The sequence below is a fragment of the Podarcis melisellensis genome (assembly GCF_964234715.1).
Source record: "Podarcis melisellensis genome assembly, chromosome: 3".
NCBI lineage: Eukaryota > Metazoa > Chordata > Lepidosauria > Squamata > Lacertidae > Podarcis > Podarcis melisellensis.
In genome coordinates this window covers 34,187,882-34,301,445 of record NC_138530.1, presented here as the reverse complement: position 1 = coordinate 34,301,445, position 113,564 = coordinate 34,187,882, and the positions used below count along the sequence as shown (strand labels likewise).

At 44.7% G+C, this 113,564-nt stretch overlaps 2 protein-coding genes and 2 long non-coding RNA genes across 4 annotated transcripts in view; 2 read left to right on the top strand and 2 right to left on the bottom strand.

Moving 5' to 3' along the window:
- Positions 1 to 7,155: 7,155 nt before the first annotated feature.
- Positions 7,156 to 43,693, bottom strand: LOC309366082. Its single transcript, XR_014166480.1, has 3 exons — positions 43,628 to 43,693; positions 9,535 to 9,696; positions 7,156 to 9,445 (listed from the first exon to the last, which is right to left on the bottom strand). It is a non-coding gene; the product is annotated as an uncharacterized lncRNA (long non-coding RNA).
- On the bottom strand, positions 19,352 to 34,329 carry LOC309366039. Its single transcript, XR_014166431.1, has 3 exons — positions 33,537 to 34,329; positions 20,235 to 21,830; positions 19,352 to 19,396 (listed from the first exon to the last, which is right to left on the bottom strand). It is a non-coding gene; the product is annotated as an uncharacterized lncRNA (long non-coding RNA).
- FOSL2 (FOS like 2, AP-1 transcription factor subunit) lies at positions 42,520 to 70,116 on the top strand. The gene is made up of 4 exons (XM_081904340.1): positions 42,520 to 43,551; positions 55,410 to 55,664; positions 61,083 to 61,190; positions 62,348 to 70,116. The coding sequence occupies exons 1-4, from the start codon at positions 43,453 to 43,455 to the stop codon at positions 62,855 to 62,857; spliced, it is 972 nt and encodes a 323-aa protein (XP_081760466.1). The 5' UTR covers positions 42,520 to 43,452; the 3' UTR covers positions 62,858 to 70,116.
- Positions 70,117 to 112,595: 42,479 nt separating this feature from the next.
- The window catches only part of PLB1 (phospholipase B1), a 106,542-nt gene continuing 105,573 nt past the window's right edge, over positions 112,596 to 113,564 (top strand). Inside the window, exon 1 of the mRNA XM_081904735.1 lies at positions 112,596 to 112,773. The gene's annotated coding sequence lies outside the window, so the exon portion shown is untranslated. The remainder of the gene's footprint in view (positions 112,774 to 113,564) is intronic.

The window sequence follows — 113,564 nt, the reverse complement described above, 5'->3', positions numbered from 1 at the left end:
CCTGCCTCTGTCTCCATTTCCCTTCCCCTTTCCCTCTGACCCTGTTGCAATGGCCCAGCAGCTCTGCAAGCCCAGTTTGTCGTCATGCTGCCATTCATTTTGCCACCTGTTGGCGGCCATGCAAACTGCAGCATGACGACATTCTTAGGAAAATATGTATTGGGAAAGATATCTAAGAACAGGACGGAACGTAGCTCAGGAACAGAATGTATTATATGCATGTTGTTGTAAACTGCCTTTAGTTCAGTTCAGTGTAGAAAGGTGAGATATAAATTATATATAAATCCAAGAGGGGAAATCTGGAATAGAGAAGCAGCAGCAGCAGCAGCGGGGAGGAGTGGGCTTGCTTAACTCTTTCCTCACAGCTACTCTGCTTGGAAATTCTCTGCTCTTATCCTGCTGCAAAGTTACAAATACATTTGTATGACTCTGTGTTCCATAAGCAAAAAGTGGCTTGGGAGAGGGGAGACCATATTGGATTGCCAACCTTCCTGGGCTCAGAATAGATAATGGATGGTGGGGAATTAAATAAATAAAATAATATGTTTCCTACCAAGCTGGTTTTTAGTGCACCATAAATTCCCTGTTGCATTCTAGATGAAGAAGCTCACTGCAAAGGCATTTTGAGCCCGAATGGGTTTAAATAGTTTTCACTTGGTGTAAAATAAACAAGCAGACGGAGTCTCAACTTTCTTAGGTTTTTTTAAAAAATAAATCTTAGTTTCCCTCAACGGTAGCCATTGTGGCCAGTTCTAATGGGCAGTGTGAAAAGAGACAGCGTGTGCAAATGAGTAGTTCTGGTTCTTCATCCTGAAAGACGTTGCAACCGTAAGATTTGGGGTGGGGAACATGTGGCTCTCCCAATGTTCTTGCAATCTAGTCCACCATCATTCCTGCCCACTGAGAATGCTGGCTGAGGCTGATGGGAATTGCAGTCTAACAATAATCAGGAGGGCCACAGGCTACCCACACCTGCCTAAAATCAAATATTCCCCTCCCCGCAACAAAAATCTAAGGCCAATCAACTGTTGCTTGCAGTTCAGCTCAGCTTATCAGTGTTTGGAGTGCTTTTTTAATGGCTGAACTCTCAAGTCAGAGCAAGTTCCAGGTCATCTCAACCTTGTAGCGCTGCCAAGGAGAAGATATGTTGCCTCTTTCTGCTCCGGGTATCTGATAATCTCTAAGCAGTAAAACCAGCCTGGAAGCAGAGAAGCCTAGCCCTGGTTCTGAGCTTGTGGAAAGAGAGTTATGAGAAAAACCTAAGAACATAAGAAGAGTCTGAGTGCGAGGGCATCTGCTCTGCATGCAGAAGGTCGCAGGTTTGATCCCCAGCATCTCCAGGTAGGGTTGGGAGAGACTCCCTGTCTGAAATCCTGGAGAGCTGCTGCCAGCCAATGTAGGCAATACTAAGCTAAATGGACCAAGAGTCTGACTCAGTACAAGGCCTATGTTCCTGTGCATGTGCACATTCAGTGTGTCTGGTGGGTTTTGAGATCCAGTGTGGTGTAGTGGTTAGAGTGTCAGACTAGGACCTGGGGCTCTAGGGTTCAAATCCCCACTCTGCCATGAAGCTCAGTGAGTCAGTCAGTGATGCCTCTCAGCCTAACCTAATCCTCATTTGAGGATTAAATGAGATGGGGGAGAACCATGTACACCACATTGAGCCCCTTGGAGAAAAAAAGGTGGGATATAAATGCAACTAACCAACCAACCAACCAACCAACTAACTAACATCTAAAGTCCAACAAATAAGCACAGACACATGCAGAGAAACAGGGTATATTCATAGCGTGGGATTTTAAAGCACACACACATTGGTACATCAACATCTTCTTTGCTGTGCAGCAAACTTCACTCTCGGAATCCGAGGGAGAACAACCACAAGGAAACAGAAAGCGAGGGCGATAGAGAGAAAGACTCTGACGAGATAATTTGTTCAGTCCTTATCTGAGTGTATGTGATGTACCAGGCATGCAGTGAATCCCATCTCTCCATCACACACAGTTTAATGGTAGGATTATTGTGTTTTTTAGAAAGGGAACTGCTTTATGGGGGGAAAGTGGTTGAACAAATGCTTGGACAGCTAGCGGCCTTGCTAGACTGAAATGTGTACGGTTAAGGCTCTCGTGGAATATTGAATCAGGCCCAAACTGAATATAATGAGTGATCTCCCGGAATCATTGTCTTTTGCATTACACACACAAAAAAGCTTCAGGGGAATTGAGTCTGGATCAGGACCATATAAAGGGCCTGGGCAGAGGGCAAATCCCACCAACAGAGCTGCTATTACCTGAGAGGGTAAAACACATCAGTGTTTTACATACATACATACATACATACATACATACATACCCCACCCATCTGGCTGTGTTTCCCCAGCCACCCTGGGTGGCTCCCAACAGAATATTCAAAACATGCTAAAACATCAAACATGAAAAACTTCCATAAACAGGGCTGCCTTCAGATGTCTTCTAAAAGTCAGATAGTTGTTTATTTCCTTGACATCTGATGGGAGGGTGTTCCACAGAGAGGGTGCCACTACCAAGAAGGCCCTCTGCCTGGTTCCCTGTAGCTTCACTTCTCTCAGGGAGGGAACCACCAGAAGGTCCTTGGAGCTGGACCTCAGTATTTGTTGAGGGTTTCCTCTGTTCTCACCTGGCATGGCCGGGCAAATGCTGGAGTCCACCAAGGCTGATAGCAGTCACTAGCATCCTTTTGCTCTGTTTCCCCCTCCCACCCCCGATATTTGTACTCAAATGGTTGACAGGCACAGTGAAATAATGTGCCGGCCAAGGCCACAGTGACCACTCATCTTCATTTCCCCACCATGACTGTGGTCCCCAAGTGCATCAGATCCCAGTGGCCTTCTGGGGGAAAGAAGTTGGCGGGCAGCTGTAGCCTCAGCTGGTGCTTCCCTTTGCAATGTGCTTGCAATTTGCAGTCTGATAACAAGGGGCTCCTGCTCACCCATCCTCACCAGAGTGGTCTTCTGTGGGTGGGTGGGGGGCATCGGGAGAACAATGGACCTCTAAGTCAAGGTGCTGGCTCTGTGTGCAGGTTTCAGAAGCCAGAGATGCCCAGAGGTTGGCGACAGGGACTGTAGACATGATCCTCCTCCCCCAGTCTTGCTTTCATATTTTCAGTAAACACCCGGACATCAGGTGAGATTGCAGCTATAGTTCATGCAGCCAGTAAATAACTTGATGTTAACTGTGTGACTGCAGTTACAGCAAACACTTTAGTTATGTTACTAAATACAGTGGTACCTCAGGTTAAGTACTTAATTCGTTCTGGAGGTCCATTCTTAACCTGAAACTGTTCTTAACCTGAGGTACCACTTTAGCTAATGGGGGCTTCCGCTGCCACTGCCCCGCCGTCGTGTGATTTCTGTTCTCATCCTGAGGTAAAGTTCTGAACACGAGGTACTATTTCTGGGTCAGCAGAGTCTGTAACCTGAAGCGTCTGTAACCCAAGGTACCACTGTATTAGCCTTAGAGTTGAGCAGCATCAAGGCCAGAAGGGGTAAGGAAGGGAAGTTTAATCCTACATCTAGTGGACTAACCCCAGGTGCAGGATATGGGGTGGTCCATATATAGCTCCAAAACAGAACAGGTGCTTTACATGCCGGTATCTTCAGTTAAAAATGAACTCTTTCAGGTAAGGCGTTTAGGAATGCCCACCCCCTCCTTCCACCTGGGGGTGTGGAAAGCTACTGCCATTCAAAGGAGAGAGGGGACTAGAAGGTTCTTTCTGATGCTGCTCAGTGAATTTCTAGGTGGAATAACTCCCACGAGAAAACTGGATCTGAATATGTAAGTGCAGGTTATCTTCTTCTGCACACGGATATCAAGGAAACCAGCGATGTTGTTTTCCAAGGGCTCTGGCAGCAGCTCAAAAAGAAGAGCAAAGACAGCCAGTTCCCGTTCACAGGCAAGTCCCTACATTTCCATGGGGTGAACATTACGCTTTAAAAAGTGTGATCCTCACCCCCTCCAGGGCTATTTTGCAAATTGACGACTTCTAATAAACACACATGCACACACACATGCTGCAGATTGCTCAAGTAGGCAAACGAAATGGCAGTGGGTTGTTGTTGTTTTATATACTGTAGACTCGAGCGTTCAGAGCCACGAAGCAAACTAAAGCTGGGATCTAGGTGAAAATTCTGCACATCTGCTGATGTGCCAAGTTGAACTCCGCTTGTATGATGGGTGGACCAGCTCTGGGAATTGATAAACATCTTATTTTTGTTTCCTGGTGGAGGACTGTAAAAACGGAACGCGTTGTGTGCGTGACTAAGGGCTCATCCACACCTGCATTTGCCTCATGATTTCCAGGCACAGGTCTGAGTTTTTCTTTTGTTGCACTGCCTTCCCTGGGAAAACTCATTTTTTGCCACTGAACAGGAACAAACACCTATTAGTCTTTCTGCCAACTGATGTTTGTTCAAATTCAGCGGTAAACGTGTAGATGAGCCCCAAGTTTGACTTGGACATAAGGCAAGCCCTGCAGGAGCAGAACAAAGGCTTGTGGAGCCCTGTATCCCACAGTGGCTAGCCAAGTGTCTCTGGGAAGCCCACAAACAGAACATACTGATGACTCAGCAGCAACCCAATCTTCAATGGCCCTAGATATCTGGTCTGCAGCGGCCTATCGTATTGGGAAGGGTAGATAAGCTGTGGTCCTCTAGATGCTGTTGAACTCCAACTCCCATCAGCCCCAGCCAGCATGGTCAATGGTCAGGGATGGTGGGAGCTCGAGTCCAGCAACATCTGGAGGGCCACATGTTTGCCATTCCTGGATTACAGGGAGAAAACAAAAAGAGCCTTCATTATCTGGAGATGGAGCAAAAGTTGCATGCTGAGCTTTCTTTTAGACTCCTCCTCCTCCTGACTCTATTTTGGTTTCTTTTCCCTTACATGGTTACTTGGCTTTATTATGTCGCTGCTGACTATGTTATGTGGATTGGTTATTTTCTAATGTGTCTTTTTTTGGTTGTTAGTGGCCTTGGGCATTTCTTCTTCTTCTTCTGGAAAGTTGGAATAAAAATGTAAGAAATCTGTAATGAACCAATCAGAATGGTGGGAACTAGTAAGAAGGTGGAGCAAAACTGCTTGCTTCATTGATTGACAGCACATTGGCATCCTTTGCAAGTCATGAAAAGGCCTGGATCAAGTTGCTTTGGGGAAAGGTTGCCGTTTCCTTTCCCCAAAGCAACTTGATCCAGCCGTTTTACAGCAGAGGCTGGCTGGAAATCTATGGGCAGGCTTGGGAATTTTGCTTATACAGGCTTTTCTTGACTAAATTTGAGGTTCCTTTTCAGATCCCTTCAGACTTTGTGGAGTCGACAGGACTGGGATTTCAGTTTGTCATCTACCTGTCTTGACCTGTGTCTGCATCATCACTCTTGTCAGTTTTTAGTGTCTTGCTGGCTGAAATAATTGTGCTTTCTCCGTCCACAGGTGGTTCCCCCCCGGGAATTGCATGCAACTCTCAACTTCTGCAATTCTGTTCATGCACTTTTCTAATGAGTTACATGCAGTGTGTAAAATAATCATCATCATCATCATCATCATCATCATCATCATAATGGGGAGGAGAGATCCTGAAGTACCCCAAGATGTCAGTGTATTGTGTGTGATTTTGAGTGGATGAGAACGAAGACAGTGTTCAGGATCACGGTGTAGCAGATCCTGAATCCAGATTTTATGTTTTTTAATAGCAGAGATTATTAGCACCTTTTCCAGAGAGTGTAAAGAAGGAAGGATGAGATAGGAAGCACCACACAAGATTATTATTTCTTTGCACTGATTACGTAGGAACATTTGTACCTATTCAATAAGAAGCACGATTTTCCATGCAAAAAATAAATAGTTGAGGACAGTCACAGATCATGAAATGCAAGTTGGTTTGTGTTCTCCGCCTTGTAAACATTACTACAGCAAATCATGTGAAGAATGTGTGGTGTGGTCACTACCATATGTAGTATGGTGCTCAGACCAAGAAATCATAGGATCATATAATTTTAGAACTGGAACTTCCAAGAAATCTTGGGGGAGTCATCTAGTCCAGCCCCCTAATGTAGGGTGCAACTATAGCGACCATTAGGGGTGCCATATTTTGAAGAGCAAGAAAGAGGACGCTATGACAGCCGTTCAAAGCAAATAAATGCAATTTGTCTCAAATTTTACTCCTTGAAAAGAGGATGTGTCCTGGAAAAGAGAGGAGCCATGGCAACCATGTCAGATGGCTATTCAGCTTCTGCTTTGATGCCTGTCATGAAGGAAAGTGCATCACCTCCAGGGGCAGTCTGCTCCGCTGTGAAACAGCTTTTAGCATTAGGAAGTTTGTCCTGATGTTTAGCGGAAATCCACTCTCTTGCCACTTCCGTCTGGTAATTCTTGTCCTGCCTGCTGAAGCAATGAGGTCTTGGCATCTTTGGCATGAGCCTAGCCTTTAGATATTTGAAGAAGGCTATCACATCTCTCTTTAATCTTATCTTCTCTACGCTAAGCATGCCCAGCTGCTCCTACCAATTTCTATTAGGACTTGGATTCCAAATGCCTCATCATCCTTGGACATTGTCCAGTTTTTCAGTGTCCTTCTTAAAATTTGGTACCCAGAGCTGGACACTACACTCCCAAGGCTAGCACAAAACAGAACCAGCACTTCTCATAATTTGGTTGCTATGCTACTGTTAATACACCTAAGATTGCATTAGCATTCTTTGCAGTAGCATCACACTTCTTGCTCATTGTTCAGCTATTTATCAACTTTGATCCAAGCTTTGTAACTGGATATGCGTGAAGGAGCGGTTATTTCTACTGTTATAATATTGAAAAGGAATTCTTAAAACTCTAAATCATTATAGCTGTGTGGATCACACAGGAATAGGAAAGAAATGTTTTCCTAACCTTTTCCAAGTTTTTATAAACAGTTGTATAAAGCCATCTAATAGTTATATAAATCTATAAATTATGAGTATTGTCTGTTTTATATATTTATTGTCTGGGGTTTTTTTGTGTGAGTTTGTGTGGATTCTTTGCCTTATACTTCTACACCAGTTTTTTCTTGCATAGAATAGGTGAGAGTCATTTGGTGATAGCAGTGGGAAACTTTAATCTGCAACACAGATTCATACTCAGTATTCATAGGTAGCATATCTTGATGGACTCATTGGGAGCAGCAGATTAAGCACTAAATTGGCAACCAAAACAGCAGCCAAATTTGCTCTTTGAACAGTAGCAATTCCAGTGTTTAATTCAATTACAGGGCAGTAAGAAAAATTACAAAGGCAATTACTTCAGAGATCCCCTGACATCATCATAAGCAACCTGGCACCATCATAAGCAGCAATTGGACACATTTGTGTGAGGAAATATATTTTCTAGGATCACAGAAATCCTTGCAGATGTGAAACAACTAGTAGGAAAAAAACACAGCAAACAAGTTCATTCTCATGACTGAGTTATCTACACCCCCGCATTTCATCGCTCCCAAGAAATGACTTTCCTTCGTGGAGACAACACCTTAATAACAACGGCAACCTTGTCCTCAAAAGTGAAAAACAGCTACAGGTAGGACTGCAGAGAATTGTCCCACAAAACCCAGAGTAAGCCAAAGATAAGCAGTATGGATTATGCTTCACAATACCTGTATTCATTTGAACGCTGCTACTGTGTTGGCAAGTTATGATGCTTTTGACTGTGAATTCAGCTCTTCCCCCGAGATCTGTCGTTAAGAGCACTCTCCAAATTTTTGGTTTACCTCTACTGAGGAAATAAAATTAAGACAATGCAGCAGATTTGGCCAGCCTGGTATGCACCAGATGTTTTGTTTTTTAGCTTTTAATATTTAATAGACTATTGTATTTTTAAAATTTAATTTATTTAACATAATTATTACAAAATATAAGCAAAATATTGCAAATACATACATACATATATACATATTTCAGATAAGCACACATATATAAAAAGAACCAAAGAGAAAAAAGAAAAAAATGAAGAAAGAAAAAGAAAAAAATAAAGAGAAGAAGAAGAAAAGTTAGAAGAATTTCTTCCAAATTTATTCTACAAATATCTCAATAATAAAATTTCATTGATTGACTTCCATCGCTTACACTGCGCTTCCTATATAAATTTTAAGCAAGATTGTATCTTTTATTTTGTATTTTCCCCATACAATCTCACACGAATATTCTAATCAACAAGTTTCTAAATCTGTTTTGGACTACAATTTCTATTGGGCCTGATGGGAATGGTAGTCCAAAACATCTGAAGGGCACCCACTCCCTCCAAGAAAGATCATCGTAGGAAGGGAAAAACCAATCTTCTCCCCCTCCATCAGCAGACCGGGTTGCAGCTGCAGGGAGATTCCCCTTCCCTTCCACAAAAAAGACCCTGCTGCAACCACCGTTAACTCTGGGATTGTGGAACCAAAGGGGAAAGGACTCTGGCCCCATCCATTGGCCAAATGAACAAGGGCCTCCACCTCCTATTCAAGGAAGGCCATTAGCACAGAAAGCCTGGCCTCCCACTGTACCTCAGCCGTTTCTCAGAACTGATGCCACTCTAACTTTTTCTTCCACTCCCCTTAGCTTCTGTGTCATATTTTTTGTATGCCTGGTGGCATGACCTCTCTCTTCCTTTTTCTCTCGCTGTGTGCACACTATACATTTAAGCACATTATTTCCCCAAAAGAAGCTTGGGAACTGTAGTGTGTCAAACTACAGTTCCCTGGCTTCTTTGGGTCAAGTTATGTGCTTTAAATGTATGGCATGTATGTAGCTACAGTCTCATCCCCATCTCCTTTTCTTGATTGCAGGACTTCTCTCCCCTTGCCCCCTAGGGGGAAAATAATTTTCTAACAAGCAGGGTTAAAAAATAGTAAGCAAATAAATAAACAAACATATCCTGAGTTTCCAGTCTGTTAAAAATACAAATAACAATGGCTTATCCAATTATGGGTAGTTTTAATTTTTTATTGCTTGTGGGTGAGCTAAGGCTTGCAAAGTAGCTATATAGCATTTAAAAGTGCTATATAATATAAAGTTTGATTAATGACTCCTGATGTTTGCAGGCATCCACCTCCCATTTTGAATGTTTAGCTCCAAGTCTGGGTTTAGCGTTAGTCAATGTCCAACCACCTCATGGAAACTGCTGCGCTCTGTGGAAGGATCAGGGCCAGCCGAAGGTGTCTTGGTTTGTGAGGAACAAGGTCAGAACCAGACTGAAAGGAAAATGGCTTGGTCTGCTTTTCAGAAACCCAGTACGGCAGGAGCTAAGATGTGCAGACGTTATGGTTAAGCTGGCTTGTAGATTTGAGGAGGCTTGTGGGAGTGGGGAGGCCAGTTTGGGGAAGGGTTACAGCCAGAAATTCCCTGAGCCTGCTTTGTGCACAACTAGATGCCGCCGCGAAGCACCGTCAGTCATGCCGCATTTATCTGAAGAATGGGAGAAAGAGAACAGAAGTCTTTGCCAGGAGCGAACAAAGTGGGCATGCCTCTTAAATAATTACCCCAGGACTGATTACCTTTCCAAGTAATTAAACATTATGAAAGGTTATTAACGTGCTGATAATAGACAGCTTTGAAAATTGCCAGCGCAGCGTGAGGGAGCAGCAGACAACCACATGGCTGAGAACAGGTTTCTGTAGCCTCGCGAAGGCCTCAGACTTCTCATTGTCAAGCAGCTCCTGCAGAAAAAGAGGTGGGGAGAAAGGAAATAAAAGGCCTGTTCCTGTTAAAGGAGCAAAAAGAGAGAACCCTGTGTATGTGTGTGTGTGTGCTTTCAGTCCATGAAAGTGGCATAGCGGGGTTGAAAATTGCATGGAGACAGCAGGGGGAGAGGAGGGAGGTGTACATGTTCCATAAAACAGAAAGCCTCACCCACAGACATGGAGCGATCTAAATTATGCCTCTCTGAACCAGCCTGGCCAATTTGTGCCTGGGGCGGGTTAACTCCAGCGCAGGGCCAGCCAAGCAGGTGTTCACCAGCTTTTTAATTCCAGAGGAAGGTGTGTTGGTGGTGGAGGTGGTGATGGAAGCTGCCTCCTGTCCTCTTCTCTCTTTTTTAAGGGTTTGTTCAGCTTCCCACAAGCTTCCGGGTATTGTTTATTAATTAAAGGTATATCCCACCCTTTCTCCCAAAAGAGCCCAGGATGGGAAAAGTCAAGTGGTAAAACATTTACTAGAAGGAGGAGGAGAAAGAGGAGAAGGAGAAGGAGAAGGAGGAGAAGGAGGAGAAGGAGAAGGAGGAGAAGGAGGAGAAGGAGAAGGAGAAGGAGAAGGACAGATGTAGACTGGGAAAGATCTCAGGCTTAAAATCTTGTTGAAAGAAGGAGGTCTTCAGTGGGTGCTGAAAAGACAACAGATATGGTGCCTGTCTTAATATTCAAGGAAAGGGGGGTTCTAAGGAGGAGGTGTCACAGCACTAAAGACCTGGTCCCTATGTTGTGCGAAACACACCTCCTGATAAGATGGTATCTTCAGGAGGACCTCATCTGCACAGTGCTTTGACCAATTGGGTTTGTAGCAATCTTTCAGGCCTCTGGTCCCAAGCTGTATAGGGCAAAGCCAGCATCTGAAGCCTAGACTGGTGATTAATTGGCAGCAGAGGATCAAGTGTGATGGTTGTCTATTTTGTTCCTTTGTTTCCAGAATGGACTGAAAAGTGGGTTGGTGGAAGAGTACTTCTTCTGTCACGTACCTCCGTTTTCCCCAGTAGCAACGCAGTGATTGAGCTGGCCTTGTCTTTGTAGAAGGTGAGATGTGGTGCGGGCCCATGTGGGCTCACCTTGTGGCATCAGTGGTGCCTGCGGTGGCTCTGAGCAGTACAGGGTAGGTGGATGTAGGCACCATTTTACCGTATTTTTCGCACCATAGGACGCACTTTTTCCCCTCCAAAAATGAAGGGGAAATGTGTGTGTGTCCTATGGTGCGAATGCAGGCTTTCGCTGAAGCTGGCGAGCGAGAAGGGTCGGTGCGCACCAACCCTCTCGCTCTCCAGGCTTCAGGAGAGCCCCACCACCAGCCCCACAAGCTCGGGGGACAGCGGGGAGGCGGAACGCCGCCATCCCGCTGTCCCCCGACTTGGTTAGAAGGCTGGCGGGGGGAGAAGCCTGCTCCTCCCCGTTGCCAGCCCCGCAAACTCGGGGGACAGCGGGAGAGGCGCAGAGCGCCCTTCCCGCTGCCCCCTGACTTGGCTAGAAGGCTGGCGGGGGGGAGAAGCCTGCTCCTCCCCGTCGCCAGCCCCACAAACTTGGGAGACAGCGGGAGAGGCGCAGCGCGCCCTCCCGCTGTCTCCCGACATGGTTTGGAGGCTGGCGGAGGGCTTCCTCCTCCCCCAGCCCTGAAAGCTCCCAGAGCGATGCCAAAGCTGCGCGCAGCTTCGGCATGGCTCTGGGTCCCGTTCTGGGGGAGGGGGAAGCTCGGGCTTCCCCCGCCCCAGCCCCGCGTCTCCAGCCGGGAGACGGTTGCGGGGGGCTGCTTTGGAGGTTCCTGCCATAGGCGCGCGTCACCTCTCCAGCCGGGAGAGGGTCGCGGGGGGCTGCTTTAGCCCCGCGCGCGCTCTCCGGGCTGGAGAGGTGACGCGCGCCTATGGCAGGAGCCTCCATAGGCGCGCGTCACCTCTCCAGCCGGGAGAGCACGCACGGGGCTAAAGCAGCCCCCCGCGACCCTCTCCTGGCTGGAGAGGTGACGCGCGCTTATGGCAGGAGCCTCCATAGGCGCGCGTCACCTCTCCAGCCGGGAGAGCACGCACGGGGCTAAAGCAGCCCCCCGCGACCCTCTCCCGGCTGGAGAGGTGACGCCGCTGCTCCCTGACCTGCTCTTTGGGGCTGGTGGTGGGCTTCCCCCGCCAGCCCCAAAGAGCAGGTCGAAAGGAACCTGAAGCCTGGAGAGCGAGAGGGGTTGGTGCGCACCGACCCCTCTCGCTCTCCAGGCTTCCAAGGTAGCCGCCTGAACGCACCTTAAACGGCACCTTGTTTTAGAATTGGAAAACAAAAGGGGGAAAATTCTCCCACTCTCTGCGCAGAGCCTCCTGCCGCTTCGCTGAAGGGGCGCTGGGCAGAGAGCAGAAGAATTTTTTTTCCTTGTTCTCCCCCCTCTAAAACAAGGTGCGTCCTATTGTCCGGTGCGTCCTATGGTGCGAAAAATACGGTAATCTCTCACAGCGCTGCCATGACACAGCATTCCTCTATGGCATTATGGGGTCTTAACATGGCAGCTAGATTGTTTTAAAGGAAATCCAAGCCCCTGCCAGAGTGCTGGAGCACCAGCTGGTACCCAAAGATACCAAGTGCTGAAGTCATTCCTGGCAAAGTCCTGAACTGTAACTTGAATAGAAGAGAGTTTTCAGGCAGGTGCAACTTGTCACGGAGGAGTGAAAGAAGTTCAAAATCCTCTCTCCTACACAACTATGTAAGGTTCAGGAGCCCTGCCTACATTTGTGTCTGGCCATCTTCTCTAGTGCTTTTCGCCACTCCCTCGCTTAAGAAGTGGGAAAATAACCTCAGACAAATAAGAATATAATGGTGTGGTTACCACTGGTTCAACCCACTTTAAGTCAATGTGGGTCACGAGCATATAGACTAAGAGAGCAAGACGAACATACGCTTAAAGAAGATTGGAAAATGTTTATATTATATTGGGGAGGGGTTGTGTACACTTGAAAACATTGGTAGCATTAAGATAAATTCAACAGTCTAAATAAGTTTTGATGGATGTCATAATGGAATACAGTGATACCTTGGGTTAAGTACTTAATTCGTTCCAGAGGTCCGTTTTTTTTTTTTTATAAATATTTATTAAGATTTTTAAAGAAAAAAGAAAAAAAAATACATTAATAATAAACAGTATTATTTTGCTTTAACAAAGTTTCCTGTCATCTTTGAACTTCCTCACGCCTCCCGCTCCCATTTACATCATTAATAAATTTTTGTCGAGCAAATTATCATCTTATTTCCAACTTGTATACCAATAAAATACATTAAAATAATTCTCCTTCAACTTTGTTTCTCTTAATCTCTCTTGTCATCATTTCCTGATCTATTTTAGTGATGGCCAATTGTTTATAACCAAGCATCTTTTTTAACATTCCATTAAATCACAATATTTTTGTAAATAAGTCTTAAATTTCTTCCAGTCCTCTTCCATCCTTTCTTCTCCCAGGTCTCGGATTCTGCCAGTCATCTCCGCCAACTGCATATAGTCCATCAGTTGCATCTGCCATTCTTCCAGTGTGGGTAAATCTTGAGTTTTCCAGTTCTTAGCAAGTAATATCCTTGCTGCTGTTGTTGCATACATGAAAAATGTTCTATCTTTCTTTAACACCTTCTGGTCGACAATGCCCAGGAGGAAGGCCTCTGGTTTCTTAGTAAAGGTATACTTAAATACCTTTTTCAGCTCATTATATATCATTTCCCAGAAGGCCTTCACCTTAGGGCAGGTCCACCAGAGGTGGTAAAATGTTCCCTCATTTTCCTTACATTTCCAACATTTGTTATCTGACGAATGGTATATTTTGGCAAGTTTAACTGGGGTCATGTACCATCTGTATATCATTTTCATTACATTTTCTTTCAAAGCATTACATGCAGTAAAATTCAACCCAGTGGTCCACAACCTTTCCCAGTCCTCAAACATAATGTTATGCCCAATATCCTGTGCCCATTTTATCATAGCCGACTTAACCATTTCGTCTTGTGTATTCCATTTCAACAGCAAGTTATACATTCTTGAAAGTACCTTAGTCTTAGGTTCTAACAGCTCTGTTTCCAACTTCGATTTCTCCACCTGGAATCCTAACTTTTTGTCACTTTTAAAAACTTCCTTGATCTGAGCGTAGTGTAACCAGTCTCGCACTTTATCCTTCATTTTCTCCATACTCTGCAATTTCCAATTGTCTCCGTCTTTTTCTAGCAATTCCCAATATTTTGGCCAGTAGGCTTCCATATTGGTTCCTTTTCGGGCCTTAGCTTCCAAAGGTGAAAGCCACCTTGGTGTTTTATTTTCCAATAAGTCTTTATATTTTGTCCAGACATTAAACACTGCTTTCCTGACAATATGGTTCTTAAAGGCCTTGTTGATCTTAACTTTATCATACCACAAATATGCATGCCAACCAAACGCATTGTTATAACCTTCCAAATCTAAAACATCAGTGTCCTCAAGAAGTAGCCAATCTTTTAGCCAGCAGAAAGCTGCGGCTTCATAGTACAACCTTAAGTCTGGCAGGGCAAAGCCCCCTCTTTCCTTTGCATCTGTTAATATCTTAAACTTGATTCTGGGCTTTTTGCCCTGCCAGACAAATTTGGAAATATCTCTCTGCCACCTCCGGAAACACTCTGTTTTGTCCACAATTTGCAATGTTTGAAACAAAAACAACATCTTTGGCAGCACATTCATCTTAATTGCAGCAATTCGGCCTAACAAAGAAAGCTTCAGCTTTGCCCAGCTTTCCAAGTCTCTCTTAATTTCAGACCAGCATTTTTCATAATTATCTTTAAATAGACTCAGATTTTTGGTTGTTATACTAACCCCTAGGTATTTTACCCGTTTCACCAGTGATAATTCTGTTTCTCTCTGAAACCATTCTGACTCTATTTCTGTCATATTTTTTCCTAACACCTTCGTTTTTTGTTTATTTAGCTTAAATCCTGCAACCTGACCAAAGTCATGTATCAGTTGTAAAACTCTTTTCGTGCTAGATTCTGGCTCCTGCAATGTCAAAACTAGGTCATCTGCGAAAGCTTTCAGTTTATATTGTTTCGCTCCGACCTGAATCCCCTTCACCAACCGGTCACCTCTAATCATATTCAAGAGCACCTCCAGAACTGAGATAAATAACAGAGGAGAAATCGGGCAGCCTTGTCGTGTTCCTTTTTCAATTTTGAATTCTTCCGTTACCACATTATTAACTATCAGTTTAGCTTTTTGTTCTGAATATATCGCATCAATCCCATTTTCAAAACCCCGCCCCACTCCCATTTCTTTTAAGTTTCCCTTCATGAATTTCCAAGAGATGTTGTCAAAGGCCTTCTCCGCGTCTATGAATATCAGCACTGCTCTAGTGTTTATGTCTGTTTGCAAAAGTTCCAAAATGTCAATAATGTTCCTTGTGTTTGCAAACATATGTCTACCTGGGAGAAAGCCAGCCTGGTCCTTGTGAATTACTTCATTCAAAACTTTTTTAAGTCTTCCTGCCAAAACATCAGCAAATATTTTATAATCCACATTTAAAAGGGAGATGGGGCGATAGTTCTTAAGTTGTGTCTTTTCAGTTTCTGATTTTGGTATCAGCGTGATAAAAGCTTCCTTCCACGATTCCGGCGCCTTCTTTCCCTCCAAAATTTCATTGCTGACCTCCATTAAGGGTTGAATCAAATAGTCACTCATTGTCTTATAATACTTGGAGGTAAGACCATCTGGTCCTGGAGATTTGCCCAGCTTCGTATTCTGAATGGCATGTTCAATTTCTTGTCGTGTTATTTGTCTATTCAGGAGTAGTCTATTTTCTTGTGTGAGTTTTTTAAGACTGTTTTTTTCCAAAAATTGTTCAATCTCAACCTCATTTTGCGGCCCTTGAGTATATAATTTCTTAAAATATTTCTGAAAGGATTTCCTGATTTCCACAGGGTTCTGGATGTTTTTTCCTTCAATTTCCAAATTTGTAACTGTGTTCAGCTTCTGTCTCTTCTTCAACTGCCAGGCCAGCAGTTTCCCACATTTATTAGCCGATTCAAACGTTTTTTGTTTCATTGACTTAATCTTCCATTCTATTTCCTGATTGATCAGTCTAGAATATTGTGCCTGGTGGAGTTTAATTTCTCTCAGAGTCGGCTGCGACTTCGGGTTTCCTCTTAGCTTCTTTTCTAGCTCTTTTATTTTTTCCAAGATCTTATCTTTCTTTTCATTTTGTTTCCTTTTCTTAATAGCATTCTGTTGTATTAAGAACCCTCTCATCACGGCTTTACTCGCGTCCCAAATTGTTCTTTTTTCCACCGTTGTATTCAGATTTATTTCAAAATAGTCCTTCAAAACTTTTTGGGCCTTCTTAATAATCTCCTGATCTCTAAATAGATTGTCATTCATCTTCCATCGAAAGGAGCTGGATGGTATTAGTGTCAGGTCCATTCTCAAAGCGTTATGGTCGGAGCAGGTCTTTGGGCAGATTTCCACCTTTCTGACCTTAGGTGCCAGACATCTAGTAATCCATATTTGGTCAATTCTTGTCCAGGTCAGATGGGCTCAGAGGTCCGTTTTTAACCTGAAACTGTTCTTAACCTGAAGCACCACTTTAGCTAGTGGGGCCTCCTGCTGCCGCCACGCCACTGGAGCACGATTTCTGTTCTCATCCTGAAGCAAAGTTCTTAACCTGAGGTACTATTTCTGGGTTAGCGGAGTCTGTAACCTGAAGTGTATGTAGCCTGAAGCGTATGTAACCTGAGGTATCACTGTACTGAATGATTTAGTTTATGTAAGGATCTATGTTGTGCAAAATGAACCATGGAAAGAGAAGAAGGGAGGTCATTGATATTTTAAGGTCGGGTTGTTTAAATTAATATTCTAAAATGTAAAACAGAAAATTTAATAGAAATTATTAAATAATAATAAGTCAATGTGAGCCCACCAGTTTGAAAGCCCTTTTGCTTGTGGATGCGATAGCAGATTCCTCCTTGCAGGATGGATGGAAGTCAGACAAAGAATCTTTGTGCTGTCACAGATTCAATAGGTGGGTTTTCTTTTCTAACTTTCTAAGAACTTAATACAGACATTTTGCTGTGATGGTTTCATACATCCAGTGCAGTAGACAGCTGGAGTTGGCACCTTGCATTTCCAGTTTACATGACATTTGGAAGATGAATGGTGAGATTCTAGGCAAATCTATAACCTGTGGGTCTGGGTAGTGTCTTGCCAGCGGCAGCATAAATCTAAAACTCTTTGGCCGCAGCCAGAATGAGTGAGAGCGCCTATGTAACTTGAGAACCAAATTGCAGAGCATGAAAACAAGTGCATATACCTGTGTATTACAAATCCAAGTAACTGTACAGGTGTAGGAATGGGATTGAAGGCATCTGAGGCACCTGAGGTCCAGCTTTTCTGATCTCCCCAGATTGCTCCAGAGGGCCAGGTTTAGAGACAGGAAAGCTGGGAGACTGCCTGGGTTTTAAGAGCCGGAATGTGCCAGTCACAAGCCAGCCATCCACTCAACACCTGGGGAAAAATGTACCGACTTCACTTGTAGAATTGGCTCTATAGTGCCAATGCAGGGATGTGGCCTTCCAAATATGGCTGGACTACAACTCCCTTAATGGCTGACCATTGGCCAGGCTGGCTGGGGCTGGTGGGAACTGGAGTCCAACAACAACTGGAGCCATTGGTTCCCCAGCCTGATGCTAACTTTCCCTTTACATTCATGGGAAGGGGGTGCAGTCTTGGCTACTGCATGCCACCCAAGGAATCTATATCACGAGGTAATGAGTAAATATAAATAGTACATAATAGCTACAGAAGAATTTTGGAGTGAAAAAGATGGAAATATTGAGCTACAATACCAAGAAACATGGCACTTCTGTCTAAAGCACAAGTGGAGTATGCTGATTTTAAGGATCCTTTTCATTTTGCTGCTACCTTACAATACCTTCATTGTATTAAATCCTACAGTCTCCTCTCTCCAGGTGCCTTTGTAAATGGATTTCTCAGCTATTAATCAATGTAATTTGCCAGAAGAGATAAGTTTTGTTTACTGGCAACCGTCCTCTGGGTCTATGTGTCAAATTCTCCTGTCAACTAGGAATCAGAAAAAAAATGTTGTTTTTTGTTTAAAAAAATCAACTCACCTTTGATGCCCAACTAAAAATTCTGAATTGTTACAGAATGAATTTTCAAACGTTGCAGGGGTAGGAAGTTGTCATAGAAGCATAGAGCTGGAAGTTTATGGCTCCTGGAACTTTGTTTTGCCAGGTGTAAGCAGTGCTGTGGTTAGGTAATTTCAGAGACTAGATACTAAAGGTATTGGGGGGGGGGAGCAGAGGTGGGCTGTATAGATGCTAATGTGCATTACTTCCCCTTCTGCTAGGAGGAACCCTGGACTTCTGTCCCAAGGTCTTGTTCTGATGGCACCTCTGGTTTTAAGAGGTCTCTGGGTGCTTTCAGACTGCAGAGTTGGTCCAGAGGCTGTGTCCAACCATTAGATGTAACTGAATACAGGAAAGGCTGCAACTTGAGTCAGGTTGTGCAATTCTCCAAACCAGCTGAGCAGGGACCATGTTGTCCCTGTGTGTACAGTACCTAGCCTGCAACAGGAGCAAAACAAAATTAAGTAATAGGAGGAGGAATGGGTCAGCCAGAGGCAACAGAGTTGGGATAGCACTGCCTGTAGCTGATCTAGTTACACTGTGCCATTTGGCTGGAAACTTTCTGCTCTGTTACCAAATGTCCTTGGCAGACGTTGCACTCACATTACCCACTTTCGGCCAGCGCCATCGGGACGTAAGTAGCTTGGGCGGAGGGTGTGAGAGCATCCCTGGGCAGTGTGAGAACAAATTTGCAGAAAATGTGGGAGCCTCCTTCAGCGAGGCATGGATTCTTTCTGATTTGACAAAGGCAAGGCTGGTGTTCAAGGAGCCCAAAGTTCAGGTGGGCCCAAAGTTCAGGTGGGTTCAAGGAGCCCAAAGTTCAGATTTTAGGATGGTGGACATGCCATGTGACTTCCCCCAAAGAATCCTGGGAACTGTAGTTTATGGGTGATGGGAATTGTGGCTCTGTGGGGGTAAACTACAATTCCCATGATTCTTTGGGGGATGCAGCCCATGAAAGGACATCCTGTTAGCTCGATATCATGACTGCCTTGCCACGAGGTTTTACCTGCACTTGGTAAATTGTCATATGCATTCACCCAATCTTTCTTTTTCATTGCGGCAAAGTATTGAAAAAACAAACAAACCACACACACACCATGCCTTGCTTTTAGAAGAGAACTACGAGAGCAAAAGCCAGGAATGATGAGTTCAATAATCATATAAATAGGACAATGAAGTGCAACCAGAATGTTTCTAACTAACTGCTGGTATTATCCATGGAGGTGGCAATGCCTGAGAAAGTAAGTGAGTGTGGACTAAGCTAAGGTATTATTATCTGTGCTGCCTTGCTTCTTGTGTGGGCTTTAAGATCTATGCAAATGAAGTGTAATTAGGCTTGCCTCTGGCCACTTTTGAACCTGTCCAGCTTTGTTTCTTCGAGATTATTGCACGTTTACTTCATCCTTGATTCCCATCAGAAAAAAAACCAAATGTGTACGAGCTGTTTGTTTTCAGCCCCAAATCTGGTTTTCCTTGATGCAGAATGTTTGTTTTCATTTGGGAAGAATGCACCAACATCTGCCTAGAAAGGCTACTACAAATGTATAAAATGTGATATGAGCGAAAGGATCAAGCAGCCTACATGTGCAGTCACAATCCATCCCATGTAGTGTATCCATATAATACCCCTATGGTGTGCAGCTAGCTGCTCAATATTTGTAGCTGAAAATACATGCTTTGCTACATGTGCACACTGAAATGTTACTGGTCCGCCCAAGAGATTTTGGATGGTTGTGTTTAAAAAAGAAATAGTAATGTATGAAGTGAAGCAACATTGATTAGGGATGCAACATGGCATCACAGTTTCTATTCCAACCTGCGTCCACCACAATCAGCACTGTTTCTGCTGCAGTTCAGGGTCCACCAAATCCTAAGTTATTTGTGTCGCAAATTGACTGGGAAAATAAGTTATGCCCGAAACCAAAAGTTCATCGAGGATTGGGGAAAATTTGTAGATTATCTGAAAAATATATGTGAGGTGCAAACAACGCTAGTGGGGTTTCAAGAAGCACTGTAAAATTTTAAGAGGTATTGTTGAAAGAAAATAGAAAAGGGAGGGAAGACAAATGGCAATGCAATTAAAGGAATGCGTATTGAAGGGTAAATATGGATGATTACCAGAGAAGCTGAAGGAAGACCAAAAAGAGTACTTTGTTAAAATTTGTTAAAATTTGGATAAAATTGTATGATTGCATTGGAAAATTAATAAAAAATTTATTATAAAAAAATAAAAAAATTATTTGTGTTGCTGCCTGCTATTTAACATGTGTTATGGCAACTGCATAACTTATGCAACAATTTGCATGGTTTACATCCATTTCAATGTAAAAGAAATGTCAAAATAATGTTTAAAAAGTTATTAACAGTGGTACCTCGGGTTGCAGATGCTTCAGGTTACAGATGCTTCAGGTTACAGACGCCGCCAAACCAGAGATAGTACCTCGGGTTAAGAACTTTGCTTCAGGATGAGAATAGAAATCGTGCTCCGGCGGTGTGGCGGCAGCAGGAGGCCCCATTAGCTAAAGTGGTGCTTCAGGTTAAGAACAGTTTCAGGTTAAGAACGGACCTCCGGAATGAATTAAGTACTTAACCCGAGGTACCACTGTAACTGCATATCACTTGCAGATTTAGAAGAAAACAACAGTGTGAACTAATACAAATCATATTCACATGACCAGTTTCCATTCCTGACCAATGACAATTTCCACTTCCCTTTCCATCTTCATCAGAATTCTCTTGGCAATCTCCAGCCTTGAGAAGGAACTCACATTGCTGCATAAAAGGACTCCCTTGTCCCATATATACTCACCTAGTCCTTGAGATCCTCAGTGGGAGGACCTTTTCCAAGTTCCTCTGCCTACTGATGTGATGTGGATGGTTATTATGGACAGGGCCTTTTCAGTGATGGCACCCCATTTATCCAATGCCCTCCCCAGAAAAATTTGGCTGCTGCCTATACTTGGTTGCTGTCTTTTAGGCTCCAGCTGAAGACCTTCTTGTTCCCCCGGGCCTTTTAGTTGCAATGGGCGAAAGTTCATAGGTCCACAATAAAGGATATACTCAAGTTCTCGGGCTCAGTCCCCAACATCTCCAGGTAGCATTGGAATAAAGTCTGGCAAAAAAACTGGAGAGGGGCTGCCAGTCATTGTTGACAATACTGTGTTAGAAACATGTGTTAGAAAAGTAGAAATAATTCAGCCCTTTAGCCATCCTGATTGGAAATATAAAATGATAATTAAAGCATAGTGGTTAAAGAGAACCATCTTGTTCAGTGCTTAGAGAACTGAAGTAGGGCCAAAGAGATCCAGGTTCAAATCTCTGTTCAACTGGACCTTGGACCAATCAGTATAGCTCAGCCTAATATACCTCTCTGTGTTGCTGGAGAAAGGGGTGCAGAGAATCATGGGTGCCACTTCAAGCAGTTTGGAGAAAAGCCAGGATACCTGTGTAACAGATTAGCACTCAAGAAGTACTAATCCACGCAAAAAACAACCAAGAGTTTTGTGGCATCTTTAAGACAAACAAATTTATTATGGCATAAGCTTGACATTCTTTGCAACAAAAGACGAGCACAGCTTCTCTTCTGAGCAATTCCTGTTAAGTGATCTTGACTCTGCATGCTGAGAAGTCTGGCAGTAGAGTAAGCATCTTTCAACTCTTTAAAAAGTTTAATCGGTGAGCTTTTTGCCTGTCCCAAGGCTTCTCGCTTAGAATGGCTCCCAGCAGCAACAGACAACGGCAATCAATTAATAGCTTGAAGCCACTGCCTGAAATATTGAGCTTTGTGCAGAAGAGATCTGCATGCGCCATTGGGCTCTCTTTTCACATTATCCTCTGGCAGGAGCTCCCAGCATGGTTCACTAGTGGGATCTGACAAAGGGCAGCAACAACAGCAACAGCAACAATGCCTTTTCTGCTCCAGGTTTTAGTATTGACTGAGCCAAACAAGCAGGTCATGCAAGGAGCCACTGCCAAGGAATAGACGAAAACAATTGCATGCCACACTTGCTCTTTGCGGGTGAACAGGCTGTGGCTAATAGCCACACTGACATGTGGAAGGAAGTTAGCAAACATTTCTTGGGCTCCTACTGCACAACCCAATATCACCAGTGGGGAAGATAATCAAGTTTGGTGCTGGTGGTTTTTAATTGGTTCACATTCGGAAGAGTAAACCTTGAGTTCTCTGAAAAACAATCACTGGGGGAAGAGGAGTAGCTCAGTGGTTTTGCATGCAAAAAGCCCCAGGTTCACCTGCTGGTGCCTGCAAATGAGGCTAGGAACGCCTCCTGACTGAAACCCTGGGGGCTGCTGCCAGTCAGTGCAGACAATACTGACCTAAATGTCTCCCAGCCTAGCCTACCTCACAGGGTTGTTGTGAGGATAAAATGGGAAGAGGGTGAATCATGTATCTTGAGCTCCTTGGAGAAAAGATGGGGTTAAAATGAAATGAAACTAAGAAAACGCCATTGCTGAAAAAGCATCTTTATATTTACCTGGTGAGGGTTTTTAAAAAAATGACAGGGGAGGGGATAGCTAACTATTAAGCTTACACTGTAAGGATAATAGGACCGCCCCTCCCCATATAAACCATCCCAGACTCTGTGATCATCATCTGAGGCCCTTCTTTGTGTGCATCCTCCGTGTGAGGTCCAGAAGGTGGCAACACAAGAACCGGCCTTCTCTGCTATGGCTCCCCGTTTCAGGAATGCTCTCCCCAGGGAGGTTTGCCTGGCGCCTTCATTATACACCTTTAGGCGCCAGGAGAAAACATTCCTCTTCAACCAGGCCTTTAGCTGATTTGTCTTCTACAGCATTTTACATGTGTCTGTGGAAAGGGGGCCGGGTATTGTTGTGCATGTCTTGTTTTTAATTATTTACTTGGTTTTTATCCTGTGTTTCATTCTGCGAACCGCCCTGAGATCTTATGATGAAAGACGGTATATAAATCCAATAAAAAATGAAATAAATGAAATAAAAGACAGGCCTCAGCCCAAAGACCCATCTGGCAAAGCAGGAAGTGGGTGGGTGGGAATGAACCCTTTCATTTCCTGTTGTGGTCCTGAGGTGCTTTCTCTGAAGATGGTATTTGCTTTGGGAGGAAATCCCTCAGATGCCACTGCCTTGCTCTGATAACCCATGTTTGAAGAGTGCTGTAAGATATCTTCTAAGCAAACAAAGGTTTAAAAACACAGGGCCCGGCCCTGCTTTGCACATGGTCCCACTATGAATCATCGCTCAAGATGAAGGGCAGCTGCTAGGCCCCACAATAAACTGAGTGAAGCAGCTGATTTTGCGCATTGTTTCTTTTTGAATGCATTATTATTGGGGGGTTTTACCACTAGGAGGAGAGAGAGGTGACTGTGCTCTACTCACAATGCCACAACAACATGGCTGAGTACTCTGCCCTTTGGTAAAGGACACCTGGGCGGTTAGTCCAGTCAAAGGTGACTATGGGGTGCAGCATTCATCTCGCTTTTCAGGCTGAGGGAGCCGGTGTTGGTCCACAGTCAGCTTTCTGGGTCATGTGGAGGGCATGACTAAACAGCTTCTGTGACAAGTGCCAGAGTGCATAGAAACGGCGTTTACCTTCCTGCCGCAGCGGTACCTATTTATCTACCTGCACTGGCATGCTTTTGAACTGCTAGGTTGGCAGAAGCTGGGACAGAGCAATGGGAGCTCACCCTGCCGTATGGATTTGAACCACCAATCTTCTGATCGGCAAGCTCAAGAGGCTCAGTGGTTTAGACCACAGCGCCACCACGTCCTTCTGCCCCTTGACTGGGTGGTGACAACAGGCACCATTTGCTGCTCCACCTGAGGCACTGAAATGTCTTGGGCTGACAGCTGTGCATCTTACACAGTGACAACAAACATGGCTGCTATGTGTACAGTTAGAAGAAGGGCCATATAGCTAGATGGTGAAGCATTCTCAGTACGGCCAGGTAGCGCTAGGAAACATACACTCTCTGATATCCAGGATAGCTCCTGCAAGTCGGTGTAGGCCAGCATTTCTCAAACTTGGGTCTTCAGCTATTGTTGGACTACAGCTCCCATCATCCTTGCCCACTGGTCCTGATGGCTAGCAATGATGGGAATTGTAGTCCAATAACAGTGTAGTCCAACACTAAACCTGATGGACCAATGGTCAGACTTAGTACGAGGCAGCTTCCGATGGTCTTTGGGGTTTCTTACAGCAGCATGGACAACAAACTTGTGTGTTCAGACACAACTTTAGACAGCTATAGATGTCAGCCGGGGAACCCAGACTGGGTCTGCCAGTTCTGAGCAGAGTGTACCCAGTTGTTTAAAGATTCATATACATGCACCTATGTTCTCCACATTGCTGCAGGATACAACAGTGTGCATACAGCCACTGTATTCATAATGTGTGTAGCTCATTCAGCTTCTCTCCCCCTGCCCCCCCATGCTGACTAGAGTCTGCCTACAAGTCAGGAGCAGGTCATCTGACTTGCTCACCACAAGCCGAATCTGCAGCTTTTGTACCAACATGCAACCTCAAGCCATATTTAGACAGTTGGCAGTGGTGGAAAAAAAATGTCAACTTCTGTTCTTGGAGAACAAGTCAGACAACTAGTTTGCCACAAAGCAGGCAAGCAACCATGTGTTTCAGTACTAAGAGATGTTGGCATCATTTCTGGTCCAGTTGAAAGGGCTGCTCCTTTGGTCAGAGCAAGAATATCTCCCCCCCCCCTCCTGGATAGGGTTTCTGTACCTTTAACAGGTGTGTCACAGGCAAACATGTTGGTTTGTCATTTCACTCTTACTTTTCAGGAAATCTGAACAAAAGAGAACAGGTTTTTTTTATTGCAATACCCCAAATTATCCCTAAATAGCAGCACAAAGTTCTCACCCTGAAGGTTTATACTTATTAAACTAGAATACTGGGTTTGCACAAGTACTTACATGAAAAATATACATATATATAGCATGATGCTTTTAATTTTGTTCCTTCCCTCCTGCTCATTTCCAGATAAAAGTCCATATTTGCTACTGAAGCATCCAATATTATTTCCCACCTACACAGGAAAGTTTTATTGCAATACAACCTTCATAGATTTGTCTAATTCTTTGATCATTTGGGATGATCCAGTGTGTTAAAATAGTCTTAGTAACTTGAGGGCAAAATCGGCCAACTTGAATGGCTTTCAGAGAGGATTGGACAAATTCATGGAGGATAAACCTATCAATGCCTACAAGTCATGATGACTATGCTCTGCCTCTACAGTTGATGGCAGAAATGCTTCTGAAGGCCAGTTGGTGGAAACCATGAGAGGGGAGAGGGCTCTCGTTCTGCTCCCTGGTTTCCCACAGGCAACTGGTTGGCCACTGTGAGAACTGGATGCTGGACTAGATAGGCCACTGACATGATCCAGCAGGCTATTTTTGTGTCATCACGTTCTTAACTTGGAGGCAGGTGAAGACAACATGAGGGCCTGTTGATACCATCTGCCCTGTGGGAAGAAACATCTCGTACTGGTTCGATGGAGCTAGTTGTTTTGTTTAGTGTGCATGTGGCTCTTCTTGTGTTTCATAAATGTTGTGAGTCGAAAAGTGGGATATAAATCTACAGAATAAATAATAGTGGCTAGAGAAAATGGTTTGTTGTTAACTCTCCCTCATTTCTAAGGTCCCATACATTTCAGGCAGTGCAGTGGTACCTCAGCTTAAGAACTTAATTTGTTCTGGAGGTCGATTCTTAACCTGAAACTGTTCTTAACCTGAGGTACCACTTTAGCTAATGGGTCCTCCCGCTGCCGCCACGCGATTTCTGTTCTCACCCTGAAGCAAAGTTCTTAACCCAAGGTACTATTTCTGGGTTAGCGGAGTCTGTAACCTGAAGCATCTGTAACCCAAGGTGCCACTGTATTATGCCACTTTAAACAGTCATGGCTTCTGCCAAAAAATCCTGGGAACTGCAGTTTGCTAGGGTGCTGAGAGTTATTAAGAGGCACTGTAGATTAAACCACAGAGCCTAGGACTTGCCGATCAGAAGGTTGATGGTTGGAATCCCCGTGACAGGGTGAGCTCCCGTTGCTCGGTCCCTGCTCCTGCCAACCTAGCAGTTCGAAAGCATGCCAAAGTGCAAGTAGATAAATAGGAACCACTACTGCGGGAAGGTAAACGGCATTTCTGTGCGCTGCTCTGGTTCGCCAGAAGCGGCTTAGTCATGCTGGCCACATGACCCGGAAGCTGTACGCCGGCTCCTTCGGCCAATAAAGCGAGATGAGGGCCGCAACCCCAGAGTCGGCCACAACTGGACCTAATGGTCAGGGGTCCCTTTACCTTTACCCCCCTCACAAACCAAAAATTTCCAGGAGTTTTTGCTTTAACATACCAGGAATAGAGAAGCAGAGTCCCTGTAAGAATATCAATTCCAGGGTCTAAATTTCCTTAACTTGCACCACTCAAAGGCTCCTTGTTTATGCTTTCACATATCATCATTTCTTAGTCCAACCTGTTTTCTTGGCGATAACTTTGCTCATTTGGGCATAGCCATCCCAGGACGCTGATGATCAGCCAGCCTCAGCTGAAGAGAAGACATATGCTCTAATTCTAACACACATTAGGACTTGCTTTGTCTGCCACCGTCTCCACCTGTTCATATATTTACGAGGGAAATGTTAATTGCCGAACCTTTGGTGTAAATATAACAACGGATTCCACCCCAATAGCTGCAACTTCTTGCTCGTCGTATGAAATTGCACAAATGGCATCGCAGAAGTGTTGCCATATGTCCACCAGCAGTGCGGAGTCCACCAAGTTCGTGCAAATATTATGTGAATTATATTTGGAGTACATAAATAAGCTGTGCAAATTAGGTACGGCCCTCTGGCTCACAATATGTTTTCAACAAGTCTCTGTGTGCTGAACTAATTGGTTGCTTCTGATGCTACCTTTGCAGCGGTTCCGCGCTAAGGCAGTAAGGCCAGGGTTCTTGCATATTTTTAACTCCTTAAAAGGGGGGAGGGGGATTTTCATGTTTCTGAAAAACAAATCCCGTAAAACCACTGAAGTACTCCATCCCTATTTGCACCCTAAAATATATGCACAAATGAAATTATATGAAAAAGGGACTTCCTTCTGCCTTTGTGCATTTCAAAATTGCAGCATTGCACGGTAATCTGGTGCTGCCACAACAGCAACATAAAAGTACCATTGCCATAACAGAGGGTTGGAGTGTAGGAGTTTAGCTTCTGCTGGCATTCCTGGCTCTGTTACTTTAGTCAAAAAGAGCCTGACCCACCAATGGCCCGAGGCCCTTGGTTCCTAGGGATGAGTATTAATTAAAGTGAGGGTGTTATTTTAGTTATTTGCTCGGTTCTGCAAAGTGCCACTGAGTCCCTGGAACATGAAGCACCAAGACCTTGCTCATTTGCCTGTCAATGATCCTCCCTTGCCCTGCAACTTGGTTTGGTCTTAACTTGCTTAATGCTCAGGCAAGACTGGACTTAGCAAGCATGCATGTTATCTCTTGTTTTTTATTTATTTTTTTGGAAACAGATTGTTTTATTGCTCAATGCAAGCAACTCTGGATGTATGTCTAGGGCACTGTAAACCAGGCTTGTTTAAAGTTACTTTGGCCAAGCAGTTTATTGCAAAAGTACTTTATCACCACCAGATCTCAAATGCTACATGCTGCTGGTTATTTTCTCATGGGATGAATGGCTTTTGCACGCTGTGTGTGTGTGTGTGTGTGCAGAGGGGTAGGAAGGTCAGGTGGTACCCAGTGCAGAAAATTTATTGTCCCCTCCTCACATTGTTGGGCTTTTTGGGGGGGGGGTTGGCCTGCAAAAATGGTTTTACGTTATTTCATATTTTCTTACAGAGGAATGTGGATTCTGAGTCTCAGATAACAAGTAGGCGACTATGGACAGATACTTCAATCTACAGAATGGATTGTGTTTTGGCTTGTGTTATTTTATTTATATTGTTTATTTATTTAATAAAAATTATTTTAAAAAACAAAACAAAAAACCACAGCAGTAAAATCAAGAAAAATTAACAATCCTACTTTAAAACATACAAAAGCTAAAATATTAAGATGAAAATTACTTTAACTTCCTAAGCATCTAGGTATGCTTGCCTAAAGAAGAATGCTTTTAGCAGGTGCCCGAAAAGAGTCTAGCAAAGGCACGCGCTTTGTTGAAATTTCAACCTTCACGACATAGGAAAACGGCCAAGTAAACAGCTATTTTCGTGGAGGAGGGTCAAGATATTAACTGATATGCATGAAATTTCATATGTAGCTATATAATCCCTAGTGTAGTAAGAAAAGACCTTTGGAGCAGGCATTTTTTTTAAAAAAAAGTTTTTTATGAACCGCCCTAGTAGGGCAGAAATTGTTCCTTGATAATTTGTCACCCCCCTCCATGATGGGGCGGCCTGCCCCCCCTTTCCTACGACCTGTGTGTGTGTATGTGCAAGAGCACTGGTTATTGGGTAAGACAGTCCACTTCGGCTCATACATCAAAAACTGCTGAAACCGATGCAATTTTTCAAGGGTGGTTCTAGTCCATAAGAGTCACTCCCTAAAACTGTGATAGCTATAGAGGACATGTCTGCCCAGTTAACAAAAAGCCATTGCTGTTTTGAGGGCTCTTTTGAAAACCTGGTTAGTAAGCTTTTTGATAGCGAATAGCCTGTCTGCATTAATTTATATTTATATTTCTGTTTTTGCTATTTATTAATTTATAACCACTGAATGCCAAGAGAGTATTTAAGTGCCAATTGACAGTAGTAGTAGTAGTAGTAGTAGTAGTAGTAACCCGATGGCTCATCCCAACTGCATGCTTTTCACATGGCAATTTTCTTACATTAATAAATTTCCATGTGGAAGAAAAGCACATATTCTATGATACATGATACAGACATGATACCTGTGCAGGAAAACAGTCATGTTTAAAGGTGCTTCTAGAAAGCATTTTTTTCCTGGATCTCAGGCACGCTAACTCAGTACACTGCAAGCCTGCAAGCCACACAGCTCCCCACACAAAACCAACCAGCTCTCTTGCCTATTGACATAGCAGACATCTCAGGCCATCTATGTATACAACAGTTTTTTCTAGCTTCAAAGCAGAGCCCAACACTGATGGGATTACAGAGGTGTCTACCTCATCCCATAAACATGCATTTGATTTTTAAAAAATCTAAATGCAAGACATTACATTTATCTCTGTTGAATTTCATGGTTCAGAGTTCCAGACGGACAGAAACTGTTTTGAATATAGATTCCGTCTTCTGTGACATTAACTACCCATACCAGCCTCACAACATCTGCAAATCTAAAAAGCATCCCCTCCATGCCCTCATCCAAATCATTTACACCAAAGTTGAAAAGCAAAAAAAAAAAATTCCATTTTGCACATACCCCAGGTTCGTATGAGGCCTCTGCCTATCTATCTATCTATCTATCTATCTATCTATCTATCTATCTATCACTTGATGCTGAAATAGGCTTCTAAGTAATTTACACATTTAAAAAACAATTAAACAAGCATTAAAATATAAAAATCCACCATTAAAACACACAATTATACTGCACGCACAATAAAACAACCCAGTAATTGAAACAGGAGATTTGGGTTGAGAGGCGATGGGAAATGCCTATGTAAGCAGGTTCATCTCCCAAAGCTAGCAGAATGCCTCTCATATTTCAGCAGGGAGGGCATTCCACAGCACCAGTGAAAAGGCCCGCCTCACATCACTGCAAACCGATAGATAAACCTTAGCCCATGGCAAGGCTAACTGTGTTCCATTTATCTAAATGCTCTTACTGGGCAATGCAGGCAAAGTCAAGCAGTCTGGTTCAGAGTAGTTTAGGGCTTCATATGTAAAACAAGAAGACCTTACAACTGACTTGGTGGCTTACAGGCAGCACCTGCAGATCGCTTAGCATGGGTGTGATATGTGCCCAGAAAGGGGGACCACCTTCCACCCAGGCTGCAGCATTCTGGTACAGCTGCATCTTCTAGAACACCCATAAGGAAAGCCCCACAATGAGTGCATTACTGTAGTCTCAATGTGAGATTACCAGCCCATGTATTACAGAGGCTAAACTAACCCTGTTCAGGAAGGGGCACAGTTGATGCACCAGCCAAAGCTGGTGGCAGGCACTCTTTTTTTGTAAGGGTTACCTGGACCTCCATAGACAAAGTTCCAAGATCACCCATGAACCATGTAACTGTTCGTTCAGAAGGAGTGCAATCCCATGCAGAACAGGAACAATCCCCAATTCTCAGACCTGGCCACCACAGTGTCTCTATCTACAAAGGACGTAGCTTCAGCTTATTGGTCCTCGTCCTGCCTACAACCATACCCTGGCACTTACTTTCAATGAACACACACTGGGTACTGGTGTTCAACCAGCTGTGGATCCTACTCTGTCTTCACAACTCTATGGTGCTCTAAACCAGTATTTCCCAACCTTGGGTCTCCAGCTGTTTTTTGGACTACAACTCCCACCATCCCTAGCTAGTGTGGTGTAGTGGTTAAGAGCGGTAGTCTCGTAACCTGGGGAACCGGGTTCGCGTCTCTGCTCCTCCACATGCAGCTGCTGGGTGACCTTGGGCTAGTCACACTTCTTTGAAGTCTCTCAGCCCCACTCACCTCACAGAGTGCTTGTTGTGGGGGAGGAAGGGAAAGGAGATTGTTAGCCGCTTTGAGACTCCTTCGGATAGTGATAAAGCGGGATATCAAATCCAAACTCTTCTTCTTCTTCTTCTAGCAAGGCCAGTGGTTAGGGATGATGGGAAATGTAGTCTGAAAACAGCTGGAGACCCAAGGTTGGGAAACACTGCTTTAAACCAATTGCTGGAATTGTTTGCCTGACACTTGGTGGCCATCAGGTTGTGATCGGTTTGCAGTGCTGGAAAGCAAATGATGTGTGCCACCCCAGTCCCCAGGATGACCATTCAATAGTTCCACATTCTCCTATTGGGAAGAATTTCACTGCTTTGCCTTGAGTGCCAAAATGCCAGAGGCTAGACCCCTTCTTTAAAAACCCTGACAAATTCTAAGCGGAATTCTGAAACATCGTTATGCCAGCCCCTATTGAAGTCACCTGGCATAAACAACCCCCCCCCCCTCTCCAAGGCAGTTTTTCCAGCTCGGTGATTAAACTGACAGCTGAAGACAGGAGATAACCCAAACAAGAAGCGTTTGCAAAGGAGATTACTTTTACCCCAATGCTTCTTCCCATGCACCTCGTAAGCACTGCAGGCCAATTTCTTTTGCATCTTGGACCAATTCTCTTTCCCCCTAGGATAGCTCAAGCACATGCGTCTCTTATCTGTTTAATGTACAGTCCAAAGGGGGAAGAGTCACTGTCTCACTGTGCCTGTTAGAGCACCCCCACCATCCCACTGCCTAAATATAACACAAACTGGCTGCTGAAAATGGTCTATTTTTGTAGTTCTACCAACACCTCCTCTAAAGATAGGCACTGCATGAAAAAGACCAGCTAATTTTGGACCAAGGCACTTTCTTCTTCTTCAGTGCTTTGGAAAACAAAGCATCTGACAGCAGCAGCAGCAGCAGCAGCAGGAGCTTTGTTTATGAATGCCTGGCTCCTCAGGTGTTAAAAAGTTTGGGGCTTTTATGCTATTTCTTACCAGCCTTCCCCAAACGAGCTTGGTTGCTTTCTTTGGCGATCACCAGAAATAGAAACAAACAGGCAAAAGACCTTGCTTTCTTCCACTCACAGAGAAAGAGTACATCTGAAGAGGACAGCCTAATGGGATTTGATCATTGGAATTTAAGCTTCTCTCAATTTGCACAGCAGTTAAAGGAGATGTGCAAAGTGCTAGTTGGATTCTCTAGGGGAAGTCTAAGAAACATACACATCCCATCTTAATAGGCCTTTTTAATAGTCTCTAAAGTAGCAGCGCTGCTGCATTTCCACTTGTTATTTTCCCAAATTTATTTTTCTTCCCTCCTGGGTAAATACATTTTATTTTATTTTTACCCTAGAATGCTGTTGGTTTTTTCCAAGATGATGCTTGCTTTCTGCAGTTTTTATGAGAACTTGTATTTAACAAATTGTTGGTTGTTGTTTTTAATTAATCATTTGCTGCACTTTATTTAGGCTTGATTCTCAACTGGCATGTGTTCAAGAACTATACAGTTTTGAATTTTATTATTAATAACTAACACGGAGGCTCTAAGTAATAACCATAAGAGGAAAGAACCTCACGTCACCCTCATTTTAGATTGCAATTTTAGCCAACCTTCCTGCAAGTCAATTCAATTGAACTCAATAGGATGTTCGATGGAACAGGCATGCATCTGTTAAGAGATGGGGACTATTGAGAGAAAGCAGATGCCTTCACTGTATTCTTTTTGGAGCACCTCCATTGTTTAGATAAGCGTCTCTACCCCATCATTCAGCCCGGACACTGAGGTCCTCCTCTAAGGGCCTTCCAGTGGTTCCCTCTCTGCGAGAAGCGAGGTTACAGGGAACCAGGCAGAGGGCCTTCTCGATGGTGGCGCCTGCCCTGTGGAACACCCTCCCACCAGATGTCAAGGAAATAAACAACTACCTGACTTTTAGAAGGCATCTGAAGGCAGCCCTGTTTAGGGAAGCTTTTAATGTTTGATGTTTTCTCCTTTTTTAATATTCTGTTGGGACAGGCCCAGAGTGGCTGGGGAAACCCAGCCGGATGGGCAGGGTATAAATGAATTATTACCCAGACCCTTAGAAAGTTGAGGTAATTCTAATTTGTTTTAGTTTTTTAACTTTTGTATGTTTTAAAGTATGTTTGTGATTCCGCCCTCCCTTCAATTTTACTGTTTTATTTTTGGCAAACTTCTTTGAGGTTGTGTGTGTGTTTTTACAATCAAGTAGCATACAAATGTTATGAAAGAAAGATTAACTGAAGTCAAGTATGTATCCCCATGCTACTGCATTCATGCTAAGCTGTTAAAAGGTTCAAAAGCAGCTGATTGCTTAGAACTTTTTAGGAAAATATTTCTCCACTACAGAATCCATGTACTCAACGCACCATGTCACATGCAGGAAACTGTGGGATTTAGTCACATCTAAAGTTAACGGGGGGGGGGGGGTCACAAGTGTTTCTATATTTGTTATCCAAGCTGCGAAGGGAAATGCTGATTTTTAGGTTCCTATTCAGACACACCACATGCTGCAGTGACCTGTACTTGCCGACTCCTAACAAATCGCCTGGTGTCTGTTGAGAGGAATGCTGTTAATTGTTACTGCGAAAGAGAGTTTATTAAAATACTTAAGATGAGAGATGTGTAATTAACGCAGCTTTGTGCTCTAATGGGTCCCTTTGCTCAGAGCTCTCTGAAAAATTAATTAAGTGGCCCTCCACCCTCATGTGGTGATAAAGATACACCAATCCAGCAGAAGGGTAACCCCGGGCAGGCAAGACTGCCCTGCGAAAAGAGACAGAAATATTGAGTGGGATCCAATTCCCAGCTCCCTGTTCAATCCGCAGGGTAAAATGGGGATTAATTTGATCCACCAGATTCTGAACTTATGGAACCCCACACAAACAGCTTATTACTTGGTTAATTAAATGTACACTCTGATCTGTGCTTCTGGCCTGGGTGGTTTACTGGTGGTTATAGTGAAATATACCAATAAAACTCTACTTCTTAGCTTTTAAATGAGACCTGCTCGGATGAATTACCTGTTTGTAAAGCTCAGAAACCTCATCGGCTCTGGAGGTCTGTGGAGGAGGAGGTAGTTTTACATGGAGATGAAGATACGGAAACTCTCCCTGCTCCCCAGGGGTTACTAGAGGGCCACCAATTCTCCATTGTTGTTGGCATCTGTCTGTCTTGGGGAGACAATGGAGTGTGCCGTTGGGGGTGAAGTCAAACTATTGGAAGGTTACTGTGCCTGCTGCGGTTGCAGTGACTGATACAGGAGAAGGGTGTTTTGTTGCAGCTGGGGCAGATTAAGGCGTCCGGTTGTGCTGCTGCAGGTTTCTGTATCATGGTTTTCCTTCTTTCTGTGCTCCTCCGAGCATTCGTTCCTCCTCTGGTTACTGCTGTGGATGCGTGACCTGTCTCCAGGCACCAGTCATCTGAAAGGGGTTCTCACATGGCAGGGTTGATGTTGCCAGCCCTCATGTCATCTTTGTAACACAAGAGTTGGCCGGCCAATGGACCTGGTGCCTGAGGCCAGCTCCCCAGCATCCTTGGGGATCCTGCCATCTTCCATTCTGTGGATGTGACCAAGCCAGTGTAGATGCTGCTGAGACAGGAGAGCAAACATGCTGAGAATGTGATGCAGTGCATGTGTCAGGTGTTGTCGGGGACTGGGCTGAAGAGGAATGGTGGAGGCTGCCCCCCACAAACCTTCCCGAAAAAAGGACAGTATAGATTTACAACAACAGAAGGTCATGACTCTGAGACGAAAGAAAGACACAGATGAGAGATAATGGAAGGGGAGGCGGGGGAAACATCAGAGCCAGAACAGCTGGCTGACACGTTATCATTAGAAAGCATGGAGGGCTGTGAAATGGGAAGAGCAGAAAGCGGAAAGGGCCTTACACAGCCACCGTATGAGGGGTGGAGCTGCAGATGATGGAGAGTAAAAGGGGGGGGGAGAAGATTACTTGGAGCAACACCATTAATTAATAGGGACTACTTATTAAACCACTGAGACTTGGGCTTGCCGATAAGAAGGTCGGCGGTTCAAATCCCCGCAATGGGTTGAGCTCCTGTTGCTCAGTCCTTGCTCCTGCCAACCTAGCAGTTCCAAAGCACTTCAAAAGTGCAAGTAGATAAATAGGTACCACTCCGGCAGGAAGGTAAACGGCGTTTCCATGCGCTGCTCTGGTTCGCCAGAAGCGGCTTTGTCATGTTGACCACATGACCTGGAACCTGTACGCCGGCTCCCTCAGCCAGTAAAGCGAGATGAGCGCCGCAACCCCAGAGTCGTCCGTGACTGAACCTAATGGTCAGGGGTCCTTTTACCTTTACATTCCTTTCTCTCTCTCTGTAAATCCAGAATAAATTCCATAGCAAGGACTCTTCTCGTTACCTGCTTTCTTTTGCTGCCACTGGGGGATGGATAGGATTCCCTGAACCTTGACAGGTGTTGAGATGTTGCTCTTGGTGGTTCCAAGTTGCCCAAGACTTGCTTCCATAAAGCAACATGCTCAACAGAACAAGCCTGGTAGATCTTCCCACACCCTTTTGGAGCGGCGAGCCATTGCCATAGCTGCCAGTTGCTATTATTTTTTCCTTTCTAGTTTGGCAACTGGGGTAAGGGACCAGTTTTGGCTCAGGAGTCTTTCGTTGCTGATCACTATTCTGTGTGAATTGTCCATGTTCATTCAACACACGGGAGATCCAATCAGGAAGTCCCTGCTGGCTGGCTGGCTGACCTCGGCTTAGGAACATAGGAAGCTGCCTTCCACTGAGGGCCCATCCACGCTTGTCCTGTGCCTGGAAAGCACAGGGATAAAGGGGAGATGTTGTAGAGATGCATGATATTGACCAAGGTGTATCCTCCCTCTCTCATGTTACTAGAGCATGGACTCAGCCGATGAATGGTGGGCGATTAAGGAGAGGCAAAAGGGCTCACTCCCTCATTAAATGATGGCATCTGCTGCCACAGGATTTAGCGATGGACATCAACTTGGACAGCTTTATATAAAAGGGGTAAGAAAGACAAATGAATGGAAAGTAGAATCACTACACAGCTGCTAACAGCAGTGGCAGAGCATACGCTCCCACTGCCCGGGTTTGGTATGGCGCTGCCCAGCCGAGGAGAGGGGTGGCAACTGCAATTCTCCTCCTTTTCTCCGTCTCCCGGGTCACACCTGACCCAGAAGTGGAGCTGTGGCTGGGCGCAAGGCAGCTCCCTTGCCCGCCGGAGCCAGACTCCAATAAGGGAGACTGGGAGGGGGGCAGCTGGTTGCTCCCCCTCTCAAAAATGCACCCGGGGTTCATGGCCCCCTAGCCCCCTCTATGCATCGCCTCTGGCTAGTCGCAAAGGCTGTATGCTGCCTTGAGCATGAGAAGTATGCCCCTGAAAGCCAGTCACTGGGAAACTGAGCACTGTTCCACAGCATTTGATATTTTCATTTATATACATTCGTTCAAAATAAGATGGGTTTATGAAGCATTCTATATCCACCCACCACGATGACAAAGAATTCTACGAAACAGTAGTCAATATCCGGAATTACTGTTCAGTGTTGGGCATCATTGTTGAATACACAAAGCTTCACAGCTTGTCTTCCACCGTACAAAGTTTGGTACCTCGCTTCATTTAAAGATTTTCAGAGACTTTGATACTAAAGATTTCATTTTGAACTTTTTATGATTTGAAGGAATTCTATTAAGATTGTCTATTACGTATGCATATGGTCATCGTGTTGCCTAGACATTGTTGAAGTCACTGGGAAACAGCACATGGAGAGAGCTATTTCTCTTACGCTCTGCTTATGGGCTTCCCATAGGCATCTGGGTTGTCTCTGTGGAATCTAGCAGGACTATTCCTACATCTAAGGCTGGTTTAACCATAATAATAAAGTTATTACTTAAACCCTGCCCATTTGACTGGGTTGCCCCAGACACTCTAGGCAGCTTCCAACCAAAAGGCTTTCCGGAGATGATGGGCGCTCCCTCCTGACATGGTTTTCAGCTTGGCTAGGCAAACCATTGCAGTAACCGTTTCTATTTTTAAAATCGTACCTCTCTGCCGCTTTAGTTTTTTATGCTGTTTTAGTGGTTTGTTTGCTTTGTAAATGGCTAACTTGCTCTTCTTCTCACTGATTTTGTTAGCTGCTGCCATGAGCCTGTTGTGGACAGGCAGGGCGTAAACGTTTTAGTGAGGAGAATGGAAACGGAATCTCAAGGGTTGTTTTCAACTGGGTCCTCCTCAAGAGCCGACCAACTGAAATGAACGAATCTAAGTGAGTCGCGTCCATTTACTTCAATGGGTCTACTCTTGAGTAGATACCCTAAGTAAAGACATACATGCATAAGTAAAGACATATATGCATAGAATTGCCACTAAGCTGCCTGGAGTACAGAGCAGTTGGCCCAGAATCAGCGTCTTGAGTGGCAGGGACCTGAGTGTTTTTCTCAAGAGGCCAAAACTGAGCCGTCAGCCCAAAAGACAGCAGTTCTAGCTGGCTGGAGGCAGGAGTTTCCCCTCCCTCTTGAGGCTAGGAAAGGTACAGCTGTGCTCAAGAGCCACAGGCAACCACCTTCTAAGTAAATATTTGTAGGTCTGGGCTAGCCAAGGGGAACAGAACAGGAAGCCCCAAACAGTTTTAAGGCCATAGGAAGCTGACTCATACAGTGTCTATCTAGTTCAGTATTGTCTACACTAATTGGCAGCGACTTGCCGAGATTTTAGACAGGAGCCTTTTATAGCCCTGCCTGGAGATATCAGCGACTCAACCTGGGACCTCCCACAGGCAAAAAAACATACTGTACCAAGAGCATGCCTCTAATCTGAGAGTTGTCCTTAAAATAGGAAATAGGAAGTTGCTCTATACTGGGTCTTTTGAATTATGGTGCTGGAGGAGACTCTTGAGAGTCCCATGGACTGCAAGAAGATCAAACGCATCCATTCAGAAGGAAATTAGCCCTGAGTGCTCACTGAAAGGACAGATCCTGAAGCTGAGGCTCCAATACTTTGGCCACCTCATGAGAAGAGAAGACACCCTGGAAAAGACCCTGATGCTGGGAAAGATGGAAGGCACAAGGAGAAGGGGACGACAGAGGACGAGATGGTTGGACAGTGTTCTCAAAGCTACCAGCATGAGTCTGACCAAACTGTGGGAGGCAGTGGAAGACAGGAGTGCCTGGCGTGCTCTGGTCCATGGGGTCACAAAGAGTCGGACACGACTAAACGACTAAACAACAACAACTATACTGGGTCCAACTGCTGATCCAGTCTAAGCTCAGTACTGTTTGCACTATCTGGCAAGTGGCTCTCCAGAATTTCAGACGGGTCCAGACTACCTGGATGGAGATGCTGTTGACTGAAGCTGGGACCATCTGCCTGCAAACCTCTACCACTCAGCTACACCCCTTTACCCATAAGATTTCCACAATGAGAAAACTGGACCAATCCAAATTGAACCCAGACAGCTTTGAGCAGTAGAGTACTCCTAAGACTTGTCTGCTATACAGTGGTATCTCAGGTTAAGAACTTAATTCACTCTGGAGGTCCATTCTTAACCTGAAACTGTTCTTAACCAGAGGTACCACTTTAGTTAATGGGGCCTTCCGCTGCCGCCACGCGATTTCTGTTCTCATCCTGAAACAAAGTTCTTAACCCAAGGTACTATTTCTGGGTTAGCGGAGTCTGTAACCTGAAGCGTATGTAACCCGAGGTACCACTGTACTGAAAAGCTGCTGGTTCAAGAATTCATTGGGTGGCCGTCGGCAAGCCACTTTCTCTTGCCTAAAATACGGAGATATTAAAGACCAGCTCTGCTCTGTCGCTAAGGTTAATCAAAAATATTGCCAGTCACGTGCTGCTGATTAAATGATGGACAATAACTGCAAGCATGTTGTCCTGCAGCTTCCATTACGCCAACAAGTTCCAGGCTCTAGTTTTTAAGTCCACATGCCTCGGGCCTCCCTTCCTCAGGACATCTGAGGACATGTTGTCTTTGGGAAGCTAATCATCACCACACTTTGCTCCAAGGCTGTTGATTAATCCTTTGATTCTAGGATCAATTATCACATGTTCATTATCCACAGACTTTTTGCAAGAAAGGAGGTATCTAATATACAGCTACAATGGAGTCAGGATAAAGAGCAGTTATTATGGGGCTCAGCAGTTGTGCTCTGGCAGACAAAACTGCTGCATAAAGTAGGAAAAGAATTCCCTTCCATCTTTTCTTAGAAGGTAATGGTCCATTGATCCATTCACCTCTCAGACATATCTACTGGCTCAGCAAGTGTTCGGATTGGGAGCCATAAAAGTACTGATGTGGAACAGCATGTCCCTTTCAGAAACGGAGCCCATAACTCCATATATGGAGTCAATAATTAGTGAAGGGTGGAGTCCCTTACAGCATGACCTTTGTCCTGGATATTTCCTGCTCCCTACACTGTTTTCATGATGTTCAGCTTTTATTTGCCTCACTGTGGTGGAGGGATAGGAAGAAGCACCAGCAGAATCTCAGAACCCTCCCATTTTGAGGGTTTTTAAGGTTCTACAACTCTCATAGGACCTTAAAAACTAGCAAACTGATTGTGGCAGGTGCTTTCGTGGGCTAGAGCAGGGCTGCTGGGTTCTGTGTCTCTCCAGATGTTTAACTCCACCTTCCACCAGCCTCAGCCAACATGGCCAGTTGCTCAGCTGGAAGGCCACATGTTCCCCATCCTTGCACCACCGCCCACCCCATCACAAAGCCACAATAAGAATGTCAGAGCCTTTTGGATCGGGCCAAAGCCCATCTAGTCCATCATCCTGTTCTAACAGCGGCCAACGAGGTGTGGGGAGCCCACAAGCAGGAATCATGGAATCAAAGAACTGTAGAGTTGGAAGGGACCCCGAGGGTCATCTAGTCCAACCCCCTGCAATGCAGGAATCTTAACTAAATCATGCATAACAGCTGCCCAACCTCTGCTTAAAAGACCTCCAAGGAAGGAGAGTCCACCACCTTCCAAAGGAGTCCGTTCCACTATCAAACAGCTTTTACTGTCAGAATATTACTCCTGAGGTTTAGTTGGAATCTCCTTTCTTGCAACTTGAAGCCCTTGGTTCCGAGTCCTACCCTCCAGAGCAGGAGAAAACAAGCTTGCTCCATCCACCATGTGACAGCCCTCCAGATGTTAGGTGGCTATCAAATATCCTCAGTCTCCGCTTTCCCAAGCTAAACATACCCAACTCCTTCAACCGTTGCTCATAAGGTTAGCTTCCCAGACTTGAGTGCAATACAGTGGTACCTCAGGCTAAGTACATCATTTGTTCCGGAGGTCCATACTTAACTTGAAGACCACTTTAGCTGATAGGACCTCCCGCTGCCGCCGCGCTGCCAGAGCATGATTTTTGTTCTCATCCTGAAGCAAAGTTCTTAACCCAAGGTAATATTTCTGGGTTAGCGGAGTCTGTAACCTGAAGTGTATGCAACCTGAGGTACCACTGTAGCACACCTGCAATTCCAGTAACTGGTATACAGGAGTGTATTGATCCCCACACTGACGGCAGAATATAGCTACCCTGGCTAGTAGTCACAGATAGCCTTATGCCCCATAAATTTATCACAACCCTTTTTTTTTAAAGGACCACAATATTTTAATTTTTGTGTGTTTGCTGATAATGGCCTACATACACTTCTGGAAGCAACTTTATATTATGATAGGCATTCCATTATTATTGCTGTTGTTGTTGTTGTTAATAGGCATTCCATTGTTGTTGTTATGAAAATGGTAATTTCGACATTCATCTGGTCCTTGGCATCCTGCAAGCCCTACACCCCGAGGCTTTCTTTCTCAAGCGTTTCTTTCTAACTCTCCTGAAATGCTGGCCTTTGTTCGAGACGGATCTTTACCAATGCAAAAAAAAAAGGGGAAAAAAAGCCAATTTCCAAACACACAAAACAAACAAACGCAGCGGGAACAGTTCGCGCCTCACTTCCTGGGGAGCCCTTGTTTTACCCGCCCCCTCAAAAAAGGGGGGTAGGAAAGGTTGGGGCAGACGTAATCTTCGGTGGGAAATTCCAGCGCCCATCCCCTCTTCCCCGCGGCTCCGTCCAGGATTTGCCCCCACTGCATTTCCCGCCCGCAGCCTCCCCTGCTTGCTCGCCCTTCCTCGCCGCGAACGCAAAGCCTTGCACGGTTGCATCAGCAGCGACCGTCCCAAATTCCATAGTAAAACTCCTTGATCTCTGGGGGTTAGCCAGCAGCCACGTAACTTTACTGGAAGACACCCGAGCCCAGCAGGCAACGCCGCCCGGCCGTGCGTGCGTGCAAAGCAGCAACAGCGGCGGCGGCAGCACAACTCAGCCGCAAAGCGCTCCTCCCACCGGGGAGGCATTCCTGGAAGGGGCGGGCCCGACGGAAGGCAAAGGGAACAGCGTGCGTCTCTCCCCAGCCAGGGGTGGCAGCGGCCTAGCAGCCGCTGACGGGACGCAACCAAGTCCCCGTGTCGGCTCTTAGCCGGGATCCCAGCAATACGGGCGGATTCCGAGCTGTTTACCCTTCTCAAACGGTTTACGCCGCTCAGGACCTTTCTGGCGGCCGCTGCAGTTCCGCAGCTCCGCGCCCACTTTGGCAAAGCGCAGCCATCAGGCGTGGATCGTGTGAGCTCGCCCTTCGCAAGCGCCTACGACACGTGTATCGTTCGATCTGCGTTTCTTTTAAGGTTCTTTGCGCCAGATCCTGTGTGTGCTCACTACTCAGAGGTAAGCCCTCCAGAGTTCATCGGGGCTGCTTCTCAGGCAAGTGAGCAGGGCTCTTGCAACCGAACTTGGAAGTGAGGCCTACTGAGTCCGATGGGGCTTCTGTACAAGTCTAAACATGTCGATCTTGAAATAAGCTCCTCCCCGCCCGCATCTCCACGGGACTTCATAGACTTGAGCGATCTCATGTTATCCAAGTCCAGCATTTCCTCGTCGGTATGTTGGCAAGTGAGGCTTGCAAATAAATAACCTCGGGTTTATTTAGGGGTCTACCACGGGCAGTTTTGGGAAACGGGGCGCGTCCAGCAAGTTCAGGAAAAAGCCTGGACGGCTATGGGGATCTTTCAGTTCCTTCCTAGAGGAGGCAGCGCTGCAATTATAATAGTTGAATGCAATTTGGAGCTCGCTAATTAAAGTAGACCCGGCAAAGCGGGGGAATGCGTTATGAGATCGAGCGGCCGCTCTACGACAGAAGAGCCGGCTATTACTGCAAATTGCATTTGGGGCAAATAATAACAAGAATAAGCGGGCGAAGGGAGTACCGCGCAGGCGGGCGGGGCAAACCGACTCGGTATGAAGCTTCGGCCAAGTTGCGCGGCACCAGCGATTCTTTTTATCTCCGCCGCTGTTCTACTACTCCCCGACACGCCAAACCTGACATGCCACCCAAGATCGGTAGCACGTACTTGGGAGGGAGCAAACGCCCTTTTGCAAACAATGCGTCCTGATGCAAATCTTCCCCACCCTGCCCTTGCTTTGGGTCGCGGTGCTAATCGGCCCGTGTATTCTGCCACAATAGCGCAAGCCGCCCACACTCGAGTTTTGCACAAGCAGCATTTAAGAAAATCCACCGGCGCCGCGAATAAAGTGTCTGCTTCTCTTCTCCGTTCTCCCCCCGCCCCCACATTACTATTATTATTACTATTACTATTAGCGTTTCGATCCTGTTCCCCTTTAAGCGGAGCTCGGTCTGTTGCAGACGACCAGGGAATCCCTCTCCGAGCGCGTCACTCTAACCAAGGAAACCCGCGCTCGCGTAGTACAACGCAAATGACCATCTTTGGCAACGGCGACCTGCGACAATGGAACAGACTAAGCCTACGCGCTGGGAGGGGACGGGGGACGTGACACGAGGAGGCCGCGGCCGAGAAATGAAGCCCGCCAGGCGAACGGGCCGGGCTGCGCCTCCGCAGGGACGGAAAACGGGGCGAGGAGAGCGGGGAGCCGCCCGGGCTGGGTTTGGCTCGGCGGGGCTGAAAGGACAGCGCGCTCTGGTCCTGTTCTCCCTCCTCCGCCAAGTGGGAGGCTCCGCGGGGCGGGGCCAGGAGCCTGCGAGTTTGACGTTTGCGAATCCACATGGTACAGCTCTTCAGAGGCAGGGAGATGGAATAATAAGACTGTGGATTTGAACTAATGCCATTGCACTGACTCATTCAGGGAGAGTAAAGGAGCTCCGAGAACAAGGATACTAGAAAGAGAGAGAGAGGACAGGGAGGGGGGGAAGGAGGGGGAAAGAAAGATCGTTTTTATGGCCGAGTAGGGCAGCATCAAGGGTTAAGGGATCAATAATTCGGGGGAGTATTTTTAAGCAGCAACAACTAACGATCAGGAGCCTCCGATCCCGGGCTGAGTCATCCATCCAGTCCAGTTGGAGCAGGAAGCTGGCACTTTTCTGTAGGGCTTAATTATACAGGAGGTTTAGATGCTCCTGATTTAAAAACTACAGGGCGACCGCGGCTTTGAAAGCAGTAGGGAGATCTCCACAGGAAGTTGGAAGGAAGGCAAGCGAGATACATCAAGCTTTCTCTTCTGTAGAAATAAAAGTCGCATTTGGAAAACTATTTTTTTAATAAGTATATTGTTTTGATTCTCGCGTGAGAGGCAATGATTTGCCTCTAGAGCGCGTGCATTTTTCCCCCTTCTGCACTGTATGCGGAGGTGTTTTTTTGGATTTATTTTTTAATTCCCACAGTTGCTGTCGCAAGAAACAAAAAACCAGGAAAGGACTTATTTTTCATTGCTTAAAATAGAGAAAAGGGAGGGGGGGAGCAACACCCTGCCAGATCCACTTGAGTGCATTTGGAAAATCCTAAGGCAGTAAATAAAAGATCGGAAGCGAACAAGACAGGGAGGGACTGAGGAACAAAACAAACAAACAGCGTGCACAGGTTTTTGGTTTTTTTTTTAAGATTTCAAAGTTTATTTCTCACCTCGGACAATGTACCAGGATTTCCCAGGGAACTTTGATACCTCCTCCCGGGGCAGCAGCGGTTCTCCAGGCCACCCGGAAACTTACAACAGCATCACAGCTCAACAGGTAGGGGCGAGGGGGGAGTGGTCCCTCTCTATGCTTTTCCCTCTTAAATCTCGAAATGCCTCTGACGGCATTTTACCTGGAAGAGGAGTTCAGGTAATCTCAGCAGGTTTCCTTTCGCTCTGCGTATAGGGAGATCGTAGGTCCAGGTCCCCTGTTGTTCTCCCCCCGTGTCCTTTTCCCCCTTTCCGACGAACGAGCGCCTCCGCCGCCGCCACCTCCCCGGCTCCTGGCTCCTTAACCAAACAGCAAAGTTCACTAACCACACCCCAGTCCACCTCCTGCGAGCGCGCTCCGACCTCTCCCTCAGTCGCAGATCAGGGCGAAGAAGGAGAGGCGGCGGCGCGTCGCCTTTGGCCTCCAGTCCAACAGCCGCCGAGACACCTTAAAAGGAGGCGGAAGCGGCTGCTTGGCGGCGGCGGCGCTGCTGCTGTTGCGAGAGTTTGGGCGGGCGAGCGCAAAGCCGCGCCGGAGCTGGAAGTTTCGAGCTCGCCAGGGCGCCGGAGGCAGCCTGGGCTGCGACGCGGGGCCGCCGAGGCGGCGATCGGGGCTACAAGTAAGCGCGGGGCTTTCTCTCGGGGGAACAGATCGGAGCTGCTTCTGCAAGCCGGGGATGCCTTTGCTGGAACTGTGCGCTTGGAAGGAAGGAAGACCCCGGCGCGCACGCGCGACCATTGCGGGACTGAATTGGGGACCGGTCCATACGTGCGGGGGAAACGGGGATGGGAGTGGGAGGACGGAACCCACAGCCGCTCTTAAGATCCCGGTGAGGGTCTTCACTCTACCCTCTGGGTGTGCCTCTCCTTGGCCCAAAGGGGAGATGGCCTTTTGCCTAGTGGCAGTTCGGGGTAACGTGCAGAGGTATCTGCCCGGGGTGTGTTTCCGAGCATGTCGGGGGGTGAGGAGTCGGAGTGCCCCAGACGCGCGCCTCTTCGCCAGCAGTGCTCTACGTGCGCACTGGCAGGAGAGCAGCGGGGTGGGGTGGCCGCAATGTTTGTCTCAGTAGGAAATTGGGGGGGGGGGGAATACACGCGCACAAAGGGGGAACCGTGAGTAGTTGCCGGAAGTGTGGGCCCGACGTATGCAGGATGCAATCCTAGACCCCTTTACCTGGGAGGACACTCCATTGAAGTCAATGGGGCTGACTTGGGCTTTGCTGTACGTTGTTAATGTGGACTGAAACTCCTGGTGGAGTGGAAACAGTCTAAAAAGGGACGTGTCGGTCTCAACATCGGTTGTGGCAGGCGTGGAAGAAAATCACATTGTCTGGGCATGCTGGGGAAATAACTCAGACACCCACCAACCCAAAAATAAAAAAAGTTATGCTGCAATCCTCAAAACAACCTTCCTTTTTACATTGCTGGAAAGCTTGAAGAAGTGATCAGCTTGTGAACAGCAGTTTCGTCCTAGTTTAAATTGACTTTGTTGGGTTTTACTTCTGCCCCAAGACCTCAAGGAAATGTAGCCGCACAATTCTCTTTGTAACGACCTTTTCAAAGGTGGTGGGTTTGGATTCCAGGAAGCCTTGTGTGGGGATATTTATCTGTAGCTTACCCATTGGTTGATGTGATTCAGATCCAGTGGGCTTGGGAAAATAGAAAAGCTTTTGGCTATAGGGGGGTCCTGATCACTTCTTGAATATCACCTGAACACATGGAGTGCCTTGCCCATGACAGCTGAATGAACTAAGTGGTTTGTAATGGATTTTTGAGGGGGTTTCAGAAGTGAGAACCCCAGTGGAGAAGGGGTACGCCTTAGTAATAGCTCTTTCTTTGGCTTTGGTTATACAAGCAGGATGCTGGGATTATGTAAAGTGAGAGAAAGAGTGGCACATCCAATAACTTTCTGGGTGGATTTGTTTTTAACCTGTTGCTCTTTCACTTCCTCCAGTTCCTTATCTCCTTATTCGCAACACACACACATGTGTAGAGATGGCAAATGGAACATGAAAGGAATCTCTCCAATGTTCCTTGGTCACAGGCCCAGATTTACATATTTATATGCATTCGTGAGAGACAAATGTATTGGCAAGCCAGCTGTTTGGACCCCACACCCTGAAATGGGGTTTAAATCATATTTTGCAGGCTTGGTGGCAGATCAAGGGCATTAAATTAAGAGACATCTTCCGAAGATTGGGCTGCTTGAGAAATGCAAAGAAACAGGTCTAGCCACCAAGCCGGATTTAAATCCATTTTGATTCAGTCGAGTGGGTTTGTGAATTAAGCTACAGTGATTTTGAAAGACCCTCTGTAGAAAACAAGAAAACAAATCTGTGTATTTTTCATTTTAGATCCCTTTCCTGGGAAAGGGTCTAGAAAGATGTGGAAAATTGGTTTCTTTCCAAGTGCTGAAGTTGGGATAGGCTATACGAATTAGATATATTTGTCTAAATCTGCTTTTATTTACTCATTTCTGTTTGCAAAATGAGGGACAGTTTTTAATCATTTAAGCTGATTTCCCAGAAGACATTGAAAAATGTGTGGGGCAGCAACCAGGATCTTTGAGGAAGATTCTGTAGGTCCATACCAAAAGGAACATTGTATTATCCCCCACTCCCCCATGGCTCCTCAGTTCCTTCAGAAAGATTTGACCCTTCTCCCCCTTTCACAAATAAGTATTCAGTTTTCTGAGATGAGTAAATGAAACACTAAGCATGTTTTTCACATTGACTAAAAGCATACAGTTCTACTTTATTCTCATTGTGATTTCTTTCTCCCTCTCTTTTAATAGTAGCAAGTTTTTAAAAAGCAGTATCTCTGGAGGCAAATATGTTTTTCCTGGACTCTGCCAGTGTCCTAAGCTGGCAAGGCTGCTGAAATACTTTTTTCCTCTGTTTTTGAGGTCCTCTTCTTTCTTTCTCTCTCTCTCTCTCCACCCTCCCAATAATCTTCAGGCTTAAACATGTCAGCATGTTAAAACAAACAAACAAATCATTTCAGGATTATGAAGAGGCATCAAGATTCTAGAGTAGAAAATACATAAACTACAGAAATCAGTAGACCTTCATCTAAGAAACAAGTTAAGTACAAGGATGCAGTAGCTTGATGGATAACTTGAGTCCAGTTGAGTTTTCATTCAAATAATACTTTACACACAAATTGGATGGATTTCTGGATTACAACTGTGATAACACAGCTGCATAGATTACTGGAAATCAGGTTGTATAATACTGCTGTATTAGCAAAGGCCAATTAGTTGTTTCATTGTAAGTACAGCTCTATGTTTTCTACAGTCTCAAGTATAAAAGTGGCCTTTATGACCGTGGTAAGTTTGCTGAAATAACTACACTTCCATTGGATTTGAAACTACCATATTAGAAACATATTCTAAATGGTGAAACTGCTATACAAGGGTTAGAAGACTGTCCTTGACTGAGCACAACTTAACTATTGGTTAGTTTTGAGCACGCCACAATTAAAAGGATTGTATTTGCAGTGAATAATAAAATGTTATGCCATGTACCCAGTAAATTGTGCTGTGTTGTCCAGAAATTGTGACTGCCATTAGTTTACAGCTGCCATGTAAAACCAGTGGAAACTGTCAGGTAATTCTACTTTATAGAGACACAATCATTTACTGTTTGGAAGTAAAACAACAACAACAGCCCCACCCTTATTTTCTCTCTCCAGCTTTTGTTCTAGTTTGAATTTCCTTTTCCTTGTCTCAAATTAAATGCCATTTCATGAGCTGTGCCAAACTACAATTAATTCAGTGCTATGCTGCTGTCGAAGTGCTGGAACCATCTCCTAATACATTCACAGTAGCCTTCTAATGTAGCCATTTCCATTCAATGTTTTTAATAGCGTCTGTTCGGGAAGGAGATGGAATGCATTTTCATGTTGGCTCCATCTTCAAGCAAGCTAGGGAGTGATATTGTTGCTTTGCTTTGGTATTCAGACATTCCTTTGCTGCCTGAATGGACCTCGCTGGTATTTATTGTGGAATGGTTTTTGACCTTCAGAATGCAAGTTCTTACAGGGTCCATGCAATTTGGCTACATTTTTGGGATAGCTCTTTTGGTACAGCGTCTAGCCTGAAATGATGCTGGAACTTGAAGAATGAGAAATATTTCCTGTTGAAACTGAAATCTGTAAAATCAAGGGTCGTTGCGCTCTCTCTATTTCCCTGTGAGTGCCCCTCCCTCTTTTCTCTCGATCGGTATTTTCTTAGGTCTTTTCGAAGATGTCTTATGTGCCATCCTAGGCTAAACCTACAGCTTCTCTGAGAGGCGTTACACAATCTCATCAGTTACACAAACATACGATATTTCGTAACATGTTTACATTGGCTGGCCTTGCCTCTCTTCCCCCCAGAATGCCTTTCTTACAACTTCTGTAATGTGTGTGAAACCTACTGGCAAAGTGAGGCGTAAGGTTTTTTTTCACATCAGCTAGTTGTGGACCCTCTTTGTTTTTGGTTATGTGTGCTTTAAACTGTCCTATATAAAACTTTGCCAGTGGTGCCAGTCGGTGACATTCCGCACACATCAAAGGCCTTATTTATTTATTTACTTACGAGAAATGACTCTCTCGGTGTCCAGGTCGAAGCCAAAGACGCCTCTTGGGTGCCCTCTGTAGGCTGTTCCATGTAGACAGGTTTCCATGTAGACAGGTTTCCAGAGATGATACACAATGGAAAGAAATCATTTGCTCACTTACAGTAAATGTGGGGAATCTTCTTTGGGAAAATGGATAGAGCGAGTTTTCTTCTTAAGGCTTGTCTGTACTTTGCGGCCCAAATGATCGCTTTAACGAGACTGCCGATGAACGTGTGTTCATATTCTCAGTCCGCCACTTCCTAAGCTTAATATGCCAAGCTCTCCTTCAGTGTTTAGCTCCCTCTGTGAAGCTGCATGTTGTTGTATATTCTGCTCTTCAGAATTTACTGCATCTCTTGCCTCGCTTCTAAGATGAAGATGACACTGGTCAATTGCTTGACCAGTTCAGCTGGCTGTGTGCTTATGGTTTGTATGTGCACTTAGAATACAACTCACTCTTTGTCCCGGTATCCTTTCATGGCCGCCAAGCCTAAAATATTTGATCAGGCCATTCATCAGCTTCTTTTGGTTTTTATTCATGTGCTCCATTGTGTTTCCCCACCCATATTCTCTTAGCTGTGGCTGTAGGTGGTGCAGTAAAGAGCTGTTGCTCTTCAGTTCCCCTTCTGCCTCCGTCCTCACAACCACTCACACTGCCTACCTTCCTTCAGCTGCAGGGCCAGCAACCTTATGTGCTGCTTAATTTTAGCTTTAAATTTAATCATCATCAACATCAACAACATATGAGGGGTCTTTGAATTCAAGCTTGCCTGGAAGTCACACCCTCCGTGTCTGCTATTGTTTGAGAGAAGTCCTTAGTGAAGGAAGGTTGCTTGGCATGTGCTCCCAAGACATTCCTGCTTCCCTTGCTTTGCCCTCTTCCAGATTGAACTCTCCATAACAAGAAAGAAAGAAAGAAAAATAATAATGTCAGAGTAGATTTCTGCATGGTTTCTGTCAGTGATCACACTGTTCAGCATCTGGAAGATTTCTACACCTTCCCTGCAATTAAGAGCAAGGGAAATGTCATTTTCTAACCTAATAATAATGAATAATAAGAAGTATTAATTTATACCTCACTTTTCCCCTGATGGGAACTATTCTCTTCTTCGTTACAAAATAAAACGTGTGATTTAATCAGGGTGAGGGATGGGATCTCATACTGGGATTGATGAGATTACTTATCTTGTCTTGCAAGATTAAGGCAAGGGGAATCGGAAGGGGTTGGGCTATGTTAAGTTTTGTTGCTGGGGGTAGCTCAGTTGGTTAGAATGTGGTGCTGATAGTGCAGGTTCGATTCCCATATGAGACAGCTGCATATTCCTTCATTGCGGGGGGGGCTGATCCTCAGGGTCCCTTCCAACTCTCTGATTCCAACTTTTTCTAGCCACTGTGACAGTTCCTTGTAGAGCAAGAGCGAAGAACCTGTTGCGCTTCAGATGTTGATTGACTAAAACTCCCATGATTCCTTACAATTGGCCATGTTGCCTGGGGCTGATGGGAATTGGAGCCCAAGAACCATGTGGAGGGCCACAGGCTGTAGATTTGATACCATTATAATATTTTGCTACAAATTATTTATTTCTGTTTTGATATGGAAAACGATGGGTAACATGAGATCTATTTATGTGGGTTCGTTCTATTTCTGTTGGTGACAAAATGATCTTTTTAGTAAATAAATAAAGCTTTCTAAAAGAGAGGCGGTTGTGATGCAATGAGGAGAGTGGTTTGATTTTGAAGGCTCTGATTCATCCTGTGGTTAATAGGCTGGCCTTCAGATAACTAACCTCACAGTGTTGTCGTGATGGTAAATATGAGCATGATGAAGCATTCTGTGTGCCGAAAATGCTGCGGCAATTAATAACAAAATTTGTGAAACGAGGAACCATAAGAGTTTATCACTCCACGTAGATAGCCCTTATTTCCACACACTGCATTCTTGTAGACATTATTTGCCTTGGGTACTAGGGCTCCTTGGTGACCTTCATTTCTGCAGTCTTGGATCAGACCACTTTAGATTGTTTGTACTCCTCTGAGTGAAAAATATTTTGGAGATTGGCTGCTCGAGGTTTGATCAAGTTTAATGCATAAGGTGTTAATTTAACGTGTTATCCATGCATCGAGGCAGCTTTACATATGGCATTTTTCCTACAGAGGTACAGGAGAAAACAGGAACATCCAAGAATACTGTCATAAAGATTGCATACATTTTTTTTTAATCACCGTGATTGTATGTGAAGGATTTATGTGCCGTAAAACAGATAAATGCACAGGTGTAAGCTCTCTTCCTCCTACAGCCTTGTAGGTAAAATGTCATTTATGTTAAAGGTAAAAGTAGATGAAGCAGACTGTCGTACAATAAGCAGTCTTGAAAAAGGTCCCACCATGAAGGAGTGGGTAGAAGATAGCTCAGGATCTACTTCTAGATCTCTTGAGTGACTTGCAGAAGATCCGCATGGGGTTGTGACACTTAATTGTTTAAACTATAGCAGCAACAAATATGCTATCTCTTCACTAAATAGGCTACTGAAATTAAGACAAGATGTGATTTTGTAACTCAACTGTTCTGATATTGAAAACATATACCTAGGCTCAGAATGTGCTCAGAGGCACCCTCTTCTTTAATTATAATGAAATGTCTTTTTGCACTTTGCTCCGGTTAATAGATCTTGGCGTTTTAGTAAGAAACAAAGCTGGTCCAACAAGCCTAAGTCTGCCATTCCCTTCCATAAGGCAGTCATGGTTGGGGAAGTCTACTCTTACTAGTAGAGCTATGGTTGTAAGTGGCTGGTATATGCATAGTAGACCTATAAGCAATCACTGCAACTTGTACTTCTGCCTTTCTGTTGAGCTGGTCTTCAATCCAGTGGTGCATGGTACCCATTGGGACTGGTGGGTTGGAAAGCGGGGAGGCCAACAGTGAGTGGAGTCAGAGCCCATAACTGACAGAGCCAACTCCATTTTAGTATTGTCATCTTTCTCCACCCTGTTGGGTTCTACAAAGGTGACAATGAGACTGAGGAGGAGGCCCAGAAAGCTGGCAGCCAGGGCCCATGCCCTGGAGTGGTTGTAAGTAAGAAATCAGACAGGTAGGGTTTGGCTTGAGGGTAGATTGAGGTTGGTGGGGCAATGCTCCATTTCCCGTAGTAAACCAGCCTCCGCCACTTCCAACTTCTAGTTGTTTGGGAGAGGTTTGTTTCTGGCTCCTGATCTAGGTGACTTGGAGGTCATTGTAATTTATTATGACCTGTCAAATATGGACTCCTCTAATTAGTCACTAGATAATAGGAAGGATATTGCCAGAGAGGGAACATTGCTCCAGTGTGGATTGTTCAACCCGTTACTCATCTTAAAGCATGCATGTGAGGGGTAGCTTGAGATGCCAACTAAGCACATGGAAAAACTTTCTGGCAGGAAGAACTGTGTGACAGTGGAATGGTGTCCCTCAGGAGGTGGTGGACTCTCCTTCCTTGGAGGTTTTTAAGCAGAGGTTAGATGGCCATCTGTCATGGATGCTTTAGCCGAGTTTCCTGCATTGCAGGGGGTTGGACTAGATGGCCCTTGGGTCCCTTCCAACTCTACGATTCTTCACCTCAGTCACAATGGTGAGAAACTTGCATCCTCCCCAAAATCTGGCAGGATAAGTCTCTTTGGCAAAGACATCATGGTATGGCACTGAACAGTCTGTCGGCATTTACCTGTTAAAGAGGTTCAGCTGGAAGATAATGAGCAATTTGTAAAATATCTTTAACAGGTTTCCCTCCCAATTTATTTTCAGGAAGGATGAGTCTGACACAAAAACTGAGAACAAAGTGCTAGTTTTCTCACGGACACTGCCATGCTGTGGCCAATAAATTTGAGTTCACTGGGCTTCCCATCAACCACATAGGTTCCACATATCAATAATTTCTATTGTTGTCTCTCAACATAGCATGCATATACTGTTGGAAGTACGGAAATCTGAGTACAAAAACATTCATTTTACTTCAGTGTGCTCGCCATCTTTTTCTCAAAGAGTCTTTGAGTATATATTCTTTGCAATAATCAGAAAAACAACTTCCATGTTCAGTGGCTATGTGCTTTTGCTGAATGTGGTGGGGAACAAAACAGCATGCGGATTGTTCCCCCTTGTGCCTTGCTTGTGAACTATTTTCCCAGGGATATCTTACTGCCTTCAAGGGGCAGGTGAGAGCTGTGGTCCTGATGGACCTTGGGTCTGATCCTGCAAGGCAAGTCCTCATAATTAGTTTTTGTGGTGGTGGTTTCTCTCCTTGATGTTCTTACACTGCCCAAAGTGTGGACTTTGGTTCAAAAGGTTCTTAGTTAATGGATCTAAAATCCCAAGTGGTCAGGACATGATAGGCCTGTAAAACTAATCCAACATTTTGTATGTTTCTTGAATGGCTCCCTTGTTAGACAAAAACATTCCTTCTCTTAGATTTTCCCCTCCAGGGCCTGCCCATTGTTTTGTTGCTTCCATTCCTCCAGAGTTTTGGTGCCAGTAAACTATCCAGATGGATTTACCTCAGTCAGGAAACAAGGTGTACAAGGCTTCTTTTTTATATATTTTATTTTGCAGGAGATCATTACCTAGTGCCTTTTTTAAAGCTTCTGTTTTGTTTTGTCTAGACAGAGCAAAGAGCTGCAGGGAATTTTTCTGATCTGAATCCCAAAACACATTTTATAAGGTATTATTAAAATATAGGCACGTAAATCTGCTGCAGCTGGAGGCATCTTTATATTCTACTCTCTTTTTTTATTATTTTAAAAAGAAACACTCCTTCCATGTGATCCCAGAATGGGCGTGTTGTACCAGCAGAAGGCACAGCTGTTTCTCAGCTCAAAACCCATGGTCATGTTGGTGAAACAAGCACCAGAAAACAGTCCCCACCTTTGTATTTTAAAAGAGATTTATTTATTTGCCACGCCTCACCAACAGGTTCATAAGGCAGCTTGCAACATAGAAGTGAAAAAAACCCCAACAATTAACCATTCAGACCACAACAAATAAATAATAGGCAGCAGCAATCAGATAAAAATCTGATAAACAGCAAAGTAATGTCATACTGAAAGCGGTGTGTCTCTCTTAAGTTCTTTGTGAAAGGTATTTAAAGTGGTAGGCATGCCGCTGACTACAGTACAGTATATGCTGTTATTGCTGACTTTGCTAGGCACATGAAGGGATTTGTGTATCTACACTTTGCATGCAAAAAAGAGGACTATTTCATGGTTGGCTGTCTCATTGCCTTCCAAGCAGCTGTGGCCATAGGTTTCTTGTGATGGGTCAGGGCGGGATAGTCCTTATCTCAGGCCAATGTCTCTTCCGAGGCTAGTGTAGTTCTGCAGCATCATGAGCCAACTCCTCATTTTGTCTTGCTGCATTGCATCCTGGGAATGGAAGAAAATTGATTGGGCTGTAGCCAGGCTGCCTGCTGAGAATTTGTGAGGGAGTGAATGGAAGATGCCCAAACAAGAATCTTGCCCATTTGTCTTGCCCAACCTGTGTGGGTTTATTTCCTGATTATTTTCCCCTCCTTTACTTTCTTCACATTTTATTGAATGTGGTGGTAGGCTGCGGTGGAACGCAACTGAGTAGGGTGGGGATTAAGATTTTTGAATATTCCTCCATGTTAAAAGCCAGAAACAAATTAGTATTATTTATTCAATTTATGAGTTGCTGGACCTGAAAGAAAAGCTCCAAGTGACGTTAGAAATGTTGCAAAGGGCTACACTGGTGAGAAAAGAAACACTTAATCTGGGTATAAGTCCCACTGAACTCTGTGTGACGCTTCCAAGTACACATGTACATGATTACACTGTTAGTGGATTAGTTTGGTAAATGACTCAAAATGGATATGTATGCCATGTCCCCAAGACACTTTGACTGCCTGATGCTCAGTGCCATCTCATTTTCAGGTTGAAATGTATTTCCTACAAATTGTCAGGTGGTTGATGTAATTTTTAAAACTCATAATCCCTAGTGGAATGAAGGAACCAACCAACTAAACAAACAAACAAACAAACAAACAAACAAACAAAAACAAACGCATGTCTTGTATCTTAGCTCTTGGAATAACCTTTCAATTTTTCAACTTGTAAAATGGGGGTCAAAAGTGTGAATAACTTTCTGTGTCTAGTCTTCTGTGCTATGCAAATTGCCCTGCAAGTGATGATCCAGCTTGTTTGGCCCTGCATGCCGAAGGTTCTAGGTTCAATCCTTTGCATCTCCAAGTTAGAACTGGGGGTGTCCTCTGCCTCAAACCCTGGGGAGTCAGAGTGGACAATGTGGAACTAGATCAGGGGTCCTCAAACTTTTTCAGCAGGGGGCCAGTCCACTGTCCCCCAAACCTTGTGGGGGCTGGACTATATTTTTGTTTTGGGGGGGAATGAATGAGGGATGATGAGTGGCGCGTGAAAGGGCTCTGGAGAGGGGCTGGCACCAACAAAGCCTAGCCCCTTTCCTCCTAGGCAGGGCAAGGAGAAGCCAGGAGGAGAGAGGGAGGAGGTGCCACCGTCGTGGGAGGGAGAGAGAGGAAAAGAACGCATGGCAATCCACGCGGCGATTCCCGGACCGTCCCCTGGCCAGATTTAGAGGGCAATTGGGCCTGATCCGGTCCGCAGGCCTTAGTTTGCCAACCCATGAACTAGATGGACCAATGCTCTGCCTTTTGAATATAGCAGCTTTCTACGTAAAGTGAAATAGCGTTGTTTTGCCACAACTCTGGACTGTTCAGGTGGGGTGGAATTGTATGAACTGGCAGTAAATGTAAGGAGTTTGGGACAAGGGTGGGGAACCCGTGACCCTCCAAATGTTTTTGCACTTGCAATTTCTCTCAACTTAGTGGTCATGCTGAGTGGAGCTGATGGGAGTTGGGATACAGCAACGCCTGGAGGGCTATAGGTTTTCCACTCCTTCTCTAGAGTTTTAGTACAGCCCACAGGCAGGGCACATGCAGCATATATTAAGCTGCTGGGTTTAATCTTCCAGCGTCTTCAGTTAAAAATAACTTGCATAGCAGAACTGAGAGAGACCTTGGCTTGAGCACCTGCAGAGCAAGCTACTGCCCGTCAGAATAGACACCTTGCCCTCCAGATGTTGTTGCATTGCAGTTCACTGGGGCTCCTGGGAGTTGGAATCCCACAACATCTGGAGGAGACTCCCACCAGGTGTCCCAAGAACAGTCAGTGCTGCTGAGCTAGGTGTTCTCAAAGTCTTGCTTGGCAAAAGAACATCTCCTGCTTCTGTGCTGGTGTGCCACGCCTGCCACCTTGCTTAACATTCCACTAATTCTGGTTCTACTGATTTTCTTTCCCCGTCTTCTAGAAATTCCGGGTAGATATGCCAGGATCGAGCAACGCTTTTATTCCTACCCTGAACGCCATCACCACCAGCCAAGACTTGCAGTGGATGGTGCAGCCCACTGTCATCACCTCCATGCCAAGTGCCTACTCTCGCTCGCATCCCTACAGCCATGGCCTGCCAAATCTGTCCTCGGTTACCGGACACACAGCTCTTCAGAGACCGGGTGTCATTAAAACCATTGGGACCACGGTGGGCAGGAGGAGGAGAGATGAGCAGGTAGGTACACTGGTTGAAATGACACTGTGCAATCCGCTAGCTGCGTGTGCTTAGAAGTTCTCGGAGCTGAATGCAGAGCTTTCAAGGCAAATAACTTCATGTTCCAAGGGTTTTTGGTGACCCCATCTTTCACTTTGTGTCCTTGGCTAACTCGGAGAATGCTGCATCGGGCTGATACTTCTATTTAGGGAATTCCAAAAAACCATGGCAAGCAGCTGTCGTTACCATTAGAGCACATACTTGCATTATCCCCTGTCATTTCCAATGAAGGGCTGTTGGGAAAGGCCGGGAAGTATTGAGGACCTGTAAAAACTTGCCACCGGTCGGGACTTCCAAGTTAAATCATTGGGGTGACTTTGTCTTTTCCTTCGGCTTCCATTTGTATAAAGCCTTTGGTGGCATTTCCCCCAGTGTCTGTCCTTCTGGAATGGGTATATTCTGATAGTTATCATTGGATAGTCTCCATTGTTTTCTGTGTTTCGTACTTGATACTTCACTTTTGATTCCAGCCCTGACCTGTACACACAGTTTATCAGAGCACAAAATGTCTTTGGGAAGATGGGCAGTATTGTTGTGTTAATAATAAAGTTTCCTGACCAGAACGTATATTTGGAAACCTAAAGCCAAATTCTTGTTTGGCATACTTTAGTAGGGAAAGTTACTGGAGCAGAGCTAGTTTTTAAACATCTTTCTATTTTGCTGATCCTGGGGGTATATGACTGAACTGAAGAACCCAAAAGGAGGTGGGGTTGCAGGCTTCACGCCCACCCCCACGTGAGCGGGGGCTGGTTTCAGCCCCCGTGAGAACAGGGGAATCCCAGCCGCGTCTTTCCCCCCCAGCCAGCCAATCGGCTGGCTGGGGGGGGGGGGCGTGGCCTGCCCTATTTAGGGCCAGTACAAAGGGGGCTCAGCCTCTTTTTGCCAGCTAGCCACCATGTTTTCTCACCCTCCCTCTCTTTAGGTAGGCTTTAGGTAGGTCTCTGACTTTGCTATGGACGTCGGTCTGTCGCCGCAAGGGGCATGGTAGGAATTTTTCCCAATTGGCAATTTACAGGCATTTGGTTTTTCGCCTACCTCGTAGCAACTCGTCACAACTCCTTGGCATTGGCGGTTAGGCATTGGTAAGAAGGGGTTAAGAGGATGTGGGGGGGGGAGGAATGCCATCACCTCCCCCCAGTGAACGAAGGGTGGTCCGATAAAGGACTCCGGGGGGCGTGGCCCTGTCCAAAGCCTATGGAGGTGTGGGCCAAAGGCACGCCCCAGAGTGGTGAGGGGGGGGGAGCTCCTAGTTGACGTGCCTCAGCAGGAGACTCCCCCACTATGGTGTTAACCCTTCCCGTGTCTCCAGCAAATGGGCTGGAGCCGGATAGTCGATAGGACGAATGCTTAAGCCAATGCCTCTCATTCCTGAATTCAATAAAGTTGTGGCCTAATTCGCCCATTTAACCTTAAATTATGGTGTCTCGTGTCTTTATTTATCCTGGTGGGGGGCGGGAACTCGCCACACAAGCAGGATATTAGGGAAATGGGCCTCTCTCTTGCAATGGATCATGGTGTTCAGAGTGATTCTGGAGATAGCACATAGCCATCATGACTAGTGTACACTGATAGACTTATTCTCCTTGAATTTGTCTAATCCCCACTTTAAATCTGTCTGAGCTGCTGCCTGTCACCAGATCTTGGGGCAAAGCAAATTCCATAATACATATTTAAAACAATGCTTGTTTTTAAAGGAATCAAAGAAGAGGAGACAAGTCTGCTTCTCTCCACTTAGGCCCTTTTCTGCTCTCTCCAGTTTCATCCAGAACCCTTCTGTTTTGAGATCAGTTTCTTCTTTAAAGCACACGCCTATCAAGAGATGATAATAAGAGTCTTTTTTCTGTGGAAAACAGCTTCAGGGTTAGGTGAGATTAGCTACTGCTACCAGTTGAATGCTAAATCCACCACCATCAACATCATGAGTGCCTTTGTAGTAATCTCAGACAAGGATCTTGTCGGCTAAGCTCTTTTTGACTCCCTGTTTGTTTGGCTGCATTTGCATGAAAAAGGTATTTGCATGAGCCCAGGAGGTTTGCTTGCCTTCAGTGAAGGCAGATGTAAGCAAATGAGACCTTGTTATTGGAGTTGGGTAGCCTGCTCTGGGTTTTGTAGCCGCCTGAGTGGGATTTGTGGCTGCTTTGCCTGATTTTGGGGGATTACTCCATCAGTGTTGCGGCCCTTACCAGGGGAGTAGCACTGTTGGCCTTTTGCAGCAAAAGCGACAAGACAGTCTTGTGGAATCTTAAAAACTAAGGGCTGTATCCCCCTGCCCCCAAGCTGGTCTGGAGGGTCCCTCAAATCTCTGGAACAGATTTTTGAAGGTGCCTGGGGGACTGGAGAGAAGGGGAAGTTCTGTTGCACAAGGGGAAGGCTGTTGTGCAAGGGGAATGGCAGCACTGGGTACAACCCTCACAATTCTACAGCATATGTTTTCATGGAGTAGAGTCTTCTTTGGGTTGGTGCCTCTGGTGTCCGAGCTTACAGAGTCTCCAGGGCTACCATCATATTGATAAAATGCAACAGGTTAGGTCAGTTAATGGATCTCAGTTTTGTTTGCATTCATCCCCAATCATCAAAACATTTTATTCTGGAGTAGTCCTACTTGAAGCGTCCTTTGCCAAACTGTGTATTTGATGCATAGAATCTGAGGGGCTTGTCTGAGATCCCTGGTCATATATAGGCAAAGAAAGATCACCCTGATCCTATATATTTGCTTTAACCTTCCAGCTGTTGATCTTTAGCAGTGCACCCCGCCCCCATAAAAATCCCCATACCAGTTGAACTCAGTTCATTGCCCCCAAACACCAGTGTTTGCAACTCAAGGGTGGTTAATGAGGCTTTAGGGTGCTATCTATTGGGGAGTGTCCCCCTCGCCCCTTGTCAGATCCTTTGTGGGCAAAACAGTACAGGGACAAAGAAAAAACATTGGTCAGTTAACATTGCAGCTTTGCATAGGAGGCCTCCCAGCTCTGTAGCAAAGATGCTAGTTGAGCCTTTTATTGCACTGGAGTCAAGATTTTTGCTTCTAATCCTATGTTCACTTTTATAGAATGGATAGGTAGGATCAGGCCCTTGCTTTGCCATAAGAGCAGCTTTGTAGTTAGGAGTTTTGTCTCTTCCCCATAGGTGGCAAGCTGTAGTGGTGTTGTGATAGTTTTATTATAAAGTTTACTTACCTATTCATTGCATTTATACCCCGCCTTCCCTCCCAAGGAGCTCAAGGTGGTGTTCATAGTTTTCCTCCCCCATGTTTTATCCTCACAACAAACTTGCGAGGTAGGCTAGGCCGAGAGATTGTGATTACCACCCCAATGTCACCCAGTGAGCTTCAAGGCCGAGTGGGGATTTGAATTCCCCATCTCTTAGGTTCTAATCCAACACTCTAAGCACAACAGCTATCCAAGAGAACAATAAATGTTCCCTACCTTAATTGTATTCTGTTGTATTTCCTTTAAACCAGAAGAAATTAAGATGGCTTACAACTTAATAACTTGGTGCAACCTACTGAAACGCATTAAGCACCCATTAGAGTAAAAATTTAAAAAAATCTTGTGGGTTCACCTTACTCCATGTGCCCACTTGACTGCTTTGATCTGGTACTGGTGTCACACAGTCCTCATTCCACACTTGTAAAAAATCATTCTTTTTTGTGTGGTGGCACCTAAGCTTTGGAACTCCCTGCCTATGGACATCAGGCAGGCACCTTCTCTGTATTCTTCTTGGCACCTGCTTAAAACACTTTTTGTTTAGGCCAGCCTATCCAGACATTTGATGTTTATGTGTTTTAATCTCCCTTAGTTTACTGCTGATTCTAATGCTTTATTTAAATGCTTTTGATTACTTGTTTTTAACTTTTTTCGTTGATAATTTTAATGTTTCTTGTAAACCACTTGGAGCTTTTGTTACACTCGAGCAACAGTTTAAATAAATACATAAGCCATATCAAAGGAACAGTAAAGCATTATGAATTGTAATTGCTTTGGCCTCCACATGAGCTGCTGCCTCACAGCCGTATATGCACTCGGAGGCCATCTTTAATTCCTTTTTGACTTTCATCTCTCAAGGGCTGGGCTGATATGGAAAGCGTAATGTGTTAATGATGGAAAATCCCAAGCTATGCGACTGAAAAGTACTTCTTGATACCAAACAAAGCAGCCTATTTTTTGATTTGATACGGGCTTCTCCCAATTTGTCCTGCCCTTGAGGACCTTGGCGCCTGACCTTCAAGTTAACAACTGTTTTTCAAGAGGGAAGAGGCATATAGTTTGTTTCAAGAAACAGAAGCTTGCAACATCTTCCTATGCTTTTACCTCACAAACCACCCTCGTTGTGAAACAACTTTGGGAGAGAATCGGCCGTGTGTTTGGCCTTGATTGCAGATTCACTGTCGTCTTGCCCAATCTTCCTCTTAAGTTTCTTCACCCTTTGGCTCCTCCTCAATCACCACCACCTTGCTCGCTCTTCCTCTGTGGTTGACTTTCCCTTGAAGTTGTTAAGGGGTTTGCTTTTGTGACGAGTGCTCCTCCTGCCTTGGGGTTCAGAGGCTCAGGGCTGCCAGCTTCCTGAGTCAGTGTCTGGAACCGGGGTGGCTGTGGCATGGCGAGCGCAGCCCAGACTGGCTGATCCATCTCCCATGTCTGAGCCTTGGCTCTCCCTGCCTGAGGCTGGCACTATGACACAAGTGGTTCTTTCTAGAGAATTTTCTTTGTAATACAGTGGTATCTCGGGTTAAGTACTTAATTCGTTCTGGAGGTCTGTTCTTAACCTGAAACTGTTCTTAACCTGAAGCACCACTTTAGCTAATGGGGCCTCCTGCTGCCACCGTGCTGCCGGAGCACGATTTCTATTCTCATCCTGAAGCAAAGTTCTTAACCTGAGGTACTATTTCTGGGTTAGTGGAGTCTGTAACCTGAAGCATCTGTAACATGAAGCGTATGTAACCCGAGGTACCACTGTGCTGTACAGAAGCTGTTGCCTTTTCTTCTCTGTCTACCACAGGGTACATAGGTTTGTCTCCAGGGCCTGGGATAGTAAACCTAACACCCTTCAGGTGATGTTGCAGCAACATCAATGGTGAACTTGGTGATGTACAGATGTTGTTGGATTCCCTCTGACCCACTGAGTAGGGCTAATGGAAGTTGTGGAATCCAACCTCATATTTTGGGGTGGAGAGGGGTGGCACATGTTCCCCACTCCATATCTTTTAACTAAAACATGTGATATATGACTATGCCCAGAGAGTTCAAAGAACATGCTGTGGAGTACACCAGATGTGGCTCCTTTCTCATTGTGGTTGATCGTTTGGAAATGAGTTTTCTTCTTTTGCCACCTGTGATCTGATGGTGTTGTGTTTTTTTCTCTTTGCTTGTTTGACCACAGTTGTCGCCTGAGGAAGAAGAGAAGAGAAGGATCAGGAGAGAGAGGAACAAACTAGCAGCTGCTAAATGCCGTAACAGACGCCGAGAGCTGACTGAGAAACTTCAGGCAGTATGTATTCCCTCCTTAGAAGTCTCTTTTTTTGAGAATGCTCACTTTCGGCCATCTAGAATGGATCTGTTTAATAAAGTTTGCATAATATACTGACCCTCTTCTTCAGCAGGCTTATTTTCTTGTGGAATTTGGAGTGGCCTGACACAAGTTGATGTAGTGCAGGGACAACATAACACTTGTGGCACACATGTGCTCTCAGAGGTGTGCCTCCAGGGTCTTTCTCCCCTTCTCTCCCCGGTGAATTTAGGCTTGAAAGAAGTATTCTATTGTAGCCATTAAAATAGCTTGTGAGGTGTAGATGTGTGTGTGTGGTGCCCACAACCATTTCTCCAGTTTGCAAATGGACCCAAAAAGGTTGGTGATCCTTGATCTATGTGGCAGGTCTCCCAGTTTGTTTCCTGCTGGGTTTACACATGATGACACAGCAAGCATTGAAGTGGTACCATGTTCCTCTGAGCATCAAATTCTTCTACTGTTCTCTACCGTCCTCTGTTCTGGCCCTGTCAGCTTTTAGACAGCCAGGAGACGAGAGCTGTCTTCAGCATTCTTCACATGCAGAGCTGCTGGGATCAGAAATGCTGCAGTGGCTCCAGTTTGCAGCGGATTCAGGATGTAGCTGCATCCACATGTTGAGGGAAGTGTGAGAGGCAGCTAGCTCCTACCTTGTTCTGTAACCGATATGGTACCTATCCAAGCAGTGTGTTCATCAGTGTGGAAGACGTTCATTCACTGTTCCTGGTAGAGATCCACAGCAATGAATTACTAAGGTGCAATATTTAGGGATACTGAGCCTTCTATATTTTGATTGAACATACCACTTTGCTGCAGTGACTCACCCTCCCCCCAAAAATGTGAGGGTTAAGATACCTGAATATTGAAAACACCTGTTTCTTAAAAAGAAAGGGAGAGAGAAAGCATTAGTCAGCAGAGGTTTTTTGTGCCACATTCTGAGTTGCCCAAACTTAATTTTGTTTCCAAATGTATATCCTGTCCTTCAGTGGCTAGTCAGCATTCCTCAAACCAGTAACTTACAAATATTTATATTAAGCCCCATCTATCTACCTGTGCTCACCTTGTTGTATTTTTTCGTTTGGGCTCTGTACAAGCCGCTATTGTTGCTGCCGCTGATCACCTTGTTTCCCCTGGATCTGTAGGAAACTGAGGAGCTGGAGGAAGAGAAGTCTGTGTTGCAGAAGGAGATCGCCGAACTCGAGAAAGAGAAGGAGAAGCTGAGGTTCATGCTGATGGCTCACAGCCCCATGTGCAAGATCAGCCCTGAGGAATGCCGAACCCCGCCATCTCACAGCCTCCAGACCGTCCGGACTGGAGTGAGCAATGCCGTAGTGGTGAAGCAGGAGCCCGTCGAAGAAGAGATCCCCTCCTCATCCTCTGACCTCGAGAAAGGACAGAGATCAGTCATTAAACCTATCAGCATCGTAGGGGGCTTTTACGGGGAAGAGCCGCTCAACACTCCCATTGTGGTGACCTCGACACCCGCCATCACCCCCGGAGCATCCAGCTTGGTCTTCACCTATCCCAGCGTGCTGGACCAGGAGTCTCCTCTCTCCCCCTCGGAGTCTTGCTCCAAAGCTCACCGGAGGAGCAGCAGCAGCGGCGACCAGTCCTCGGATTCCTTGAACTCCCCGACTCTGCTGGCACTGTAACCCCTTTTCCCTTTTGCCCCCCACCCCACCCCACTCAGTTACTGTGGAGGGGGAAACCCCGCCTTTGAGATCAAAAGACCAGCACAATGACTTTTTCCCCACCAAGCACAAGGGCGGCAAAAGCAAGAAGAGGAAAATAGAAACTTCCTGGGACGGGAAGAACCAGAACAAACGTAAAGCCATATAGGAGTCGGGTGGGGAAGCAGAAGTCGCATTACTGGGACCCAAGTGCTTAGACTACATGGTGTGTGCGTGTGTAGAAGTGGGTGGGAGAGCCAAACTCCCCATCCAACATTTAGTGCGAACGGATGTGAGCTTCAGTAAATCGCTAGCCCGTTCGCCTGTCATTGCTGATGAATGGACTGGTGAAACCAGGTTCTCTTCTGTGCTAAGTAGTACATTCCAGTTAGTTTGATCTCATTTGGGCCTTCACCTTTTTACTTTCAGATGGATACCATGACATTTCGAAAACTCTAACAACAAAAAAAAAGGCTTGTGGCATTTGTCATTAAACCGCTGCTGATGTTAGGATCTGCCTACACGGGATTCTTGCTGTTGTTGGGTGAGGGGGTGGGCTTTTTGGAATAGATGGTGTAGAGCCGAGAGAGGAAAAAAATAACAGGTCCAAATGGTTCTTTAAAAAAAAACACACCACAACAACACTCCTAGCACCTTTGTTTTGGGGGAAGTGGGGTAGCATGGAAAGAAACAAATGTTGGATATTCTGTTGACAAAAAAAAAAGAGTCTTCCCCAAAGAGACTGGAGTAAGCAGATAAACACGTTATTTCTTGGTGCATTGCAAAAGATATGACTACCACATGCCTCCACATCAGTGGACCAGGATTGGTGCCAAGGGAACTGGGGAGATGCCAGAGTGAGTTTCCACTAAGCCTTTGTCTCTGGCATGGGTTGTTCTGTAGTTGGTGTTTTGTCAAATACGGTGGCTGGACCCTACGTTGCCTTTCCCCTTGGCTGCCAGCCACCTTGAGTGCGATGTCTCCTCCCCACCGGCACGCCTGACTCAGATGCTGGGCTGCTCTCAAACAAAAGCCATCGGCTCCCAGCTCTGTGAACCATTGCAGTGCAGCAGTGCTGCTGTTCTTCTCTTGTGGCTGGTCCAGGAAAGGGATTTACTGAGGGCAAAAGTGCAGGAAGCAAGCTGGGTGCTCCCTTGGATAATTCTTTTCTCTCGTGTGTGTGTGTGTGTGTGTGTGCTGCGCTTTGCTCATCAGTTCCTAGCCAAAGTTTGTGTGTGTTGCAATTTGATGACTTCAGGCCTTGTAGTTCCTTGGCTCCCTTTCTGGTCCTGGAGACATTAGCGGAGAATTTGTTTTTGTGCCTGAGTATGGTCCTCTGCTGCACTCTTGTCGCTGCACATTCAGGTGGATATGGCTGTTTGAAAACCTGTGCTCACTACTGAAATGGGCAGCGGGCTTTGCTTTTTCTCGCATCTTCTGTGGTGCCTAGACAAAATCCTATTGCACTTACAACAGCGCAGCTGCTTGGGTTTGCAGAGCTGAATTGGAGAGAGGCTTGCTGGGTTCTCCCCTTGTTAGGTTAAGGCTTTCTTTTGTATAGAGAACATCCCGTTTAGCCCAAGCTAACTAGGGTTCCTGTCATGAGCATATATATGTTTGCAGGTTTCCAATGTCATTTTTGTTTTCATTTGACCTCAGGATTTATTAGGCAAGATGGCAGGTGGATACATGGTTTCACTGTGCTCTTTGGAGACAGCTTTCTCACCTGGGGGAATCTCTTCAAGCCATGCTAACTCCATTGGTGAGCATCGCTGCCTTCCTTGAGACTCTGCCTTAACAGCTGGGGAATTTGCTTAAGTCTTTTGAGTGTTTCCAATGAAGTCAGTGACTCAATTCCCATTGACTGGTGGTTGTTTTTTTTAATTCATCTGGATATTAGCCATAGTGTTAGGTCAGCTGCTTACATGTCATTGTGAAAGGCCAGAGGTTCTCAAACTGTGCTTCACAGGCTGCTGGCAGCCCACAAGCTCCATTCATGTTGCCCACCGAAAACACTGACCAACAAGGATACATGACAGAACAGTGCTCAGAAAAACAGGCACATCCATCCAATTAGGAAATCAAGACTATGCTTTATTGAAATGCAAGGTATGCATTGCTTTGCTTTGTAGAACAAAAGAAGTTTATTAAGTAGTCTGGTGAGACCACTAGCAATTTTCAAGTCCATCCCCTCAAAAAGTTTGAGAACCACTGTCCTAGGCTATTTTCTGGCTAGTCAGAATACATCAAAGCCATACTTAATAACAGCTACAATGAGAAGAAGCCAAATTCTGTAACCTGAATCAAGCATGCACGTATTTGAGTATAATTTTGAAATTCGCATTATTTATATTGCCTGTGCTGGCCATGGGGAGGAGAAAAGAGCTATGCAAAGCGCTAAAAAAAACCTACCTCTGTCCACCGGCAGTTGCGCTTAGAGCCCTTCTGTCCTCTTAAAAGTTCACCAGGCATTACCTACATATTTTCAAGCTTCTCTTTGCAGAAAGGAAAGCCACAGTTTTGGGTTTTGGATGACAGCACAAACCGCATATCCATTTTGTGGATCCGGCCTTTAATACTAAGCTGCACTTCAATCGCACAGTCTCTTAAACTCAGAGTAAATGAGAGTCGTAGTAGTAACGCTTCATATTTAAAAGCAAAACTATACTGGAAAGGCATTTTGTTCAAGATATTAACATCCAGGCATTTTTCTCCTGACATTTCCCTTTTTAGGCAGTGCTACTGGAAGAGACTTAGGCTTGTATTCAGGGCAAATGCTATTCAGAGTAGACCTCTTGGAAATGAATGAACCTGGGCTAGCCATGTCCATTAACGACAGTGAGCCTACTCTGAGGACTAGTTGTTCCTGGTTCTAAGCATCATGTAAAAGAAAATATTCTAAGCATAACAGAGAGCAGAAAACTGCATCATCTGACTGTAGCATTTTTTAAAAAAATAGCACAATATACCTTTCACTAAAATCACTGATGTGTTCTCTGAAATACTGCTTGTCTCAGCAGGCGAAGAACATTTTTTTTTAAATCACATGTTGCTAGCCCATTTAACTGCGCTGGGTCAGATTGACCCAGGCTTCATGTCCGTCTTAGAAATCCTTGGAAAAGAAAAGGTTTGAATGCGACAGAGGCATCTTCTCTGCCAGGCTTGTAACTATTAGCAGAAAAGAAAGAGCATTCTCTGAAATTCCCCGTACTATCCAAGTGCACATGAAGGTGCCTTGGGCACCTTTGCAGGCTTATATGTGAGGCTGCCATTTGCTGGTTGGTTTGAGTGGTGCTGCTGCCGCAGCAGTTTGATAGCTAACTCTGGGCAAAGGGCACAAAGCCTGTTCACAGAAAACCTGGAGAGGACTAAAGAAAATTCAAGGGTTGGCAGGGCTTTTTGCTCCAGCTTGTTTTCTAAGTTGTAAAAAAATAGGAGAGGCAGGACTTAGGACTTGTTGGTTTTGTGGCAAGTCTGAAAGGTGGTAGGCAAGGTCTGTGGAAGAGTTCCATTTTTCAAAGTTTGCCTTGGGAAAGATCTGGGTTTATAGCTGGAAGCAATTAGAAAAGAGGTCTCTGAAATGCTTCCTGTTGTTGACCTCAGATCTGTCCTCAGGCAACTTTAGTGTGTGGCCGTGTACATGCCATATACATTTAGAGCGCATGACTCCTCCCCCTCCTCCAAAGACTCCTGGGAACTGTATTTTGTTAAGGGCATTGGAAATTGTAGCTCTTTGAGGCACAAAATACCATTGCCTGGCTTCTTTGGGGAGAAGTATGGTGCTTTAAATGTATGGTGTGTACCCAGCCTAAGTGTTGCTTGTCTTATACCTATGGGTTTATATATATATATTTATCACTTGAATAAGGTTCCCTGGTGAGCTGTGTCTCACCTTCACCCTTTCTGCTGGCCAGAAACATGTCTTGCCACCGTTCTCCTCCACAAAGGAACTTACTAGGGTAATTTTGTGGCAGATATTCCTGTGCATCTGAGTCTTACAGTTGATTCAGGCATGTTTTGCTGTGTGAATCCAGTTTTAGCTTCAGATTCTGCTTTTCATCTTTTCTTGTACATTTGTACATCTGAAGGGGTTATATCGCACTTATTTCCTAAAGCTGCCCAGATGAAACTCCAGTTTAATCCTTGCAAGGCATGAGCAGTGGCTTTTGGGCCTCTTGGACACTTCTCCTTGATTAATGCTTCCACTTCTTGGTCCTACAGGATGATAGAGACAGATCTGGGTTTTAGTCTTGGCATGTCAGCCCACAGATGACACCCTGGTGGGATTAATTTAGTCAGGAGCACTACAGAAGTACATCCAGATGGATGGCATCTCAACTATGTCTTGGCATAATGGATGACATCCCAGCTGTAGACATTATGAAGCCCCGTGTCCCAGTGATGGCTTTACTGTGGAAAAGGGACTAGAGATGTTTTGTAGGTGAAGCCTGGAATAGATAGCACTCTGATCTAGGAAACATTTCCCTCCTTGTTTTTTGCATGCATCTTGATTATTACGGATGTCTTTACTCGTTAATTTGCCATACTTTTGGGGAAACCTAGCACCTTTGTTCCAAAGGAAAATATATTTGTGTCCCAACACTAACTCTCTTTAAAATTCCTGCTTCCTATCCATTCCAGCTTCTAATGTTTGAACTTTTCATTTCCATTCTGTTTAGAGTGCAGTCCAGCAAGAATTATGGCTTTGGAGCTCTGTTCCATTTCAAAGTGTTTTGTCTTAGCCTGGGTGATGTAGATATAGGATGACCACAGTCTTTTAAGGGATTGTGTTCTTAAGTCAGCGATGTGCTTGTGATAGAACAGGACCTGGCGCCATCATGTTGGTGTCAATAGATTTCCTTCACCCCCTTTTTTAAAAAAATTAATTGATCTATTAAGTTCATTTGAACCTAGCAATGTGCTGCTTTTATATTCTGCTTGGCCTTAATCCTAAAAGTACTCATTGCTTTCACATTTATTTATTGGCAGGCAAACACTTTTTGTGTCTGCTCCAGCAAATCTGCCCACCATTTAATTTAACATCCCTCAAACGTGTGTTCCTGTTTTTTAATGCCAAAATGAAATTCTGCAACATTTTTTCAACACACACACACATACACACACTCCCAGAAGTATTTTCAGTCATTAGAGTGGGTCAAATATTTTAAGAGCGGGCACAAATGATCCCATGTTTGTTTTGTTATTTATATTTATATAAAAAAAATGTTTACATCTTTTTCTCTGCCTCAAATCTGTATTTTAAAAACAACTTTATCCCCCTTCCCTTGCTGACTTTTAAAAATGCTGTTTTGTTTTTTTTCTTTTATAAAGTAGTTGACTTGGACTTACAATCTTGGGTTTATGGATTTCCAATTCAGTTGTGTCATTTTCTGTTGAGTTGGCTCTGCCCTGCTTTGTGCTGTGTCTTCTAAAATTACATGCAGGATTTTTGTAATTTTCAAAAATGGTGGTGCCCAAGCATCTTACTTTCCAAGCTTGCTATAGCTTTCATTTGCAAGAATTCTTTCTTAAGTAAGCTATAGGTATCGAGTGGTGTGCATCAAAACACAGGCAAATTTTTGTTGCGTTTTTTAAGGGCAAAAGCTATAGTTCAGTGGGACTCTGGCCAAGCCTCTATCTGAAACTTGGAGAGTTGCTGCCACAACGATTGCAGAAATGAAGCCCTTAGGTTATTCCTAGGGCATGTTAGCTCACTGATTTGTGAACTAACAAATTTGGACTTTTCTCATTAAGTACAAATCCTGTTGAGGTGATCGTATATATGGTCACATAACTTAAGTAGCAACTCCAGTTGCCTGCTTTTTAAGGCACATCACTGCTTGCATACTCTGCTTACTCAATTGGGAAGAAAATCACGTCAACAGAAGGGAAAGCTGCAAGAAGATCAAACCGCATGTGTTCTGGGACCTTTGCAAAATCAAAAGGCAGAAGAATAGAAGAAACAAATGTGTTTGTGCCTCTCTGCAAGCGGGACGAGAGAAATGGGAACCACTAAATTGAGCAGGGTGGGAATCCTTTTTTTAAAAAAATTGTTTTGTATAAAGAAAACTTCTTTCTAAAGAAGCATAATCAATCCTCTGCAAATAGTAATAGGTGAGGCCAGACGAACTATTTCCAGGTACAAGAGATGAATCAAAACTTTTTTTCTGTCCTATGAAACGACTCTCCTCCCTTTCCCATTTCGTACAATTAAAAGGTTGGTCCACTTTCTTGTTTGTGGCTATTTGTTGTGGGGGGGGGGGATATGAAATTATGTGTAGAAAATAGACAACAGGTTTGTATTTGCTCAGTGAGCGGATAAAGTGTTGTGTCTGTGTATATATAGATTCTACTGTGTAGTCCACAAAGTAACATTGGTAAGAGAAGAGTGTATCTTTATTCACAAGGTAGTTTAATAGCGTAAAATGGAAGAATGCTTTAAGATTCCTGAAGATAAAAGGGCCTGGATCTCTCTCTGTTTACATGACTCTGATCCTAAATGCACTCCTGTTAGATGTTTGTATCTATACTGATGATAACACTGGTAGAGGAAACGGTTCTCAGTGATCTTATTTGTGCAAATTCACGGAGATCAGTAAATTTTTGGGTGTGCCATTATATTTCTCTTCCACACAGAAAAGTAAGTTTTTTCCCTCCTTTGCTTAATTCGTGGAGTGGAATTTAAAATTACTGAATTGGAGTCCCTTTTCTCTGATCTTTTGCATAGATCTTCCCATGGCAAAGAAGCTTGGCTGAACGGTCATCTTCTCGCACCTTTCCTTGCTATATACAGGCCTACAATATTTGCACTAAAAAAAAGATGTCAAAAATAATTATATGAAAGCTGGTTGGAAAAAGCTTGCTGCTACGAAAGAACGTATGAAAATAATGGCCATGCTTTTCAGTTTTAATGGAGTAGTACCATTTTGTAAAGTAAACAAAAAAAAATCAATCTAGAATGAAACGAATGAAGGTTTTATATATCTTGTCTTAAATATTACCGTTTTTACTTTTTCTCGCCCTTCCTTTCCCCCACCCCATCTTGATACCATTCCATGCCTGTCATTGCTCCTTTTCGTGATGATTGAATGTGTTCACTACCCCCAACCTGCAAGTTCAAACACTTGTAAATTACGCTTTCATGGCACTGCGGACACCTTTTTTGTATAGTGAGAGCTAACTGGAGTTCTTCTCTCTCTTTGGTTGAAGTCATTAAAAGATATCCTTTGAAGTCATTAAAAGATTCTCTTTGTGATGACTTAATTAAGAGCTTGCATTCTCCTTCTGTGTAAACAAGCATTGATAACGCTGGCACCTCCAAGATGGTTGATATATTTTTCTGGGAGGGATTCGAGCACATTCTGGGAAATTTAGGTTTGTGCGCAATTTAGTCCACTTTCACTTAGCGCTCTTTAATTCTACTGTACTTTAAAATGCTCTTCAAAAAAAGAAGCAAACTTTTTTTTCGGTCAGGAAAGGGATGGGGAAATGCATTGATGACTTCGAAATGAACAGATAGTTAACAAGAAGACGTGTAAACGCCCTGCAAACAAATTGGGATGAATGCTGAAGGTTTTTTTAAAAAATAATGGCCCTGCTCTAAAAACTAGAACAGCAACAACCCAGAACAAATGCTCCATAAGGAACGGACACAGTTTAACTGCTACATAAGCTTTGCACAATCAAATTGTACAGTAGCAGGTGTGGCAGGTCAGAAAGCATCTTCCATCCGATGAGATTCTGCTTGGAATGGCTTTTGGGAAGTGGGGATAAATGGGGAATAGGGGAGAGGCTGAACAAAGGAACTTCCATAAAAGGGAATCCCTTCACCAAGAGTTTTATCAGACTTTTTAAAAAGGGGGGAAGAGACAGTGGGGGTGTGTTATAAGAGAGCAGGAATGCATAATAATGTTCAGCTCCAGAAGGAAAGCACTTGCAGTATGATTAAAGTGGTGTTCTAAATATGGTTGCACTGATGATTATGATGATAACATGAGTGCACTCTTATTATCCTCCAGTCTGTTTGCATAGTTGACATTCTTTCTTGGATAGACAACCCTGTGTGCTTAATGACTGCATGGCAGGGAGACAAATCCGCACGTGCAGCTTTTCTTGCCGCTTGTTGGCTATCTCTAATTTTAAAGGCACTGGAGTCTGTTTGCCGACAAAGGGGTGCTTTTAAGGCTCTCCTGTTCTGTTCCTTTTTAAAGCAAAATCTTGTCAGAAAGGCTTGAGAACATGAAGCATTCCATGAAGGCTTGGATAGTTGAGGAATTAAAACAAGACGCAAGAATGCTAGGCATTGGGCATGCTTTTAATTGCTGGGCACGAGTTTCAGAAATCAATAGGTGAAGCTTTTCCCAGTGTAGAGGAAAAAACTGATCACCGCCAAGGAAAGGAAAGTAGCAAACTGTAGGTGCTGCATTGTACATAACTAAACACATCTCCTGTGGCTTCCAGTCCTGACCTATAGATTTGCTGTCTCCCACAGCTACCACCCTTTGCTTTTGTACAACATACCGTATTACCATAAAGGATATGCATTTCTGCAAACCAATTTGCATAGTCTCTTATGCATGCAGCCTTCCTATTTGCCCAAGTGCTGCCTGTTGTGGATGGCAGGGTCCATATTGCACAGAATGAATTTTCACCAGCGCATCTGGCATGACATGGGACCAATGACATCTATGTATCAGTTACACTAGAGCTGTAAAGTGGGGAGGTATTACTGGGTTCCTCTTGCACACACAGACTACATTTCTAAAAAGAGATGAGATACATCACAGCACACGAGGCACTTAATTCTTTTAAGAAAATAATTTTGAAAACCCAGGGAATGGAAACGATTGCCTTAAAATGGTGTCCACCCACCATACTGGATTCTGGCAAGTCCATGGTCTGTTCTGGCATGGTTCCAGCTGAAGCAAAAGCCTGCAATGTCCAATAATTCATAAATCCCTTGTCTTCCTCCACCTAGTGCAGGAGGTGTACTTAGTTCATTAGTAGTACATTTCTTGCCTAGTCTATAAACCGGGCACAGACAACCGAGCGTGGTGTTGGTGTTTCAGTGTGGCTCCCCAGACCTCTGTCTGGCCCTCAGCCCTCTCCCTAGCCCCACCCCCTCTTCTTAAGCCACACCTCTCAGAAGCCCTTCACACCCTGAGGCTTTTTGCCTGGCTGAAATAATGTCTTTTACTCTTGATAATGCCTGCTGCTTGTTGATGAAGAATGCAAAGGCAAGTGTGTAGAAACAAGCCAACTATACCAAGGTAAAAAGTATATTATCCATTGCTCAGCTACTTTTGCCTCTGGCTTCAGCCCGCTCTGGCATGTTCCCTGAAAATAATGTGGCCCTTGCTATGAATGGGGGCCCCCACCGCTGCTGTAAAGAACATAGCTTGATGGGTGCAGGGTAATGACAAATAACAAAGAATGATTTGGGTGTCCAAGAAGCTGCCGTATGCCACATCCTATGTGTCTATGTAGCTCAGTATTATCTCCTCAGAATGGCAGCAGCTCTCTTCCCAAAGCTTGTGGAAGATCCCAGATACGAAGTCTAACCTGTGACATGCCTCCACCTCTGAGGTGTGGTTGCTTGCTCCTCTGGCACATCTGTTATCTTTTAGGGCTATTGAAATGGCTGTTTCCACCAGGGCCATACGTACATAAAAAGAGCTTGCCTCGTTATTTCTGGGATTCAATGTACGCCTCCTGCTGCACTCAGACCCTGTTTGTACACAATGTGCTTTTTGCAAGACACACGGTTCTTCTCCAGAGACTCCACGTTCCCTGAGCAATTCCTAAGCTGGATTGTCTTTCAGCCTCAACAAGCAGCCCACAGACACTGGAATCTGTGCGCAGCTACTATAATTTAGATCTGAAGGATGAAATTATATGGCAGCGCAAACCTCATGACTGCTTCAGTCCCCTTTCCACGGGCAGCTAAGTTAAACCACACTTTGCCTTCCCACAGGAGTTCTGTTCTTTCCTTGCCTTCCTGTCTTCCTGTTTTTAACACCCCCGAGAAGCAAAAAGCTGATGGACAAAGCTTTTCTCACAGGAATTTGGGGTGTACTGTAATGGGTAAACTACAGTCCCCAGGGTTATTTGGGAAAAGAAAATGTGCTTTGAATGTATGCAGCCATACATTCCCAGTCAACATATTTCTTCTTTCAAGGATCAAATAATTCTATAGGTTTGAGATCAGCCTTTCACACTGTTTCCTGGGACTAAGCCCTGCTGAAATCAGGGGGGCTTACCTTTGAGTAGACATGCGCAGTGTTGCAGTATTTCTTTTCCCTTTAAGTATGGGGAGGGTTGGGACAGGTGGATTTGGAGAAAAGCAGTTGAACTGATTTTTGTGTGTGACAAGTCTTCATAAAAGCTTTAGTTCTGTCAGGATGCATGACTTTGCAAGCCTGAGTCATGGGTTAGAAAGAACCTGCTGCGATGAGACCGAAAAATATGTTTCTGTTGTTTTTAACAAACCACTGTTTACGATACACTGTGCAATCTTTCAAGATACACAGAATTCTTCTTCAGGGTAGAGAGTAAAAAACGCCCAACAAATTTAATGCTTTAGACCAAGGTATTACCGTATGTTAAACCTTGTGTGAAGCAGCATTTTTGAGCCTTAGCAGGTCAGTGAAGGAAACCCATACAGATTTGCAGCCTAATCTATACACGTTTACTCTGAAATAAGTTCCACTATGCTCAATGGGTTCATAACATACTATGTATATGCTAACAGTTAGGGCCTCGGGTTACACTGAAGCATGCTGGACTGGACAAGCAATGCAGCTCCCATGGACAATATAAAAACCAGGAAATGGATAGCTACTAATAGCTTCATCTCCACAATGTTTCAGAGCTCCTAGACTGCACAGATTCACTAAATGACTATGAGATAGGGATGTCTTTACAGCCTTCCCTTAATTTGTTTCATCCTCATTTAAAACCAACTAAGTTGGTGGCCATTTCTGCATCTAGTGTTGCAACCCCACATTTCCAATCAACATTTTGTGCAAAATTAAGAAACCAGAAACTATCCCAGGCCCTGGAGACAAACCTATGTACCCTGTGGTAGAGAGAGACGAAAAAACAACGGCTTCTGTACAGTATTCCGTCTCAAACTGCAGCAAAGAAATGAAAATAGATCTTGAGGGGAAGGAAAAAATTAACTGCTCGGGCGGCAGGGTGGTATCTTGCAGTACGTAGCGAGGACCAGAAATAGGCAACGAGGAGCCATGAAGGCAAAGGGATGCAGGACACATGCATTCTCATATTTTTTATTTATCACATTTTTATACATTCATCTGAAGGTCACAGGGTAAGCCATATTGTAAAATTTTAAAAAATCAACAACAACCATATTGTAAAATTATGTAACATATTAGCAAAAAAGCACCTTCCAGACATCTATTTATTTATTAAATATATCAGTATACTGTTTTTTAAAACAAAATGGTTTTCAACCCGCCCCTCCCCTCCCTCCCCAAACCACTGGTTTTTATGGGTCTATCTCCACACTAAAGACTTGTTTTGGTTTTATTTTTCCTAAATTAATTGCCATGGCTTCCCTAAAAGACTCCTGGGAATTGTAGATGCTGAGATGTTAAAAATCCGTTGTTGTGTGTCCCCCCCCCGGGGGGGGCTGTTCCTGTTCAGGCTGCAACTTACAGAGCTCTCTGTGAAGGGGAAATAAACCCACTGAGCCCATAAGGATGCATATGGCCAACGGCTCGTTCCCTTCTGCTCCTTTCAACAACTGTATGGCTTACCCTGCCATTTGATTGCAACCAAACTGCATGTTTGAAGTGTAGTTCTGAAAAGTGATTGTCAGAAAATAGCTCTCGTTACCAAATACCGAATCCTAGAACACAGAACTGAAAGCAAAGGGTGTGGCTGTGCCCTGTTGTTGCAGCTAGAGAGAGAGAGAGAAAGAGAAGAAACCGCAGCCTTTTCTAAAGGCTCTCTCTGAACTGTGCTTTTCAGGGTTGGAAATAGGGCATCGAAGCCAGGAAAGGCGCCATGTCCATTTGGCCTAATTTCCTGTTTTGGAAGGTACCTGAGCCTCCTCCCTCCAAAATGGAGATGCAGAAAGGCTGTAATTGCCACCTTCCCTCCCACACAATCCTGTCATACCATGTCAGTCAGAGAAGATTAATGTTCCTATGTAATGTAACCCGGCCGTCTCTTTGTTCAGCCATGTGTATTTTGCCTTTTATTCTCGGCTGACATTCAACGCTCACGTTGGCCTTTAAAGAAAAGCTGCACCTAAAATAAGTTACCTGAGGAGAATTGCCACTCAGGGCTGGCGCCAGACTTTAGGGTTCTCTCAGCACAGAACTGCTGAGGCCCAACCCACAAACACGCACGCACACAATGGGGGCATGCTTTTTTCTTCAAGAGCTACTGCTTCAGTAGTGGCGACACCCCACCCCATCAACCCTCCTCATCCTACCCCTCTTCCCCCTTCTTTTCTTCCCAGCCTAATACTGCATGCAACACTAATGCCTCACAACAAATGAAACTGATCTGTAGAAAACGCAACTTGAAAAAAAGAGGCAATGCACGTATTTTTGTAAACTAATAAATCTTAAATAAAAATATTTAAGAAGGAAAGAACACCACTGACCAGATTTCACACCAGGCCCCTGGGCTGCCTTTCAGCAGTTGGTGGTACCATCCCTTGAATGGGAGCCAAGCTGGGCTCCCATCTGCAGTGACTCTTTGCCATTTTAACTTATCCAAAACGCAATGCCCCAACTGATAGATGGATGAAATCTATTTCTACATCTGGGGGTCCAGCCCCCAGCATAGCCAGGCCAGGCCAATGAGAGACTTCTTTGGGCTGCTGAGACTTTGGTCAATGCAGAATCTGGCCAACATCACTCTTGGTTCAAGAGGACATTGGCTACTCTTTGACTCTTTCTCTGCAGGAGAATTCTTAATTCTCTGCAGGAGCTGAGGAACAGTTGATAATTGTTGAGGAACAGTGGAATTTGCTGCTAAGGAGTGTGGTGGAGTCTCCTTCTTTGGAGGTCTTTAAGCAGAGGCTTGACAACTATATGTCAGGAGTGCTCTGATGGTGTTTCCTGCTTGGCAGGGGGTTGGACTCGATGGCCCTTGTGGTCTCTTCCAACTCTATGATTCTATGATTCTATGATAATATTCCAGGCAGAAATATTTCAGTCAAATTGCGGGTCAAAACACAGTCCAGTTGACAGTTTTTACACTTGTGTAAGCTGCCTCAGCTATCACTGAAAATTTATGGGCGTTTGGGAAACATGTCTCCAAGATTTCATGAACAATAAGAACAATATTGCCTAAAAATTGGCAGTATAGAACAAAGACTCTGACTTGGAAAAATATTAAAAGGAGAATGTTAGCTGCTTTGAGACTCCTGAAGGGGAGTGAAAGGCGGGATATCAAATCCAAACTCTTCTTCTATTTCCTTAACACTGAAAGCAGGTAGAGAATCCCGAATGATGGGTGATCGTGTTTACAATTATTTACTTATTACACTTTAATCAGGGGCATCTAACTCCCAGTTTGGGGGCTTGATCCATGCATTTCTTCCCCTGAAACCCCCAAGACCCTCCACTGATTTTGGCAGTGACAACAAAATGGAGGGAGGGAAATAAAGCAGATAGAGGTGAATGCAACCTTCGAGGCAAAAAAGAAAGGCTCAAGCCTTATTTAAATTATGCTTTTTCTCCAAGGAGGTTAAGATAGCACACATAGTTCCCCCTTCTGCCATTTTATCCTCACGCAAAACCTGTGAAATAGGCTAGGTGAGAAAGAGTGACCGGCACAAGGTCAGCAAGCTTCATAGCTCAATACAGATATTGTATTGTACAGATATATATATTGTATATACCTGGGCCTCCCCACTTGCAATCTCTTTGCAATCCACTTGCCTTCTTTTTGGTGGTACCCAAAATGTAGCTTACCCCCCCTAACTGCTATACCACACTAGCTGAACCAGAGAATTCCCTTTCATAGCCTATGTTTCATTCCTCAATTTCCACTGTGGAACAGATCGTGCTTCTGAACACCACTAGCTGTAAACCACAAGAGGGGAGAGCAATGTTGTACACAGGTCTTGTTTGTGGGCTTCCTGTAGGCCACTGGTTGGCCACTGTGAAAACAGGAAGCTAGATGGGCCTTGTCCTATAGTCTTACAAAGAGAGAAAACACTTGCATGGATACCTGTTCAGTGATGTTTAGCAACACAATAGTTTAATGGCCTTAGGTTGTTTCAGTGAAGTCTACAGTTTGCTGCCTAATCTGATGCATTGCCTACAACACGCATACTTGGTATTCAGGTCTCTGAGGAACACTTCTGCTTTTATGGGTTGAAAGCCTTGGGAAAATTCATGCCTGGGAGACACAAAATGGGAGGGGTGGCTGTGATAACCCCAGTGACATCAGCCCTAGGTCTTTAGCTTGTTCCTCAAGGAGCTTCCCAAAGCGTCTTTGAACAAAGGACAACACTACTATCATCTTCCTGTTTCTGCCTAAATCTCTTGTATTGCTACAAGAATTTATCCCTGCTCTGATCACCTCAGCTGTCATGAGAGGAAACCAAAAACAGTAAATGATAATACTGTCCCAAAATGGCCCTTTGTGTCCTATCATAATGGGCTGCTTCAGATATAACATCGAACCTTGGCTTGTGCTAACTATAGCTTAGACATCCAACCAGGACGTCATGCTTCAGACACACAAATTTAAAATATTAAATGGTTTATCGTTGCCTTAGAATAAAATAAATGCAGGCAAACCATGGCTTCCTCGGTTTCCCAAAGCTGGTGCAGTGTGGTGGCGAGGAGACTGAGCTAAGAATCGGGAAGCCCCAGGTTTACTCTGAAGGCTTGAAAGCACTGTAGAAAGGTCTTGTTATTTTATTGTTGCTGCTGTTATTAATGTATTATTTTACGTACTATCTTCTGCCTGAATCCTAGCAGCACCAGGAGGAACAGCCCACCCCACAAATCAGGATTCTTCCACCTTATTATGTTGCATGTGTAAGACTAGGCCTCAGGCAGAATCTACCAAGCAGCTTATCAGCAAAGAAAGATGCAAAAACAATAAACTTCATTGTAATCCATTTAATACATTCTGCGCCTGTCCTGACTTCCAGCAAGGAATGAAGATAAGGCTGGGGGCTTAACTCTGTCATTTGCCTCTGCCGGGAAGGCTGGGAGGGAGGCATGTCTGGGTGAAACTGTCATTTTCAGTTTCTCCTTATTCCATCCTTAAATTCAATGGTCCACATTCCCCCAGCAGTTTGTAGTTGGCTGGGTTGTGTGTTTTTTAAGTCCGCTTGAAAATTCATTATCAGCATATAACTACAATTTTCTCCTAATATACACAAATTTCTACAAAGCAACCTTGCATAATATAGTGAAATTTTGTATGTTATTTGCACTAATACTAGCATTTTTATCCACAAACACACCCTACTATGTGCAACTTCATACACGTTTGTTGGCATTACAAGATTCAGAGAAGTGCAAATTTCAAAGGGTGGTTCATGTATTATTTCAAAAAGTGCAAATTAGGGAGGTTCGCATTTAAACGTGAACTGAATTTTCCTGAGGCAGTGGTGAGCAAAACAGTTTTCAGGAGTTTCCCCACTCTTGCCCCTTCTGGTGCTACCATAAGTTTTGTATCTCTTTAGTAGGAAAAGTATACTTTTTTGTGCATTCCGCAATGCATTTGTGCATAAAAATGCTTATATTAGTGAAAACAATGTACAAAACTGCACTATATTATGGAAAATTGCTTTGTGGAAATAGTGAAGTGTGTGCTCTCTATTTGCTATCTTTGTTTCCCTGATCACATGTAGCACGTGTGCCTCCATTGCCACAGACATGCAATCTCACATTAGAAGAACACAAGAGCCCTTAAAAAACCAGAAGCTTTATTGTTGGGTATAATAGGACAGGAACTACCAAAAGAGTGGAATAAGTTGTTTATGTATGCTACAATGGCAGCTCAGATTCTTCTAGCCCCAAAATGGAAGGACGACAAGATACCAACGAAAGAATGGCAAGTTAAGCTTATGGAAAATGCAGAAATGTCAAAACTGACAGAAAGAATCAGAGACAATGATAATGAAGAATATAAAAAAGACTGGGAACCTTTTATGTTTTTTTTTTACAGAAAAACTGTAAAGATATAGACTCACTAGCAGGGGTTGATTAAACACTTACAAGTAAGAAAATAAGATAAAAGGACAACATGGAATGAAATGGACTGTAAGATGTAATCATCAAGGAAAATTTGGTATAAAACTGATAAGAAAATAAGAGCATTAAGGTGTAAGATTTTAAAAATAAGATAATAATTAAGCAGAAGTAGTAAATTTTTAAAGAACCAGAAAGGGAAGTTGAGGGAAGCCATTTTCTTGTATATGACGAACGTTATATTGTGTTATTTGATTGAATATAAAACTGTAAATATCCAGTAAAATCTTTTTTAGAAAAGAAGAAGAAGAAGAAGAAGAAGAAGAAGAAGAAGAAGAAGAAGAAGAAGAAGAAGAAGAAGAAGAAGATAAGAGCAATGGCCCATCTAGTCTAGCACCCTGTCCTCACAGTGGCCAAGCAGAAGCTTATGGGAAGCCCAACAAGCAACAGCAATCTCCCCATCTGTCTTCCGCTCCACCTGTTGTCTCAAGGGAAGTGCTACTGGGAAATCTGCATAGGCACCTCCTTTTGACAATGGGCCGTGCTGCAGAAGCAGCCCATCAATTTTTTTGGCAGAGAGGAAGGAATCAATTCAGCGATGACCTCATGTCACCACCCAGAGGAGATCCCTTTTTTCCCCAATTTGCAATGACGTCTCAGCCGCTCTGCCTGCCTAGCAGGATCTAAAGAGTCACCGCAGCCCTTTTCAGGAATAACCTGCTGCCATTAGGATCTGAGCCTGCATTGAGCTCAGGAAGAAAGGGAGGACCTCTGGTATGGGACTGGCGGTGACTAATGTCAATATTTATAGCTCTTCTTCCTTTCCTTCGGGAAGTTCTTATGGAGAAGTCAGCCTGAGAATTTGATTTGTGACGACAAATGATGGAGCCTTCATTCACGGCGAGGTTGACTTTGGCATAAGTTATCACCAATGAGATGAGATGATTAAAAACTGTGACTGGAATGCACCACTTCAGAATGGGGATAGGGAACTCACATAATGGAACAGTCTCCTGGGAGGAAACCTGTACATAGAAAACCAGTATGTCATGGAGAAGAATATGCACACCATCCCTTCTCTCTGACATCAGATTCATTATAAGTTGGGATCTTATTTATTTATTGGGTGTGGAAGATCATCCAGTAATGTAAACCCTCACCTACAGTGTAAGTGGTACAGCCCAGGCAGAGGCTTACCACTTTATCTGATGTTTGTGGGAACTAGGACTAGAGAGAGAATTCTGCTGCTACTGCTGCTGCTGCTGTTTTTAAGCAGAATAACCTTTGTGGGTTGTTGAGAAAGGACTCAATTAACCAGTCGTCTGGAAGTGTCCTTGGTCCAGAATGGTGGCTTATGAAGATGCAGATCAACAAACAAACAAACAACAGGTTTGGTGGTCACACAAAGCTAAAACGTCTCCTTCTGTCTCAGGCATGCTGAAACTTTTCGCTGATAATGATGAGGATTAATGGGCCCATTTTCCCCAGAAGGCGATAGAACTTCCTTGGAGATTCACACCCATCCTGAAGAGGTGGGAGCTGGGAATACAGTATTTGCGTGATGTGACTGGGAACCAGGAAAAGGGATTGCCAAGAAGCAGATGGTGAATAGAGTAGAGGGTAAGGTAGGAGGGAACTTAGATTTTCCTGTTCTTGCTGGGTTTTCACAAACCTGGAGTGATGTTGCTTGGGATTTAGCACTGACTGTCCTTATTGCCCAAACCCTGTGATACCTGTTTAACCCGTACATTTGCAAACCAAGAGATTACACGTTTGGAAGCAAAGCTGATTTTCCTGCGCATCTGTCTGATGTACAGTTTCATTTTACATACACGAAGCACGTCTGTATAACCCTGGTAAGTGCTCTGACATCGTTTTCATTGCAAGAGCAACTGTTCTTGTGGAAATTGATTCTCTGTAAAGGCTGTCCTGGATTTCCCATCATTCAGGAAGAGAAAAATAATATTCTTTGGAAATTAGATGCCCATAAATGTGGGCGCTGACTCATGCCTGCCTGGAGGTTGCATCCTCTGAACTGAAAGCCCTTCCTTTGGATAGTGGGAAATGGGGTGTGGCTACCCAGTGGCAAGGGAAATGCAATCAACATGTGCTCAGAGGGAGTGGGTGGCATTCAACTAAGTGCTATGCAGAGTAGGCCCCTTGAAATCAGTCGCACTCATTAATTTCATTGGGGCTACTCTGCGTAAAACAAATTCCAATACCATGCATTGTGTCCTTTGCAATTTAATATGTCCATGCCAACCCTGAAACTGAGGCGCTGTGGCTGAATCCTAGCTCATGTGTTATAAATGTTATAGCAGCAAAGAATGCAGTGGCACCTTAAAAGCTAACAGATTTGTTATGTCATAAGCTGTTATAAGGCTGTGCGCACGCTAATCCATTTGTAGTGCTCAAATGTAGTTCCTTCCCCCCCCCCCCATCTAAAATCATTCGTGCTGATCCTCAACACACTGCTTTCAATCTAGATTGTTTCTAGATCCTGCCACCCACAAGATGGGGTGAGGATACTTGATAGGTTTTTGAAAACCCTCCCCTTGATTCTCCACATCTTTTCCTCTCTGCACATGCTCCAGGCAAACAAAGAAGTAAGTGGTAATTGCATTCATGATCTAGGTAGGTAAAGGTAAAACACCCCTGGATGGTTAAGTCCAGTCAAGGGCAACTATGGGGTTGCAGCGCTCATCTCGCTTTCAGGGTGAGGGAATCAGCATTTGTCCACAGACAGCTTTCCAGTACATGTGGCCAACATGACAAAACCACTTCTGATGCAATGGAACACCGTGACGGAAGCCAGAGCGCATGGAAACTCTATTTCCTTTTCCGCCGCAGCAGTTCCTGATTATCTACTTGCACTGGCGTGCTTTTGAACTGCAATGAGAGCTCACTCCATCGCGGGGATTCAAACTGCCAACCTTCTGATCAGCAAGCCCAAGAGGCTCAGTGGTTTAGACCACAGCGCCACCTGTGTCCCGCATTCATGGTCTACACCCAACCACTCACCATGTCACTGGGCAAAAAATCATGGAAGTGTGGAAGAGCCCTTATAAATATTATAAAAACAAAGAATCTGATGGCACCTTAAAAAATAACAGATTTATTATGTACAGTGGTACCTTGGGTTACATACGCTTCAGGTTACATACGCTTCAGGTTACAGACTCTGCTAACCCAGAAATAGTACCTCGGGTTAAGAACTTTGCTTCAGGATGAGAACAGAAATCGTGCTTTGGCGGCACGGTGGCAGCAGGAGGCCCCATTAGCTAAAGTGGTGCTTCAAGTTAAGAACAGTTTCAGGTTAAGAACAGACTTCCCGAACAAATTAAGTACTTAACCCGAGGTACCACTGTATTAGGCTTTCATGCCATAATATATCAGCTAGTCTTTAATTGATCACAAGACTCTGCTGTTTCTATTGCAACAGCCTACCATAGCTACAGATGCTTTCAGGCAGGTGTTTATCATGGGGTGGGTGCTCTTCATGCATGCATATTTCTTTTGCGGCATCCATGCTGTTGTTGGCAACAAAATGCCAGCCCTCTGTAAGTTCTTTCAACGTTAGGTGATCACAGGTCTTAAGATTGAGTTGCAGAAAATGTTTTGCAGCTGTGACTAGCCCTTTGTGCAAGGGGAAAGCCCCCTCTCTCCGCAGACTCCTACAAGCATATCTGCGCAGAAGTTGATGTTGGCACAACATGTAAGAGGGTGTCCTGTGTTGTCAATATAAATGCATGTGAATCATGTGCTTCCTCACATTTGATATCAAACAATGAAAAATATGTGTCCCAAATCTCTCTCTATAGCTTCTTTACTTGAGTTCTTAGACGTGCCCGAGCACACAGCTTCCAGATCCGTAAGGAAATCCTTCAGTGTGAAACCTAAACAAAAACACCGTGCTCAACAACTGCTGCCTTTGCGGCTCCCTGATAGTGAGTCTGTCGCAGCTCAGCACATTGCGGTCAGTACTAAGGAAAGAAACATGTTCCTGAATGAAGGCAAGTTCCCTTCTGTTAAGGCCCGTATTGCACAAACAACAGGCTGTGTTTAAACTTTACATGGGACAAAACTAGGGGGGATGGAAATGTAATAAAAGCAGCCCTGGAACAGCAGGAAGTGTTGCAATTTGGGACTAAACACGATGAATTGGCTGTCCTATGTGATGTGGGGAGAAGGCGAGGCTGGTACAGCAGCCCGTGTTGCAATCTGGGGCTGAGGTTTATTGATCCAGTTGTTGCATCCTTTAACAATTATGCAGACACACCACTTGACTGCAGCCATGCCTTTGCTCTTTGCAAGAAGCAGGAGCTCAGTTACCTGCATCCTTAGTACTTGCCTACATCAATGCAATACCCATGAACAGGTGCTGAGCTTTAACTGCTGAGTACTGGATTTTATGCATTGATTTTTGTGATTTTGTGGTTTAGGTTATACTGGAACCCATCCCCAAGATAATATTATATAGGGTCGCCATATTTCAAGAAGTGAAAATCTGGAAACAAAAGTTGTCAAGCTTTTTGGCAAAATCACAACAAATGACCTCTTTGAGCTATTTTCCCAGACATTTTGCTGATTTCCGCCCAGATGCTGCTTCCGGCTGCAGTATTCTGGATATGGCAACCCTATCTTATATTCATAATAATAATGCAGTCATAGTAGTAGCAGCTGTAGAGAAATAAAGAACAGTGGATAACTATCCTACCAAGGTTTTGCGCTTTCCAGAATTAGGATGCAAAGCAAGAAAACTTTCTGGCTGAGCCTGTTTTTCCTGTCCCTGCACATGCACAGCTGTCGGACTGTCCTAGAGCATGCATGCATGCCCATTAAGGCATCTTGCTGCATTTTTATTCTCTTACGCATCCTTGCTTACTGTTAGCTCGATCCATCATCTATCCAGCCTCCTCATCTCAGCGTGAAACATTCTAGGTCCAAGTCCTAGACTCTAGGAAGCCTATGATTTCCAGAGGGAAACTGCAGGGTTTGTTTAGTTGGTGAGAGTTAAGGAATCTCGCTGTCACTTGGAAGATGCCTTTGCATACTGCTTGCTGGGAACTGCTGGAGGGGAGGATGCTGTTGCTCTCGGGTCCCACGGGCATCTGGATGGCTGCTGCGAGGGCACAGGATGCTGGACTAGAGTGGGCCTGTGGCCTGATCCAGCAGAGCTCCTCAGGTCCGCAGCAGCTCTTTCCTTTTGCTTGATGGATGGTGTGCAGGGCTGCCCTGCTCACGGGGGCTGCTTATTTTCTGAGCCCGTGGCAGCCACCTGTTTGTGGTGAGTGGGTCGCCTGACTCATCCGCCATAAGCAGAAGCTTAATTTTGCATCCTGCCACAAGATTCCTTAATGTGGGCTGAGAGATGGCTTGCAAAATATCAGCTTCTGCTCACGGCAAATGCCTTAGACAACTACGTTGTTGAAGCTGCCACATACACACACAGGCTGGGGGTGGAGGGAAAGCAGCTGCTCTGAGCAGTGTGGCAACCTCCCGAAAAGCCTCGGGGGATGTTTGGGAAAGGGCCATAGCTCAGAGGTACAGCATCTGCTTTCCATGCCAAAGGTCTCGGGTTCACTGCATGGGAGTGCATTGTCATTGTTAGCATTTGCACTGATGTGCATGCGTGTACATGTGTTTTTTTTTAAATACTTTAAATACATGCAGTTGTTTTAACTGGTTTTTGTTTTTGTTTTTAATAATTGTATTGTAAATCATTTCGGGATGCCTGCTGGGAAGCAATTCATAAATGAATGAAATAAGTAAATAATAAACGCAGGGGAGGCAGAGCCATGTAGGTCGCTTGATCACCTTTGATGGAAAGCTGGGGGGTGCTGCATCTCCCCATCACCCCTAGCTAGCAAGCCCAGAGCTCAGGGATGATGGGAGTTGTAGTCCAATGACATTTGGGGATCCACAGGTTGAAATAAATGGAATGGAAATGTTTGAAGGCACAAGTCTGCTGATGTCACATGGAGTCCCACCCTCGTAGGAACAGGCACCCTGTTCCTTTTTGCAATCGCTGCCACCTAAATTCCTTTGAAGTTAAAAAAATCCGAGGCAGCAAGGGCTAATTTTGAGAACCTTCTCTACTGACAAAATACTTAAAAGTCTTGGGATGTTTGCCTCCTCACCCCTTCTCTCCCCAAAGCACTTTTTTTTTAGCACCTCTGGGAGACGGGCAGATACACCACCAGAGGGATTATTAAGGGACAGGAAAAGCTTTACAGCACAGTTCTAATTAGACATGTTTTTACTAGTGAGTAAGTTCCATTGAACTCAGCAAGACTTACTTCTGAGTAGAGTCTACTGTACAGGCTGCCTTAGGCTGTTTTCAGAAGTGACACACACATACACTATTTTTCTGGCATTTCCCGTAGCTGTAATTCAACTGTTAAATCTACGTTGACAAGGATGTTACGTTCGGTTATGAAATAAGCCTCTCCCAGGCATCATCCAGGTGGCTGTGCAAGTCTTGCAGCTTTGCATCATGCATTAAGCCATGTCCACAGGTAAGCCATTGCTGGTGAAAAGACATATGAACAGCCCAATAATACACGTTTACCCAGAAGATTGATTCACTGTGTTCTGTGGGGCTTACTCCCAGGGAGGCAGGCTTAGGATTGCCATCTAAGGCTGCTTCCACAATGCGGAATGATCAGTAGTGCAGTGGGGGAGAGGAAGGAGGACTTGTCGTTAACACCGGTCTTGAAAGACCTACACTGGCTCTCACTACGTTTCTGAGCACAATTCAAAGTGTTGGTGCTGACCTTTAAAGCCCTAAATGGCCTCGGTCCAGTATACCTGAAGGAGTGTCTCCACCCCCATCGTTCTGCCCGGACACTGAGGTCCAGCGCCAAGGAACTTATGGCGGTTCCCTTGCTATGAGAAGTCAAGTTACAGGGAACCAGGCAGAGGGCCTTCTCTGTAGTGGCACCCGCCCTGTGTAATTCCCTCCCACCAGATGTCAAAGAGAAAAATAACTACCAAACTTTTAGAAGACATCTAAAGGCAGCCCTGTTTAGGGAAGCTTTTAATGTTTAATAGGTTATTGTATTTTTTTTTTTGGAAAAGTTTTTATTGTTAAAATAATTCAGCATTAATACACACATATTGCGAATATACAAACATACAAACATACATTTCATACAATCCTTATTGTATTTTAGGGTTTTGTTGAAAGCCGCCCAGAGTGGCTGGGGAAACCCAGCCGGATGGGTGGGGTATAAATAAATTATTATTATTATTATTATTATTATTATTATTATTATTATTATTATTATTATTATTATCCCTTCGTCTTCCACACCATGGGCCAAATGAAAATCACCCCCCCTCATCAACACTTGGGGGGCGGGGGCGGGAAAGGGGGCTGCCTACTTGGCTATAGAGTATTAGGAGCAGAGTTTCTTTTCCATTTACAGCAGAACAGTAATTATTGGCTACTAAACGGTTCACATTTCAAAGCAACCTAAATGTCACTTGTGAAAATGCCCTTCATTTATTTTCACATGAGTCATTACTGGTTACAAGCAGCAGCTTGGAGAAGAGAGATTTTCATGGGGGGGGGGGAATGGAATGACAGAATGGATTAACCCCTTCATATACACAGACATGTTCCAGATCAGGGTGCTGCGGCTGTTAGCAGCAACAGCCGCCGCATGCTCCCTGCAAGTCAGATCAGCCGCCACAATGCCACTTCTACAGTTGACCCTTGGCAAATAGGAGGTGCTGCTGGTCTTCTCCTACCCCTAGGGAGGAAATGGCAGGGACTGCCTTCTGGGGTCTCCTGGGCTATGCACCCACCTGGCATGATGGTGGGTCTCTTCTTGCCCCCCCCAACACCCTTTGATTCCCACTTCAACCATCAGGTAGGGTTGATTTGAGTCTTCCCCTCTGTTCCTGGTGTAGATCTTCACTCACTCTTCTTCCCTGGCATGTGTGTGCCATTTTGAGGTTCACCTCAGGTACCAAAATGTCTTTGCCCAGCCCTGTTCTACAATTTTATTTTATTTTATTAATTTTATTAGCCTCCTTTGTACTATCCGTGTCACATTCAAACGTCTGCAGAAGAGAAAGCAAATGTACCCTGTGGTCAATGTAAGGACTGGTTCTTACCCATGTAGCAGCATGTAGAAGCAAACCACAGGCTTACACACCCTCCCATGCCACGCAACGTGCGGTGAGAAACAGGTCATACATGTGGCTGGGGAATTAAAGTTTGCTCCTCTGCCTCGTGGTGTGGGTTGCATTTGTAAAACTGCCCTAGGTTACAACTTCACAGTATCTAGGCCAATTGAAGGAAAAGCCAGTGTGACTAAAAAATAAAAACCCACAGCAAGATCTGCCATGGACTTGACATGGAGCAACAGAGAGTCTAAAGTGCGTGAATGAGGGTTACCTGCTAGGCTGGAGCTCTGCAGCACAACTTCATTCATCAGCTTGTAATTGTCTCAATTGTTCTCAAATTCAAGGAAACACATCTCTGTCCTTTAAGTTCCTGTTCAGTGAGGAGATAAATCAGGGCGGGTGCCCTCATTCTGAGAACAGCAACACACCTAGGGGAGTAGCTAGAAACTAGCTTGACGATGGAGTATAATTATTAACTACAGGACACAGAGTGCCCCAGCGTTGCACAAGCAACTTCAACCCTATTGCGACGTCACACATTTCTTTTAGCTTCTGAAATACAAGCACAAGGCGTGTTTAGAAATACATCCATTCAGATTGTTCTTATGGAAGCCGCTGAAAGCTTCGCCAGCTGAGTGGTCTCCTGATTATCTTGGACTACAACTACCATCAGCCCCAGACAGCATTGGCAAAGGCCCATTTAGTTTATGGGGCCATTCGGAAAGCTAATGTTTCCTAAGGTCTTCACCCCAGCAGCTTCTCTCGTCTTCTGGCCAGAGGAGCCAAGACATTTACTTAGTTATTACATCCGCGTTCCAGAAGGGTAGCCATGTCAGTCTGCTGTAGCACAAACAACAAAATGTCTTTGTGGCACCTTAAAGACCAACACATTTTATTATGGCGCAAGATGGACTTTTTAAATGGATCCAGTTACAGATAGGTAGCCGTGTTGGTATGCCATGGTCCAAACAAAAAAAATTCCTTCCAGTAGCACCTTAAAGACCAACTAAGTTAGTTCTTGGTATGAGCTTTCTGCATGCACACGAAAGCTCATACCAAGAACTAACTTAGTTGGTCTTTAAGGTGCTACTGGAAGGAATTTTTTTTGTTTTGGGTATCTGAAGAAGTGTGCATGCACACGAAAGCTCATACCAAGAACTAACTTAGTTGGTCTTTAAGGTGCTACTGGAAGGAATTTTTTTTAAATGGAGTCCACTTCGCCAGCTGCATCTGATGAAGTGGACTTTATACCACAAAAGTGTATTCCACAAGAAAGTTTGTTCGTTTTTATGGTGCCACATAGGTAAAAGGTAAAGGTACCCCTGCCCGTACAGGCCAGTCTTGTCAGACTCTAGGGTTGTGCGCTTATCTCACTCTAAAGGCCGGGAGCCAGCGCTGTCCGCAGACACTTCCGGGTCACGTGGCCAGCATGACATAGCTGCTCTGGCGAGCCTGCACCAGCGCAGCACACGGAACGCCGTTTACCTTTCTGCTATAAAGCGGTACCTATTTATCTACTTGCACTTAAGGGTGCTTTAGAACTGCTAGGTGGGCAAGAGCTGGGATCGAAGATGGGAGCTCACCCCGCCGCAGGGATTCGAACCGCCGACCATACAGGCAGGTCCTAGGCACTGAGGTTTTACCCACAGCGCCACCCGTGTTCCTCATATGGTGCCACATATTACTTATCATTATTCATATTCCGCTATTCCCACCAGACGCTCAATATGGTGTGTATGGTTCTTCCCTCCTTTTATCCCCACAACAACTGTGTGGGGTAGGTTAGACTAATAGTTCCTGCTTCAAGGTTTCCTAGTGAGGTTCATGGATGACTGAGGAGTGGAATGTGGGTCAACCTAGTCTTTGTCCCTCACTCTTCCCACCACACCTTATGGGTATTGCACAGGAGTGACGTAGGAGTTGGTTGCCCAGAGTCAAACACCTTTCTCTTCACCTGATCTAGAAGTGAGGAGGCTGAATAGGAATCTTTATAGGGTCATACCTGGAGCCCAGTGATGTCTGGTGCCCATTAGAACCAGTAGGGTGGAAGGCAGGGAGCCAAACAGTAGGTGGCGCTGAAGCCACTGACAGGCAGAGCTAACTACTTCTAATGTTGTGCCCCTCCTCCCTGCTGAGTTCTACAAGGGCAAAATGGAGATTAAGGTGGAAAAAGTAAGTGGGAGGCTGGTTGAGGGGAGATTGGGTTGGCTGGTGGGGCAGTGCCCCATTGACCTCAAGGGACTAGCCTAGAGCCTTTTAGCTCCTTGTGTTGTCAGATCTCTCCTGGTGTGGAAACGGCATTAACACTCACAGCCCTCTGTAATGGTGGCCTTGCAAAATAGCTGAGATCAAATCTGCATTTCCCTTCAGCTGCAACAGCAGCAATAACAACAACAACACAATCTATTACAAAGGCTGCCCCTGGCCCTTCCCTTCCTTCTGTTCGTAATTTTTCACCACGCCTAATTGGGTAATATATATTTAGAATCATAGAATTGTAGAGTTGGAAGGGACCATGACGGTCATTTAGTCCAACCCCCTGCAATGCAGAAATCTTTCACCCAACTTGGGGCTCGAACCCAAGACCCTGAGATTAAGAGTCTCATGCTCTACTGACTGAGCTATCCCTCATGAATATTCAAATGCAAACGAGTGAGGGAAGGGCTGTCCCTCAGTATGTTGATGCTCTGCTGGGGTAAGAAAACACAGTAATTGGGCCAGTGGTGGCTGTTTCCTGTTTGTTTGAAGGTGGAAGTGGAATGCTCCTGAGGCCTCTAAAGAGGCCCTTGGGGGCTATTAAGAAGGCACATTTCATGATACTTTTTCAGCCAGATTGCCATTACTACGACACAGCTAGAAGAAGGTTAGGAAAGGGTGCTAAGAGCCTATTGAAGGCAAAATCATGAATGTGCCACTCAGTGCGTGCCACTCAAAGCATGCTTTCATTCACAAGGGCTTTTTTAATTTCAAAGACAAAGTGAAACCAAGTAAGTTATGGTTGAATGGTCTGAGCACGATATGTTCTGGTGTTTGATGCTGAGTTTCATTGTTGGTTAACACTGCCAGGCTGGTAAAAGCACCTTGGCTAAACTCCAAGGGTTTAGCCCAGGCCTAGGCAAACTCTGGCTCTCCAGATGTTTGAGACTACATTTCCCATCATCCCTAGCTAGCAGGACCAGTGGTCAGGGATGATGGGAATTGTAATCCCAAACATCTGGGGGGCTGGAGTTTGCCTATGCCTGTTTTAGCCATATGATCAGTTGAAGTGTTTCCCACCTTTGCAACACTCATTCTGCTATTCCCACATACCTGTACTCACACATGAAAGTAAGCTTTCTGAAACAATAGTAGCCTGGTTCAAATGACCACCAAAACCATGGCTTGAGTGGTCAGGATTGAGTCTCTGCAAGCCTCAAGCTCTCGTACTCCTCTCCTTTGTACATGAGTAGAGTTGCCATATTTCCCAAAATGAAAATCCGGACAAGGTTGTTGTGGGGTTTTTGGGGGGACGGGGGTCATTTTTTAAAAAATACAAATAGAGCCCTACTTGACATATGTCTGGGTTTTCCTGGACATTTTGCCAATTCAGCAAAATTCCGCCTGGATGCCATTTTGCTGACCAATTCCTGGACGTCGTATGGCAGCCCTATACATGAGAGGTACATGAAAGGGGGAGAGTGAAAACTTTGTCTTTCCTTTACAACAAACCACAGTTCTGTATTACAGTCAAATCCAGGAAACTCAGGTTTGTTCTAACTAAAGTTTAAACAAAACAGGACCTGAAACTGTGATTTGTAAGCTACCTTTGGTTAGAACAAATCAAATGTAAAGTTCAAATGTAAAGTGAAACTGGTTTGTTTTAAAGAATACGTGGAAGCTTTCACTCTCCTCATGCGTGAAGGAAGAGAAGCATGCGCAACCCAGAGACTCACTATAGCCATATTGCCATAGCAATATTGTAGCACAATTTTTATAGCACTATGGCACCATAATAACATTATACCAGTATGGTACCAGAGAACTATACTTATCTTTCATTAACACACACATACATACTTCTATTTACATAGGAATGTGTTCTGGCAAAAATAAACAAGGCTCAGAAAATGGCACCCGCCACCAAGGCTATAATGAATCTGTGCTAAATTTTAAATGGCCCCACCCACACCTGCTATGTCACATGCCATGCCCACTGGGGTGGAGACAACATAGCAGATGTACACATAGAAAGAAAGCTCAATGCTCCCAACACTGTAGAAAGCCAATTGCAATGGAAGAGCAATGACTAACCAGCCATTGCTATGAATCACCCATCAGGAAGCCATCTGAGAGCCCTTGTGGCATAATGGTTAGAGTGTTGGGCTATGCCCTGGGAGACCAGGGTTCGAATCCCCAATCAGCCATGAAGCTCACTGGGTGACCATGGGCAAGTCACCATCTCTTAGCCTTACCTACCTCGCAGGATTGTTGTGAGGAGGAAATGGGGTGGAGGAGAACCATGTACAGCACCTTGAGCTCCTTGGAAGACAAAGGTGGCATATAAATGTAATAAATAAAACAAATAAGTACCGTATTTTTCGCTCCATAAGACGCACCTAACCATAAGACACACCTAGTTTTTAGAGGGGGAATGCAAGGGGGGGGGAATTCTTTAAAGGGAGCGCTGAGCAGAGCCTATATGCATCCCAGGATCTGCTCATGAGCCGTGTGGAGTGTGTGCGGCGCTTGCAGGCTTTTCCCCGAGGAGGGATTGCCACTGACGGGATTCCCACTGATGGGTTGCCCTTCTCCCTCCTCGGGGAAAATCCCCCAAGAGACACACACATGCTCTGTGCGGCTCTTTAAAGGGAGAGCGGCTCTTGGGGGCTTTTCCGGGAGGTGGCTCACTGTTCTGGCTTCTGGGATAGCTGTGCAGCCTCTTCAGGGCAGCGGGGTGAAGGCTCCCCGGCTAAGCCAGGAGCTAGAACAGCGAGAGGGAGCGCTGCACAGTGATCCCTCTCGCTGTTCTGGCTTCTGGGATAGCTGCGCAGCCTGCATTCTCTCCATAAGACGCACACACATTTCCCCTTACTTTTTAGGAGGGAAAAAGTGTGTCTTATAGAGCGAAAAATACGGTAACCTCTAGTGATTGCACCAGTATAATATAAGGGTAGTAAGTGAGTTATTTCCTCTAGAAGTGGCGCTGAGCCTTGATGCCTTCTTTTTCCTCCAACACAGACCATGAAATGTGCCCTCAAATGCCCAAGTTGGTGCAGGGAAGTGTTTTACATATAAGCTATCTAATGTGTATTCAGAACAAAAAAATATAATTCAGAAAGAAACACAGAATTGGGACTAGGCTCTTGGAAAATAGACACTCTTGCATCATCATTCCCAAATGATGAGGCCACAGAGAAGCACATCCAAGCAACACGTCAGCAGTTAAATGCTTGAGCGCACAACATGCAAATTTGAATGAAATAATGTGGTTGCATTAGGAAGCCTGGAAAAGGCAGCAGAAGGGAAATGAGTTGCTGTGGTGTCTGAAAATGCACATTACATCCTAAATGACAAACCCAGAAGCAAATCAAAGCGATGCCTGGGAAATAAGAGTGTCAGAGCGCTTGAATGCCAAGCTATTCAAGCCCACAAACTTGTGTCAAAAATGGAAATCTCAGATGGATGGAGGAGCCAGAGAGCACACCAACTTCTGAGCAACTTTTAAAGGGGTTTTTTTTAAATTTAAAAAATAGTCTAGTGTGCAGATTATCCGTTTGAGCAAGTAATGGAATGTCATTAAGCCTGAGGTGGGGTAGATTGCTGCATGCTTCTACAATATGAACAGCGTTCCTAACTGTGACATAACCCAAAGATACCGATAATATTTATGCAACTGTGATCCACGCTGCCACAACAAAGACTAAAATTGCATGATCTGCACATTTTTTTCCTATACATGACATGCCTTCAGTGGTTTGGAAAATACAAATTCTCTAGCAAAATGTGTGCAGGCTCTGCACTCAAAATGGCGGCAAAGTTCTGTATCCTTTGTGCCCCACCCACTGCCAATCCTATTGAGATAATATCCTATAGATGCAGGGAGGTGACAGAAAGAAAGGAAGCTGTGGATAGCAGCAATCCTCTGCTCCAGTGCTGGGCTGGGATGTTTTGCTGCCTGAGGGAACACAGAAAACGCTATGCACCCCCCCTACCTGCTGCATTCTATTCTGCAGCCCTTCTCTTCTTCCACACACCCCTACCACTGCCACCTCCTCCTCCACAGCCCCCCAGTCTCCTCCACTTCCTCCTCTTCAGCAGCCCCTCCATGGTGAAGGAGGTGGAGGGTAAAAGGAGGCCAGAGAGAAGTGGGCAGTCACAGACAGCAGATCACTCCTCAGAAACCATCAAATCTGCCATCTGAGGCAGCCACTTTACCTTGCCTCATGAACAGGACAGCCCTGTTCTGCCCCCTTCTGAAGCAAATAACTCATTAATTCCCCTTATACAGTTGTACCTCGGGTTAAGAACTTAATTCGTTCTGGAGGTCCGTTCTTAACCTGAAACTGTTCTTAACCTGAAGCACCACTTTAGCTTATGGGGCCTCCCGCTGCTGCAGCACAATTTCTGTTCTCATCCTGATGTAAAGTTCCTAATCTGAGGTACTATTTCTGGGTTAGCGGAATCTGTAACCTGAAGCATCTGTAACCCAAGGTACCACTGTATTATGATAGTACAAGGCAGATGGTCCACAGGTGGCGCTGTGGTCTAAACCACTGAGCCTCTTGGGCTTGCTGATCAGAAGGTCGGTGGTTTGAATCTACATGACGGGGTGAGCTCCCGTTGCTCTTTCCCAGCTTCTGCAAACCTAGCAGTTTGAAAGCACGCCAGTGCAAGTAGATAAATAGGTACCACTGCAGCGGGAAGGTAAACGGTGTTTCCGTGCGCTCTGGCACTCGTTGCGCCAGAAGCACATGACCCGGAAAGCTGTCTGTGGACAAACGCTGACTCCCTTGGCCTAAAAGTGAGATGAACGCTGCACCCCATAGTCGCCTTTGAGTGGACTTAACCGTCCAGGACCTTTACCTTTTACCTTTTACAGGTTGGCACACTATCACCATGGAAAGATCACTTTCACGTTGGAGCACAGGTACTTGGGAATTATGCAATGGATAAAGTGTGGGTTGCAAACATATTTCATCATCATCCAACATTAGTTTATCTGAAATAATAATGTTGAAAGTTCCTGGTCCTCATTTGGGTAGCTAAGTACCATTGACTCAGCACTTCCTCCAAGAATCAAATGGGTGGAAGCCACTGAGTAGCAAATGTACCCACATCTCCTTACCGGCATACTAGTTTTACATGAATAGAAGTGTATTTTGGAAAAGGGGGAGAAATTACTACAGCTCTGAGCATTAGTAACCCCTTATTTTCTTCCTTTCTCATATAAAGCTACTATTTTCTCAGAAAACTGGATGGCAGTAATCTGCCAGCTGGGGTAACAGTGACGGTGGAGGTGTCCCTGTGCATGAAGTAATTTACCCATGCAGGGAGGGAATCTGCCTGCTGATTTATTGAGAGGACGCATCTATTAATGCAGCATGACACACTGGAAAGCACTGCTTGCTGGTGCTGCTTGCTGTGAGCTCTGCGATGTAGCTTCCATTCTCCCATGTACATGTGCCTCCCCACCCCACCCCTCTCCCCTGCAAAATGTATTCGTTCATGGTCCGAATGCTGGTCTTGCTCCCACAGTGGGGCTCCAGCTTTCCTTGGGGAGCCTCTGGGTTCTTCAAGCAGGCCTCCTACCCACAGCACCATGGATGGTGGCTTGTGGGTGGGAAGATGCTATGGTCTCTTTCTGGCTGCCTGGTCACGAGGGCAGCTAGGCAACAATAGATTCTGGACTTGAATGTCTTATGAAAGCTCCCTGCTTTCAACTGGAGATGGGCACTCTCAGGCCAAAGGAAGCCTATCTGTCCGGCCTGAGGGACTCTCCTCATGCCATAGCCTCTCCCCAGCCACACACCCCTCTTCCCAGACTTTGTCCCCCACTTGATTGTTCTGCCTGGATAGAATTTTTTTTTTTTTGAACTTTGATAATCCTCCTTGTTTGCCTGGATGGAGGGTTGGGAGGGCTGTGTGTAGCCTGCTTTACACAAGTAAAATTCACATATGTTGTTCTTCCCACTTTTGCCTTTGGGGCTGCCCACAAATGGCTTGTGGCCCTTGGGAGGTTGTCAAGGAGAGAATGTGGCCCTCAGGCTCAAAAAGATTCCATGTTGCACTGAGGAGCAACCTCATGACCATTCTGCTGAGTAGGCCTACCTGGATGACACCACCACAACTGGTGCCCCTTAGGTGTGGAGGGCATGGGCATACTGGGTTGGGTGGCACCCTGTGTCGACTGATTGTTTCTAAGCACATACAACTAAGGTGGGATGGTGTTGGTGGGTGACATAGTAATACATGCTATGAATTACTTCCCTTGACTTTCCAGGGAAGCTGTGGGAACAGGTGACAATGTTTGCTGTGCTAGTGCTTGTTTCTACATTTGCTTTGTCCTTGGCTTTGAAAGGAGAGCGGCTATATTTTGCTAGCATTAGCTTTGCTGACCATAGGGTTGATGTGCTAATGTACCTGCACCTCAGTTTCTCATTTTATGAACTGGAGGAAGTGTTCCCCAAAGACAGAGGCTTAAATCACATGGTCTGCAGAAGCCTCAAGTGCTAGCTTTGCAGATGTGGGGATGGGGAGAGAATATTATCCTGTACAGCTCAGACAAAAGAATGTAAGGAATTTTGGAGCAATGATCGGAATGGAGACAGACGTAACGCTTCTCCTCCATGGGCTCTTAAACACACAGGCCCACCCTCTCTGTGAACCCTGATCTGTGGACAGATGAACTCATGCACCCCGCCTTGCAGCAGACTGCCGATGACGTACAAAAGGCATGACTCACTCGTTCGACATTACTTGTCTTTCCAGAAGTATGAGCAACAAGGGAAGAGAAATTCCACCAAAAAGGGAAGTGTGTTCAGAAGGCAAGTTGGGATGTGCAGAGACCTCATTATTGCTGCTGATATTGCAATGCAGGGCGATGTACAATGGCACACAGGGAAGTCGCTGGTCTGTACGTGCTCAGGGGCAGGGAAGAGCTCCGCAGAATATTCTCAAAGAAGTCAAGCGCAGGATTTTTTTTTTTTTAAAAAAAAATTTTTATTGGGTTTTCACATTTTATATAGACAAACAAACATAAAAAGACATAACAACACATATATAATTTTATGCCCTTACTTTCTTTACCTTCTTTCCCGGACTTCCCCACATCCCCCCCTTCCGCCCTCCCAATTTCATGATTAACTCAGCAAGTTATTTGCCCTCTTCTCAAGAATAATATTGTTTTCTTTTTTCTAAAGCTTAACACTTTTTACTAGGCCCAATTTTACATAACCAAAATTTCCCCTTTTTTACACAAAATCCTTTTTCTAAGGTCGATCTAGTTTCTCTCCCACGAATTCCTCCCTTTTTAAATTTAACCAAAAAAAAAAAACCCATAATAACCAAATACAAAAATTAAAGTTTTAACTAATCTACTCCCCCCTCCCTCCCTGCCCCGGTCTTTGTCCCCTTCCGAAACAATGTCCTCAAAAAAAAAAAAAAAAAAACGGTTCTCAGCCCGGATTTCTCACATCCGAGGCTCTAAAGTCCCAATTGACCTCTCTCCGGCGGTTTTGTTGGTAGTCCTTTTTGTTGGCCCTCAATTTTCGAAGGAGTTTTCTCACAAGCCCCTCCTGTTTTCCTCCCTCCAGATCTGCCAAAGACAGTTGCTGCAAAGGATCAACCAGTTTTCCATGTTCGAACTTTAAGAAGAAGTCCCAGTCATACTTATTTGTTCTTTTATATTCCAATATTCCAAATGTTCCACAGACTTCTTCCTTTATCTTTCTCTCCTTTTGCAGATTTGTAATCCAGTGATCATCCTCTTTATTTCCTTTATTTCTTGAGAGTATAGGCTTCTGATTAATGTTTCCCATCTGTCCTTCCTTTCCTTCTTCATCTTTCCCCTCCGATTCCAAAGTTGTCTTTTCTGCTTCAGCTGCGAAGTTTGTATCTTCAGCAGAGCTGCCTAGTTTAAGATTCAAGGTCGTAAGTTGTTTGTTCATAGCCGTGCTCTGCTCTTGTAAGATTCCCACGAGAAAGAACATTCTTTCTATCTCTGCCGGTAATTTTCCTTCAGCAGCCATTGCAATATCTTTAATTTCCTCCAGGGGGATAGCCACCCAATAGTTCTTTTCCAACAATCCTTACTTTGTTGTTCACAGTCACTTTGTTTCCAACCAGTTCAGTTCAAATATAACACCTTTAATCCAGAAAGATATTAAATAACACAGCTCTAAGCTTCAACCGCCCGTTTGACAGCTCTTTTGACAGCTGTCAAACTCTTTATTCTTTTTCTTCGGGCTCGCACACCTGACGCTCCCGGGTCCAAGGGGGGGGGTTGCGCAGCAGTTTCTAAGATTCCTCTCTCCTCTCCAGCACAATAACTTCTTTTATTTAATTCGTGTAGATATTCTTTTATTCATCTAAACACAAAGTCTCTCCACCTTAGTCTCTTTTCCTTACTTTGGATCTTACAGGTGGGGGGGTGTGGACTTCCTTTTAACACATCCCCCGGTCGCACTCAAATTCAGGAATAAACTTTTAGGGTCAAAATTTCGTTCTACTCACGGGTTTCTTGTTTCAGTCCAAATTTTAGGAAGAAAGACAGCGCTCTCCGGCCATGGCTCGCGGCTTCGCTCCACTGAAGTAGCGATGTACTCTCGGCGCCACGCCACTCTTCGGTCCTCTCCGTAGCCTTTAAAAAGGCTCTTCGTGGGTCGGGGAGGGCGCTTAAGGTGCCCACCGAGTCACCAAGTCCGCAGGCTTCCGCGCCTGCGGTTTTTGAGGGTCCCCGTGTCGCCGGCACGGCAAGACCCGTCCTCAGCAGAGCCGACTCCCTCCGGAGCTCGGAGGGAATCCGCCATTAGCCGTTCGCGCTGTCCCGGAATTCCTCCTCAAGCGCAGGATTTTGTGATGCAAAAATGTTCATAAGTAAGACCCCATCTGGATTAGACATTTAAAGCAGTATCATACCACTTTAAACAGTTAAAAAAAAATTATTCATTTTTCAAACACATAATAAAAAACAAACACAACACAAAACAAAAACATACACAACATTAAACATATACCGACTTCCCCATACCTCCCTTTCGCTGCATCCTTATTCCACAATTCTTTAGCAACCCTTTAGTCAATTTATCTATTGGTTCCCTTTCATTAGATTTCCTTAAACTTATTAGTTACAGCTGTAATTCTCTACTTCTTACCCCTTGACATCTTAACACTCCTCAATTTTACAACAGTTTTTAAGATATGTTTTGAATTTCTTCCAGTCCTCTTCCACTGTCTCTTTCCCCTGGTCTCGGATTCTGCCGGTCATCTCTGCTAGTCCCATGAAGTCTGTCACCTTTGTCTGCCATTCTTCCAGAGTAGGTAGTTCTTGCATCTTCCAATACTTTGCCAGAAGAATTCTTGCTGCTGTAGTAGCATACATGAAAAAAGTCCTATCCCTCTTTGGCACCAGTTGGCCAACCATGCCCAGGAGAAAAGCCTCAGGTTTCTTAAGAAAAGTCCACTTAAGGACCTTCTTAATTTCATTATAAATCATGGTATGGGAGGGGAGGGGGACATACCACTTTAAACAGTTGTGGCTTCCCCCAAAGTATTGAATCTCCTTTATTGGCATAAAGAGAGTGTGTCATATACATGGATGAGAACATAACACATCCCCCAGAGAATTCTGGGAGCTGTAGTCTGTAAAGGCTGCTGAGAGTTGTTAGGAGGCACCTACTGCGCTCATGTAACTACAGTTCCCAGAGTTCCCCAGGAAGAGGGATTGATTGTTAAACCATTCTGATAACTGCATCTCTGAGAGAGGAGCAGGGGTCTCCTAAGAACTCCCAGCACTCTTAACAAACTACAGTTCCCAGGATTCTTTGGGGGGAATCCATGGCTGCTTAAAGTGATACAATACTCTTTTAAATGTATTGTGCAGATGGGCTTCATTTCACAAAAGACAGCTGCAGGGTACAGGCATCGCACACCTAATGTTGATTTGTAAAATTGAATGGAAATGCTGACCTCACACACACATGCACACTCACACCCATCCCTACAACTAGACCTACTCATAGTTCTCTCTCACTCATGGCTTAGGGGCAAGATTTGATGTGATATGAGAGATCCAGACACAGTTTGGGTGGGGAAAATGAATTTTAATTAGAAAACATGGTGTGTAAGGAAAGTTAAACCACCCCTCTCTCATCATCTAGTGCTGTGGTCCCAATCCAATTTCAACACTCATGTGGCTACCATTTCACTTATAAATGGTATCACAATGGCCTGCTAGTTCCTCCCACATCTGTCGCCATTTCTGTCACCTTTGGACTTGCAGAAGGTGAACTGAAGCACCTCTCTGTATCTACGGAGCAGCCTGATTTCCAGTGTTCCAAAATGAGCAAGGAGCCTCCACAGGTACAAAAGGCTCCAGACTCCAGGCTGTCACCTTACACAAGTTGGAAGGCTACGTTCTACCACCAGGACTGGAGGCAAAAGGCCCCTGACTGGCGCATGCTGGGAATCACAGATGGGCAGATGTGCTCTGGTCCTGCTTGCTTGTACTTCACTTTGTCAATCAGTTCCTCCCTGTTGGTGAGGACCAGGTCCAAGAGAGATGACCCCCTTCTTGCTTCTTCTACCTTCTGGGAAATGAAATTGTCAAGGAGGAAATGGAGGTATTTGTTGGAACTTAAATTCTTGGCAGAGTTCTGTCAGGGAACTGACATCTAAAGCGCCGGAGGCGCAAAGGCTCACTGAGGGTGAGAGAGCAGTAGCAGCGGAAGAGGGAACCAGTAGAGGGCGAGCAAGAACTCCAAGGGAAAGTGAGTCGGAGGGATGGCTCAGAGACGCTTCAAGCGAAACCAGTGGGGAGGTCTCAGGACCTCCTATAGGGACACCCACACCTCGACGGAAACTGTCACGCCGAGAGGCCAGACGACGTGTTTCCGTTAAGGAGCTTTTATGTTGGAAACGTTTCCGAAAGCAGCCACTTTCGGATTCTACTAGTGATTGACGCAGCCATGCTGGAGGGGCTCCGTCACAGGCAGAGGTTTGAAAGCCTGATCAAACTCTGAGGGACTTGCATTTTACGCACAAGCAGCTCATCGTCCCATCACAAGTTCCAACAGATATCAGGGTAGTTGAAGCCTCCCATGACTACTATATCTCTCCTTTTTTAAATGTTTGCTAATCTGCTCTAGGAAGGCCTCATCCATGCTGCCACCCCCCATGTTTACTTTTCATGCCTCAGTCCTTATCAGAATACCCAGGGATCCATGCACCCTGCCTTATCAGTGACAATTCTAGACCAGGAGGCAGATCTGGAACTTCTGATAGATCTTTGTGTGCAAATTGTTAAGAATTTATGACTCCCAATTGTTTAACAACAGCAGCAATACAATGACTCACCCTAAATTATAGTGCTGAGATGAAGTTAGCTTGGGGTAATCAGCAATGGATTTTTGTGTGTGGAAGTAACATGAAATCAGTTCAGTGACGATACTTGAAACGAATCCCTGGGATAAGAATTATTTAATCCTAAATTAATGTATTTTGCATCAGGCTGCAGGTGATGGATCTCAGGTTACTAATAAAAACACAAGGCAAAATAAATCCTGCAAGTCTTAAGTCTGCTCTCTCGTATTCTAAACTACTTTAGTGAGCTGTGTTTTGTTTTGCTTTGTACTTTGTTTAATTTCTCTCTGTGTCATCTTATTCAATGAAATAAAAATTGATTTGGAATTTGGAATACTGCAGCTTGGCTGATTACTTCGGACCACCCTTCACTTTAACTCTCCTAAACTGGGCTGCTTTGGTGACATGCTCCAAGACTGAGGGAAACGGGAGATGAAAGGACTGCCAAACTCTTCCTCCCAGAAGCTCCTTTTAAGGATCTGCTGCCAGTTTCCTATTTCACAGGAAAGAACCCAAGGGCTGTGCAATCTCCCAGACAGTGAGCTTATATGCAGGGTGCTGACACAACTACCAAAGGGTAGGGAAGTGTGAATCTGTCAATTTCCAGTTCTCTCAGCGTCTAATTACCCAGACTTAAATTCATTTTTCCATCAGTTTGGAAGGGTTTTTTTTTAACCTCGTGAAAATTAGTGCACATTATTGCACATATTAATGCAAACCTCTCCCAATAATCACTTTTGCAAATTTCCCCAATATACACATTTTGTTTTGCAAATCGTGTTTCCCTTAATGTTTGTCCCCATCATATACTTCCCCTGACAGTTGTCCTCAACTTGATATCAAGAAGAACACTAAGCTAGACCAAATGTGTTTGTGTGTGCAGGGATTGTTTTCTATGGAGGTAATTTGATCCTATAAGCTTCCATCTTCGGCCTGAAATGGTACAAGATGGAAGTTTCAGCATTCTGGCTTTTGAGTCTGGAAAGCCTTGGAGACCACCAGGACAGGATGAGGACTGGGAGGATCCCACTGAACCCCATAGTTTCAATGCACAAGCCCAAGATACTGACCTAGGCAGACTGATCCAATGCATCATTACTTAGAAATAATGCTCATTGTACTCAATGAGCCTTACTCCCAAGTTAAAAGACTGCACAGGGGTGCAGTGTTAGGCTAGCTTGTCCTTTAACCCCTTCTGTTCTGAATGGAACATGGCGGAACCAAGATATGGGGATGAGGGACTATGATATCCTTGATAGTGTGGGAAAGGCAACTGCAATTCCACTTGTAGCTTACAGCAGATCAAGGAGCATACGCAAATGTTCTGCAAATTTGTGACATGGCCCTTTAGGTACCTATTAATACCCTTACTTTCAGAGTACTTTGCTTTGATTGCTGTGATTGGCTGTGCTAAGTACCCCAGCACACAATGGACTTCGAGAAGTTTTACTGGATGGAGGAAACCATCTATCAATGGACTCCAAAAACAACCTCCATAACTGTCCATTTCATGCATGTGATTAAAGTCTTGATTTAGTGATAAACATGTTCTCAGAATAAAATAAATAAATCATTTTCCTATTACTGTTCCATTATCTGAACATCTGCTATAGATAATTTGTGGTTAGTTAAACTGATTGTGGACTTTGCATGCACCAGACTCGCTTGTGCATGCACAGCCGCAGGCCCATGTGAATGTAAACAGGATTCCCATTGGTCCAAAGTTCTGAGTATCCCAATGTTCCCCAAGGCTGTTTGACAAAGTGAATTTGTACCAAGCACATTTAAATTTAGACACACGCTCACGTCCAGTTGATTTCAGCAGGGCCAATGCCCCGTGCTGAGATGCGCAGGCTAAAGGGCTTTGCTAGGATGCTGAGCCCTGGCTGAAATGTTTTGCTGAATGAGGCCCCACACAAATGTCAGGCAACTTGCAAGCTTAACACCCCTAGGGGACGAAGGCCTTCCCATCTTTTTATAGATCGTACGAGGGGAGAAGCGGATGTGCCGCCATCCTCATTCCTGACTGCAGATCGAAGTTTGAATGCAGACCGCCACAGTCAACGATCCATTGCTACCTTGTGGAAGATTAATCATTCTCGGCAATGTAGTTCAAGCAGGAAAAAGTGTGTGGTGTGTGTGTGTGTGTGTGTGTGTGTGTATGTATGCTCCTGTGTGCCATGCATGATGTTACATCTGGTTGACCATCCGTGACCTGACAGCACAGTGTCAAGCTGTCATTGTGAGTCATGTCAGATTAGCAACAGGCTCTCAACAATTATCCAGCCATGTGAGCGATTCCAGCCCAACTCCCATCACTACAGAAATGTGAATGTTACACTAAGATGAGATCAAATGCCAAGCCAACACTGATTTTAATGTCCCACACCAGTTATGACTAGAACAAGACCGGGGGGGGGGGAGGAGGGAGAGAGATCACCGAGGGTGTTTCCAGGGCAGAGAGAAAGGGCATACTGCATTTCTTGAGCCCATCAGGGGAGGACTTCAGGACAAAGCCCAGGGCCCCACTCAGCAGAATGAGCATGAAGGTCCTCACAATTTATTCTTTTCGAAGTAAATGAAGTAACACACATTACTATCCCAAGAACTTCCACCCTGTAAGAACATTACAACCAGAGTCTAAGATTATCTAAGTGTGCTGCTGCATATATATGATCTATGATAGCTCACCAGACTAGGTTGCAGCCTCAGCCCACAAAGCCACTGGTTGAAAATCATAATTCTCTGATGAGACACAAGGGAGGAAAAACCCCAAAGAGACTGAACTCCATAGAAACAATATAAACACAAGGCAAGATTTGCCCTCATTTGTTGGGGTGGGGCAGGGCTTTCCTCATGGCTACAAGCTTATGTACTAGGCAGAGGGGAATGAATCAACCCTGATTAGTATTATTATTTCCCTTTCTCTTTGATACCTATTATTTATTTCTCCCCTCCCATCCTACCAGCAAGCACAATCCCTTGCAAACCAGCCTTCCACGGGTCCGGCCACATAAATTTAGCGCAGGGTGTACCACAAGCAGACAGGAAGGTGGAATAAAGGTCCAGCTCAACAAGAGATACCTGCAGAGCAGATCATCTCTGGGCGGCTCAGCAAGAAAGGCAAGCTCCGGGCAGAAGGCAAAGATCCTCAGAGGTACATTCAGTCTGCCTTGTCAAGAATCACTCATGAGGTGGAGCCACTTTTGTGACGAAGGAATGGCCAACCTAACTCCTGAAAGACCGTTGACAGCAGGTCTAGCACAATGGCTGCCCTGTGGCACATTTACCAAGGCACAATCACTCAATGCTTCTCTCTGGAACCAGCCCACAAAGTGAAGGGTAAAATAGTGCCTCCAACCTCATACGCACAGAGTTGGCCCAGGAAAACACCTCTGACAGATTCAGAGCTGGCCCCGTGGAGGGAGGAGATGGTTCAGCTGGAACGGGACCAGGATGTGTCTTCTTTGTTGTCTGCCTCCCTTGAGTGTCTGAGATCCTTCTTATTTCTTTTTTATATATAAAATATTTATTAAGGTTTTCAATATGAATACATAGATAACTCACAATACAACATATGTCATAACATGTTTTCACAACTTCTTTGGACTTCCTCACGTCTCCCGCTCCCATTTTCATCATTAAAAATTTTTTTACCAGCAATTTGTCATCTTATTTGCATTTTATATCCCACAAACTTAATTTATAATCTAATAGTTCTCCAAATGGTTCATATTTTCTCAGTCTAACTTGTCTTCCTAATTCTATCTAGTTTAGTGGTGCTCAATTATTTATGATTTAGCAACCTGCTTAACATTCAGCCAAATTACAATGTTTTTGTAAATAAATCTTGAATTTCTTCCAGTCTTCTTCCGTCCTCTCCTCTCCCAGGTCTCGGATTCTGCCAGTCATCTAGGCCAGTTCCATATAGTCTATCAGTTGCATCTGCCAGTCTTCCAGTGTGGGAAAATCTTGAGTTTTCCAGTGCTTCGCTAGGAGTATCCTTGCTGCTGTTGTTGCATACATAAAAAATCTTCGGTCCTTCTTTACCACCCCTTGGCCGACAATACCCAGAAGGAAGGCCTCTGGTTTCTTAGTGAAGGTATACTTAAATACCCTTTTCAGTTCATTATATATCATTTCCCAGAAAGCCTTCACTTTAGGGCAGGTCCACCAGAGGTGAAAGAATGTTCCTTCACTTTCTTTACATTTCCAACATTTATTATCAGACAGGTGGTATATTTTTGCAAGTTTGACTGGGGTCATGTACCATCTATAAATCATTTTCATTACATTTTCTTTCAGAGCATTACATGCAGTAAAGTTCAACCCAGTAGTCCACAACCTTTCCCAGTCCTCAAACATGATGTTATGCCCAATGTCCTGCGCCCACCTTATCATAGCTGATTTAACCGTTTCATCTTGAGTATTCCATTTTAGCAGCAAGTTATACATTCTAGAGAGTACCTTAGTCTTCGGTTCTAACAGTTCTGTTTCCAATTTCGATTTCTCCACCTGGAACCCTAACTTCTTGTCATTTTTAAAAACTTCTTTAATCTGAGCGTAGTGTAACCAGTCTCGCACTTTATCCTTCATTTTCTCCAAACTCTGCAATTTCCAATTGTCTCCATCTTTTTCTAGTATTTCCCAATATTTTGGCCAGTTGGCCTCCATATTGGGTCTTTTTTGGGCCTTAGCTTCCATAGGTGAGAGCCACCTTGGAGTTTTGTTTTCCAATAAGTCTTTATATTTTGTCCTGAGTGTCTGAGATCCTTCTTAGAAGGACAATGCATAGCTAAATGATGGGATTCAGTGTGGGGATGGCCAACAACTCGGTTGGCTTTATAAAGGAAGATTAGACAAATTCCTGGAGGATCAGACTATCAGTGGCTTCTCCAGCATAGTAGGCAGTAGACCTCTGAATGGCAGTGGCTGGGAATCACAGGAAGGAGGAATGCTCTCTGTCAGAAAAGAATGCTGGACTAGATGGGCTCTTCTCAGGCTCTTACATTAACCTTGAATATATCTAGTTGTAGGGATGAGAGACACCAACCTTCATGTTATATATATACTGCATAGCAGGGCTGGAAGTTAAGTCTAGCTGAATAGAAGGCAACTTGTACATAAATATGTATGTATAGAAATAAACAAACAAATCCAGATCTTTGTGGCTTGTTAATGTACTCTATTAGTGGCGTTTTTAAAATATGAAGTTGATTGCTTTTTTAAAAACTGAGTGTGAATTTTGGGGAAAGTGGTATGAAAATGATTTCATAGAAGAAATAATAAGTTACTATTTTCCTGTAAAGTTTGGACTCTGCAAATCCCAGCACTCAGCTGATGGTTGGCGCTTGCAAAGCGTTGAGCAGATAGGGGGCTTTGCAGATGCCCACAATCAGCTGATTGGTGTTTTCTGCGATTCCTCTTTCAGCCCACTCATGTCTTTACCAGCCATGGTGTCAGACATATGATCCCAGGTGTAGGGCAGGTGGGCCTGGCTTGGCCGAAATGGTCTTGTGGGCCAAATACAGAGGCCTGGCCACCCATGGGTTAGGCCCATGGGTCAGAGATTTCCCAGTGCTGGTGTGGACCCCTCTTCGGGCAAAGGGGAGAAAAAGGGCTGGGCAGTATCAGCCACTGTGATTGCCAGGCAGACTTGGGTTGGTGTAAATTTGAGGAGCCATCGGCCTTTGCCTGGGCAAGAGAGCAGTGCATGCTGTTGGTTACTTGGACTCCAGGTTTCAGCTTAGACCATCAACTTCAGGTTCCTAAGCTTAGTGGTGAGCTGGAAGACGAAGCCTAAATCAGGGGGTACCTTAAAGATCTGGATTTGGGGCTGCTGCTGTCCACTGTCCTAGCCCAATACTGATTATTTCCACACAAGCATCATGCAGCCAGGGGGGGATCTAAAAAAAAAAAGTGACCATGAATGATAAATGAGCCCCCACCTAAAAAACCAAACCAAACCCAGGCTGTGTTAAAGCTTGTTAAGAATGCTTATTCTTTCTGTTTTGAGAGTTGCTATTTGACTTCAGCAGGGAGCGTGATTTGGAAATCAAACACAGCGATGCAGCAATTATCTGGTGACCTCTAGTGGAAACAAGCTGTCTTTCAAAGATGCAAAAATTGTTAGAAACTCTGCAGGCCTTTTCAAGAAAACAACCAATTAGGGGTAGTTCCACTATTTTGTGAGAGGAATTCAGGTGCATATCAGAAATTTGGGTTTGTGCAATTAAAGAGCTCTGTCACCCCAGTAGAACACATAAATAAAGTGGATTAAATACAGTGGTGCCTCGCAAGACGAAATTAATCCGTTCCGTGAGGCTCTTCGTATAGCAGTTTTTTCGTCTTGCGAAGCAAGCCCATTGACAGCTTAGCGGATTAGCGCTACAGCTGTCAAGCGGCTTCCAGCGATCAGCTGTTAAGCGGCTTATCAGCGGAACAGCTGATAAGCGGCTTAGCGGCTTAAGAAAAGGGCGAAAAAAGCGAAAAAAACCCGAGGGGGATGCAAGATAGGGGAATTCGTTTTACGAAGCGCCTCCAAAATGGAAAACCCTTTTGTCTAGCGGGTTTTTCGTCTTGCGAGGCGTTCGTCTTGCGGGGCACCACTGTATCTAAGCTGTGTACAGCAAATATAAAATTGCACTAAAGAAAAATATAAAATCAGAAATGTCACAGAGAATTGGCCAATCACAGAAAATGCATCTAACCAGAAAGGGCTGTCAACACAATGAATAACAATAATAATACATCATCACCACCACCACCATCATCACAATCACCACCATAACATCATCATCATCATCATCATCATCATCATTATGTCTTGCACACAAGTGAGCTGCATCTTTGAGGTCACGTAATTTTGCTCCTTCTTGTCAGAGAGAAAACAGTAGCTGATTTCCTAAGCAACCCTGCACAAGATTACTCCCACGTAAATATACTTCTATCTACATGCTTATGCCAAAATAAGTGTGCCCAGGATTTCATCCATGGTTGCTTTGCTTAAGTGATACCTCAAGGAGCACAACACACATCCCTGCCTCCCTCAAAAACAGGTTGGTTTAGATTACTATGATTGAGTCCCATTGAAATAAGAATAATTTATTTCCTTTATGAATTGCTTCCTATGAGGCGTCCTGAGGCAATTTCCAGGCAACTGATGGGGGAAATTGGTTGAGAATCAACCCATCCAAGTGTTCTCGGGATCAGAGTCACTTGCTAGGAGCTGGGTCACAATGATTTCTATGCAATTGCAGAGGCGAAAGCATATTAAGGGCTCCTCCACAAAAGCAGTTTATTCAATATTCACTCTTCTTTTCTTTTCTTCTTCTATTAATAACGAATGCAAATATAAAAAGTAATAAGGGTACAGAACCATGAGTAACACGGGTCATGATACAAAGGATCCAAGGAAAGCTGGGCAAGAATGGGATTATTCATTGATGATATAGTAGCATACAGCTGGTGTATGAAATCTGTCTATAAGCAAGACTGAAACACAAAGATAGAACTCAATAGGAAGGGGAAATCATAAATAAGCAGGGAGATAAGTTACATGTGATTCCAAACAACATCCAGGGGCTTTGGTACATATGTGTTTGTTTTTTTGGATCATGAGACATATAAGTAATAAATGGCCACCAAATAGCTGCAGAGTCTTCCAGGTTGGCCATGCCTCATTGTACTTTCAAATTAATTCAATGTTCATCCTGATCTGCTTGCACGAAGTGCATGTGTTGGCAAATCTATGGCTGGTCTTTATTGAGCATTCATTCTGATTGTGTGTTGCTGCTTCCCTCACACCCTCCAACATTTCTCTGATGAAAATAGGGATGTCCCATTCCGTAGTGAACATTTTACTATTTATACCCCACACATCTTACTGGGTTGCCCTAGCCACTCTGGGCAGCATCCAACATATATTAAAACACTTAAAAAACCTCCCTATACAGGGCTGCCTTTAGATGGCTCAGGAGTCGGTTCGAATCTCTGCAACGGGGGTGAGCTCCCATTGCTCGGTCCCTGCTCCTGCCAACCTAGCAGTTCGAAAGCACGTCAAAGTGCAAGTAGACGTTTACTTCCGGCGGGAAGGTAAACGGGGTTTCTATGCGCTGCTCTGGTTTGCCAGAAGTGGCTTAGTCATGCTGGCCACATGACCTGGAAGCTGTACGCCAGCTCCCTCGGCCAGTAAAGCGAGATGAGCGCCGCAGCCCCAGAGTCATCCGCGACTGGACCTAATGGTCAGGGGTCCCTTTACCTTTACCAAACCCTGCAACATTTATCTGGTGAAAATAGGGACATTCTTTTACTCTGCAAGCTTGGAAAATCTTTACTATTGTTCTGTCTCCCACTCCACCCAGCACTCCACTCCAGAAAACATAGGTGTTTGCAATCAGATAGATGCAATGTGTGAGATTCAACTTGGTGCGCATAGGCCCTGAGGTGAATAATATATAATACAGTGGTACCTCGGGATACAGACGCTTCAGGTTACATATGTTTCAGGTTACACACTCCGCTAACCCAGAAATAGTACCTTGGGTTAAGAACTTTGCTTCAGGATGAGAACAGAAATGATGCGGTGGTGGCACGGTGGCAGCGGGAAGCCCCATTAGCTAAAGTGGTACTTCAGGTTAAGAACGGACCTCTGGAACGAATTAAGTTCTTAACCAGAGGTACCACTGTAATAATAAAACTTGTTGGAGGTGCATAGAATTCTGTCATTGTGTCCAGCAGATGGCAGTAAAGTTCTTGTGATTTCACTTCTGTTTGGTTACTGGAGGATATTTTCCTTCGCAGTTAAAATAAAAATAAGCCCGATAGAAATTAGTTTCTAGAGTGAAGATATTAAGGACGGAGCTACCATTTTTACATTTAGCTGCCACAGATCTACGGGGGAGAAAACGTTACTGGACTAAATCGGCCTTTGGCATGATCCAGCAAGGCTCCTCTTATACTGCCAGCCAGGACAAGGGCCTGTCTATGTTTTTATTTTCCAGTTGTTTTTCGTTTCCACGGGAGCTCCGCTTAAGCCAAGAGTGAGGTGGTGTAAATCCAAAATAAATAACTTGAGCCATGGAGACACAAACAGGGCCTCGACTTGACCTATCTACCATGACAACCTAAGCTTAGCAAAGCACGCAGAACCTTCCAGATCTGCTTTCTTTTATGTGTCCTGAACTGTTGTTGTTGTTAAAATTTTTATACTGTCCTTCATCTGAGGATCACAGAGCCGTTTACAATATAAAAGCACAAAAATACATACCATAATAACAAACAAAAGCAATACCAACACAGTTTAAAAGGCCATGGGTTGTTTAATTAGCCAAAGGCCAAAGAGAAAAAGAATGTTTTTGCCTGGCGCAATTCAGCTTCATTGGAGTTCTAATGTTATAAGAACGAGGGAGAAAAATACTTTTCTCTTTCCATGCCATGAATAATTCTATAAACTTCTATCATGTCACTTCTTACATTTCCTCTAAACCAAAAAGTCCCAAATGGTGCAACTTTTCCGCATTGGGAGGAGTTGCTTCATCACGTTGGCCATTCCCACCCCCCTTTTAAGTTAAACCAAAACTACTGCAGAGGTGGAAAGATGGAAATGGGGAGAGGTTGTGATGTGGAATGAACCACAAACAGTATTCCTGCATGGTGGGGACTAAGAGATGTATAGCAAAAGTGGGGAAGGGCCATAAGCTCAGAGGGCTGAGAGAGAACACTGTCTGTAAAACCCTGGAGAACGGCTGCCAGTCAGGGTAGAAAAAATATTGCACTCTTGGATTCATAGAATTCTAGAGTTGGAAGGGACCCTGAGGATCATCTAGTCCAACCCCCTGAAATGCAGGGATATGTAGCTGTCCCATACAGGGATTGAACCTGCAACCTTGGTGTTATCAGCACCACACCCTAACCAGCTGAGCTATCAAGATGGACCCAATAGTCTGAGCCAGTTTAAGGCAGCTTCCTAGGTTCCTATTGCTCCTGTGAGCTGTCAAGGCTGGAAGAATATAACCACTCAGGCATCTCAAGATTTCCCTGTCCTTTCCACATCTTATAATCAACTATCTTGTTTGAATAGCTATTTGGATGTCTTAAAGGTAAAGGTAAAGGGACCCCTGACCATTAGGTCCAGTCGTGACCGTCTCTGGGGTTGGGGCGCTCATCTCACTTTATTGGCCGAGGGAGCCGGCGTACAGCTTCCGGGTCATGTGGCCAGCATGACTAAGCCGCTTCTGGCGAACCAGAGCAGCACACGGAAATGCCGTTTACCTTCCTGCCGGAGTGTTACCTATTTATCTACTTGCATTTTGACGTGCTTTCGGACTGCTAGGTTGGCATGAGCAGGGACCGAGCAACGGGAGCTCACCCCATCGCGGGGATTCGAACCGCCGACCTTCTGATCGGCAAGTCCTGTGGTTTAACCCACAGCGCCACCCGCGTCCCTTTTTGGATGTCTTATATGTGTTTAAATTAGGATTGATGGATTTTTCTTATTTTTAATGGGAGCTCATTGTTGTTTTTCCTCTCCCCCCTCTCACTTTCTTCTTTCACATTTGCAATTTTCAAAAGGGGTTGTGGTGTAAGGCTTTGGGGCTGTTAAATCCCTTCTTGTACCTGCCATGCTGCTGTACTGTTGTTAAGGGAAAGGAAACTCATATATATATATTATGCCACAAGATTGAATTAAGGGATCAAAAGCTTCTAACGTTCACTGGGTTATAGAATCCCATCTGGGTTTATTATATTTAAGCCCCTGAGTGTGTTTACACTGCCTTGATATTTGGTCCCTGGAATTCTAATTTTACAGCAGACCTTTTGCTTTGAAATACTGCTCTGCCCTTCTCTTTCTTGCCACCTAAATTGTGCCGTCTTCTTATTTTCTTGTAGCTGTTATGGGAAAGGAAATGACAGAACCGTTATTGGGCCATATCCATCATGTTGCTAAAGCCCTTGTCATTTCCTCTTGGCTTCATTTGCCCTCACCAGCTGCATGCTGGGAAGGATACGGATCTCAGGTGGGTGCTGTGAGGAACCTGCTGTTCTGACAGATTGACTGGGAAGGAAATGTTTCCAACTGGTGGCATAGTCTGTGGCTGTCTCAGGCATCGCCTGTAAAGGAAGCAAAGGCCTGCCGATGGGAGAAGGTGCTCCTTTAACATGCACAGAGAGAACATCAGGCAACACTTTGGTGTTCCTTCAGGAAGATCTGGAGCCTAGCTGCCCAGTGGGGTTGAGGAGCAGGCATTTTCAAAGGATCCGAAATATAGAAGCTGAAAGTAAGGAGGGGAGTAGGCAAGGCAGATCTAGAGCTAGATTCAGGGAAGGCTGGCACGGCCAGCCCTACCATTGGACAGAGTGCTTCTTCTCCCCTTTCTTTAAGCTTAAAATTGCATTTTTACTTTGCTTGTATAACGCAACTACGCATGCCACAAAATATGGTGCTAGTGAGACCCCACCAATCTTGTAAGTTGCCCAGGGATACTCGCTTTGGTTTCAGTATGCACATAAACAGCAGTCTGATTGTTGCTTTCTGTTGTCTATATGTCTTTCTATTTTTCCTTTTCCCTCACTGGAGCACTTAAGACCCAAGATTGTATGATGTGCCTATAGAAAACAAATCTGTGTTGTGAATTGTCCTAAGGCACTTAATTTTAAATCCATTTACTCCCCAGCCTGCACTGAAAGCTTTTACTAGCTCCAGAGCACAGCAGGGGGCAGGGGGAGGTGGGTGTGTCAGGGCCGCGGATTGACCCTCCAGCTTTCCCCTGAGATGTTCTTTATAATCTTCACTTCTGTTGAGCATGTTGGCCCTCCCAATGTCCATCAAGGCAAAACAGACTTGAATCTTCCCATGATGACCCAAAAAGCAATGGTGCAAGAAGACGAAGAAGCTGGGTAAATGACATGGCTTCCTATGCTACACAGCTGAGGCCGTGCATTTCATTGCATCCTTGGGAGAAGAGTTCAGAAGACGGCGAATGACCCATTAGATGGAAATGCTGAAATGTAAGTACCACCTCCACTTCCTCCACCTTCCAGCCACAAGGCTGGCCCCACCATTAGGCAGAGTGTGGAAGCTTGGGTGGGGGTCCTAGCAGCAGTGATGCTTGCTTGTTGCTAGCCTAGGCAGGCCAGCTGCCTGTGTTGCCCAGTTATTGTCTTCTAGTACAGTATTCCTCCATGCTGGGTCTTCAGATGTTGATAGACTACAACTCCCATCATCCATGCCACTGGCTGAGCTGGAAGCTACCTTGAGTCCCATCAGGGCAAAAGGAGGGGTATCAACTTCATCTTCATCTTCTGGTGAGGGATTATGGGAGTTGTAGTCCAATAACATCTGGGCACCCAAGGACGAAGAACACTATCTGCTACATTGCAGACAGCACTGTTGGGAAAGTAAGTGGACATGCATCTCATAAGGAATTCTGGGTGCACATTAGGGATGGGGGAGAAATTAAACCAAGTTCACTTTTAAAGGTAAGCTTACCTAATTTGTGCTTACTGGAACAATACAAGAAACAAAACAGTCGTTCTTCAAAATTCGCAGTTCTCTGAATTTTTCAGTGCTCTTTTCCAGCCAGATAATGCATTGACTGGGGTAAAGTATGCCTAGAAATGAATATATATTAGTGAAAATGACATGCAAAAATGGATATTCTAGAGCAAATTGCTTTGCAAAAATATGTAGCATTGTGAGTTGGGGATGGGGTTAGGCTGTATGCCTGAGTCCCTTCTAATTCCTGAATCCAGCAAGGGCTAAAACCGAATGGAGGATTCAATTGCTAGAATAGCCGGGC

What these genes read in the sequence shown, in the direction of transcription:
- FOSL2 (XM_081904340.1), top strand. Translation starts at nt 43,453, where the DNA reads ATGTACCAGGATTTCCCAGGGAACTTTGATACCTCCTCCCGGGGCAGC. An exon ending in ACAGCATCACAGCTCAACAG is followed by an intron (nt 43,552 to 55,409) that starts GTAGGGGCGAGG and finishes CCCGTCTTCTAG; the next exon opens with AAATTCCGGGTAGATATGCC. An exon ending in GGAGGAGGAGAGATGAGCAG is followed by an intron (nt 55,665 to 61,082) that starts GTAGGTACACTG and finishes GTTTGACCACAG; the next exon opens with TTGTCGCCTGAGGAAGAAGA.